This window comes from Mus caroli, unplaced genomic scaffold (assembly GCF_978045245.1).
Source record: "Mus caroli unplaced genomic scaffold, Mus_caroli_1 scaffold_12, whole genome shotgun sequence".
Lineage (NCBI taxonomy): Eukaryota > Metazoa > Chordata > Mammalia > Rodentia > Muridae > Mus > Mus caroli.
In genome coordinates this window covers 44,510,397-44,654,575 of record NW_028227267.1, presented here as the reverse complement: position 1 = coordinate 44,654,575, position 144,179 = coordinate 44,510,397, and the positions used below count along the sequence as shown (strand labels likewise).

Genomic DNA, 144,179 nt, shown 5'->3' with positions numbered 1-144,179 from the left:
AGGTTCGCACTGAGAGCCCTCATGCACCTGCCGGCTTTGTGGTCAGTGCGCTCACAGGAAGCGCTTTCTTCCCACAGACCCGAGGACCACCGAAGCGCTTGATTCCTGATTTGCTTCATCAAGACACCAGGTAAGGAAGCTGTTGCTTCCAGGCTGCCTCTGAGGAAGAGAACCTGGATAAAGTCGACTTCACATCTGTCTGCATGAAGGACGAGAGGGTGACTATTCCCATTTTTAGGCTCTCGGGAATGCCCTAAAGTTCAGTGCAATGACTCAGCAAGCATGGGGCAGGGCTTCAAAATTAACCCCCAGTGTCTGACTTTTCTATTCTCTAAACAGATGCAGAAGTCCTCACAAAGGAATGGGAACAAGAAATGAAACATTTCCTAAAAAAAAATACCTACCCCAAACTTCCATTTTGTCTTGTACTACAGTTTTAAACAAGAGGAACATATTGCAGGCAGATATATTGGCAGGATTAAATTCTAAGAGAAATCATTGCTAACCACACAAATAAGTACTTCCCGGGTTCAAGCACAGCGCCCTCTAATGGGAGCACTTTTGCTTGGGGGCATGCTCATTGGGAGAGCACCCTCACTAGGGAGCACCTTTCTGGGGCTGGTTCCGGATACTAACAATACAACCCTGGACAACTAAAATACTTACTGTGTAGACTAAGTATTTCCCATGGAGTTTACACACACACACACACACACACACACACACACACACACACACACACACACAGAGAGAGAGAGAGAGAGAGAGAGAGGAGGGAGGAGAGGGAGAAAGAATGTAGATAAGGAACATTAGAATAATGCTAAGTGCGGAAAAGAAAAAAGGCACGGGTGCCAAGACAACTATAAAACATGGGGCGAGGGTTGTGATTCAGAAAGAATGGTTTTAAGGCAGCTCTATGAGAAGGTGTAGAGACCTGAACACGGCAAGAAAGCGAGGCATGCAGATATTCCGGAAAGAGCATGTCAGACAGTAAAATGGTACCTGAAAACATTCTAAGGAATGGACACATCTGCACAGAGGCTGAAACCAAGTGGACATGAGTTGAGGTCAGAGGTGTGATAAAGGCCTGACGGTGATGGTTTTCTGGTTGGGAGACTGACTGTGGGAGGCTCAGTGCTGGCTAACTCTTTGTATTTGCATGTGCACTCATGCATTACACACACACACACACACACACACACACACACAAGAAGGAAGGAGGAAAGAGAAGGAGGAGGAGGAGGGAGGGAAACACAGAGAGAGATCTACCTGCTGATGCCTTCATGTGTCTCAGATATATTAGACAAACCTTTCTCCTGAACAGGAATTCACTAGGACTACAAGCCAGACAAGGACCAGCAATAGCTCATTAAACTAACCCATATTCAACCATTGGTCACTGGAGGTGGCTCGCCCACACTCCATCCTTCCACAGGGAAATGGGCAGAACCACACATCGTTTGTTTTTGTTCATGGCTCTGCCCCCACAGAAGTGGTACTGGGGTACTCTTGGAAGAGACTCATGGGTCACTTGGGACAGGATGAACCACACGTGAGAACGGCCATGTCATTCAAAAACTTGACCAAATAACCGTCCTAAATGTTCATCTACTTTGGAGTTCCCAAACTAGTGGCTGGTAAACAGCAAAGCCACATTAAGTGAGTTGGAGAACCTTCTGGAAGTCCATAAAACACACATAATATATACCATAACTAGAAACTCAGGGTTAAGCCGGGCGAGATGGCGCAGGCCTTTAATCCCAGCACTCGGGAGGCAGAGGCAGGCGGATTTCTGAGTTCGAGGCCAGCCTGGTCTACAAAGTGAGTTCCAGGACAGCCAGGACTATACAGAGAAACCCTGTCTCGAAAAAAAAAAAAAAAAAAAAGAAACTCGGGGTTAGAAAGACTGAGGATCAAAACAGTTCTTTCCTCCTCTGCTTCCCTCCCCCTCCTCTGCTTCCTCCCTCCTCTTTTTCTTCCCTCCTCCTCCCTCTTTCTTTCTTCCCCTTGTCCTCCCTTCGGACCTTCTACACTAAGCATGCTTACTTGGGCCCACCTCTGAGAGCATGAAGTCTAGTCTTTCTGATCGCAGAGCTTCTGTGTCTTACGGGGTTCTGTTTGAGTCTGGTCCCTGTCCAGGCTGCAGAACTTCATGAAGACCTGCCCATCTGTATTTGAGTGTGTTCTTATAAAGTTTCTAGTAAGTTCCAGAAGGTTAAACTGGCCCCTTCCAGCCGGTCGGATGCTCTGTCCTTTGGCAAATGTAGCACATGCCATGCCTGAGAGTTCTCCTCACTAGGTAGGCACCCTGCCAGCCAAGCCTCCTGGGAGGGGACAGCTGGGTGGAATTTCCCCTTGGGCCAGATGGAGCACCAACAGCAGACATGTGCAAGATAAACTCAGAGGATCCCACGCACTGTTTTCTTGGCCAGGAGGACCTTAGTTTTGCTTTGTTTGGGGAAGGGGGTTGTTTTGAAACATGGTCTCATGCAGGCCAGGCTGGCCTTGAAGTTCCTGTGTGACCTTGAACTCTGTAGTCTCCTATTTCCACCTCCCAAGGGCTGAGATGGTTGCCGATGGCTTCTCCAGTTCCAGCTTCAATGCATCCCTCCCGGAACAACCTTGGGACCCTGGTGACATGGAGGCTTGCTGAGCACACAAGCCTTTTGCAAACTGTGCTGCATTAGCATTTAGGTAAAAGTAAAATTATTCTCGATGCTCAGAAGGACCAGAATGATTGAACGTCTTCTGGGGGGAACTCCAGAATGCCTTGTCCAAATGACCTTGGCGAACCTTGCAGCGTTTACACTTACGCTGCCTGCTCGGTTGAAATGAACTCATATTTTGCTATATCAGCCAGTATTCTTATGGATCCATGCCCAGGAATGAACTCATAAAGTTGGATAATTTTTTAGGCTATTGACTTATGATCCAACATGAGTTTATCCTTTAGTAAATATCATTTATTGGTTGGCTTAGAGAAGAAAATTTTTTTTTGAAATGAAGTATCAAATCTCGAGGTTAAACGAATTATATGTGGTCAGGTGTCTTAGTCAGGGTTTCTGACTTTGCTGTGAAAAGCAAGCAAGCTCTTATAAAGGACACCATTTAATTGGAGCTGGCTTACAGGGTCAGAGGTTCAGTCCATTATCATGGCAGGAACATGGCAGCATCCAGGCAGGCATGGTGCAGGAAGCTGAAACTTCTACATCTTCATTTGGAGGCTGCAAGCAGAGTACTGACTTCCAGGCAGCTAGGGCAATGGTCTTAAAACCTACACTCATAAGGCCACACCCACTCCAACAAGGCCACACCTTCTAATAGTGGCACTCCCTGGGCTGAGCATATATACAAGCCACTGCAACAGGTGAACAAAAGAATGAGAAAAACAAGAAAGAAAGTGAACAGGTGAGGCAAGAGGTTTTAACATATTAATAAAAGAAAGCAAAATTTGGAAAAAATTTCCATGCTTTGATAATGAAGGGGAAATGGGAGAGTGCATATTGGCAATTTGTTTGCATGTCCATGAACTCATTCTGGAAATAAGTGTATTTAAGGAACAGAAAACAGTGGTTCCCTGTGGAGTGTAGAAGCTGGGAAACTGGAGACAGATTTGCTGCAGGTGTTATCATGTACATTTTAAAACATGCTGGCTTCAACCTAAGAGAATGCACTGCCTATTTTAAAATCCAAATTTAAAAAGGTTACCTGTATCTCAGAGCCAGGTTCAAATCAGGCCCTCAAGACACCTTTGCACTCATAATTCCCTCCCTCATCCTTCTTTAGTTAGACATACTCACTGTAAGCCCTGTCAGGAACAGCCCTCAGTAGGCAGGGTTCTCCTTGACTTACATGGGAAGAATTACAGGAGTTAAGCAAACTGTTGATCACTGTCAGTTGGCCCTGGACAGTTCTTCCTCTGAGCTCTTTGAATGACCAACTCCATCCGGCTCATCTCAGCGCCAGTACCAACTTCTGTAGACACTGCCCTTGGCCATTTCCTGTGAGCCTCACAGGCCGACAGCTACGTTTATCTTAACTATTCTTTAGAGCACGCATGGTTACTTGAGTGAATCTAAAAGTTTTTTAAAATAAGAATGTAATTACTAGTTACCAATTTAAAATAAAATATAATTACATCATACCTCCATCTTTTCTTTCCTCCCTCCAGCCCCTCTGTGTCCTCCCTTCCTGTCAACTTCTATATGTCCCCACCTTCTCTCAAACTGATTGCTTCTTTCCTTTGATTATTATTGTTACACACACACACACATACACACACACACACACTCACAACCTACCAGGTCCATTTTTGTTGTTCGTGTATATATGATTTCAGGGCTGACCACCTGGATGGGTGGCTTCTTTGTGGGAGAGGTTAACTTTTCCTGTCTCTCTCAGCTGTCATCAGTTGCCTGTAGTTCTTTGTGTGGGAGTGGGGTCCTGTGAGATTTCCCCTGCCTTCCTATCATGTGTATTGATTGATATTCTCATTGTTTCCCTCTCTGGCTAATGCATCTCTTTCTACAGCAGACTTCTTGGTGCTTTGACTCTTTCAGTCTTTCTGACCCTTCTTCCTCTATGTTCCTTGAGCCGTAGGTTCGGAAGCTGAAGTGTTGGAAAAGCACGTGTAGCAAAGATGGGCCATCAAAGCAGAGGCCTGTGGGATTCAGACTTGGGCAAATAGGATAAGGTGCTTCGAGAGTCCATATTCAGCTCATGTCTTACAGCTTGCTCATCAGAGAACAACTGTAAGCTCTTCAGCATTTACTAAAATTATAAGGTATTTTAAATGACTGTGCTGGTTTGAATAAGAATGGGCCCCATAGGCTCATACGATTAACCACTAGAGAGTGGCTCTATTTGACAGGATTGGAAGGATTAGGAACTGTGGTCTTGTTGGAGTAGGTGTGGCCTCTATTGGGGGAGGTGTTTCACGGAGGATGGGTCTTGAGGTTTCAAAAGCCCAAGCCAGGCCCAGTTTCTCTGTCTCTGCCTATGGATCAGGATGTAGAGCTCTCAGCTACTTCTCCAGCACCATCTATGGAGGCAAGTGTGTGGGCATGCTCCCTGCTGCCATGCTCCCTGCCTTGATGATAATGGACTAAACCTCTGAAACTGTAAGCCAGCCCACAATTAAATGCTTTCTTTTATAGGAGTTGCCTTTGTCGTGATGTTTCTTCACAGCAATAGGTCACTGACTAAGACAATGACTAATCTGGAAGGTCTGACGAGCCTGACAGACTAAATTGATAATTCTGATCTTCAGTGATGAGCATCATGGATGTGCAAATAAATACTGTTGAAAGTACACTAAATCAACAAGATTACATTCTCGTGCAGGTTATAGCAGGTCAAACATGATTCTAAGCATTTTCTTTTTTTTTTTTCCTTTCTTTCTTTTTTTTTTATTCTGGAAGTAAAAGGAAATCTTTATTTTCAAATAAATTTACCTACAAGAAATTATTCATTGATCCACTATGAATGAGTCTCTCATCACATACAGCACCAAAAATATATTAAAAAAAACCCACCACAGCCTCACCTCTCACACACACATCCCCTCCCAAAAGCCACACCGCCCACACCAAAAGACAACAAAACAAAACAAACAAAACAAAAAAACAAAAAAACAATCCAAACTCAATACTCACACAAAAGTTATCTTTGAATTAAGATTTACAAATTTATACATTTTTTCCTATGAAGGAACAAAATGAGGAAGAAAAAAGAAGGGGTAAGGAAAACCATGAAGGTCTGGTGAGACCCAGGAAGATAAACCCTGCCTGCCTGCACATAGCAGGTCGGAAAAGCACATCAGTAGTGTTCATGTCTGTCTGTCTGTCTGTCCTAGGTGAGGCTTTCAGCTGAGATGATACTCCCTAGCCATGCAGCACACAGTGGCACATTACATCTTCTGGAACCAGCAATCTGGAAGCACGGGGTAGTCAACGGCAGTGTGTGCAGCTCTCAGGATACAGGGCATAGCAGAGGTGTCTTCCATCATGGGTTTGCCAGGGTTTAAATAGGCCATTTTCCCCTTTTAAACAATGGGGCCAAAGAAAAGTACAGGGGGAAAGGTTCTCTACTGTGGCGACAATCAGCCAGTCACAGCCGGAGGAGGGAGAGTCCTGTGCCTATTGACAGTGCTGGGTCTGTGCACAGGCTCTACTTGGGCTCCTCAGTCACACCTTTGCTGAGGTCTGTCATTTTGGGATATTTTACTTTCTTCTGGTCTAGCTCATCCTGAGCCCGAAGTAAGCAGTTTCAGTAATTTTGCCAGCTTGGGTGTGGACTCTCGATTCTCATAATCCAGAGCAGCCTGGTTAACTTCACTCCATACCTTTTGCCTCTGCATCATGTGGAGGAGGTCTCCAAAAGGCGACTCCTCAGGGCTATCGAAGGCCAGCCAGGCCAGTGTGCGCTCCATCTCTGTGAGGCATTCTCGGCTTTCCTCACCCTGCTCTGCCAGTTGCGTCTGGGCAAACTCCAATGTCTCACGCTGACAGATAAGCTCAATCAAGTGTTGTTGCTGAAGGTGGAAGTAAAGATACCAACCAGTTTGTGTCTAGGAGCTCTGGGTGGAGGCTGTTGATCAAGGCGTTGGCCTCCTGGATCTGACCCTTCAGAATCATCTCCCGAATCTTGATTCGCTCATCAAGTGTTTCTAGGTCCACACTTGGTTCCATCCCAGACTCCATCCGAAAATTCTCTGTTGCTTCCTTAAAGCCCTCTGTGACTAGGTAGTTCATGATGAGTCGGTTCATGTCTGCTCGCTGAACATGCAAGTTATTGAGCTTTCCCATCCATTCATCTTTGGTTATTTCATCCGGCTTTTCTGCATAACTCATTATGATTTATTTCGTGCGAATCCCACCTCCCGTGCAACAGTGTCTGAGTGGCGGCTCCGCGGCCACTCCCGGGGCCGGGGAGGGGCGGCTCTAAGTGTTTTCTACTTGATCCTCACATCATCCTGTGAGATATGTATTGCTTCTCCCCATTACAGATGGTAACTGGGGCACAGAGAACTGGGAGAATCATCCAAGTCTTGCTGTGAATAAGACGTGGAGCTGTATGGAAACATAATTTCAGCCAACACTGAATGCTACACTATGGAGACATGGATTACACAGTTTTTAAAGCGGATTATATTTAGACCCATATATTCAATGCTTTGCCGCGGGGTGGGTGTCCTACTCTGGGGGTGGGAAAGCACAGTCTGAGATGTAGGACAAAGCTGTAGCTGGTTCAGGGGTCCCCAGACCTGTGACGAGACTGGTGTCGTGGGGTCCTCTGACTCTTGAACATCCAGGCACAGCTGGGAGTTGAAGAGCCGAGAATGGAGTGTGGGGGTGGGGCATGGACTGGGGACAGCATCTAGACTGGGCAGGGACAGTGGAAGCAGAGTTCTGGCTTGTCACAGCAGTGATTGTCCTTAGCTTGGTGGAGGTAGCCTGGGATCATACAGAGGCCTTCTATGAGAGAATTAAGCCGAGGCTCTGTAGGCGAATGCCTTCTCCATGGCTCCCCACTGTGGATTGTAGCCGCCTGTGGCCACACTGACTGGGTTCCTGAGTGGGAGGCCGGAGCTGTATGGGAGAGATCAGTGAGAGAAATAAGAGACCAAGACATATTTCTGTTCAAAGTTTACTCAGAGTCTGTGCTTATAAAGGGGGGAGGCCTATCCCCTGCAGATCTACTTTTGATGCCCTTTGCCAGCCTGTAGGTGATCTATCTGAAAGAACTGTTTTGGCAAGTAGGTGTAAATTACTGGATTGCTTGCTGTCCCCTGAAAATCTTAAGGCCCTTTCAGCAGGTAGCAGTGTCTTGGAGAAGAGCAGCAGCAGGTGACAGAACAATAGAGCCATCTAGGTCAGCAGGTGACAGAACAATAGAGCCATCTAGGTCAGAAGGCTTCACCCCAGGTGGTCTCACACTCAGTGGCAGCAAGGTCAGAGCCAACCTACTCAAGGCTGGGGGGGCTACAGTGGATCTTGATGAAAGAGACAGTCCACGGTTCTAAACTGTTTATTGAGTGTTCATGGCAGAAGATGGATGCATATCTAACTGTACCCACTTCTCAGGGTGGACCTGAGATTAAATACCTTTTGCAGAGAGGAGTGTGTCTGGGAAGGAAAGCTTATTGGCTATGTTCTCCAGTCCTCTAGGTGTCTCATCAGCATGGAGAACTCTGTTCTGGGCCTACGTGAACCACAGGTTTCCTTATGCAGGGAGTATGGCACATGTTGCTAGGAATTTGGCTGGGAACAGGGAGTCACCTAAGTTTCAGGTTTGTGCCTTCTGAGTCTCCGGGTCTCAACCTGCTCTACCTTACCAAGCTTCCTGGCATGGTTTTACATCAAATTTCATATCAAAATTTCTCACATCAAATTTCTCATCATCAAATTTCTCATATCAAATTTCATATCAACATTTCTAAGGAAGAGTTGAACATTTTTGTGAAATATCTATTAGTTATAGAAATGTAGTTATAAGAACTTTATTATTAATAAAAGCAAGGCATAATAATTTTTAAAAAAATATTTTATGTGAAAAATCCAAACTTTGGTTACCTACTAATGGGGAGTTTGTGCTGGGTTGTGCATGTTAAGGGTAGAGTGTCAATTATTCTGTGGGGAGAGGAAGTTAAATGTCCTGGAAGAGAAGAAGCAGCCCTCTTTTCCTACATCACAGTTGCTTGTTTTAAAGACACCAATGGTAATGTTATGTACCTGGAAGACAGTGTTCTACAACCTGTAGGCAGAAGAAACCCACAAACTAGCCTGGGCTATGCAGTGAGACTCTGTCTCTAGATAAGTAAATAAAAGGCAATCTTAGATGTCCAGAAAACTATGTCCAGAAGTCAAGAGCAGGAGAACAGTAGGCTAGCAGAGTAGATACAGCATCCCGTGTGCGTACACAGATTGACAGCAGCTTTGGAATGGGAAGTGTGTAGCCTATGGGTGGGTGGGTGGGGATGTTAGTCGAGTATAGACAGCAAAGAATAGGCTAAGTTTTGAAAGGCTACCAAGAGTTAGGTGAAAAGGAACATGGAAGGTGACTCCAGATAGAGGACCACAGAGTCCCTCTGTCATGTGATGTAGATGAAGAGATGTGGAGCTGAGCTCATGAAAGCCTAAGGGGTCTAGTATTAGGTTTGGGTAGTGGAGAGAGATGAAGTTGAAGCTACTGAGAACTTCCAGGTACTATTAGAGAAATATGCATTAATTGTCCTTGACCTTACAGCTTGTGAATGCTATTGACGGTTCTAAATGTACAGCTACTCACCGTGGTTTGGAGATAACAGCATTTGCTGTTGGTGCTCGTGAGCACGAAGATAAAACAATGTTGTGTCCTGAGAAACAGGTCGTGCTTTCAAAGGATTCCCGGGGTGTTCACTTGAAAAAGACAGTACAAAGGCGTGATCTAGCATCCTAGCTAGGGATACTGTAGTAACCTGGGTCTGGCCGATGCCACACTCCACGTGCCTCAGGCAATGGCTGGGGATGGAGATCTGAGTCCAGAGTAGAAGAAGCCATATAAGGCAAGTCCAGAGGAGAAGATGGTGAGCAAGTCAGGACAGAAAACCACCATACCTCAGGCAGTCCCAGAGCTGAGAGGTCCCTGCCGGCCGGTCGGTCAGTCTTTGGAGTGCAGAGACCAGAGAGTGATCCTGGAAGGGAAAAGGAAAGGCATCCTGCACAAATGCTGTAGTTAAGTTCCCTTGATGAATCCTTTCTTGTGTATCCTCCTGAAAGGCGCTCAAGAGAAAGAGTTCACTAGAAGCCAATGAGTTAGAAGCATTGGCCGCTGTAACCAATCGACCTCACAGTGAATAATACCATATGCTTTATTTGTGACTCATTCAGCAGTCGTAGGAAAGCCCACAGAGCATGGGGTGTGGTGGGGTGGGGGTGGGGGTGCTCCTTCATGGAGTCACTTGGGCATCTGGGCTGATGGGGGCTCTGTTTTGGTGGTCTTCCAGGTTACAATGGGGGTCATCTCTAGTCCCCATACCTGCAAAAAGCAACCAACAAGGATGGAAGGTGACACAAGAGGTGTCAGTGACCCAGGCTTTAATAATACAAATGAGAAATGCTTTGTTTGCACTACGCTTGAGCTCCAATGCCTGGAGACCCCTGGTACTCCATGCAGATATTTAGAATATTCTTCAGTCATGGAGACTTAGCTGTGCTGAGTCATGGGGTGGGTTGGCAAGTTTGTTATTCTATTTTCAAACTTATAGAGCTTCTCTTTCTCTCTTTCCTTACAATGAAAACTCTGCTTCCAGATGCACCCTCTCTTTGGATGGCCTTCATCATGACTGTAAAGATGTGGGATAAGCCCAGTCAGGTCTTTGAAAGTGGCTAAGAGCCCAACTGGAATGGACGCAGACAGTAGTTGGAAGAAAGTGACAAGGTAGGTGGAGAGACCAGACTGCGTAGAGTCCAGGAGACCCAGACACAGAGAGATCTGAAATGAGCCGTCAGGATGCACTGTCAGAATCAATCACCGCTATGGCTTTTCCTCTCCTGTGTCTCTGCTCCCTCCTCATCAGCTCCAGATGCACACACAGTTCCTTTCCTGTGGGCCCTGTGGGCTGTTCTTGCCAGCAGAGTGACTCACACGAGCACACTCCCACGCAATTCTGACTCCACCATAATAGCAGCTTTCCTCCACTATGGACTTTTTCCAGAACCTTTAACACGGGCAGACAAGGATTTGACTGAAAGAAAGAATGGACAATTATGTATGTAGCTTTAGCTTGAGTCTCCCGAATAATTTCCTGGCAGATGTGATAGTCTTTACCTTCAAACTGGGCACTCACATGTGAGCCTGCTTCAGATAGTGCGTAGAGGAAAAAAACAAACAAACAAACAAACCCTTCGTTAGCGGCTTTTGCCGTTGCTGTGGCAAAATTCGCTGAAGACATACACACACAGGAAAGAAGAGCTTGTTTCAGATTAGAGTTTGAGGGATACAGTCCATAATGGTAGGGAAGGCGGTCCAACACGTAGATTGTGGTGACGGTGGGAGGGCGAGGCAGCTGGTGACATTGCAGGGGCAGTTAGGGTGATTGGCTGGAGTTGGAGCCCAGAGGTTTAGTCCCCTCTGGCCCCCTCATCGGTCAAGTAGGCTCCATGTCTAAAAGGTTTTGCAGTGCCACAGCTGGGGGCCAACTGTTTAAATGCAATGTCTGAGAGACATTTCACATTGAAATCATTGCAATTTCCAGATCCTGTGTTCTGGGACCATTGCCTGCCCCATTTACTTTTTTTTTTTTTTTTAAGAATGTGTCTGTACCATGAATTATAATAGTGTGCCCTTTTCTTAGTCCTGGAAATCACACCAAGCACCTATGGTCACGAGGGACACCCTTGGCCTGTCTTATTTTGTCATTGTTGAGATAGAGTCTCATTATGACCTGGCTGGTCTAGCACTTCCTTTGTATCAGGCCGGCCTTGAATTCACAGTGACCTGCCAGTCTCTGCCTCCTGTGTGCTGGGATGAAGAGTCTATGCCACCATGTAAAAACACCTGTCTTCAGGTGCTCACTCATTAAAGAAGAGGAAAAAGCAGCCCCACAGTCCAAAGTTAACAAAAATTAAACATACGGAGAAAGAAGAATTGGCTTTGTACACAAATTTCCATTAGTAGCAGCCTAACAAAACATGAAAATCTCATAGGTGTTCATCAAAGTTATCAACAAATCCCCCGTCTCGTTTTCATTATGTGGTTGTTGGTTAGAAGATATTGTCTGCTACCCTGGAAGTCACGTTGATGTCGGCAGAGCACCAGGAACGCTACCCACTGTTTTCTCCTTAACTGTGGTTTAGAAAGGAAGGGCACAGGCTGAAGTCACACAGGGTGGGCAAGATGGCTTGGTGGATGGAGGCACTTGTCACTAAAGCTGATGACCTGACCTCACCTTGGCACTCACATCATGGAAGAAGACAGTGGATCTCCATAAGTCTTCCTCTGACCTCTGACCTCTATCTGCATGCCACGCCACCTCCCTCCCCAGTAAATAAGTAAAGAAATAAGATTAAAAACAGCCGGCCAGGTGTGGTGACGCACACCTTTAATCCCAGCACTCGGGAGGCAGAGGCAGGCAGGTCAGAGGCAGGCAACCGAGGTTGAGAAGTCCCAGCCTGTGCTGTTGTTCTCTGGGCCATTTCTGGGTCCACTGCCCTGCAGCAGCAAGGGTCTATATTGATGTGACTCATGTTACCACCAAAAGCCACGTGGAAGTCCCTGGTCTGGGCTGCTGCCTCGGGCCATGTAGATGTCTCAGGGCTGAGCAGAGCTATCCGCCTTTCAATGCCTTCAGCACTCCAGAGAGAAGGCTTGGCACCTTGCCTGGGCTGCACAGTAGAACTGGCCCTGGTGGTGGTGGGGCTCTGGTGAACTGGCCCCAAGGGCTGGAGAGCAGGAGAGCAGGCCCCGCCCCTTACTGGGGAAGAGCTAGAGAAGCTGGAGGGCTGACCAACTCAGCTACCACCCAGGCCCAGATCCAGGACTCTGAGTTAGCTCACCCCAATATCTACCCCCAACTGCTGGAACATGTGAAAGGGCTGGGCCTGCCAAACCAAAGCTGCAGGATGTCTGTAACACAGGACAACAATGGGATATCCATGAGCAGTCCTGATGAGGAGGAGCTAGAATTAACGGTGTGGCAAAAGCCAGATGCCTCAAACCAGAACAATATACTCAACTCACCAGTAGAACAACTCACTGTAATGAACATTTGTAAGTAGAGCTGTGTGGACAAAGGAGTGTACTGTGTGACAAACCATGATACACTGCAGCTTCCAAGGTGAGATGGGTTTGTTCGTTTTGTTGTTTTGTTTTCCTTGGGGGGTTTTTGGATATAAAGGGATGGGGGAATGAGCGGAACTGAGGTGCATTATGTGAAATTCACAAAAAAACTAGTTTTAAAAAGTTAAAAAAGCTAGGCAGTGGTAGCACATGCCTTTGATCCCAGCACTTGGGAGGCAGAGGCAGTCGGATTTCTGAGTTTGAGGCCAGCCTGGTCTACAGAGTGAGTTCCAGGACAGCCAGGGCTACACAGAGAAACCCTGTCTGGAAAAACTCAAAAGAACAACAACAACAACAAAACATTGGTCACCACTGCCCGGCTGGTTGTCACACTTTTGAGATCAGCCTGTACCACATAGCAAATGTCAGGCCTCTTGGGGGAGTATTGCAAGATATTGTTACAAATAACAGCAAAAACAAACAAAGTTAACGTTTGCATAGCAACCTTCACCCCCCAAGATTATACCTGTACATAATTTATGTTCAAAGACAGTGGCACAGGTCTGGCAAGATGCCTCAGTTGGGAGAGGCTCACAGGATCAAGGCTGATGACCTATGTTCTAGTCCCTGAGTTCACAGCCACGGTGGGAAAGGAGGAGACCTGCTCCCCAGCCACACAGGCTGAAACACAGTTTACAATAGGGAAAGACTGAAAGTAATCAACACACGCAAACAAGCAGGCACATAAGCACATTAAACTGTTCAGTTCGCTGGCTACGATGAACAGACAAGGCAATTCTATTTGGACTGATGGGAGTTTTCAAAGCTGGTTTATCTTTGTTTTTGTTTTTTGGTGTATTTGTGTGTGTGTGTGTTTTCAGAAGTCAACATGTGTAACAGTTTTGATATTTGCCCAAAAACCTTACACATTGTAGGCATATTTGTATACTCAAATAACATTTCTGTAAAAACAGACAAGAAAGAAGCTGGGGGGCCCCATGTTTGCTTCTAATCAGGGAAGTAGATGCCTGGCGTGGGTGGACACGAGGTGGGTACTCATTTCTTATTTTATGGTGTTTTGACTATTTTGGGTGAATGCTATGAATGAATCCTCTGTTCACAATTGTTAGTAAAAATGGGTAATGTTTTGCCACCCAAACTCCCTCTCTCTAGAACTTCAAAGGAGGGGTGTGCTTTTAGACAGACACAGCCAGTGAATGCCCCTCTGTCATTAGAAAAGCAGAGAACTGCCCTCTGCATCTTAAAAGTGCAGCCTAAAATAGCACACTGCAGAGCTCTGGGCTCAGCCCTGACGACTGCTGGGTAGAAGCCGGCCAGGGATCATTTTCCAAAAGCCAATTTGCAATTTGCAATCCTCTGTAATCCAGAAGTTTGTGTTTCCTGTGTAGATCTTTAAGAGCCAGAGAATGGCAGGCTCTCCCCGGGGAGAGCTGGTGGGAAGTTCAGAGCCGTGGTTCCCCAGACAGCTGCTTCATTGTCCTTGGGTTGTCCCCATTGCTCCTTTTTGGGTTCAGCCTGTGAAGGTTCTGCAGCTGCGTGTGTGGACAACCCCGCCCCTTCCCCGTAAGTCTAGAACAGCCCTCGCTGGCACCTCTGCAGCTGCGACTTATTGCAAATGCTCTGCATTCCGGGATGTTCCGCTGGGTTTTGGGTCTCCCCCGTGACTGGAAGCACTAAGCAAATGGAAAGGGAGAAGAAGCAGAGGGCCTAAAGCTGCCAAAACATTGCAGGGATGAAGGAGAGCTGTTAGTAAAGCTGCAAAGAGTTTGTGCGGGAAGAACCCACAGCCAGATGGGCCCTTCTGCCTCCCTCAACTGGTCAGCTGGTAACAGGAGCCTGAGAGTTGAGCTGGGGAGGCTATCCCCACCTAGCGAAGCCCCATTCACAGACCCAGAGCTCCACCCTCATCTGGAGACCATTTCCCAGCGAAAGCTAGTCTAGGAGGCAGAAATGTGGGCCTTCTTTATAGTTATTAGATGTGGTGTTTGCCTCCCCCACCACGTTGGTGCTGGGGAGGAAACCCAGGCCCTGGAGCAGGCTTAGCACGTGCTCTGCCGTTGAGCTCACCGCGAGCCTCTTACATACCTTCTCTTTACCTCGTACCTCACATCTCTCGACCGTCAAACGTCAAATAGATTTTCAAATAGGCAAGTCATGGGTGCTCATGTTTGGTGTCTTAGTTAGGTTTCTGTTACTGTGATACAATGACCAAAAACAATCGGGGAAGAACGGCTGTATTTGTCCTATGGTTCATCATGGAGGGAAGTCTGGGCGGGAACTCACGCAGGAACCTGGAGGTAGGAGCTGAGGCAGAACCACAGAGTGTCCGCTAGGATCATGTTCAACTACTTTCCTCTTCTTCCCTCCGTCCATCCCTTTCTTTTTTAATTTTGTATGTATGGGCGTTTTGCATGTATCTATTTGTACCACAGAAGTGCAGTTCCCTCAGGGGCCAGAAGAGGGCATTAGATCTCTCTGGGCCTGGAGTTACAGAGGGTTATTAGCCATCCTGTGGGTGCTGGAAAGGCAACCAGAATTGTCCCAAGAACAAGCATGCTCTTAACTTCTGTCAGCCACTTTTCTTACATCTCTCAGGACCATCTGCTCAGAGACACTACCCAGTGGGCTGGGCTCTCCTGTGTCAATCACTAATCAACAAAATGCTCTAGAAACGTGCCTACAGGTTAATATGATAGCGGTATTTTCTCAGTGGTGGGTCCCTCTTCCCAGAGGACCCTAGCTTGTGTCAAGTTGACAAAAATCTAGCCAGCAAAATCAGGTCTGTTTGGCTCACAGATCTTATGTTTGTAAATTGCCCCCAGGGAGGTACCAGCAGACCTGCCTGAGTGTCTGAAGAAGTCTTTTCTTATCATCGCTGGTATTTACATTTCTTCAGGATTCCATCATAGGTAGAAGATCAGTGGCTCTCTAGGAATCCTCTGGACTCCTGCACCAGATTAGGACTATTGGCAAATCCAGTCTCATCAACTGAACTACAGGATTCTTGGCCATTCTGTCAGGAAACAGCCATTGTTGGACTACCCAGACCACAGCCTGTGTGGTGGTTTGAATATGCTTGCCCTGGGTTTGGCACTATTAGGAGGTGTGGCCTTGTTGAAGGAAGCATGTCACTGTGGGGGTAGGTAATGAGACCCTCCTCCTAACCATGTGGGAGCCAGTCTTCTCCTAGTGGCCTTCAGATGATGATGTGGAACTCTCAGCTCCTGCACCATGCCGATGATAATGGACTGAACCTCTGAACATATAAGCCAGCCCCAATTAAATGTTGTCCTTATAAGAGTTGCTTTGGTCATAGTGTCTGTTCACAGCAGTAACACCCTAACTAAGCCTGTAAGTCATTGTAATAAAACACACATACACACACACACACACACACACACTAACATATACACACGTTCTCTCTCTCTCTCTCTCACACACACACACACACATGCACTAGTTTTGTTCAATTCCATCACAGATGGCTGTGAGCCATGTGGGCTCACTAGTTCTAGAACAATTCATTCTAGACTAATGACTTGAGAATTAGAGAACCCTGACTTGACTAATACACTACTCTGTCCTTAGAACAAACAAGGTGGCCCTTCAGAAACTAACCACTTCTGAGGGCAAGCCCCTCATGAAGGACACCTCCTCAAACACTTCTTTTTTTTTTTTTTTTTTTCGAGACAGGGTTTCTCTGTAAAGCCCCGGCTATCCTGGAATTCACTTTGTAGACCAGGCTGGCTCGAACTCAGAAATCCGCCTGTCTCTGCCTCCCAAGTGCTGGGATTAAAGGCGTGCGCCACCACGCCTGGCCCTCAAACACTTCTTAAAGGCCACACTCAACTCTGTAGACCAAATTTCCCTCATAAGAACTGCTAGGAGACAAACCGTATCCACCCTGTAGCAGGATCTCTTCCTGAATGCTTGGGAGGAAAATGCTTTTTCAGCCCTTCATGGTTCTCAGTTGGGGCAGATAGTTGAACAGAAGTCAGATGAACAAGGACAACACAAGCCAGACTCAAGACCTGTGTGCCTTCTGCATGGGATAGACTCCAAGGAATAACTCTGGAAACTGGGCTATGATTCCAGGCTTAAATACAGCCACTTACTTTAGCAGAGTGGAGTGTGGAGAAAGCCGGCTGTGGGTGGGGCAGCATAGCAAACACGGGTGAGGTTTGTCTCATAAATTTTAGTTGATGGTTTTTCTTTTTTCCTTTTTTAAAAGATTTATTCATTTATGTATATAAGTGCTCTGTTTGCATGTATGTTTCCACGATAGAAGGCATCAGGCTCCATTACAGATGGCTGTGAGCTACCATGTGGGTGCTGGGAACTCAGGACCGCTGGAAGAGCAACCAAGGCTCTTAAACCCCTAAGCCATCTCTCTGAGCCCAGCTTTTTTGTTTTTAAAAGATTTTATTTATTTATTTTATGTATATGAGTACATTGTAGCCCTACAGATGGTGTGAGCCACCATGTGGTTGTTGGGATTTGAACTCAGGACCTTCAGAGTCAGATCAAATCGAAATCAAATCAAATCGAAGTGTAATGAATAGAAAAGTCCCCGATGGGGCTGGAGAGAGGGCTCAGAGGCTCAGAGTGCATTCTGCTCTTGTAGGAGACCCGAGTCAGGAGACTCACAAGTACCTGTCCACGAGTCCAGCTCTAGGGGACCTTAGGCACCTGCAGTCACATGTACACACCTGCAATCCCATGTATACACCTGCAATCACAGTCAGTGCTCTTACCCAATGGCCATCTCAACAGCCCCCTTGTTTTTTGTTTTTGTTTTTTGAGACAGGGTCTCTCTGTGTAGCCCTGGCTGTCCTGGAACTCACTCTGTAGACCAGGCTGGCCTCAAACTCTGAGATCAGCTTTTCAAGTGCTGAGATTAAAGGCATGCGCCACCATCACCCAGTTGATTTTTCTTTCTTTTTAAAAAGGATTTGTATTAGCTCATGTGTGTGCGTGCGTGCGTGCATGTGATTGCAGGTGTGTACATGTGACTGCAGGTGCCTAAGGTCCCCTAGAGCTGGACTCATGGACAGGTACTTGTGAGTCTCCTGACTTGGGTCTCCTACAAGAGCAGAATGCACTCTTAGCCTCTGAGTCCTCTCTCCAGCCCCATCGGGGACTTTTCTATTCATTACATTTTGCAGAGATTTCGATCTGATCTTATCTTTCTGCCATGGAGAGGAGATATCTTAATAAATGGATATGTCCTCTAGACACAGATGGGAAATCCCGTGAGCAAGTAAGCTCTGCTGTTTCTGGACTTACTGCTGTGTTTTCTCTTACTCAAAAAGCCTTGGCTACAAAAAGGCATTTTTTGGGTCTTTTATTTTGAGATGTTATACTTTGATGTGTTATATTTTGGGGTGCTATATGTTGATGTTTTATATTTTGAGGTGTTATACTTTGATGTGTTGTATTTTTAGGGTGTTATACTTTGGCTTGCTCTCATACTTTAATCTCTTGGCTGTTTTTTAAAAATCAGCTTGTACTGGGGTTACTTTAAGATTCCACTCCATTAGTAATTAAAGTTTTCACCATTTCTTCTCTGACCCTTCCTGCTCTTAATTAATTTTCTTATTAGTTTTGTAATTATGTTGCTTTTTATTAATCTTCTTTCAGCTGATCACACTGTTAATTTTCAAAAGGGTATTAGAGCCCTTTCTGGTTTTACTTGATTTGTAGTTTAAAAAGGTCACTGTGTAGTGTTGCATTTGTGGGCAATTTCTTCTTTCCAGGGCTCTTCTCAGGGAAGTATTTTTATGCTTATGTTTCTTTGAACCTCTCAAACAATATATTTATAAACTTGCTTTGGAATGTGCTTTCCAATTGGCTGACGTGGTAGTAGATTTTCTACTTTCTAACCATTTGACTCTGGATTCTTGTTCCTGTAGAGATGTTGCCTTAGATTGGTTAGTTCTAGTTTGTCCTGAAGATGAGATATTTTGAGTTCTTGTGTTTCCTCTGCCTGAGGTGGCAGCAGGGCCAACAGATGTCACCATGTCAATCGTCCATCCTAGTTGGCTGAGCTTCTCTGCTTTCTTGAAGTTTTGTTAAACTCCCTGAACCAGTTTTCTCTCACTCTGCTTGAGAATATAAAGGGAGGGAGGAGACTCCTAATGAGGAATGAGTTGCTGCCTGCTCCCTGCCTCCCGCCCCCCACGTGCCACTTTGGCATGTTGGCTATTTTGAAGTGCTTCAGGAGCAGCAGAGGCAGGAGGGGCTCTCTCATCTGCCCATGTACACATAAGTCACAGAAGTTTCCACAAGGAAGGACTCCTCATAACAGGAAGAGAAAGAATATCCTTGCGACTAGAGATTGTTACTGACCCTAATTGCTCCCTGGTTTTGCCCTCTCTTGGGTCACATAATTCGCTGTCCCTCACCCCCTTACTTTATCTTGCCACCCCTTTAAGAAACAATCACCATTGCTTTTCAGACAATGTATAAAAGCTCTCTACTCTGATCACCTCTTCAGGTGATCACTCTTGTGAAACTCCCATCATGTGCGACAACCCACAAAACCCTGCTTTTGTTTTATGTCCGTTTAATTATTTGGCCTAGATGGAGCATGCTTGCCGACTTGGCAGCACAATTGCTTTGAGATGGAGTTGAGCAAATCCTTGTCTCTGACCCAGTCAGTAGGAAGAATTCTCCGGAGGTCATTTTGGATCTCTGCAGGGTTTGATGAAATAGAATGTCTTTCCCTTTCTAAATCTAGATTTTTTATTTCCATTATTTTAGTGTGTGTGTGTGTGTGTGTGTGTGTGTGTACGTGTGTGTACACATGTACATATTGAGTGTGTGTGCTATAGAATCCCGGTGTCTGATTCCCTGGAGCTGGAGTTACAGGTGGTTTTGAGCCACCCAGTACAGTGCCGGGAGGCAAACTTGGGTCCTCTGCAGGGACAGTACTATACCTCTAAGCTGCCGAGTCACCTCTCCAGCCCCTCAAAGCTTAGATTACCAGGAGAAAACAGTTATGGGGTGTAACTGCTGGCAGAGGGGTTGGTCTTACCATCCTGTCCCTTGAGTTAGCTCACAGGCTGGTAAACTCATTGTTCTCAACAGGGTAGTGTCTTCTTAACCTGCCAACAGGGCAAAACCAGGTGAAATTCTCCCTCCATCCTGTTTTATGTCCTGAAGCTTGGCTGCCATCAACATACTCTCAGAGAGCATACTCTCTCTGGTCTCCCCTAGCCAGAGGGTGCAAGCGTCAGCTGTTGTCAGGTGGCCAGCCACAGTGGCCTACAGACCCACAGGGCTGAGAGAGGTAGGATTGTCATTTGTGAGGGGACAGTGACACAGCTCTGTGCTTGCAGCAGTATGTGGTGCCCCCCCCCAGAGTTTTGGGGGTCTAGACCGATGAGAAATCGGGTTCCATTGCTTCAGTGCTGTAAAGAACATCAGGCATAGCCAGTTTTTGAAGATAAGTTGGAGATTTTATTGAAGATATTTTAATATAGAGTTAAGTGTGAAGGTTAGGAGAAAGAGGGGCACTCAGAAGAGGGGAGAGGGCACCTGTGCACACAGCTTGGTGTTCTCTAAAGAGAGCCGTATCTCCACATCTTTACAATTGCCATGCAAGACTTTGGTGGGGTTTGGAGTTACTATCTTGTCATTGGGTGGTTCCCGAGGGCGCCTGATAGGATTCCAATCCACAAGAAGGCAGAGGATCTCTACTGTGGCATTCTGTGAACAAGTTAAGTGTGTCTGGGGAAAGATTGAGGCCCAACCCAAGGCCATATGCATTCAGGCTCTAAGCTCTCTGTCTGAACCTGGATCCCTCATTGTTTGCTTGGTGGCAGACATCAAGCCCCACCAGTCCTCCATCTCTGCCCTACTCAGTGCTGGAGTCAGAGCATGTGCAGTATCACATCTAGCTTTTCTATGGGTGCTGGGGTCTGAACTTTTAAATTTGAGCCATCTTTCTTTCTTTCTTTTTTTTTTTTTTTAGTTGTACAGCTGCATTTTAAGGGCTCAATGTTCGTTCTTAATTTTTTTCTTTTCTTTTTTGTTTTAATTTTTTTTATTACATATTTTCCTCAATTACATTTCCAATGCTATCCCAAAAGTCCCCCATACCCTCCCCCACAATTCCCTATCCACCCATTCCCATTTTTTGGCCCTGGCGTTCCCCTGTACTGGGGCATATACAGTTTTCGTGTCCAATGGGCCTCTCTTTCCAGTGATGGAGTGACAGACAAGTAGACCAATGGAGTAGAATTGAAGACCCAGAAATGAACCCACACACCTATGGTCACTTGATCTTTGATAAGGGAGCTAAAACCATCCAGTGGAAGAAAGACAGCATTTTCAACAAATGGTGCTGGCACAACTGGTTGTTATCATGTAGAAGAATGCGAATCGATCCATTCCTATCTCCTTGTACTAAGGTCAAATCTAAGTGGATCAAGGAACTTCACATAAAACCAGAGACACTGAAACTTATAGAGGAGAAAGTGGGGAAAAACCTTGAAGATATGGGCACAGGGGAAAAATTCTTGAATAGAACAGCAATGGCTTGTGCTGTAAGATCGAGAATTGACAAATGGGACCTCACGAAACTGCAAAGCTTCTGCAAGGCGAAAAACACCGTCAATAAGACAAAAAGGCCACCAACAGATTGGGAAAGGATCTTTACCTATCTTAAATCAGATAGGGGACTAATATCCAATATATATAAAGAACTCAAAAGGGTGGACTCCAGAAAATCAAATAGCCCCATTAAAAATGGGGCTCAGAGCTAAACAAAGAGTTCTCACCTGAGGAATACCGAATGGCTGAGAAGCACCTGAAAAAATGTTCAACATCCTTAATCATCAGGGAAATGCAAATCAAAACAACCCTGAGATTCCACCTCACACCAGTCAGAAGGGCTAAGATCAAAAATTCAGGTGACAGCAGATGCTGGCGAGGATGTGGAGAAAGAGGAACACTCCTCCATTGTTGGTGGTATTGAGCCATCTTTCCAGTCAGGTTACTTCAATAGACTCAAATACAAACTATTCAAGAGTGTAGGGCAAGTTTCATTTATCTCCATTGGGGATATCTTCAACCAAAGAAACAGATGGCCAGGATACTTAGACCCATACCTAGAGAGCCATATTCAGGAGCTGAAGGATCTGGGTCCCGAGGTAAATGGCCCACATTTAGCTCCTGCCTCCAGGGACATTCTAATGCCCTTGTTGAGTGCTTTATATAACCTTTTAAGGTTACCGTGAAGGCCCTAGATATAGAAAATGTGAAATATCTGTCTTGATCAGAAATCTTCTAATATAAGGAGGCAAAACCAAAATAGTGGCCAGCTTGGTGAGTCAGACTTCAGGCACTGTTATAGAATCAGATATGGAATTCTTTGAAAACAAGAAGAAAGAGGAATGAAAATCAATAATCCTTGCATAGCACACTGAACATTTATAGACAGACTCAAAAGACCTAAGAGCAACCCAGATCCTGTCATTTGACACTGCCATCTGCAGAGCTTCCCCCGCTGGTTTCTGTACATTAGCAGATAGAATACTGTAGGACACCCTGCCCTGCCCCCAGACTCTGGCACCCTGCCACCCTCCATGGTTCTTGTGTTTCTGTGGGACAATATCCCATTAATTGAAGGGGTCAGCTGATCTCAGAACCCACCCCTTGTTCATCAGCTGAAGGAACAAGGCCTAGCTACTCAGACGGCCTATCTGATTCTCTCAGGCCACCCCAGCACCCTCAGCCCTTTTCTCTCCCATCATGCAGTTCTAGTTTCTGAATCCTTACCCGCACATCTTTCAGTGGGAAAACTGTAATGTGTCTGTCAGTATACCATGGGATGAGGAAGGTGTTTTAATTTCTCTTCTTTGAGAATAAACCTGAAAACCGTGTTTCTTTGCCTGATGGAGACTCACCTTGATTTAAAACCTGCCCAAGATGATGCAACCTTAGAAGATGTCCCTCTTGGTCTTTCGGTCTGACATGCCTATGAGGTCGGATTGACACTAGGTGCAGAGCTGTGCCCATCACGGGGAGGAACAGACCTTTCTCCATCAGGACCTGGGTACCCTCTCTCATGAGACAGTGGAGGGGGTGAGGCCGTCACATGGGCAGAATGCTCTTGCCTTTGTGTCCTTGCCCTCCAGCACAGGACGCAGGTTAATAAGGAAAGAGGAGAAAACTGATTCAGAGGGAACTCAAATCTGTCAATCTGCATAAGATCTGACAGCCATAGGTTCATTTGTGCTTCCTCGCAATCCCACACATCCTAATCCAGCCACTCTGCTACCTTCATTTCCGTGACACGGAGGGCTAACACTAACTTCTGCAATTTTATTTACTTACTTATTGAGACGGAGTATCATGAAGCCCAGGCTTGCCTCAGACTCACTTGGTAACCAAGGGAGACCCTGAGCTCCCGATCCTCCTGTCTCTACCTCCTGAGTGCTGGGTCACAGGCATGCACTACTATGCTACTTTGTCTATGTAGTGCTGGTGAGTAAAACCAGGGTCTCCTGTATCTAGACGAGAGACCAGGGTCTCTAATGAGTGGGGTGCACTCCCAGCTTTTGGCTTTCTTTTTAACTCCATTGGATTCAGACTTACAATTTCTGTTTGCATTCACATTTAAAGGGAACTGACAATGTACCCAATGTACTTCGAAAGTCGGATGAGCCTCTTTCAATACGTGCCAAGGTGTTTAAGTCTCACTTAGACTCTCAGGGCTTGACTGAGGATCCCTCTAGCACAGTATGCAGATGACCTCCAACTTTGGGGAACTAGAAAGGCAGAATAGACAACTGGAGGCTGGAGGATGTCTGGGAGGCCTTACAGGCTGAGCAGGCTGAGAGCTAAGTCTGCGAGTGGGTGATGGAGAAGGTCCGTTAGCGTCAGCGAAGAAATGCTGTTGCCCACCCCCTACCTTTCATGGTGGATTCTGAGGGGTGAATGTCCAGGGGATGCTAACAGACAGATCCTTCACCCCACTAACAACAACATGTCTATATTTCTTGCTTAATATTGATTATGTGTTGACATAGATTCTCACACAGGCTAGCATGGAGCTCACAAGGTAGCTCAGGATGGTTGTGAATTTATGGTAATCTACTTAGGCTCTTGAGCACTGGGATTGAGATGCCATCTACTGTGTGATCAGGCCTAGGGGATCCTTACCAGAGCTGGGCAGGTCTTGGCACCATGCTCTTGAGCCTTCAGAATTATGAATGAGATAAACCTGCTTTCTTTATATAGCCAACCATGTCCAAGCTCCTCATTTACTGCTTGCATAGTGTCAAAGGGAAATGTGCTGTCGTTCCAGTTGATTCCAGACATGCTTTTGGGTCTGTCATACTGTCACACACAATCTGGGAGTCTTTTTTTCAGGCCAGCCGAAGAATAATAACCCTAGTCACCTCCATACTAAATCCGGCATTGCTCACTGTCCGGCATTCACTGACCAGATGGCTGCCGCATCTCTAGAGGACAAGGTATAAGCCCTCTAACGACACCCTTTCCCCACCACGTTTATAAGCTTGCCAGCAGTGGCTTGTATGTGGTTTGTCTCGCAAGGGCTCAGCACTGGATGCTTGGTTCTCAGTGTAATGATATTTATAAGTGGCTCTATTCAAGAAATAAGCTCTATTAGGAGGTGGTTATGTTATTAGGAACATGACCCACCCCTGAAAACAGAGTTCCTTTGAAGCCCTGATTAGTTCTCATGAGAGAGATGTGAGAAGATTGGGCCTCCCTGTGTTATGGATCCGTTTTTCCTTTTTGTATACAATCATAGCAAGATGCTATGAGAAGATGCTATCTCAAGATACTATGAGAAGCCCAGGGGATCCTCATCAGAGCTGAGCAGGTCTTGGCACCATGCTCTTGAACCTTCAGAATTGTGAATGAGATAAACCCATTTTCTTTATATATTCCAGCTCAGATATTTTGTTACAACAGTGGACAGTGGGTGACTCATGACCATTGATTAACTGATGGTGCTGTAGTGGTAGAGAGGTTAACTCAGGCTTCTCTTCCTCTTGACATTATAATTTAAGAACTGAGTCTGACCAAGGGACTCATTTTATTCTTGGCTTGCAAAAACTTTGAAGACACTCATTGAAATATCACACCTTATACTATCAATGGTCCTCAGGATAAATAAGTGGGATATCAAAATCTGGACATAGAAAAGGATTTTAGGGAAAGAAGTAAGTGAAGAACTGGGTTGCTCGTTCCCACAGCTAGAGTGTGAACTTGTGTGTAGGGTCAAAAGGACCACACAAGCTCAGATTGCCTGAGTCGGGAGGAGAGTAGTCAGGGTTTACTTGAGAAACAGAAATGCACTTGCATGTATGCATGTATGTATGCATGTATGCATGTATGTATGCATGTATGCATGTATGTATGCATGTATGCATGTATGTATGTATGCATGCATGTATGCATGTATGCATGTATGTATACACATGTGGTTTCTGGAAATTGAATCTCAAGTCTTCTGGAAGAGCAGCAAGTGTTCGTAACCCATGAGCCATCTCTCCAGCCCCCTTTAAGAATTTGTTAAGTTAGCAGACTTTGAAATAGCTCTAACAACCGAGTCACACCGGATAAGCTGAGCACCCCATGCTCCTTGGTCCTCTGGCTGGTGCCTCAGCAGTTACAGTAGTCCCACAGTAGCTGCCTCTCACTGTGGAGGCCGACAGTCTTGTGGCTGCTCAGTCTAGAAGGCTGTCCTAATCTGCTGCCCCAAACCTGGAAGGTCCCTGAGGAGCTGCTGGTCTTTGGTCCATGATAGAAACACAGAAACACTGGTTCTGAGACCAGCAAAGGAAATAAACTCCTCAGCAAGAGAAAGGCCAAGTGAACAAAAGACCAGAGAGCCTGCTTTGGTCACACACTTTTATCTGGGCTGTAATTAGAAAACGCTGTTCACTCTTGGGGTGGTCTTTCCTGGCCAGGTCTCCAGGTGAGACTTTCTGATCAGGTGATTCTAATTTGTGTCAAGATGACATTAAAATGATGACAGGGAACACTGTGTTCTGGAACACATATCTCGGAGGATGCAGATGAAATGGAAGGAAGGCCCCGAAGCTCAGTGAGGTACATCTTTAAGCAGACGACGCACTTCTATCTAGAGACAAGGGATAATTGATTGGCCCTCTAAACAGTGCATTGCTGGTTCCTTGATTAACAGAAAAGTCCAGAAAAACACCTTTATGTGTGGTGCCACCAAAAGGCGGATGTGATGGCTGCTACAGAGGAGATTCTTTTTTTTTTGGGGGGGGGGGGTTCAAGACAGGGTTTCTCTGTATAGCCCTGGCTGTCCTGGAACTCACTCTGTAGACCAGGCTGGCCTCGAACTCAGAAATCCACCTGCCTCTGCCTCCCGAGTGCTGGGACTAAAGGCATGTGCCACCACCGCCTGGCTACAGAGGAGATTCTTAAAAATTAAACGATGTATTGGTCCAGAGAGTAAAGGTTATAAGTATACTTATTATGTATTAACTCATATTAGGTGTGGGTCTATCTTTCCTTGGGGGTGTCCCACGAGGCGTGTCCCATTGGCCCACCAGGGTGGAGACAGCAGAATGGTCAAGCAGGGTTCAGACGGCCCTGAGTGTGTTAGAACTTCCAGAGACAGCTTCAGTGAGAGAGGCCACTTTAGTGTTCTGGGGGTAGGGTATGTATATAAGGGCTCTCAGGGTACAGGTGGGAAGGGCTGATTGGTTATAACACGGCACCTAATTATCATATGGGCAGGGGCAAAGAGTGAATGATGCAGCACTTGCAGGAAGCTCGAGCAGGGTTATCCTCCAAATAAGGTCAGGCATGTGTGCTCAGAGACACTCTCTAAACAAGGTCCTGAAGAGAAAGTGAAGCCCCTCTGAGAAAGGGAGTCCTCCTGCACTGAGTTCAGAGAACTATCTGGACATGGTAGACTACAACCTTAGCAGCAGGGTTCGCCAGCATCATGGGTTATATGGCACTGGCTAGATGGCAAAAAGGATGTTATGAAAAAAAATCTACCAAGTGGAGTGGCTACACAACTCACTGAACACAGAGAAGTCAAGCTGGTGCCTACCTAGCCTTTGCCCCTACGACCTACTACTGTCCACGGTACTAGAAAGGTAAGCTCCAACCCAACTACAGATCTTTTGATCTACAAAGGTGACCTACCTGTAAGATATCATGGTACAATAGTGGCACAACATCTTGTGGAAGTAACCAGCCACTGTCTGACTGGATTTAAGGTCCACTCCAAAAGATGGAACCCTGTGCCTGACACTGTTTAAGTTGCCAAAAACCAGAGGCTCGATCGGTCTTGGATCCAGGGGAAGAGCAGACACAACTGCTCTGCTAAAGGAACCTAGCAGAAAAATGACTCACGATGACAGCCTTTATACTCATGTACTGGAGCCTCCGCAGCAGAAGGGAACAAAACCAGACCCACAGTTGGACAATGTGCAGAAACCGAGACACCTTGGAACTCTCAGTTCTAAATCTCCATCGAATCCATCCCTTCAGGAATCAGAGAACCCTAAGGAAGAGGAGGCAGAAAGAGTGTAAGGAGCCAGAGAGGATGGAGGGCATCAAGGAAACAAGGGCTTCTAAACACTGTATAACCAACACACATATGAACTCACAAGACCTGCACAGGTCTGCACCAGATGGGATCCCAGTGCAGAAAGAAGAAGACACAAGCCCCATCCCTAACTCAGACACTCTCTCCAATTGATAGCCACCCGCAAACGAAAAATTAGCTCTCTCCAGTGGAATCTTCACTGGGGATACAAACCACTCTTAAAGGCAGGGCTCTCAGCCTGGAAGTGGTGGTGCACACATTTAATCCCAGCACTTGGGAGGCAGAGGTGGATTTCTGAGTTCAAGGCCAGCCTGGTCTACAGAGTGAGTTCCAGGACAGTCAGGGCTACACAGAGAAACCCTGTCTTAAAAAACAAACAAACAAAGGGCAGGCCTCATGCCCAGAAGTAGATGGCTAATACAAAATGAACCCAATGGCATCTTTGGAGGTTGTCTTATAAAGTTTTGTCAGGGCTTATTTTGAGGGACGGGGGTCCTTCAGAACAGGTTTCTCCATGTGGCTCTGGCTGTCCTAGAACCTGCTCTGTAGAGCAGGCTGGCCTCAGATCTGCCTGAGATCTGAGATCTGCCTGCATCTGCCTCCCTGAAGGAGTGCACCACTATACTCAGCTTTTTCTTTTTCTTTTTCAACCTTACAGTCCTTTGTGTATATATCCTTTGTGTATTCTGGCTTCTGGCTTTGTGCTCTTTATGTGTGGACCTGTGTCTCTGTGTGTTTATTGTGCTTTTTCTTTGGCTCTCTTTCTTCTGCTTGTTTTGTCCCATTCAAGTTTGTTTTTATTTTATTTTACTTTACTCTTTTACATGCTTGTTTGTTTTCTAAAGAGAGAGAGAAAGGGTATGGATTTCAATGGGAGAGGAGTCAGGGAGGATCTGAGACAAGTTTCTAAAGAGAGAGAGAAAGGGTATGGATTTCAATGGGAGAGGAGTCAGGGAGGATCTGAGACAAGTTTCTAGAGAGAGAGAAAGGGTATGGGTTTCAATGGGAGAGGAGTCAGGGAGGATCTGAGACAAGTTTCTAGAGAGAGAGAAAGGGTATGGGTTTCAATGGGAGAGGAGTCAGGGAGGATCTGAGACAAGTTTGGGGTGGAGAAACCAGAACCAGAACATACTATATGAAAAAAATCTATTTTCCATTTAAAAAAAAAAGTGAAATGGGTTGGGCTTTGTAGGGCAATCCAGTTATGAAGGAGGACAAATGAGAGAAGGGGAGTGGAGGGGCAAGGAGGGAGGGGAAGGGGGGAGGGGAGGGAGCTTTTGTTTTGTTTTGTTTTGACTTTTCCTTTTGTGGTGCTGAGAATGATACCCAGGGCTACACACATGCTAGGAATGTGTTCTTCCCCCAGGACAGATGATAGCATACCCTTTGGTCAGTGTGCATACACAACACCCACATTTCTCTCTGTGGAATGTGACCATGGGAAGCAAGGGTACTCTGCATTTGTAAGAAATCAAACTCTTTAAGGTAATTAAATCCCTTTGCTCCCAGGGTCTGTCCGCAGCCAGCATCGAGGATTGGGGGATGTTGTAGGGAAAGGGAGTCCTCTCACCTTTAATGCTCCTTGGCAGCGCACCAAGGACCAAGCACTCCTGGGAAATCCAATCTGGAGGTTGAGTCCTGGCAGGATTTAGACTCAAACAAGAGCATCCTTCAAGCTAATGAGGGCTGGAACAAGTAACATCACTGTGAGGATCCGACTACTGAGTGTGCATGTTAATCAGATCAGCTTGTGTCTTGTTTTCAATGTTGTGGCAAGTGAACTGGGTTAAGTTATTTTCCTTTGACATGTATCTCTGCAGTCTGAGGCTAGAGGAGCTGTGGGCCGTGGGCTCTCAAGGCAAGACTGGGGTGGACTATGGAAGGGGGTTAGCTTTCAGTGGAGTTTCTCCCCTTCAGCATCTAGGAGGGCAATGGAACTGATCCAACAAAGAATGGAATTCCTTTGTAACATCAGGACCACCTACAGATAAGGGCTACTATGTATTCAGACAAGTTAATGCATAAAACAAGATTTTGGCAGAAAGATATTTCCTTGATCTTCATATTTTAGTTTGTACCACTATATAAAAATTAAGAATTAAGTACAGAAAGCCAATTTAAAAAAATTGTTAGACTAGGTTTGCTACTTAGGAAAGCCAAATTATCTTTTTTGTTTTGCTTTTTTTTTTTTTTTTTTTTTTTTTTTTTTTTTTTTTGAGACAAGGCTTCTCTCTGTTGCCCTAGCTGTCCTGGAACTCAGTCTGTGGACCAGGCCAGCTTTGAACTCAGAGATCCATCTGCCTCCCGAGTGCTGGAAGTAAAGGTGTGCGCCATCATGCTGGGCCAGTTTAAAAAATTACTTTAAGTCTGACATCAATGGGAGGGGAGGCCCTTGGTCCTGTGGAGGTTTGGTACCTTAGTGTAGGGGGATTCTGGAGTGGTGGGGCGGGAGAGGTTAGGTGGGTGAGGGAGCACCTTCATAGAGGCAAAGGGGAGGGAGGAGAGGGTGGATGTGAGATGTGGGGGGGGGGTTGTGGAGGGGTAACCCAGAAGTGGGATATTATTTGAGATGTAAATGAATGGAATGACTAATAAAAACATTATTTTAAGTTATTGTTATTAGTAGCATTGTGTGTGTGTGTGTGTGCACACGTAGGAGCTTATAGGGTTTGGCTCTCTCCTTTCCTGGGTTCTGGGGATGATTTCAGGTTGTCAGACTTACATGACAAGGGCTTGTACCTAATGAACCATTTCCATGGATCCATCTGTGTCTTTTTAATGGAGCTAGCAAACAGTAAACATAGGACATGGAAGCGGCTCAGTAACGGCCACAGACACAGGAAGTGGAGACCTGCCTTCCTCCCCACCCCTTCCTTTCCTGGCGAGCTCTTACTACACTGCCTGAGCTGATGACTTGTGCCCTTCCTCCAGCCAGTCTCACAGTAGCTTAGATCACAGGCATGCACTACCATGCCTGATGGAAGGACTTCTAAAAGCTGGTCATGCCTGGCTTTGTGCAAAACCCCTTTAAATGTTTATAAAGTGGATTTTCTAGTAAACAACAATTGCCAATCTTCTTAGAAGAGAGACATCAGTTATGAAGGTAGACATTTGCACAATCCTAGCAAAGATAATTAATGAAACCCTGGTTTTTACTAGTAAATTCTACCAACTTTTAAGGGACAGATCATATCTAAAGTTCTTGTATTCAGAAAAGCCAACAGACCTTCACCATGAAGCCAGCCTGAAACAAATACTGAAACTCAACAATGGGACACATGTTGAGGAGGAAATAAACTTCACTGTCTCTTAGGTGTAGGGGGCAGAGTTACAATGTGAACAAACAATTATCAATACATTAACAAGGAAAAAGGCACACATATTTTATTGATGGGGATATTTTTAACTACATAAAATAATTGAAAACCTAAGGACCAGATTTGTAGCTCAGGCACCATTGTGTGCACATGTGCATGTGTGGGTGCCAAAGGTTGACATTTATTGTATTTGGGTTTTCATTTAACCATACAGCTTAATGATTGTTCCACAGCTGTATGTGTATTTAGAGCTGCTTTAATTGGTTAACATTTAAGTTGCCAGAGGTTGTCTGTAGTTGGCCAGAGGCTGAGTGTCTTCCTTGGTCACTCTCCACCTTAAGAGGGTGGCACGGTGGGAAGTCATTAGGAAAATGGGGAAGTAAGGGGATAAGACATTGCAGCAAGATCTGTTGATGCCTACTTCCTAGTGTTGCCTTCCCTTTCCAGTGTTCTTGGTACACAGGACAAGGCTAACTTCCCATTATGTTACCTCTATAGAGGAAACTACAATCCATGCATGACCTTTTGTGACCCTCGGCCCCCACCAAGGCTGTTTAATAAAAGCCATGGTTTGACCAGCAATAGAATGATCAAAATAAGCAGCATTGTTTCATTCTATCTCCCAACAAAATCAACACTGACCAAGAGATGGAGGGGTAAAACAACCAACCCATAAATGAGCTAGACACAAGCAGTGGGAGATGCTAGGAAATGCTCACAGTGTTCTCTGGGAAGAGAGTTTAGGAAGAGCTACAGCAACACAGTGGCATCCCCAGTAACAAAGTGACAACGAAAACTGGATTTCCTGACCAACACTTGCAGACTGGGCTAACTGAAGCCCCTGAAGCTCCCTGTCACAGGAAGAGAGGATAATTCCAAGCACTCCCACCTTGTGCTTCAGCAGGGTGCTGTTCAATGGTATTAATACAGTCAACTCAGCTTCATGCACAGCCTCAGGTGCAGGGAGGTACAACTCACACGTCATCTGGACAGGGTTTCTCTGTGTAGCCCTGGCTGTCCTCAAACTCAGAAATCTGCCTGCCTTTGCCTCCCAAGTGCTGGGATTAAAGGCATGTGCCACCACTGCCTGGCATTACCTTCTCCTTTTAAATGTCTTTTTATGCCAAATGAATTTGCAAATTGCTTTCTAACTCACTCTATGATGATTTGGAATTTTGATGAGGATTGCATTGAAACTGTAGACTGCTTTCGGCAAGATGGTCATTTTTTTACTATATTAATCCTGCCAGTCAATCGTCTGCGATCTTCGATTTCTTTCTTCAGAGACTTGAAGTTCTTGTCATACAGATCTTTCACTTGCTTGGTTAGAGTCACACCAAAGTATGCAATACTATTTGTGACTATTGTGAAGGGTGTTTCCCCAAATTTCTTTCTCAGTCTGTTTATCCTTTGAGTAGAGGAAGGCTACAGATTTTTTTTTTTTTTTTTTTTTTTTTTTTTTTTTGGTTTTTCGAGACAGGGTTTCTCTGTGTAGCCCTGGCTGTCCTGGAACTCACTTTGTAGACCAGGCTGGCCTCAAACTCAGAAATCCGGAGTGCTGGGATTAAAGGCATGTGCTACCACGTCCGGTCCGGCTTGATTTAACTTTATATCCAGCCACTTTGCTGAAGTTGTTTATCAGCTTTAGTTCTCTGGTGGAATTTTTGGAGTCACTTAAGTATACAATCATATCATCTGCAAATAGTGATATTTTGACACCTTTCCAATTTGTATCCCTTTGACCTCCTTTTGTTGTCTAATTGCCCTAGCTAGACTTCAAGTACTATGTTGAATAGATAGCATGCAGCCTTGTCTAGTCCCTGATTTTAGTGGGATTGCTTCAAGTTTCTCTCCATTCTCTCATTGATGTTGGCTATTGGTTTGCTGTATATTGCTTTTACTATGTTTAGGTATGGGCCTTGAATTCCTGATCTTCCAAGACTTTTAACATTGAAGGGATGCTGAATTTTGTCAAATGATTTTTCAGCATCCAATGAAATGATCATGTGGATTTTTCAAAATTGTTTATGTAGTGGATTACATTGATGGATTTCTGTATATTGAACCATCCCTGCATCCCTGGGAAGAAGCCTACTTGATCGTGGTGAATGATTGTTTTGATGTTCTTGGATTCAGTTGGCAAGAATTTTATTATTTTTATATCAATGTTCATAAAGGGAGATTGGTCTGAAGTTCGTTTGGTCTTTGTGTGGTTTAGGTATAAGCATAATTGCGGCTTCATTGAATGAATTGGGTAGTGTATCTTTTGTTTCTATTTTGTGGAATAGCTTAAAGAGTATTGGTATTAAGTGTTCTTTAAAGATCTGATAGAATTCTCCACTAAACCCATCCGGGCTTTTTTTTTAATTTTAATTTTTCTTTGGTTGGGAGTCTAGTAATGATCACTTCTATTTCTTTAGGGGTTATGGCACTGTTTATGTTATGGGACTGTTATGGTTTATCTGAGCTCCAAATAATCAGGATACAATTTACAGACCACATGAAGCTCAATAAGAAGGAAGACCAACGTGTGGGTGCTTCGGTCCTTCTTAGAACAACAAAATACTCACAGGAGCAAATATGGAGATAAAGTGTTGAGCAGAGACTGAAGGAAAGGCCACCCAGAGACTGTCTTACCAGGGGATTTATCCTGTATACAGTTTCCAAACCCAGACATTGTGGATGCCAAAAGTACATGCTGAAAGGAGCTTGATACGGCTGTCTCATGAGAGGCCCTGCCAGAGCCTTACAGAGGTGGATGTTCGCAGCCAACCACTGGACTGAGTGCAGGGTCCCCAATAGAGGAGTTAGAGAAGGTCTGAAGGAGTTGAAGGGGTTTACAACCCCGTAGGAAGAAGAACAATATCAAGCAACCAACTAACGCCCCCTCAGCCCTCCCCCCAACTCCCAGGGACTAAGCCATCAACAAAGTAGTATACACATGGCTCCAGCTGCATATGTAGCAGATGATGGCCTTGTCATACATCAATGGAGAAGAATGAAGGCTCGATAGATGCCCCAGTGTAGGGGAATCGAGGTCGGGGAGGTGGGAGTGGGTGGAGGAATACCCTCATAGAAGCAGGGGGAGGAAGGATGGAATAGGGGGCTTCCGGGAGGGAGGGAGACTGGGAAAGGGGATAACATTTGAAATGTAAATAAAGAAAATATCCAATTAAAAAGAAACCAAGTCTTAGTTCCTCCTAAGAGAAGCCTGGCTGGTCCAGCCATCACCCTAGGAGTTGCAAAATTAACATCACTTTGTTTTTCTGGAGCATTTTTTTACCCCCTTCCTTCTCCCCAACAAATGGCATATATTCTAAAAAGCTTTATGCAAACTATACATACTCTTGTATATTTGGGTTTTTCATATAACCATGCAGCTTAGGTGATTGCTCCACTGTGTGTGAAAAGGATCTCCCCTCCTTTCATTTTTAAGTATCACATTATAATTGGATTTAATGAAGTACCATCACTTATTTAATCCTAATTAACAAATATTTACATTGCTTTATATTGTGGGCACCCGTCTGCAAAAATTTACTTTATACCCCGGTCATTTTGCATGGGGAGAATCTGAAGGATCAGAGAATATTTGAACTTTATAGAATTTCTGGGTTAAAAGACAAAGACACTCTGATTACTTATTTTGCATCGGTGTTTTGCCTGCATGTCTGTCTGTGCACCACTTGAGCTCTTGGGTGACCCCAGAAGCCACTGGCTCCTCTGAGACTAGAGTTACAGATGGTAGTGAGCCACCACGTTATGTGGTGGGAATCACAGCTAGGTCCTCTGAAGGAGCGGTCAGTGCTCTTAACTCTACTCTCTTAGGCTCTTGTTTACCTTTATAAAGCTAAGATTGAATTTAAAACAATCTTGATATATTCTGATTGGGATAGCATCTCACTAATAATTTAGGGAGATAATCTCCACCTGAGACCCATCAATAAAAGTTTCTAATTTATTTTCTGTACAATTTGAGTCGTCTTCTTTGTGATTATAATGCCTTATTAATTCTTCATAGCATCTTCTAGGGACTAATGGCAGTTAGGGCGAATACTTAAAAATACCATAGAAAATCTGAATCCAGCTTTATGCCTACTGTTTGGCAATATTTCAAAGGTAGATCTTATACAAATTTAAAAAATCCATCAGGGGTTAAAACTTTCTATTGAAAAGCTAGCCACTTGCAAGCAGAATCTGCAGTGTACTTCATACATGATGCTCTAGCCATCACTGTGCAGCGCATGCCAGCCATGGAGCCAACCCTAAGTTGGCTCAGGTCAGCTGGCTTGAATGCTGTACAAAAACACCCAAAGTTTGGCTCTCTTCCCTGATACTCATTTTGGTTTTGCAGCGAGTCTGGTCATGCCTGGAAATTTGCTGACCACAGTACTTGAGTTGGTAACTTTTCGAAAGTGACACTGGTTTCACTGGTCTCTGTGTGCCCAAAGATTTCAGGATTCTGCTCCTCAGACATACACTGCAGTTGTGAGTTCTCTTTGGGCTGGTGCTCAGGAGGCTTTGCAAGCGGGTCCGAGGAAGAATGGGAGCTTGCCAGTTGATTGCAGAACAGGAAGGTCTGGAGGCAAAAGTTGCATACCTGGGCACACCGGAGCTCCAGCTGGAGGATCCTTATCTGTAACTGTCGAATGGCTGAAAAGTTATCTTTTACATCTCTGGCAAATGGCCACTCCATAAAGGCCAGCCAAAACTTGATAAACTGGGTACCTTCCACCATCCCTGGTCCCACCAAGGAAGAGTGGAGAGCCTGCCTTAGTTACTGAACTATTTAGGACTCAGGTATGTTTTGACACACAACCGAGGGTGTTTTTGGATGACAATTCCAAAACAATTATTGTATTCACCATCTTGTTCCAGAACACTTTCTCAGGAACATGCGCAGTTAAGAGCTAATTGGAACTTTAAAAATGTATAGTAGTGTGGTAGACATTCCAAGGTAATGTGTCTTCTGCTATCACATGCTTAAGAACATTCTTTAACTCCCCCCTCTTTTTTCTGCAACAAAAAGACCTTGTGTTCTAAACTCGAAAGCACACAAGAATGTGGACAGTGTAGTGTTTAATGAATGCTTCCCTTGTTTAGTACAACCAAGAAGTAGGACAAAGGCCAAGGCAAAACTTTGGGAGCAAGTTCTAAGTAAATTAAAGGCATATGGAATATTTAATCGTCAAGGCAGACAAGGCTCCACAATTTGGCTAGAAAACAGATCAAAATGAGCTGTGAGTGAGATGGTGGTTCGACCTGCTGACCTCACTGGTTTGTTGCAGGTTGAGCATGTTGCCAAATTCATGAAATAGACTTCCTGAGTAGAGAACAGAGAAGGCTGCTAGGTCTTTGATCGCTCCTTTTCTATTCCCACTGTGATGGAGATACCACAGGCTCTAAATGTTAAGTACTGAGAAGGAGACACTACTGACAGGTGAGGCAAGACCATCAGCAAGAAGAAACCATTACAATAGTGTAGGCAGAAGGTACGTGGCATCCAGGCAGAGAGCATCCTCAAATCCAGGGAATTTCCTAATTTTCCTTAATAGAACCCATTACAAACAAGCTATAAAAGTGCCTTAGGTTTATATTGCTATGGTAAACATCGTAAACAAAAGAAACTTGGGAAAGAAAGGGTTTATTTTATCCTACAGATATAACCACGAAGGGAATTCAGGGCAGGGACTCAAGGCAGGATCTTAAGTAGAGGCCATGGAGGAAAACACTGCTTACTGGCTTGCTCTCATGCTCAAGTTCATCTACCTTTTAATTCCTGGGGCCACTTCCCAGGGGTGACTCTGTCTAGACTTTCCCTTCCAAATCATCCATCCATCCATCCATCCATCCATCCATCCATCCATCCATCCATCCATCAACAAAACAAGCCCACAGATTTGCCTGTAGGTCAATTAGATGGCATTTTCTCAATTGAGGTTCACTCTTCCCAATGACTTTAGCAGCTGTGTTAAGCTGAGAAAAGCCACCCAGGCTTTGGGGTTTAGCTTTAGACTTGAGAACTATTATCTCTGAAGCTGTGACTATTCTGCACTGTAAGGTCTGAATGTGTTATATGTGGACTTCCTTGGCTCTGGTCCCAAGGAATTCAGTGGTCAGTTTCTAGCAGAATGAAGGATGTGGTGGCCACAGCTTGTGAGGAGACAGGCTCCACTACCCTTCAATTTCTAAAAACATATTGACTAAATTCGGATTGAGAATGCTGGAACTGGACAATGTTAGCATAAATGTTTTAAGGTTTTTGCCGTTCAAGCTGATCACTGCAGAGATAAAATAGGAATCGTGGATGCTTCAACAAAAATCAAAGGATCTGAGAACATTCACTTGCCTTGTCTAATAACAATGGGGAGTCAAGGGAAAGGAGACCCTCTTTGGACTCTCGCAGCAGAGCAGAGTGGGTTTACTATGACAGGCTGAGGACCAGAAGAACAGGGTTAGGCGTTCATGAAGTTTTGTGGGATCAGTTAATATTTTTAAAGGTCAAGATGATAGGAGAGGGTGTGGTCATCAGCAAGGGAAGTTTGAGTGGTACTCCGAGCTTTTCCGTGTCTTCAGGGAAACAGCACTACGGTGATGCACTAATACGGTGATGTACTAATACTTGGTTACCTGCAGTAGTGCGGATCCAAGCAAGCGAGGGCAGAAGCAGAAACAACAATGCACCAGCACTGAACATTTACAGGCTTTCCCCACTGTTTCTTAAATACAGCTCTTTGCCAAACATGTCCCTTACATTATAGATTCCAAGTAACCTAGGTAGGTCAGTGTGCAGATGCTCAGGCTCGGTGTAAACTCGATGCCATGCTATGTATGGCACCCAACAACCTGCAGTCATTTGTGCCAGCAGAAGGCCCTGAATTCAGTCCTCCCTGGGCTTAGCACACCTTTTTTTTTTTTTTTTTTTTTTTAAATTTTACTCCAACAGAATTCTGGCCAGTTGTAATCATCATCCTATGGGATATTTCCCAACATGCCCTGAGATCAGGGTGGGGAGGAAGCTGCACTCTGTGACATATAAATGGAAATACAGAAGGTAAGAGACAATCCTAAGCATGGACCCACCCTGTTCAAACAAAGGCGGAGGAAGAGTCCATGCTATCCAATCTAGTAAGAGGCTATTTTGGGGGAGCATACGGACATTCAGCAAAAGTGCTTCTCCTGGCCTCTAAAAACCCCACCTTACTTAAGTTGCATGAATTAACTTACACTGGAAATTTCAGGAACGACCTTGCTGCTGTCAAACACGAGATGAGGACTGAGAGACAAACACCAATCGTGTCACATTCATTTCCTTCCTAACCACATTCACACGTGTCATCAGAAAGGTAAACTGTTTTCCTGGGTTTTTGTGTCTCCTGCCCCTTGCTATCATGAGTCTCAGACATGCAAGGACGTCTGTTTAGATCTGCTCAGACTCTTTATGAAGCCTGAATGAGTGAGAGAGATAACTCTAGACACAACCTGTGGGTAGTTCAGCCTGCCACTGGTCACCCTAAGAGGGGCGCATGGATATGTATCCCCCACTCCAAAGCCACTTTCTACCCTTAGGAATTTCCTGTTAATTTTTGAAACAGGCTGTGTGGTACAAGACAGGACAGGAGGCAGTGACTTGAGCAGGGTGGAAGCACAGCAATGTAAGAGGAAGGGACCAGATGAGGGGTGAAACGGCAGGAGCGAAGGGTGCTCAGGATTCCCTAATAGAAGCCTTCTTAGCTAAGTCTGCACCCCTCCCAACAGCACTGGCTGATGTGAAAGGCACTGAATACAGCAGATTCCCTACATCCCCCTGCAAAGCTTTTTTCTTTTCTTTTTTTTTTTTTTTTGAGACAAAGTCTCAGTGTGCAGACTTGGCCAGGAACTCTCTATGTAGACTAGATTGGCTTTGAACTCACATTAATTGTACCTGTCTCTGCCTTCCTAGTGCTGGGGTGAAAGGTGTGTACCATTATGCTTGGCTTGAAGGAACTTCTAAATTTGCCACATCTCACTTATTTTCTGGCATGACCTATTAATATCTGCAGACTATGCTTGGTAAAACTACTGCTCTGGCTTTCAAACTTGATCAGCCTTCCCTTGGAGACCCCACTATGTCCCCAGTCACTGTGAAGTCAGTTCCCTGTTAAGCCTGGAGCCTCTATTTCCATGACCTTTACTGCTATGTGAAACTAAAACAGGGTTGGACCAGAGGACTCTATAAATGCAATACAGTTTCAGGGTTGGGGAGATGGCAAAGCACTGGGTGCCCTTACATGGTGGCTCACACCACCTGTAACTCCAGTTCCAGGGAAACCAGCCCCCTCTTCTGATCTGTTGGCACCGGGCATACATGTGATTTTGGATATGCAGGTAATAATACCTGTAAATATAAAATAAATCTAAAAAAAATACAGAATCTACACAATTTGAGGGTTCTTTGGAAATATTCACTGAAGACCAAGAGAAAGAGCATATCTCAGGTCACTACCACTGCAGGGCTAAGTTTCCCTCAGGGCCGTGTCCATTTAGCAGTCGCCAGCACCATAGGGGTAAGGAGTGACTTAAGCTTCATGGTTCAGATTCAGCCTGAGCAACCAGCTCTTGGCAGAAGCCTGGGGCCTGGGTAGCAGCGGGGTAGGGGTGAGAAAGGAGAATAAACAGACTACAGCGGTCCACACTCGGTTTGGTAGTTTCTTTTTTTCTAGACACTATTGGTACATTATCTGTTCAGCTCTGCCTTGGCCACTGATTCCTCATAGATCTTGGCCTGTTTCCGTAACTAGTGTAAGATTCAAAAACATTGTAAAGATTTCTGGTCACTTTCTCAAAGTCTTAGATGCTTTGTTCATTAGAATCCAAGGAAACAGTAACCGACGAGGATGGTCAACTACTCATCTTTGTTTGACAGGTCTGCTGATTAAACCAGTTTGGCCGGGCGTGGTGGCACATGCCTTTGGTCCCAGCACTTGGGAGGCAGAGGCAGGCGGATTTCTGAGTTCGAGGCCAGCCTGGTCTACAAAGTGAGTTCCAGGACAGCCAGGGCTATACAGAGAAACCCTGTCTCGAAAAACAAAACAAACAAAAAAAAAACCAGTTTGGTCTGACTCCACTTGGAGGGGTTCAGGGGCCACTGCTGGAAGGATAGTGTCGCAGTTGCTGACACTGCAACTCACTCTAAGTGTGCTTTCTACGTGTGAGGGCGGGTGCATACTATGGCAGTGTGTAGGGGACCGAGGGCAGTCCACAGGAGTCAGAGCTCTCCTTCTACCATGTGGGGTTCTGGGAATTGAACTCAGGCCATTGGGCTTGGCTGTCTTTAACCACTGAGCCACACATGTCCCATGATTTCTTTCCTAGCTGTCTACTCATGTATGTGTCGCACACTACCACATAAGGCTTGCTTCAAACTCACTATGTAACCTCCCAAGGGCTGGGACTACAGGTGTATTCCAGGTTCATATGCTGGTGGGTATTAAATCCAATATATTTCATGTGTTGAGTTCTAACTCTACTGCTCAAAGCAGCCTTAAGCCCAGGGATAACCTCAAGCTCTTAGCAACTCTTCCACCTTGGCTTCCCATGTGCTGGCATTACAGGTGCATAGCACCATGCCCCATTTGCTAGTGGTGGTAATGGTGGTAAATGCTTTACAAGTAAGGGAGACCACAGCGCGGAGAAAGAGGCTGATGAGAGTTTTTGGGTCTGAGATCTTTGCAGTAAGCACAAAAGCTAACTTTCTGGCATAAAGACTAAGATTCTCAAGGCTTAGAAAGTCAGTATTATTTTGTAATTATGTCCTATAATAGTTATACTGGATTATGAGAAAAGTGTACCAAAAAGGGCAATCACTGCTGAAAAAGTTAGGAGTAAAAAGCTTCAGAAAGGCCAATGTTAAAGGAATACTAAGACTTAGCTCCAAATAGTCTCTTTATCCAACCTAACTGGGTTAAAGTTTGTGTGATCAGTACTCAAGAGACTCAGCATGAACACAGGGAGAGGATAGAATTTTAATAGTATCAAAATCAGGACTTTTGGGGGTCGATTCAGTACTTGCTGGAATAAAATCGCCAACTGTTACTTGGTAACTGACTTAGCTTCTAAATCATCAAAATTACACATACTCTGTATATTACTTTAGTGTATACAAGCACATCCCATGATTACATGCAGAGACGGGGAGACAAGAGCTCTATGACCAAAACTGCCACTGGTATTGATGAGAACATGAACTGAAAGCAGCTGTCCAGAGGTGCAGAACATCTGCTTCTCATTGACAGAGTGGTTTGAACGCTGCTCTTCCCAAGAGCCGACAAAAACGCAAGCAGTGAAATCCGACTTTGCGGTGTGAGGAAAGAAAGTGGGCACACTCCTTTGCTTGCAGGGCAAACTTCTCCTTTCAGTTGATATTCAACAACATATTCTCAACTACCTTTAATGACAGCCATATGACACGGGCTTAATTTTCCTGAGAGTTAGATGAGACCTGCTAATAAATAGGCCCTGAAGCTGACCTGAGTTGACAGGAACCTCTAAACTCAAAGAGGATGCTTTAGCATGGCTAAGATTCAGCTGTAGAACAAAGGTTTTCAGTGAGCCACACAGCCTTGGATTTCTTAAGCCCTAGAAAGAAGTGCTGTCTATTGCACAAATTCAATGACGGCTGAGGAGCAGGCAACAGCGAGGACAAGGAGTAACACCCACAAAAAAGTCACAGGCTCTGCCACCCTACAGAGAAAAGAGCAAGGGACACGTGGGCTGACCAGCTCTGCTCCCAGCTGACAGTGACCGCCAGAAGCTACCAAGTTCCTCACACACAAGAAAGACAGCACCTTGAGTGAACCTAGGGAGAGCCACCAGATGCGAGTGTTGGCTACAGCAGGATTGGCTACTGTTCCTTTGATGTTAACTCCTCTTCTGAGTATAAGAATCTTGACTGTATCTGCTAGGTAACACTGGGCTTTATGGCCATCTTCTAACCTACTAACATCTGCAGGCTTCTCAAGGTCATTGGTGAGTGACACCATTAAACAGCACAGGAAAGAATATGGTCTGGCTTTAAGCCACACTCTCTCCATTTGCTGTGTGATCTAATGCAAGGCACTTGAGAAACTGGTGCCTCAGTGTATGAACATGTGACATGGTAACACATGGTAACGTGCACACTTACCTCAGGAAGCATATACACGGATTGCTGGATGCACATCACAGATGAAAAGCATGGTGGAAAATATCTACAGCCCAGACCCCCCCCAGTACCTCAGCGTCCATCCATTTTCTGTGTCCGAGTCACCATGCTCTGGTTAGCACTATACACAGTAAATGCTAGCGGCATCCTGCTCCCACACATGTGTTAGCTGTTTGGCACACAGACAGTTATATATTTCAAGTTATCATATTCTCTAGCCCAAAGCTGTTTCTTAATTTTCTAATACAGCTAATGCAATACATACAAATGTGGAGTCTCTGTGCTGAAAACATTTAACTTTCTCTGAAGTATATGTGACATAATAAAAAAATTAAAAAAATAATTGAACTAGTGCTGTGTGAAACCATGTTTTTAATGAAAAAAAAAAGAAAACAAAAATAAAACAACAAAAAAACAAAAACAAAAAACCAAATCAAAACAAAAAAAACCCTGAAAGTATATCACAGGATCATCTACTCATTTACAAAGATGGAGTTTTGAGAAAAAGGGGCCTCAACATGATACAAAATAAGTGTGGCTTAAAAGAAACATTAAAAATGTTTCATATGCTGAAATAAGTAGGGATTATAAATTATAAGTGCAGTAGTTCAAATATTGCTTTTTAGCATTAGTTTTTAAAAACAAGTTAAATTTAGAACATTTAAAATTTGTTATACTCTTCTTTCAAAGGAACTGCGGACACGGAAGTCTTCACAGAATCAAGACCCCATGATGCCACCTTGTAGTCTATGCAGAGTGTACTGGACTTAGGGCATGTTAGTGCTGTGATACCTTTTGGTTAATACGCTACATTAGGCTCCTCAGGAGACCTGGACTATCACGTGATGGTTGCCTTCATGCAGTTCTCCTAAGCCCACCACACTTCTACTCTGGTGATTCTTTGCAGGGCTCTGCCAGACAGAATCAAAACGACAGAAACATACATAACTCCTTTAGAACGAACATGTGGTTTTTTTCTCTTTTAAAAAATAAAATAAAGTGCTTTTAAATTAAAATAGTTCTTGCCCTTAACAAAACTGGAACCTTGAAATCTCTGTATCTTGACACATTTTTTAACAGAAAAGTTTTGGGCATTCATGTCCTTCAAGAGTTCAGAGTGAATCTAGGCTGGGCTTTGCCTCGTTATCATGCTCGTGTTTGTACATGAATGTTAAAAGAAAAAGAGCGACATCCAAGGATGACCAATAGGCAGTGTGCGACGTGACGGCTGACCAATAGCGGCTCTCCACGAGGCCTTCTCTGAGTTCAAAGTCGATCCTGTGCTCCAGTTCCACTGTAAAGACAGGAGGGAAGTGATGGTTACCACGCGTTTAATGCAGGCCGGAGACAGTGGAGAAGAGTCTAGCCAAGGGAAGTGACTTAGGCTGCCACATTCGTCACTCTAAGTTTTTGGGGCAGTAGGAAAGTCAAAGCAGCCAGGGATCTACTCTGAAGTCTGTCCCTTAGTGCACGTCAGCAAAGAATAATAAAGAAAGAAAATCAAATACATTTGCTTGCTATCTTGGCATATTTTCAGAGTTTAAAAAAAGGAGGCTCAATTTAAGTCTTAGATGACTATTTCTTATCTGCCTTCCTTGAAGAATTTCCTATATTCCTGGGGAAGTGGGTATATGTCTCCTCAGTTAGGGAGGCCCTAAAGAATACATGAGGATATATATGTTTCACAACAACCAAATTTTATTATTATCACTATTATTATTACTTCGCAGCTCAACAGCGTTCTTCTCCCCATAAGGCTGAATCCCTTAAAGACACCCCCTCCCCAAGTTTGCATTTATTAAGTGGGCACTAGCCTGTGCCCGGGACATTGAAGAACTCAAAAGAATTCACTGTGTAGCTGGAAAAGTTAACCTGGGGGAAGAACTGTGGGGGGAAAGGGCTTTACCTATAATTAGATGCCCTCAACAATCCTGTGAACCCACTAAAGCCTTTCCAAAACCTATAAAAAGTCCTTGCAATATTGGAGAGAAATGAACAGCTTGAGGCTCTCGTCAAATCTCAACGGGTAAATGTAACAGACCCTCAGAAATGACACTCTTGGGAAAGGACGGTCTGAGGGCCAGGTGGTATGGCAGAGGCCTAGCGACCTAACTTTGATTCCTGGAACCCATATAAAGGTTGAGTGAGAGAACTAACTCCGCAAGGTTGTCCTCTACATATGGAGTTTACTTGCATACACAAATACAGTACATAATCTTTTTAAGATGGCATTATGGTACTCAGGGTCTCTTAAAACTGTCCATGAGCCATAATGATATTCCACAAGACCTATCTCATGTCACTACTAGACACTGATTAATATATGTTTGATCACTGTCAAAGATGTCTAAAGTAAAAAGTGGCAGTTATACATAATAGTACTACTCTAGAAAATAATTCTAAATAAATGCGTTGTCAATGCTAATTATATACAGGGCTTGTTTTGCGGTAGTAGCATCTGAGAGTTTGAAATATACACAGAGTAGTTCCCTCTGGGCTCTGCCTTTCTGGTTTGTGAAGGTATCTATGCATCTGCTTAGGGAAGGCACATAGAAGATAGAATGTCAAGGCTCTGGAACATCTGGATAGAACACCGACACAGCACCTTTTACAAAGTCCTTTTAACTCTAAAGTTTTCACTTAATTAAAATGATCCATAGTAAGTCAGACATTGCTGAAATCCATGTGCATTTAGGTAGAATGCCCTAACCCCTTATTTTTGTACACCATGGGCCTTCACATGAGATCTGTAGGCACAGCCACCCACAAAGACCAGATATGTAGATGAGAAAACTGAAGTCTCAAAGATGATGAAGTAGAGTCAAGATGAAGCAGGGTACAGGAAAGAGAAGAGGCAGGCACATGACCAGAGGATTCACATTGCAACGCTGACTGCGGCATCTACTGTTCTAGTCCAGACTCTCCAGCACAAACTGTTCTAAAGTCAAAGACACACTTTCTGGACACAAGATTTATTTGGCTCCACTTTGACTTTAAGGTCCTGAAATTTGTTGTTAACAAGCTATGACTGTCCTAAAAGACTGCTTGTCATGCCTGTCACCTCTGGGGACACTAGCTGCTACCTAGACTGGCTCCACCTGTGCTAGGGTAGCCAGCTTTCCCCAGCCAACGTCCTCTGGGCCCGCAGTGCAGCCGCCTCACGTCTTGCTGGCTCTGAAGGAAGGAAGGAAGGAATGAAGGAAGGAAGGTCAGTAGTGAGTGGAGTGGGCTTGTGTCCCGTCCTCTCTTCATGTGGCTCACAGGATCTCTATGGGAGAGGTTTACACGGCAGCACCACTGAGTTCCACTGTCAAAGCAGGCTCTGATGGACTTGTACCAGTTGCCTGGCATTATCACACCCAGACTTGCTGGGACTGCAGAGGGGATGGGCTCTCCTCCTCTCTCTAGTCCTCTGGGATCATGGGGGAAGGAGGAAATAAAACCACCTTTCTTTCTTTCTTTCTTTCTTTCTTTCTTTCTTTCTTTCTTTCTTTCTTTCTTTCTTTCTTTCTTTTTCTATGCTTCAGATACCTAAATGTAAAATCTGTTAAAAAACAAAACAAAGGCAGCCGTGCCTTAACAAAGATGCACGAGTATGCTCAGGCCGCACCACAGCTCTGGGAGACAGTCCTTCAGGGCTGTCCCTTGGTTGGAGAGTGTATCTCATTGGCTAAGCCAGCCTGGCCAGAGAGGCCCAGGGATTCAGTCCCACTTCCCCACCCCAATGACATTACAGCTGTGTACTGCAGTGCCCAGCTTTTTAAAAAGTAAGCTTTGAGGTTTGAACTCAGGCTCTCTTATAAACATTTTACTGGCTAAGCTGTTTCTCTAGCTTACTACGAGTTATTTTAGTGGAATTGTTTGTCTATATGACTACCAGTTGGAGAGAACCTTATATAAGATAATTTCTTGAGGGGAATTCACTGAGATTGGTTACTATAAACTCTTGCTCTGGAGGCAAAAAAGGAGCCAGCTTGTTATACTCAACCACTGTTTAGGAACTATACAAAGTAATCTTTTTTGATAACTGAAAAAGATGCACAAAAATTTAAAGGTGGGTAAAATTACAAAGAAAACCCTGAACACATTTTTTAACATCAAAGATAGAATTCACTATTAATAAGAAAAACACGAAAGAGAAAATATAGAAAATTTAGAAGAAATAAGAAGTTAGTAGGAAAAGTAATTTTAAATTGTTAAGGTTAGTCCTTGGTGATATTCAGGATATGTTGGAAAGGAAGACTGGGAATAGCTTTGCACCAGTATCACTACATTTAAAAATAAATCCCCCCCCCCCGGCCACCCCATGAAGGACATTGAGCATTGTGGAATGAGCTGTCAGCTAGGGCAGACCCCAGTCCAGGTGATGTTAGGTATCACCAGTACAAGTGATGCGGTTCTCTGTGGCAGGGAACTGTATGCTAAGTAGACATGGAAAGAACAGTGAGCCTGAGGCCTGAGGCCAATATAGAAGACAGACACAGGCCTAATGCGCTCTCTTCTCTCAAGTCCCTCTTTGGTAGGAGTCTGTATTTTTTAGCATCTGAAGTGGGCATGAACTCTACCATTGAAGACAAGAACACACACATAGTCTGCTGTGGTAGCACTGAAGCAGCTCGCAGAGAGCTGATCCCATTTCTCACTGAGTGGACCTCTAAGGAGAGCATTTCAGGGTGCTGAGTGCCACTCCTGACATATACCATACCGAGGCTATCATCTTTACTCTGCATTACATTTTCCGGAAAAAGAAGTTGTGGGAGATAAAAGAACGATTCTTGAAGTCTGAAATCTGTGAAGAAAAACAAACAATACGCTGTGTAAAGGCAAGGCTGATAGTTACAAATGGCCTTCAGTGTTGCAGTGGCCAATTCCAAATAGAGCCACATTCCAAATAGGCTGATTAAGCCTAGCCCACAAGAGGAGTGCACCTCTAGGCTTCTGTCAAGAGCTCCTTCATGGAAAATATGAACACAGTTCAATTCTCAAGTGTAATGTCAGAATCTGTTAATAGCTCAGATACTCCTCAAACTTAGTGCTAATTCACGTTGTAACCTAGAGGGCAAAAACCAAACCAAACAAAAAACAACCAATTAACCCTCCCCCCTAACCCAAACTAAAAAAAAAAAAAATCTGGCAGGAACACAAGAAATGAAACCATAAAATGCTTTAAGATAAGCCTTGTCTTTTCAGAAGAAATTAAGGATAGCTGTGTAAGATGTATCAAATCGATGAAAATAAAGGACACCTGACAGGACTTACTCTTCACAGAGAAAACAGGGTTGAGCATGGATTCAGTCTGTGTCCTCCTTACCCTCAGACAATGAGACTCAAAGACAGTGGCGTCAGATGAAGGCTATCCAGAAAGCCGAGGCCCTCAGTGTGAGGAGGGGAGGAGGAAGGAGGTCCAAGAACCTCATCACAACAGCCAGGGTCCACAAAGATTTAAGAAAGAGAGAGTTTCAGGATTGCAAGTCAGCAGTTATGGCATAGGAGTCAGGATTACACAGAAGGAAACTCCACTGAGGCAAGTCTAAGAATCAGGAATCCAGACCCAGACGGACAGAATCCAGACTGAAGATAGACTCGCACTGTCAGGGTCTGACTCTAACAGTCTATCTCTTTAGAGCTGACTATATGAAACAGATTCATAGATATCTCAGATGTTGTCGAGACTACAGGTGAAATTTAACAAGAAGACTGGCAAAGCATTTACATGCAGGCATGACCAGCACGGCTGGGGCGGAGCCCAGCAGGAGCCCAGGCTGCATGCGCAGCACACACTGGGTCTGGCTCTGAGGACCTGTGTGGTGATTTCTGTTCAGCTGAGCTCCCACTGCGGAGGGAGGGAGGGAGGGACCTTTACATTTGTAGCAACATACAGAACGGACCGGGGTTTTCTTTTCTCAGACACTGTATGTGTTCACTCCTTCTGGGGGCTTCAACTGTTCCTGGGAGTGTCTGTCCCCAGTGTGCACCCTCCCATTCACCAGCATCACTGCTATGCACTGACAGGACCATGAAGAACTGTAACTTCTTAGTGCCACCTTACAAAATTCCTCCAAAATAATTGTTTTCAGAAGTTAACTATTTTGATTTCTGCATGCCACTAAAGTTTATACATTTACAATCATGTTTCTAACTAAAAAGAAGTAAAAAAAAACAGTGTAAGAACTCAGAAGAAAAATGAGCTTTATACAAATATCAACATCTAAAAAGAATTGTTTACACATGGCCCTAATGACTTGCAAACACATTTTTTAGCACTGGAAAGGACTGACAGATGCTGTTGGCCCACATAAGAACGCCTAGCCCTGCTGCCTAGTTACCCGGAGTGGACTGTGTGTGGAGGAGTGGGGCAGCCTCTTGGGTGCCACCCAGACCTGTTCTGGTTGATGGTTGTTTCAGAATTCAGGGTGGCAGACACAGTTAAGAACACAGTGGTCCCAGTAGCTGCGGTGGAGTCTGTTAAAAGGACTGGAGAAGTCCATTCCCGCTTGCTAGCTTCAGAAAGGAAGCGGCTGCGTCAGAGTTAGTCTCTCCTTATCATCGATGGGAAGACACAAAGTGTCAGTGCTATTACCTGACATTTTAAGTTCACCGATAGACCAGTGCTTTACAGTTATGCCAGATTAAAAAGTCTTAAGTCTACTGGAAAACAAAAGATCCACCTTAATGCTTCATGTACCTACTCACAGATCTCCCTACTGTCTACTGGTAACAGGGCAGGAACAGAAGATACACAGTGGGGCCCAAGAGAATGCCTCAGCCTTGGAGGGCTCAGAAAGCTGCCTAGGAGTGTGTGGTTAGCTGCAGGACAGAGCAGTGTGTCAGACAGAGGACACATCTAGAGTGACTGGAAACTTAAACCTTGGTGACCGTATTAATAAAAATGTACTTTGTACAAGCTAGGGTTGCCTACCCCAGAGACTTGTCTTGTACTTGATAATTTAGACTCTCGTGCCAGAGAGTCCTGGTTATAATCTAGCAACTTGTCAACGCAGACACTAAAACTACACTTGCCTAGAAAATATTCTTAAAATTCACATTACCTTTCCTTTTAACGACTTCAGACTTGAGTGGGACCACTACTAGTCCTGCTCGCCCCAGCCCTCCCCACCCGCCCATCAGAAGAGATAAAGCCACAAAAGCTCAAGGATAAAACTGTAAGACTGACATGCGGAGTCGAGGAAGCCGGAGCCACTGTGCGGCAGGGTCTGCGTTGCCACGGTGGTGGTAGAGGGTGAAGCTGAAGGCTTCTTATCATCTTCCAGTGAGTCTTTAGATGGCTCAGACGGCTGTGATGTTGAAGAACGTCCAAATCTTGAGAACAACATTCCTCCAAGGCCCTTTCCAATGCTAGCAGCCCCTGCATGTCACAGAATAGGGCAGTCACTCCGCTGACTCAGCTCATAGCACCCTGGGGAGCAGCACCTGCAATTACAGCCGACTGGCTGAGGGACTCAGCCCTACTCATTCTTTCCCAGGGTGGGGACCTAAAAATATTCCAATTTCTACTATAGGTTTCTAAATAAGAATGATGTTTAAAAGAAGTAAAGTATAAATTCTAGGAATACAGATACAGGAATATATAGCCAAAGCAACCCAGGCGTTATTCAAATATTCATTGTTACAAAGGTTTATGGCAAGATTAAAATTTCTAACAAGAGACCCATGCAGTTGACATGGGGTATCTACCTATTAATAGGAATATGTCTTACTAAATGTATGCTATTATATTATAATGCCATTAGTAACCTTTACACATGATGTCAAATAGCAAGAAAGTTTGGTAGCCAAGACCTACTTAGAGTGCCATCTTGTGGCACTTACATAAAGGACAGTCAGAAACAAAGGACACATTCAAGTGCTATGCAATTGAAATACCCAATTTCTATGCTGGCACAGGAAGTTACTCGAGGAGAGATGAAATCTCCCTCTTGCCTTAGGAAGCGAAAGGACTAAACAACTTCACTTTGAGAAGACATCAGAGTCCTTGATGCCCCCAGAATGCACAAGAGCAATAAAAACAACAGTATTTTAAAGGCTCCCTCAGCAAGTCACAGAGCCAAGATTATAAGGAGCAGCAGAATGCCCAGTCCTTTCTTCAATCTAATCAGAGGATCTAGTCAGAGCACCTGCTTCAGTCAGCAAAGAAGCTAATTCAGGAGATGGACAGGTGGAAGATTTTTAACAGTGCATTTCCAACCAATTTAATACTTACACATAAAGTACTTACATTCATAGGTAAGAAATGAGAGAATTACCCAATATGCTTGCTTTGCCAATGTTAGTTATAGATTCTCCATAGTGGCGCCGAGATAAGACGGGGGAGGTCACAGGGCTTGGGATAGCTGCTATGTTCTCACTGTCTGAAACTGAGGTAGGTTCTTTTGCTGGGTTGAGAAAATTTGGCTTCATATGCTCATAAGGTAGAGGGTTTGAAGTGTTGTACCAGTGGATCTGGACTGGAGAAATGTTGCTGTAGTGTTTCAAAATCAACGGTTCTAATCTGTAGGCCTAGATTTTTAAGAACGCAAAGAAATATGACTTTAATTCACAATTCCTGGATTTTAGTAAAATGTTTATTCTAAAGCTGTTGAATAAAAATCTTAGAGAAAGAATTAAAAAAAATGGTTATTTGAAAAACATTTTTCACTGTTACTATGTGAGGTTGTGTAATTACACGTCCCTAATAGTGAGATTATTAAAAAAACAAAAGAACAGTAATAAAAAATGAGTTACCTTTGTCTATTAATTTGTTTTCATAGAAAAAGATTGTTTCACTGTATTCTGATATGATCTAACAAGAATGAGTCTTGTTGGGCTAGCGAGATGGCTCAGTGGGTAAGAGCACACTCACTGCTCTTCTCAAAGTCCTGAGTTCAAATCCCAGCAACCACATGGTGACTCACAACCATCTGTAATGAGATCTGATGCCTTCTTCTTGTGCATCTGAAGACAGCTACAGTGTACTTATTTATAATAATAAATAAATCTTTGCCCAGGAGTGAGCAAAGGTCCTAAATTCAATTCCCAACAACCACAAGAAGGCTCACAACCATCTGTACAGCTACATAAAAATAAATAAATAAATCTTAAAAAGAAAAAAAGAGAATGAGTCTTGTTATAAGGTCAGACTCACAAAGCTGAAGTGGAGGACAGCCCAGACCTAGGTAAATAAGGTCAATCTTCTATCATATTCGATTTCAAACACATGACTCCAATAAGAGCCTAACTTGAAAGCCAAGGAAAGGTTGCTGTCCAGCAAGTCGCTCATTTGTTGTGGTGTTTCCTGAGAATCCATAGTGCAGATTCTCACTGCTGTTAGCAATTCACTGCCATTTATTACGTCACAAAGATCTCGGTGCTCTCTTATAGGAAGAAGAGAGCAGGTCTGTAAACCCTGGCTAGGGCAGGTCTGCACAAGCATTAAGAAAGCATTAGGAAAAAGCAGAGCAGACTGGCAGGATGCACCCTCAGAACATGTGAAGTTGGGTTCAAATCCCAGAACCAAACACAGAAAAGCTAAATGTGAGATGCACAAAGAAGACAGAATTCATGCTTGGAGGAAAACATACAGCCATGCTAGTCTCTGAGGCGACTGCCAGGCCTGCAGTCTGCATCTGAGCCTCTAACACATGTAGGCTATCATCCCAGTGCTTTCAGCGCCTGAGCTTCGCTTACAAGAGGCGGCTGTAAGTTTACACACACACGACTTTGTAAAATAAAAGCTAACTTCAGATATTTAAAATCCTTTTACTGTCTGTGTGTGTGTGTGTGTGCGCGCACACATGTGCGCGATGTACTAACCATTCTCCCTAACGAAGTACACAAACGTCTTCACTCTGTGTGGTGGAGAATGGAACCACACTCCCCTGCAAGCTAGGCAAGCACTTCGCCACTGAGCCGTACTCTAGCCTGTGTCTTGTCTATAAACGTCCTCTCAGCTCTCGCTATTTACACCTGGATTAGATCTCCAAGTGTTTACATTTAAAAACACTTAAACACAAATATAGTAGAAAATTGAAAAAAACTTGAGTTCTTTACACTTTCACTCAACTAAATGCATGACTTCACCTCCTTTCTTGTTTTTGGTTTAAGAGAATCTGCCAGACTCATCTCAATTTTATAGCATGTTTTTGAAAAACATTACTTAAAACAGGACATTTTAACTATATTGTCTTATTTATTTTGGGGCTTGTGTACTATAACACATGGATGACAAAGGTCAACTTTTGGGAGCTGCTTTTCTTCTTTCATCACGTGGGTGCTGGGGAGTAATCTCCAGTTGACAGGCGTGGTGGCAAGCGCCTTTCCCACCTTCTCTTCTTGCCAGCCTCGAAAGCAGGTACAACTTACCTCTTCCTAGGCCATCAAAATTAAAATTGCTTAAAGTCCGTAAAGCAGATGTTTGTCTCCTGTAGTGCTGTCCAGGGATATTATTTTCACAATGTATTGTTTAATCAGAGGTTGGCTTATGTGAATGTGTACCATGTGCATGCAGGGCCTCCACTGAGGTTGGACTTACAGTCATGTGATAGGGATGCCGGGGACCAAACCCAGGGCCTATGCAAGCACAGCAAGTGCTCTTAACAACTGCGTCCTCTCTCCAGTCCCCGATAAGATGTTACCAGGACAATAAAAGATCCTCTCTTAACATTTTATTTCATGAATGCTGAATGAGCAAATATTAAAATATAACCTTTCCCAATGAGCCAGATAATAAATTCCCTTGTTAATTCACAGTCCCTGGCAAGATTTCTCACAGAGCAGCCATGCTAATGCTGAAACTCACCACTGGGTCCGTAGGATGAAAAATATTTAGTAAGCGGTTACAGATCTCTCTAGGTAAAATGTGGTCTTGACTTCCAGAATTTCCTGGTCGGATGCCGCGTAATGCCAAAAAAACTGCTAGCGGAGATCCCATACAGAAGAAATTTTCAACCTAAAATGAAAAGAGCCATTCTAAATTCACAAAATGATGGGAGTGTTATTTTCAAGGGAATCTGAGGATAACATGTTATATGTTGCCTCCAACTCTGAGGCTTTACAGAGGTGCAGTGAGGATTTCTACAGCGGGGGATGGGAGAAGGGCAGTCAAGACTGACACTCACATGGACTAAAGCAGAGAGAGGTACTGGATGATGTTTGAGAAAATAGGTAAGACTGAAATACTGGGTGTGGGAGAGAAATCTACTTGGGATGCTAACACTCAGATCTCTGACTGTTTAAGGAAGAGAGTCTTAATCTATTTCTTAGGTAGAGAAGAACAGGACCTAACCCATACTTGGAGAGGCTTAACCTGGTAGTAGTGTGTGGATGTAACTAAAAATTGGGATACTACTGATTTTGGGGGAAAAAAATCAATTCTCTTAAACAAACGAGGTGAGACAATGCCCAGTAGGGCAGCACAGTGTCACTGATAACGGGAACATGCGAGGATGGAAGCATTCCTGATGGACACGGGTGAGAACAACTCGAGTCTGCAGGACTGCAGATCCCGTCAGAGGAAGCTGTAGCTAAATCTCATTTCTGATCTTAAGTTTGAGATCTCTGTAGTATGTGGCTGAACAGTCAGTCAGAGCAAGGTTATAGAACTGTATCTTTCCCCACCCACAGCTACATTCTCGCCCCCATCCATCACTGACGTGGCTGTGAAGCCAAGACTGTGAATGTGCCTGGGTGGGCTCAGAACATGGGCAGTTCTACATTTAGTCAGCAGGAGGAAGGGGGAACTCTAGAAGGACCAGAATAAAAAGGCATCTTACAGGTCAGATTCTCATCTTAATACCCCATCATGTCAACCTCAAACTTTATACACCTGTAACGTTTTCCAAAGAGACCACAGAATGTCTTCTAAATGAAAAAACATGTATGAATATTTATTTTGAATGAATATTCTGAAATGGTGCCTTTATGTTCCTGAACTTGGAGCCCTTGCATGTGCTACCACCAAGCTGTGCCCAGCCCAACAAAAAGCACTGCAAATACCAGGGACACAGATGATATAATCCAGCTCGTCTATAAAGTGAGAAGAGAAGGGCTGGAAGGAACAGAAAATCAAGCCACACAGGTGCCTCATGTCTATAATCCCAACACTCATGATACTGAGGCAGGACTGGGTATTTGAAGCCTGCCTGGGCTACACAGTAATTTCAAGATTAGCCTGGGCTACGTGGCAAGATTCTGTTTCCGAAGATAAAAAGAAGGGCAAGGGGCAGAGATCAGCTCAGTGGGTAAGAGCACTTATTCTTTAAGCCAAAGGACCTATATTTGAATCTTCTTGATTCATGTAAAAAAGCAAACTCTGGGTGTGATTATGCATGCCTGTAGCCCCAGGGTTGTGGGGAAGCAGCAGGATTCTGAAACTCTACAAGCCAGCCACCCAGTCAAAACGGCATGAGAGAATCTATCTAAAGGCAATAAGGCAGGCAATAGATAGAGGAAGACATCTGGCTTTGTGCTCTGATCTGTTATGAATGTTGGGCAAACAACCTGCATACTCAAGTGCAGGTACATACACACTCATGGACATAGACACATGCACACACTCACACACATGCACACACTCACACCAGCTCTCCAATATACCAAAAATAGGCGAGAGGAGAAAGTTATGACATTCTGGGCAAAATGCTTTCTGATTGGCTAGTCTCTCCATAAACATGTTAAGTTGCTCCTTCCATTTAGAACTGCTTATGATGACTGCAGTGTGACGCATGCGCAGAGGACTGTACTGTTCTCTGACAGGAGGTTAAAGACCGCTTTATTTATGACTGCTAAGTAATTACAAGATTTAAAAATCATTTTGATTGTGTATATGTATGATCTGAATGTGGGGGGCATGTGTGTACCATGTACACATGTGGAAGTCAGAGGACGATTTCATGAAGTTGATTCTCTCCTTCTACCTGAATGTGGGTTGCAGGGTTGAAGTCAGGTCACCAGGCTTGCAAAGCAAGCACCTTTCCCTGCTGAGCCATCTCACCAACCTCCATCCAAGACTTTTGAAAACAAAAAGGAACTTTAGGGGTTTAGTTTAGCTCTGTATTTACTCGGATATAAGTAAACAGATGGATTTAGAACCGTTCCATGCTTGGCTAATATCACTAACTGGACAGGACAAAAATCACGGGCAAACCAACATGTAACTGTGCCCATCACACACTGACTTGTCACTGCTCTCAAGAGTCAACTGAGACAGGACGGACAGCAGCATTCTCAAGTCACCGTCTGATGGCGATCCACATGGAGAAATTCCTGCTCTATTCTGACCCCTTAAGTCCCAAGCATGACTCACTGGGTTCTTAGATGCTCTTTAATCCAGACTCTGCTTTCCTAGGAATACCAGTGAGGAGTCTTTACTAAGCTATGCATGACCTGTATCAGAAGAAACAACTACAGTGTCCAGGTGCTAATCACGTGGTACCAGATACATTAATGATATATATGATAGTGTTGGTAGAGCTGGAACTCAAATTGTACATTAGGGTAATTCCGAGATCATATTCTTTAAATGCATGTTTCAAATTTACCATTTCATCTCCTGTGTAATCCTAGGCATCGGACCTTATGCATGCTGGCCTAGTACTTGCCACTGAGTTATGAGCACAGCTCAACAATGTGCTTTTTAAATGTTTAAGTTAAAAGAAAAACAGTGTGTGTGGGGGAGCCAGAGAGATGGTTTAGTGGTTAAGAACACCTACTCTTTTACAGGGGACCCCAGTTCAGTTCCCAGCACCCTCTGACAGCTCAAAACTGCACGTGACTCCAGTTACAGGGATGTGGTACCAGCTATGGCCTCTGCAGGCACTAGGCACATGTGTGGCTTACATATAGACAGTCCCCGATGCTCACAAAAATAAGTAACAGTTAAAGAAGAACTGTAAGCCAGGGGGGTCAATACAGTTTTCCTTCTATCATCCATGTTTTAACCAGCATTCAGGTCCCATAGAAGAGACACAGCAAGAACAGGCAGTGTGGCGCACTGGGGCAGCAGAGATCAAGTGTCAGAGGCTCATGCCATCTTGTATCGACGATGCAGGTAAGAACGTCTCCTTCCTGAGTTTAACCAGTTTTATTCTGTCCCTGGCAAGCAGATGGCACTTCCTCTCCTTTCAGCCTGTTGACAAGTCTTGAAAATTGCAGCCAAACTAAGCCCGTGACCCTTGTCTTGGGAAATGCCCAACTATCTACCCTGAAATGGCTCCTGTGCACTTCTCCTTTGTGCTGCTGACCCAGAGTTTTGTCACTTTATCCAGCATCATGCCACACAGCTGCCTCAACTTTGCCTCTCCTTACTGTTATTTTCTCTTTTCTTTGACTTGGCCAAGTGTAAACTGAGATGAGGAACAAGTGTTCATTCTTTTAAAGCCGTCCACCCTCGGGTGCTCCGCTGCTCTGCACGCGGCTGAAGGGCACGGACAGACACACTGTTACATCCTGGTGCTGGAAAACCATCTTGTCCGAGCTGTTCTTTCAAAGTGTGCAAGCACACACATATGCTCGATAACCCCCTCATGACTGGACTCTCAGTTGTTTCATGACCCATATCGGACATTCAAGAAGCACTGAGACAAGGAGACGCTGATCTCCCTTACCTTAAATTTTAAGGCAGGTGTCTGTGATATGGATGGCGCCTTCAATCCGTGCAGCCGATCTTCTATTTCCCTCAGCCTAGGAGGCAGTATGAGATCACACACACACATTTATAGTTTTACTACTTTATGAGTCAAATGATGGTCTTCACACTACCCCCATGCACATACATAATCAATCGATCAATCAATCAACCTACTATCTATCTATCTATCTATCTATCTATCTATCTATCTACCTACCTACCTACCTACCTAGTCTATGTAGCTCTAAAACCCATACTTTATCCTCTTCTGTTCAGTCTTTTTTAGAAAGTCTTTCCCTTTTCTAGATTTAGTAAGGAGTTTTATAGGTCTTCTCATGGCTTTGCTCCCACCTACTTTAACTTCTAAAACTGCCATTGTCTGTCCACTACATGAGAAGCCTCGGCTTAGCGCTTCTCTGCCGACGAAGACTATTAGAGTCATCTCAGTCTGTTCAGTTTTGCTCACATGTAATACATTTGCTTAATGTTTCTTTCTCAAGAAAGCTACAGCTCACTTTTTGATACAGACTTGCTCATTTACTTGCTCATGTATTTCCTTAATTAAGACAGTCTCATGTAGCTGAGGCTGACTCTGAGCTATCTAACAAGGGCCATGACTACAAGTATGTTCTACCATGACTATACCTGTTTTTTATTTTGAAATGTGCTTTTTAGATTTATTTTTAATCGTGTGTGCGTGTGTGTGTGTGTGTGTGTGTGTGTGTGTGTAAATGTGAATGCACTGCCTGTACAGGCTGGAAAAGGGTGTTGGGTCTCCTATGGCTGGGGTAACATGACTGTGAGCTGTCTGACATAGGTGCGGGCAATCAAATTCAGGTCCGGGCATGTTTCACCAGATTTATACATCTAAAATGTTGCTCTGAGCATTGTCAAACTTAATTTTATTTCTTTCTTTCTCCCCCCCCGTCCCCCCCCCCTTTTTTTTTTAATGCAGGTTTTTCTCTGTGTAGTCCCGAATGTCCTGGAACTCACTCTGTAAAACAGGCTGGTTTCAAATTCAGAAATCTACCTGCCTCTGGTAAAATGCCATTTTCTTCCAAGACTAAAAATTATTTTGCTATCCTAATATTTATGTTTATGGCATCTCACAGGCCAAATCCTGAGACAACTATTCTAAAAGTAAAACAGAGCCAACACTTTGTGAGTAAAAGCTCGTCAGCTAACTTAACTGCTTTTATACAGTGCTAAACTATCAAAATCTGTGTTTTTCATTGTAGACTTAGGTGTCAGTAAGCGAATGAAAAAAAAAAAGACGAGAATGAAAGTATTAATTAAAATAATGTAGCAGAGAGTTTTTCCTTCCACTTGTAACTCCATGCTTTCTGTGTGCACGCGTGGAAACAGTGGAGGGCACTGGATTCCCCAGAGCTGGAGTTAGGGGGAGTTGTGAGCAGGCTGATGTAGGTGCTGGGAACTGAACTCTGCTCCTCTGAAAGACTCTTAGCCATGGAGCCATCTCTCCAGACCTAACTGAGGCTTTCTCTTACAAACATGAACAATTCTGTAAAGACATCGCCAACTCCTTCAAAGGCCAGGGCTGTTACCGTCGCTTTGTTATATAGAGCTCGTCAAGAAGATGCCGCTCTTCATAGCTCATCCACCGATCGTCGGGCAGCTCTTCCTCCTTCTGCAGCAGCTGCTCATAAAGTCCACCCGGATTCCAGCCCATCATGATGTCATAAGTGATTACACACCCCAAGGAATGGGACACTATTGAGACTTTACCCCCTTTCTCTTCAAAGTCTGGATTCCGGGAACAGAAAAGGGAATATAATCGATTCAGCTCTTGCTGAAGGCCTTTAACTAGCTGTTTGAAATAAGAAAATATAATATTAGACTTTTCACTGAGTGCTAGCACTTTATTTCTAAATGCAAATTTATTAAGAAGAAAAACAAACATGACGGATGAACTATAACTAGGTTATCAGATTTACTCAGGTACTTTAAAAAGATATAGGAATGGATATATATATATATATATATATATATATATATATATATATGCTGCAAACTGTATCACCACTACAGAATACACTACAGAATACACCACAGGCAGGTTACCCACAAAGATCCTTTTGTAGGATTTAAGTAAATTACACTAGGCAGCTTTCAGGTAGATGGAAAAAAAAAAACCAAAAACCCAAAAAACCTTCCTTTTAGATGTCAAAGATAAGATCTCCAAAGACCCCTAGAAATTTCCACTTCAGTTCATCTTACTATATGTCAATTCTAAATTTTTATAGTGTGCAGGCTGTGGTTATAGTAAATATTTAAAAGAATATGCACTTGTGACAGATATACTTTGTCTGTGAAGCTGTTTCCCTTGAAGTGAAACATCAGCAAAAATGACTGAGCTAACATAACCCCGCCTTTCCCAAACCCACGAGAATGACGCTGTTTATCCCTCCAACCTGTCCTGGACCTGACCTGAAGGTCAGTGCAGCCCTCCTCCTCACTGCTCCTTCTAGTTGATTACAAAACTTCAGCTCCAACTTTATCTCATTTCTTAACAAGCCAGCTGTTGCTCCTCTCCATCTCCCCTCCCCTCTCCTTCCCTCTCCTCTCCTCTCTCCCTCCCTCACTTCTTTCCTTCCTTCCTTTTTCCTTTTTCCGCAGCTTCTAATTTCAATCATGTCATATCAAGAGACAACCAATCTCCATCATCTGCTACTGAACATTCTTCACCAGAGTGCATAAACTGGCATTCACTCTTGTGCTTTATGACTGCAAGGCCCAGGGATGACATGCATGAAGGCCTGGCATCCTTTGCTGACATCTTAGCGTACAATGAAATGATGCTGAAGCTAAGCTGGGCTACTGAAACTGTGCAGTAAGTCTGTTGCACATCTTTTGACGAGACAGAGAGAGGACAATGGAAACTGTCCTGCAATTCCCACAGGTATCAGAGTCACTGGGACTGCTAAGGGCAGACTGGTGGCTCTATCTCTGACTTCCTGACTCAGGCTCTGGAGGTTCTGGGAGCTTGCATTTGTACCAAGTTCCTGGAAAATGTTGGTGCTGCTGGCCTGAGAACTCTAGGAACTACGAGTTCCAGGACAAATGGCCACTAAAGCCTTTAAGACAGACTGTAGGTGACTTTCAGGTAGGATTATGGACTGTGTGTGCAATGTCAGTCTGCATGGTCTTCATTAAGGGAACTGTAACATAATTCTTTGGAGTGAGCTCTTATGCTATCAGCCATCCAAAACAAAACAAAACAACAAAACAACTTCCTTGCTTACAACTCAGGTAACGGTTCCAGCAAAAGTGCATACGTGTGTGTTTTGCCTGGGATTGAACCCAGGACTTTGTGCATGCTAGGGGAAGTGAGACACTGACCTAGCTCTGTGGTATTATTGTAGGTCTTAAGGTTTAAACCATGTAAACATGTAAATACTTTGGTACACTGGCAAAAGAACACAAGTTTCATGTTTTTTAAAAAAAATGTAACCCTAGAAAAAAGTGAGAAGGACTAGCTGAAAACAGCCCTGTCCCTCTAACCTGGGTTCTTCTGTAGACATTAACAAAGTTACAGTTTTTCCCTTGAGAATCTCAATCTCAGAGTCAAGAGACCAAGAGGTGACCTAAATTAACTCTGTGGAGATGAGAGTCCCTTCTGCAGCACCTCTGGTGGGTGGTAGCTTGCATCTACAGTCTTGTTTCCATGTTGAAGGGAGTGTCCCTTCTTTTAAGACAGCTTTGCAATGGCCTTCATCACAGTCTGAAGAGCAGAATGCTCCTTCTCGTTACTCATCATCATTTATGCTGAAGAGTAACGCGAGAGATTGACTTTTTAGGATTATTTTATATTTTATGAGTGTTTTGTTTGGATGTCCGTCTATGTAGCACAAGTGCCTGGAGGATGTCAGAGAGGGGTTATGATCCCCTGGAACTGGAATTAGGATGGCTCTGAGCCATCATGTGGGTGCTGGGAACTGAACCAGGGTCCTCTGTAAGAGTAACAAGCGCTCTTAACTGCTGAGTCATGTCTCCAGCTCCAACATGGGGGATTTTAAATTACAGACTTTTCTTTTATAAACAAACAAGAGCACTTTCGCCCACCTCTTGGTATGAACTCCTTTTGTTCTTCACAATGCTTTAAGAAGCACTACCCAGAATTCCCTGATGGTATCACCTAGGAGAACTGTTAATTTAAAATATAAACACAGGCTCCATTTTAGACTAAGTGACTCACAACCTCTAGGGGATGGAAAACTGTTTTCCCCCCCTTAACTTTGATATTTTGTTTGTTCACTTTTTATTAAAAAATAATCTTGAAGATATAAAACATTACAAAATAAAATTAGTACAATCAATCAAGTGTCTGGCCTGGAGCTGGCACACTGCTCTTACAGAGGACCGGTCGGTGTTCATTAGAGTAGTTTGCAGTAGCCTGCTAACTCTAGCTCCCCGGCCGGGAGCCGCTGCCCTTGTCTGGACTCCACAGGACTCGGGCTCACCTGCGCATTCCCTTCCTCATAATACACAACTTAAAAAATCCACACATTCTGTTTATTTAGAGTCTTCGTTTGTTAACATTTATCACATTTGTGTTCTTTTTGCTTCTATAAATGTGCAAACACATATCTTCCCCAAATTTTTGGCAATTAAACTTAGGAGTTTAGTATATGCACTGTCTTCTTTTATCCCTTAATACTTCCTTGTATAGTCCCTCGAATTACAAGTAGTTCTAGTTTAACTATCCACACCACACGGCACTATTTGGATCTATTTTTTTCTAATCTACCACCCACAGCCCCACTTTTGTCGTCCTTCCCTGCAGCTTCCTCCTCCACTACAGACAGCAGAGAAGAGGATAGAGCAGTGATCAGACCCCTTCACCTCCTACATTCGGGAACGTTCTCTCTAACGACTGTCTTTATGACATTAACTTGTCTTGTGTTTCTCAGGTATTTCCTCAATATTATGCTGCTGCTGCACAGGGATGGTGCATCCTCCACAGGGCACCCCATCCGAAGGGACTGTAGGTGTCCACTGTCCCTTGGGGAAACCCAGTATAGACACTGCCTGATTTCTCCTGTGTGTAATTATGGCTCTCCTTTACGGTCCAGTGAGTAGTCTACAGGGATGCAGTCAAGACCAGGCAATCAGTTTGCTCCTAAACAAAACACTGCCCCGAGTCAATGTTCACTTGTGATTCATGTCCGGTGTCTGTACACCCAATACTGCCATGACAGGTCTAAGAATGATTTTCTAACCACAGTCAGCTTTACTGTTCTAAAAGCAAGGGACCTATTTGCTTCCCACATATTTCTTGAATTGTAATCAATGTGGATGTTAGATTAGAAACTGGCTTGCCCTCCTTACTGCACTGTCATTATTTTACCCTCACACTGCAAGTGGTGATAATTCCTGTAGTGACTGAACAAGCTGGGCTCCAGTGCCCAGACCGCTTCAGAGCCAGGCACTGGCTCCTATCCGTGTCACCTGCCATTATCTGTCTGAACACTTCCTTAGCTTATGTCATGAACTACTTATGTTTTTGTCTCTGAGTCAGCTACATTCACAAAGAATTATAATTTCCCTTTATGAGAAAAACAGTACTAGAAACATCTGGATGTTAGGTGTGCTCATTGTGAAAAGGGGTATTTTTCTTTCTTAGCTATTTTAGTATATATGACTGGGAAATGTATGCATGCATGTAAACATAGTCACCTGCACATACACACATGCAGAGATTAACTAAATATGTATATATATATATATATATATATATATATATATATATATACACACACACACACACACACACACACACATACACTTCTTTTTATTATTCTATCATTTTTTTGAGATAGGGTTTCACTCTGTAGTTCAGGCTGGCCTTGAACTCACGGCAATCTTTCTTCCTTGGTCTTCCGTGTGCTGGGAATACAGGTGTGCACCACCCTCTTGCCTTGTTTTGAGACAAGGTCTCACTGTGTAGCTCTGCTTCCTGAGTGTAGGACTAAAGGTGTGCCCTGCCAGTTCTGGCCTTTCTCTGTATTTCTAAGGAGTACCAAGTGGTTGGTCTTGTCAGGACAGGCCTGTCTGGGAAACCTTTGGTCTGGAGCTGACAAAGTCCCTACTAGATGAATCCAGCCTGGATCTGCTGTCCCTGTGTAGCCCAGCACACATGGTGGGCTGGCCAGGACGCTTACCTCATCCCTGTAGAGCGGGCTGGTGTAGTACATGATGTCCATGGCGCTGCTGTTGAGCATGTCCCTCAGGCCTCGCACTTTGTCAGGAGTGATAGAATCAACAGTGTCTGTGAGAGCAGAGCAACCAAACCAAACTTAGCAAGGTTACCGGGACACTTTACAGAGGCCACTACTGAAATACTAAACACCAGTGGGGCTCGTTCCTTCTTGCAAAGTATCTAAGACGAAACTAAACAAAACCAAAAACTAAAAAGTAAAAGGCAACCAAGAGAGACCCAGAAAGGAAAGGAACGTGGAAGGATGGGGGCCATTATTAGCTTTTTGGGGTCTATTTACCTTGAGCCTGACTATGCCCATCTGGCATGGCATGCTGGCACTGCTAAAAAACCAGCAACAATAAAACCTTTCTTATGCTTCCTGTTTATCTATCTCTGGTGACCCAAGGACTCTATGGGCATGCACTGCCAGATCCCAGATACAAACAAAGGCGAACGAACCTGCTAAGGGCTTAGAAAATGGGACAGAAGTATGGAAGGGGGACAGAGTCTTAGGCCTTAGTTGCTGCACTGCCCAGATTGTTTAGTGTGTATTTATTCTGTAGTTTTAGCACAACACAGTAAGGACCAGAAGGCCCCACGATAAAGACTAAGACTCTCTATGCACTCTGAGTTAGTCTCCCAAATGTTTTTCTAAACTGTTGAAAGCTGTGGTCTTCATGCTAAACCTTTGTTCCAGCTGATGTATACAACAGGCATCTTTCTCTCTTTTAAGCATTTGCCCCACAGGATAACCAGCTTCAGCCCTGGGCTGCAGGGCTGCTCTGCACTGCTCTGCTGTGATCAGGCTCCAGCATCAGCACAGGAATGTGCGAGGTGCATGCTGCAGCCCTGCTTTATCTGCCTAGCTTTGTCCTGACATTAAAGTGTTTCAACTTCAAAAGTTAAATCGCTCCAGCCACCAAGGAGGACATGACTCCCTGACTCAGTTCTTGGCTATTTTGAGCCCTCTGTTCTACAGTCATTACACAGTCAGCTTACTAAGTTCTGTGAAAAATCTACAGACCAATTTGAGAGTTAGCATCTCTAGAATATTCGACCACTTAATGAGAAAATCAACTTTATATTTAAATTTTCTATATTTTAATAGTACTTGTACTTTTTTTAAATGTATAAAATTAAGTTAAAATTACATTATTGAAAGTTACACATTTTATATAAAAGTTGGATATTTAAGTTATTCCTTGGTGTACTGCATTTTTGATGTTATTTTTATTTCTTGCTGGTCTACAGAAAAGCACTTATTTTTGCACATAAACCCTCCATGTCATGACCTTGCTAGGTTGATCGGTTCTAATGATTTTTCTGTGATGTGTGCGTGTGTATTCTGAGCAGAGAGCATGTGACCTCTGAGCCAGAACTGATGCTTTCAATCCTTTATTCCTGTCATCCTTTCTTCATGCATTACTATGTGCAGAGACAGGAAGCAGCATAGAATCTTTGTTTTTATCCTTTTACTACTAGTTAGTACACTGGGATTTGCGATAGCATGCTTTTATTTTGAGATTCATGCAGAGTAAAGCTGATTATGAATTTAATACTTGTACAATTTTATGTAACCATGCTGTGACCAGGACTTCCATGGTCTGCCTTTCCTTCCCTAAGTTCTGGCCATCCCTGGCTTCTTCTCTGCCCCTGCAGTTTTGCCCTCCCACTGTTATATGATTGGAAGCAGAAAGAACAGGATCTTTCTGGCTGGCTTCCTCCAGTTATCTCAGTGCCTTCAAACTATCACCAGTAGGTAACACCCAGAACTCAGGGCTCAAGAGGCAAAGGCTGGAAGAATGGGAGTTCAAGGAATCTGGGTTACAAAGGTCAGACTATTTAAAACAAAACCAGTGCCTGGGAAAGGAGTGGGGAGTGTGTATGTGTAGCAATGTGAGGAAAGTGTGTGCTGGTATCAGAGAGACCTCCATCTCCTCCCAATCACAAAGGACACACATGCACGCAAGCACGCACCCGCAGGCACGCGAGTGTGCACACACACACACACACACACACACACACACACACACACAGTGTGATCTATGAGGTTCAAAGACACAAGTCAATGTTAGTAATTTTAAAAACATTTTCCCTCTCAAATATGTTCTTGGATAATCTGGAACAAAAAGTGAATATACCCCAAGACAACTGAAAAGATCTGTTCATGGTGTGTACGTGCAGCTGGTCTGGAACTGGTTAGATAAACCACGCTAGCCTTGAACTCACAGAGATCCTGTATTACAGGCCAAATGTTGGGATTAAAAGCATATGCCACCACACCTGGCTAGGATTTTGTTCTTAATAAAAATATTTTTAAAAATCTGTATATTTATTCCAGAAAAGTTTTGTCACTGGCTAAATTCATTCAATTTCAAACAAAATATACCTCCATCAAGGGTAAGCTTTGATCGCCATTCAACAGGCAGAAATTCAACATGTGTTGCATGGTTGGAAAAATGCTTTTCTTCCATTTTCCTTGCAGCCTCTCTCATCCTAAAAAAAAATAAAGCAAATAAGTAAACATAAGACAAACTCTGGGCATAACCTCACACACATGTTAAAATACCTCACATGTCCACCTGTCCCGCTGCCTGCCGCTGCTTGCGACTGAGCTGAGCTGCAACTCAGCACTGCTTTGTCTCAATTACTTTCCTGTCTGTCACTCCGGACTTGAGCTGCTCCCTGGTACAGAACATTCTAGATGGCACGGCTCCTGGGGGATGTGAGAGCACAGGGAGTGTGTCCATGCTGTGCTCATCTCCACCCACCACCCAGTCATGGACTATCTAACTGACACACACACACACACACACACACACACACACACACACACACTGTATAACTACAACCTGCTAGGTCTGTTTAGTGTTGCTTATGTGTAGATAACTTCAGGTCTGACCATGTGTTACCGGATAACAATTAGGGAGCTCTTCTGAAGATGACTACTTTCCCTCCCTCTGAAGTAGTTAATTGCTGGTAGCTCCTCCTCTAGTTTTCTGCCATCCATGTTGGCATGTCTAGTGGTGGTCTTCCCTATTACATCCACACGACGCCATCTTGCAGAATCATTCCTCTGGCTCCTGTACTTTTTCTGCTCCACAGCCCCTTACCTTTTCTTTATAATGTAAATTGCGAGTTGTTCTTACTTTAAAAATTAAGGTGTCATTGAACTTACTTTTTTGGTGTCAGTTATGTGAATTTTACCAAGTGGGTAGGATTATGGTCGGTGCAACATAATGAAGATGCTGAAGGGTCACTGTAAAAACCCTCATGCTATCCCTTCAACAGGTACCCCTTCCTCTCATGGTCTGAACCAAATTGCAGACACCACATTGTTTTATTTCTGCTTCTAGATTCTTCATACAAACACCGAACCCAAGGTTTCAAATCCTTGAGGCGAATGCTGTACCAGAGTTACACCCTGCACGTGTAAAGTAAATGCTCTACCACTGAGCTACATCCCAGCTCTCTTATCTCTAAATAGTGTATTTTTCTAAAATAACATCTACTTGATATTATGATGTTGCAATTGAATAATTTTTACTTTTAGCAAACACGTAGTTCAGTGGCCTCATTTCCCCAGCTGATTATAAAAACTATTATAACATTTTATATAACATTAAATTTTTATAACATTAAAATATTTTATATTTATTTTATGTTTCAAATAGTACAGTCCACTCACTGCAGATGGTAGACAGGTTTCAATTGTCTGCTGTTAATTCACCACCTCCTGACACACCCCTTGTCTAGAGAGTTATCTACAGTCTGTTTGCTAATCACATCCACGTGATGTTATTAACATGGTCTTTCTATTGTATAGCCCTTGTGAGGCAGTAGTAAGATATAGAGGCCAAGCAGTTGTCAGTGAGTTTGGAAAGATTCACAGGCTTCAGCCTTTCTGTGTTATGTTTTGCCTCATTTGTACCTCAAGAAATCAAACTTCTCTTTTACTAAGGATCTGAGGGAGGCTCCGCCAGCAAACCTACTTCTCGTGATCCTCAATATTTAAGCAAAGGATGTATCAAGACATAATTAGACAGAGGCAGACAGCTTCTGGGACAGGCAGGAGCCACAGAGCCGCTGAGGCAGCACCCTTTTGGGACCGCAGACATCCGGCACCCTCCCAGCTGGAAGGACAGTGGTCCGCCCAGCACAGGAGCCCTCTGCCTCAGGAGCATGGAGCGCCATCTTGGATCCGGACTCCGCCGAACTTAGGAACTTAGTCTGCACAGGTGAGAGTGTGCACCACAGAAGCTGACAGCTTCTGTGACCTGCCAAAGCAACACAGCATCTGGGAAAGGTCCTGTCTTGGGCCTTCTTCTTCGGCCAGGAGGAGGTCCAAACACCAGATATCTGTGCACCTTCCCTGTAAGAGGAGAGCTTGTCAGCAGAGAGTGCTCTAACCACTGAAACTCAGAGGAGAGAGCCTGTCTCCCAGGTTTGCTGATAGACGGTAATCAGAATCACCAGAAGAACAATCTCTAAACAGAGACAACTATAACGACTCCAGAGATTACAGATGGTGAAAGGTAAACAAGAGAATCTTACTAACAGAAACCAAGACCACTCACCATCATCAGAACCCAGCACTCCCACTTCGCCCAGTCCAGGGCACCCCAACACACCTGAAAAGCTAGACCTGGATTTAAAAGCATACCTCATGATGATGGTAGAGGACATCAAGAAGTACTTTAATAACTCACTTAAAGAATTACAGGAGAACATTGCTAAAGAGTTACAAGTCCTTAAAGAAAAACAGGATAACACAATCAAACAGGTAGAAGTCCTTAAAGAAAACAGGAAAAGACAACCAAACAGGTAGAAGTCCTTAAAGAAAAACAGGAAAACACATCCAAACAGATGATGGAAATGAACAAAACCATACTAGACCTAAAAAGGGAAGTAGACACAATAAAGAAAACCCAAAATGAGGCAACACTGGAGATAGAAACCCTAGGAAAGAAATCTGGAACCATAGATACGAGCATCAGCAACAGAATACAAGAGATGGAAGAGAGAATCTCAGGTGCAGAAGATTCCATAGAGAACATCAGCACAACAATCAAAGAAAATGGAAAATGCAAAAAGATCCTAACTCAAAACATCCAGGAAATCCAGGACACAATGAGAAGACCAAACCTACGGATAATAGGAGTGGATGAGAATGAAGATTTTCAACTCAAAGGACCAGCAAACATCTTCAACAAAATTATAGAAGAAAACTTCCCAAATCTAAAGAAAGAGATGCCCATGAACATATAAGAAGCCTACAGAACTCCAAATAGACTGGACCAGAAAAGAAATACCTCCCGACACATAATAATCAGAACAACAAATGCACTAAATAAAGATAGAATACTAAAAGCAGTAAGAGAAAAAGGCCAAGTAACATATAAAGGCAAGCCTATCAGAATTACACCAGATTTTTCACCAGAGACTATGAAAGCCAGAAGATCCTGGACGGATGTTATACAGACACTAAAAGAACACAAATTCCAGCCCAGGCTACTATACCCAGCCAAACTCTCAATTAACATAGATGGAGAAACCAAAGTATTCCACGACAAAACCAAATTCACACATTATCTCTCCACGAATCCAGCCCTTCAAAGGATAATAACAGGAAAAAAACCAATACAAGGACGGGAACCACACCCTAGAAAAAACAAGAAGGTAATCCCTCAACAAACCTAAAAGAAGACAGCCACAAGAACAGAATGCCAACTTTAACAACAAAAATAACAGGAAGCAACAATTACTTTTCCTTAATATCTCTTAATATCAATGGACTCAACTCCCCAATAAAAAGACATAGACTAACAAACTGGCTACACAAACAAGACCCAACATTTTGCTGCTTATAGCAAACTCATCTCAGAGAAAAAGATAGACACTACCTCAGAATGAAAGGCTGGAAAACAATTTTCCAAGCAAATGGTATGAAGAAACAAGCTGGAGTAGCCATTCTAATATCTGATAAGATTGACTTCCAACCCAAAGTCATCAAAAAAGACAGGGAGGGGCACTTCATACTCATCAAAGGTAAAATCCTCCAAGAGGAACTATCAATTCTGAATATCTATGCTCCAAATACAAAGGCAGCCACATTCATTAAAGAAACTTTAGTAAATCTCAAAGCACACATTGCACCTCATACAATAATAGTGGGAGACTTCAACACACCACTTTCACCAATGGACAGATCATGGAAACAGAAACTAAACAGGTACACAGTGAAACTAACAGAAGTTATGAATCAAATGGATCTGGCAGATATCTACAGAACATTCTATCCTAAAACAAAAGGATATACCGCCTTATTTATAATAGCCAGAAGCTGCAAAGAACCCAGATGCCCCTCAACAGAGGAATGGATACAGAAATTGTGGTACATTTACACAATGGAGTACTACTCAGCTATTAAAAAGAATGAATTTATGAAATTCCTAGCCAAATGGATGGACCTGGAGGGCATCATCTTGAGTGAGGTAACACAATCACAAAGGAACTCACACAATATGTATTCACTGATAAGTGGATATTAGCCCAAAACTTAGGATACCCAAGATACAAGATACAATTTGCTAAACGCATGAAACTCAAGAAGAATGAAGACCAAAGTGTGGATACTATGCCCCTTTTTAGAATTGGGAACAAAACACCCATGGAAGGAGTTACACAGACAAAGTTTGGAGCTGTGATGAAAGGATGGACCATCTAGAGATTGCCATATCCAGGGATCCATCCACCATTGCATACACTAGCAAGATTTTGCTGAAAGGACCCAGATATAGCTGTCTCTTGTGAGACCATGCCGGGGCCTAGCAAACACAGAAGTGGATGCTCACAGTCAGCTATTGGATGGATCACAGGGCTCCCAATGGAGAAGCTAGAGAAAGTACCCAAGGAGTTAAAGGGATATGCAATCCTATTGTTGGAACAACATGATGTACTAACCAGAACCCCGGAGCTCTTGTCTCTAGCTGCATATGTATCGAAAGATGGCCTAGTCGGCCATTACTGGAAAGAGAGGCCCATTGGACTTGCCAACTTTATATGCCCCAATACAGGGGAATGCCAGGGCCAAAAGAATGGGAATGGGTGGGTAGGGAAGTGGGGGGGGGTATGGGGGACTTTTGGGATAGCATTGGAAATGTAATTGAGGGAAATACGTAATAAAAAAATATTTAAAAAAAAGACATAATTATTGTGCCAAGTAATATACGACTCATCATAAAACAAAGTCAGAATTAGAGCTATGAGATGCTTTAACAGAAACGAAGACTGAAGAGTTCAGGTGCACCAGTGTCCACAGCAACACAACCTGAGTTGCACTATACTTTTGCTTTAATTTTCCAGCAGCTCAATGTTTATGTATGCAGGTTACTGACATCTAATTCCTAGCATCAGACAGCATTCACTTCAGGAATAAGGAATTTTGTTGGCAGTCTTCAAGACTGATAAATTGTGCTTTCAGTAGTGAATCCTGTGGTCTCAGGCACTGTAAATCTGAGCTCGTCAGATTGCTTTATTTTGGACAAGAGCCAAACTGGATACAATACAAAAGCCAGAAACCATTAGGAAAACAAAACCTTCCACATTAAAAAATACACCAGGCATGGTGGCACATGTCTTTAATCCTGGCACTCAGGAAATAGAGGCAGGTGGATCTCTTGCCACCTTTAACCCTAACAGCCCTTTAACACCGCGCTTAGCAGCTTCTGAAACACACAGATCCCCACACACATATCCTGATATAAAGCTGAGATGTATCAGTTGAAGAAGTAAATACCCTGCCTTGTGTGTTAGTATCCACTGGCCTCGGTGTAAAGGTCCAGAGTTTTTCCTCCGGAGCAATGAGTGGGCAGAGGATATTGAAAATTGTCAGTTTAAACAACTTTTAATCTTCTCAGAGTTGGACAACTTTAAACACTTTCAATTTCTGAAGCTCATAGAGCAAGGAACAAACTTAAAACCAGATCTTTTCCTGCTGTCGACCTTAAATCAATTAAATACATTGACTACGGCTTTCTTATCTTTCTCGCTCCTGCAGTGGAGAGTGAGGTCAGACTTCATTTAGATATAGGCACTCTAGGTTTGGTCCCGACCATCACTGAGCTTAGAGAGTCGATGCTGGGAACATGGAACTGAGGCTCTGTGCGCCTGCTTATGCCGTAGGTGGAAGCTGGGACTCTGGACTTGGTGTGGAGTGTGTGCACAGTACTCACATGGCTGTGTTTTTGATGATTCTTCCTTGGTCCATCTTCTGTCCAATGCCGTGCACAACAAACACGATATGAGAAGTCTGGGACGGCTTGTCTTCCAGTGTGGCTTCTTCTACATAACCTCTGTGCAGTCTGGTCCCACTGCTGGAGGCTGTGGGGAAATTACAGCCCTAGGTTTACTACTTGCACACTAGGTTTAAAGAAAGAAAGTAGTAATAATAAGACTATATAAAGGTATTTCACTGGTTATACAAAGAGGAAATAAAATCCATAAGATTATATTGATTGACATAAAACAAACTGGATACAATACAAAAGCCAGAAACCATTAGGAAAACAAAACCTTCCACATTAAAAAATACACCAGGCATGGTGGCACATGTCTTTAATCCTGGCACTCAGGAAATAGAGGCAGGTGGATCTCTTGAGTTCCAGGCCAACCTGGACTATACAGCGAGTTCTAGAACAGCCAGGGCTACAGTGAGATCCTGTCTCAAAACAACAAAACAAAACTTACCAAACAAAAAACCAAAAACCAAAATAATGATGCATGAAAATTGGGGAAAACTAACAGACCTACTGTTATAGCATATATACAAAGAGGGTTTACTAATCAATAAGTACACATATCCAATTAATGTTTTGTGCTTAAGATGTAAGTAGGTACCTCACAAAGTGAATATAACTAGCTATAGACATAAAAAAATTCACATATATTTATAGCAAATTAAAAGAGTGGCATAGTAACATTTTCTTGGCCTTAAAAAAATAAAATACATTTTCAAGCTTATTGAGGATGCTCTATCTTCCCTAAAGACCTAAAACATTGTGTGTGAAGAATTGTGCGTGAGAGATGGGTGCCTCAGGCGTCAGTCCTCACCCTCCACAGAGTAGTGTCTTGCTCTGCTGCCATGCAGGGTAGCTGGCTCTCCCTCTAAGTAGCGCTAGGAGTGTAGCTGCACACTATGCTTCTAGCTTATGTGACCCCTGATGACTTGAACTCAGGTCATCACACTGAAAGGGCAGCCTTTTAATCTATGGAGCCATTTACCCAGCCCTTCTTTTTTTCTTTTAAAACTGTAAAAGGCCAAGAAGCAATTCCATTAGCAAAACTTTAGCGAGTTGTGCTGTCTTTCTCACATCACCTTTCCCTCCCCTCTTCCTGCACTGAAACTGAATCCAGGACAATACATTTCTAGCCTCCTCTTCTTTTACGTTACATATCAACTGCCATGTTCAATTGGACTGCACTCACTCATGACTGGCATTTCCTGTCCTTGTCAGAGTATTCTAAATTCCTAATTCTGAGCTGATGAGTGACTTCACAGGGTTCTTGTCATTGAACTTCTACTCAAAATATAAAATAAAAACAAAATCTGAATTATCTACTTTTGCTCCCCCAAATTCTGACAAGCCACAATAACACGTAAGCATTACCTTTAGAAAAGCCCAGTTTTTGGGTAACGGTTCTCGCAATTTTGGATGTTGTTGCGTCACTATAGAGATAGACTTCATCCATGCTGTGCCAGTCCACATGGTTCCGACTCAGCTTGAAACTGTGAACAGCTGTTGTACAAAAGAGAGGGACTGCAAGTTCTCCAAGACAGATCTTCCTTGTGCAAGACACTCTAACACCCAGGTTTCTGAATCAGTATTCTCTAACTCAGACACCATGGACTTCAGTTCAGTAGAGAGAACTATGTCACATAAGCAATGCATAGAGCCTTATAAAATATCACCAATACTACAAGGAACAGCAGAGTGCCAGGTATGACTGTAAATATCAAGCCCTTGTATGTAGCTAATATGTTTTTTGATTATTAAGAAGCTGTATCCCCAGTGGTATGACTCCTCTTCCTGAGGAATATGCATCTATTTAAAAGTTCTCAACAGCCCTAACATAAACTCTCACTCTGTCCCTCCTGTTGATTTTACTAAAAGTATCAAGGTATGTAAAATTTTTACTCAATGTGAGACAAAAAAGACAGTATAATGTATTAGAATATAAGGTACATTGGGAATGGGTGTTAAGGACAGCTATCGCTTGACATTATTTATCACAGCAGAAATACAAAAATGAAGGTTTAAGAAGAAATTAACATTTATGTGGCATGGCTACCGAATTTCTGTAACTGAGATTAGGCTTATTGTGCACAAGGTCTTAAACGCAGATGCTGATGAAGAATTCCCAAGCTCACGAGGCAGGCACTGTGAACTGTTCACTTCTGCATCTCTAGTGTAAATACTGTGTTCCGAGTGTGGAGCATCTATGTGAATCCAGTAATAGTGCAGGAGCAATGAACTGGAGATTGATCTACTCTATCAATTCATAATTTGTTAACATGCATTTTGAAGGTTTACATTTTCCTTTATATATTGGGCACTTAGGTAAGAGACTTCCATAGTTTTATCTTCTGAAAACTACTATTTACCATCACTGTGTCCAATTATCATTTCAAAATCTTGTTATGGCAAAAACTGTATCCCCATTTTAGTCATAAAAACCTGATGCAGAAAGAGACTATTTTGCTCAAAAGCTAGTAACTGGCAGGGTGCACCTGTTTTACCTAAAGGTGAGTTGTAAATGACCTCAAGTGAGAATATAACTCTGACGCTGGGGGCTGGAGACACGGCTCAGCAGGTAAGAGCACTGACTGTTCTTCCAGAGTCCTGAGTTCAAATCCCAGCAAAGACATGGTGACTCACAACCATCCGTAATGAGATCTGATGCCCTCTTCTGATGTTTCTGAAGATAGCTACAGTGTACTCATATAAGTAAAACAATAAAATCTTAAAATATGGCTTAGCACTTAAGCTCCTTTAGAGGACCAGGGTTCAAATCCTAGCACCTACATGGCAGTTCAGAACTGTCTGTAACTCTAGTTCCTAGGGAGTCCTTGGCATGACATAGTGCACATAGATATGCATACAGGGACACATAACATAAAATAAATAAATATTTTTAAAAGAATACAGTTCTGTGTAGGAGGGTTTAGTCCTGGTCAAAACCATAAGGCATGTTGAGGCAGCGTGTTCCCCATGAGAAGACACAGCACGCTAGAAGAAAACTCACTCCTTACTTTACAGATAATTTAAGTTTTATCAAAATTAATTATGTTACTTACCTCTACTGACCTGTATGTATGTACATACGTGTGTGTGTGTGTGTGTGTGTGTGTGTGTGTATCTCACAGGATTAAGATTCAACTAATACAACATACACTAATAGCTTTAGTTCACAGAAAGCAACCACGGGGTCAGACTTCTAAATAGCTTTTTAAAAGCTAAAAGGATTAAAATTTTTGCAAGGGCTTAATAACTACTTACAAAGCAAATTTTTGTTGAAATAGTTCTGAGCTACATATGTTTAAAAGATTGAAACTGATGAAATATTTGGAGAAAAGTAACAAAAACAATCTAGCAAAACTCTGTTCCTCTGCAAACCAGTTACATATTGTCTAACACCGTAAGAACATATACACATGACACAAAATGAATATGTACATACGTGTACTAATGTAAAACTAAGCCAAAGAGCACAATAGACACATTCTTAGAAAAGCTAGTACTTCTATGCTTTAGCAAACTGCTCTAAGGCTGGGCATAAGCTACACAGAAGAGAAGCAGGTTTACTGTACCTTGGGAACGCTTTCGCTTAAGACCTGTGGCATCTGTGCTCTCCTTATATCCTCTCCATTTGAACAGAGAAGGGAGGGAGAAGGGAGGGAGGTGGTAGACAACTAAGAAAGCAAAAACACTGAGCTTCAAAGGAAATTTAAGTGAGGTTTTCTATTCTGCCTCTTCCTTTTAGTCCTAACTTTTAGAAACTGCATTTGACAAACATTATTCTAAATGCTTTCTAAAATGCAACTCCTAGTTAAAAAATCAGTAAAGCAAAAATTAGTTAATGTCTGTCAAATATATATGCTCTACTTTTATTGAAAGGAACAAAGACAAATAATATCTAAATTTACCAGTGACAGACAATTACATGATCATTATTTAATACCTCTGCAAGCTGTAAGACATGAAGGGCATTTTAAATGCTAAGCGATTTTTCTCTATCTTTATGATTCTGAAGATTATTTATGTCACCAAATTTTGATGGCATAGCCACGAAGCGATACACTCTGAGAATACAACCATGTTTTAAACAGCTGACCTAGCTGTCCTGAGATAGCACAGTATACAGTCCACTGAATGCCACCCATACAGAGGAATGATGGCTTCAAGATTGCTTCCGAAGCAAGGCTTCCTTTCATTGACTGAGACAGCTGTTGATGACTTAAAAGTGAAAACATTTTCAAGAAAATCAAATTGAAGGCTCTACTTTCAACCATCTCTTTTGGAAAGACTAGTGATAATGTAACAAAAATAATTTCATTAGGATACATATGCTGTGATACCTTGTAGGCATTAAGCAAACAACACAGAAAAAAAAAAAAAAAGCCAAGCAGAGAATTGATATTTGACAAATCAGTCTTAAAGCCAACATGTTCCTTGTCCAATTTTGCTAGTTATGTTACTGATAACATTCCTTAGATTTAAATAAGTAATTATTTTAGTACACTTAAAATGGAATCTTATAAATCAGTTTATTATTTAGTTAACAAATCACCAAATGTTTATGATTTAATTAAAATCTATATTCTAATATATTCATTTTCACCCTCACTCCCTTTTACATGAACTCAACATTCATAGATTAAATACTGCTTAAATAAGGAATCTTTCATTTTTGTTGTATATACAATTGATGTTATATGCAAAGATTTGTGCAAAAAGGGTTTTTGCGAAATTCTTCCAAGGCATTAAAAGCTGCACCTACACATTAATTACTACGTCTGCAATGCAATGAGATGGCTGTAGGACTCTAAACTAGGGCTAAAAGCTGGGTGACAGCAGAGCTATGAGATGCCTCTGACACAGTAGGAAAGAAAGAACATGGAAACAGGTTTCTTCCTGTCTCCTGCTTTCCTGTGTCTCCTCATCAGTCACCAGGAGCAGACAAACAAACCAAATAAACTAGGAAAACGCTGAGGCATAGCTAGGGGGTCAGACGGACACACACTTGGTAATTTACTACACAGAGAAACAAAGACTACATTTTTAGGTCTAGCAGTAAAACAAACCTGAACCAAATCCCACATTTACCAAATCGAGCTCTTGGGACACACATGGGCCACCTGATATAAAATCACGTGAGTACTTTCAGAAAGCTGGTCAAGACATAAAATGAATTCTCACCTTTCAAAAACAATAGCATGACTCTAAGAAGATAAGCTCACACCATTACACAGCTTCTTATTCCCAACAGAAACTTGGACTTATTGAAAACCGTTTTATGAAATCAATGGTATGGCTCTTTCCCTTTACATCCTATTTCCCCTTGAGAATCACTTGCTAGGTAGGGAGCTTAATTCTTGTAACCCCAAACCCAGAATTACTTGTCTTCTAGCAGAAGAGAAGCCTTTGCAAACTATCAGCTGGAGATCATTCACTGGTAAGAAAGATGTTCTATTTCCTTTGTCTTTTGTTAGCTATAAAGTGTAGTAGTTCCTCTGCACCACTGCAGCAGTATGCATGCATTCATGCAACTCAAGATGCTAGTTTATAAGCTGATAATGTTTATTGTTCACACAGTAAAGTCTTGTTCAGTAATCAGCAAATACTGAAATGTTAAATTACTTAGAATCATTTCCTTACAAAGGAACTTTAATCGACATGTAACTCTGAACATAGTTTATCCACAAAGCGGGCAAGCTAATAATTCCTGTAAGAGAAACACACAATACCTTCCCTCCGTGAACACTGACTGTCTGGAAAACTAGGATCTATTCTTTTTTAGGTGGGGGCTTCCATAGACTGCCTCAAACGATCTTTTGCTGAGGTTCTTTTCACGTAATCAGAGTCTAGTCTAGAAAAGTACCATGATGGCTAGCACTGATCTGGAAAACTTTTACTCTCAGGGGAAGCAGGTGGCCTTGTGCATCTCAAACTTGCTAACTCCAGCAAAACTCCAGCACACTTTCTTGGACTTCAGGTAAATTAAAGAATATGATAAAAAATAAATCATAAAATTGTAACTCCAAACTAGAAGATGGGGACCCTCAGCCACCAGACAGTCTTTGGTGGAACAGGGCTACCCTCACACTCAGAAAGGGCAGTCTGCCTCTGTCTTTGGAATGCTGGCATCACTCTGGCACCTCAACGTTCTTCCCCACTTCCCACAGTTGCGGATGCTCACAGCATCCGTGACACTGTAGCAGTGGAGCTCCTGGCTCTAACTTTTGACCCAGGACTTCTGTGTGGGTAATTATTAGGTGGTGGAGATGAACCCTGGGCCTTACCCATGTGAGGCAAGCGCTGAATCTGGAATACAAGCAGGTCTACACCCTTGTGCGCCTGCTGGTGACCAAGTCTGAGCAGAACAGGCACATCTTATTGTTACTTGGTAGAACAGCCCTCAGTTTCAGTTTCTCTTGTTGTTTTTTTACTACGAGATTGAGGTTGTGCATTTTGTGGCCAGAGCGATGCACAGTATTAATGCCTTTAGGTCAACTTTTTAAAACCACCATATATACCTGGATAAACTGTAACCCAGTATTAAATGTGCTTACAGAATTACTTACTTGAAGGCATAACTTTATTTAGAGTAGTCATCTTAAGTGGATGGATGGACTCAGAGTAATCACTCTGTTAGGTAAACTCTCTAGGCTTGGGGCTGGAGAGAAGGCTCGGTGGCTAAAAGTGCTTATTGCCCTTGCTGAGGACCCAGGTGTGGGTCCCAGCACCTACTCGGCAGCAGATCTCAGTACCTCCAGTTCAAGGGGATCTGATGCCTCTTCTGACCCTGTTAGGCTCCTGCCCCCAGGTGGTGCATAGAGGTACAGTCAGATGGATACACACACACACACACACACACACACACACACACACACACACACACAGGTGGTGCCTAGAGGTACAGTCAGATGGATGCACACACACACACACACACACACACACACACACACACACACACGTAATTTTTCTCCTAGCTACTGGGTGAGGGAGGAGAATTAAATTTCAAGTATCTAAATCACAATAATGATCATCTTTTTGTGGGCTCTCTTTATTTTTATAGTTATTCCAGACTTACATCATCTAATCCAATGTTCATTTGGACACTGGGATGAAAATCTAAAGGAGGTAAAACATAAACATATCCAACCCACCGGTGCAACAGCTACTCTAAACAGACATGGTCAAAGGTCCTTTCTTATTCTATTCAAAGTAGTATTTTATTCTAATGCTCCTGTAGGCAAGAACTTAGTTTCTTTGTAATTCCTTAAAATACTAATGACCTCCTGCTCCTGGTAATTTTAAACACTTGTATGTACTGGACGACGCTACAGAGAGCCTGTCAGTAACTCCCATGGCACTTACTCAAACTGTCTCACACTGACCAACCTGCACCTATCCTGGGGGCTCTCTCTTCTCTAAGACAGCCTGAGAACTCCAGGGGGAGATATATGCCTTTATATTTTTCTCACAAAAGTGCCCAGCACAATGTGGAGGCATTAATAATCTTGACAAAAGAAGGGTCAATGCTTTATCATCACACATGAAAAGATTTATGTTTAAAGGATATTTTCGCCCCAAAAAGAGTAAAATTGAAAACTTCAGAAGTATAGAAAGCCAAAACAATCTAAAGGAACATACATTTTTTGTTTAAATATTTTAAATTTGAGGTATTTTTCCCTAAATGGTGGCTCTCTGGAGGGTATATGATGTTTCTGTAACACCACCTGTAATTTTCAAATACACTACAAAATTTCCCAGGATCTTCAATGTTAAATGTCACATCTTTAACCTCTGAGTATATATTTAGCATAATACCAAATAGTAGATAAAAGGGTGGGAAATTATATTTTTGATGAATTGAACTAACAATGTTAAGTCTTTACCTATGCCACAACACAACTAAAATTTTTATCTTAAACTAAGAGTGGTGTTGTGTGCCTGTAACGCACTTGGGAGGCTAAAATTTTTATCTTAAACTAAGAGTGGTGTTGTGTGCCTGTAACACACTTGGGAGGCAGAGGTTAGAGGTCATCCTCAATTACATGGAGAGTTCAAGGCCACGTGGGACTACAGGAGACGCTGTCTCAAAAGAAGAAAAAAATTTCTTCTAATGACCTTCAGGGACTCATTCTAAAAAAGGACAGTGTAATAGTTTAGATAGTTCTCTTTCTTTCTCTTTTCCTTCTCTCTTTCTTTTTTCTTTTTCTCTTTCTTTCTTTTTTTTTTCTAGAAGGGTCTATGTAGTCCTAATTGCCCAGGAACTTGCTACATAGACTACTAGGCTGGCTTTGAGGGCTGGCACCACCATACCTGCCTAAACATCTTATTTCTAATTAGAATTTTACTGCTCGATGTGGATCTTAAAGACCTCATACAATGTTGTTACAGTAGCTGAGATTTAGATCTTCCTCTTCTCCATCTCTGTCTGTCTGTCTACCTGCCTGTCTGTCTCATACACACAGAGGGAGAGAGGGTAGGAGAGAGATATACAAACAGAACAGAGAGAAATAGAGAGGCAGGGACAGAGAGAAACCTATGCAACCTTACTCATACAAATAAACTGTTTTTAGGCATAGTAAGTTTGGGCAGTTTGAAGAAGATGGAAGTATTTGTTACATTTAATATTTAGCGAGAAGGCAGAGTACTGAGTTTACATGAAAATGAATTTGACTGTGAATATGACTGTAAGCAGGTGGTGTAGAGATGACACAGCCCTGCTCAATCCCTGCACAGGCTGACTGCAAAGGGGAAGGGCAGTGAGGACGGGAGCAACACCCTTCTATGTGCGTGCTATCTTCTCTGCGAGCTTTCAAGCACTAATCGTACTGATGAACGCTGACAAAACTATGTTTGCTATATGAATTGTCACTCTTGAGATAGAAGACTTGAGGAGAAAAAAAAATCCCTCAACTCTGCTTTGTCTAGTAGCGATGACATTGTTTTATGACAAAAAATTCTGTCCTTCAGACACTGTGACGTAGGTGTGTGGCAGTTCTAGTAGTGGTGAGAGACCATTCCTTACCTTCAAATCACATTTTTTGTTGCACAAGAGTGAAGTGTTGTTTCTCTAGTTATTAAAGTGTTACATGCAGCCAGTCTTATAGAGAAATCTTTTCTCTACACTGGTGGGTAAAACCTTTAGCCTAAATCTGACAGCAAAATAAGGAAATGCTTGAATCTACAGATCAAGAGACTGAGATAATGTATTTAAAACTCAGAGCATGGTCCCTGCAAATTACAAGAGTTATAGAAGTGCTGGATTTTCACAAGCCTCCTCAGTCACCCTAACTGGGGAACAAAAGCCAAGGTAGAGCTACACTTCTTTTCTTGTGACCAATGTATGGATCTATACGTACATTCAGAGAAATGACAGACAACAAAAACAGAAGCAGAGAGGAAAAAAATGAGCAAAAGAGAAGAAACCGAGTGAAGGCCTGCGGACAGTGAGGAGCCGCATCCCGTGAATTACTTGATCAATACTGGGCGGGCTTCTTGGCTTCAGAGAGGTTTTATGGGGTAAGGAAAATGGTTTCTCAAATTGTACTTTAATTCACTAGGTTTGGCAGGCCTTGCCAAAAGCCTCCCACATAAAGACAAGCATGGAGGAAGAAACACTGAGCATCATCCACACAGTCTAAGCTGCCTGTGCATCGTACTCACCAGAGTAGTTGATCCCACTGCCTGCAGCAAATGGAACAATAGAAGGGGTTTTAACTTTACCACACATTTTGAGGTTTATTCAAGATTCAGACACACACTGAAAACATGGCAATCTTGGCAAGTCTATAAGGTTCTTAATGGCTGAAACAACGTTACTTCTGTGAATAAACTAAGGAGCATGCTTGCTTTAAATTAGAAACTTGTATTTATTTATTTTCCAGAGATAATTAAAAGATAACATAAAAGCAATTCTGGCCTTTAGAATTCAGGAAAAGATTATTAAGGTACTAATAAAACTGCTTTTTTATGTGACAGCAAGAAATATTTTTTAAGTTCTACTTTCTGTAATGACTCAAATTGCCCCAAATGACTAACTCTGAGTATAATATAAACATTTTGTACCTATATGGTAAATTGTGCTAGTATTGTGCAATAAAATATATATACTAAGTAAAATAATTCAGAAATTCATAGCAGTTTTAAATTTAAGAATAGTAAAGTGTTTTAAAAAAACAAATTTTAGAGCTGTGGGTATAGTTGTGGTAGAATAGTTGCCTAACATGCATAGGCCTGATTGCTAGCACCTCAAGGCAACATCATATTTAATAAGCTCTGACTATTACTAGAGTTACCAGCAGTATCAATTACTTACGTTTATAGAACACACTAAATGACTGTACCGACAACTTCCATAGAACATACCAAATATTGACTGGTCATCTTACCGTCTTTTCCATCTAAGGATTTTGACACTTCAATATCAAAATTTTCTTGCATCTGCTGACCCCTAAAACAACTGAGATGTTCTTGCTCAATTAAATTACTTTCTTCTTCTTCTAGAGGTTGCCACGTCCCATCAATAAACCACTGTCCACGCATTACTGGTATTTTATCAGCTTCTGAAAAGAGAGATCACAAGATCAGCTTCTCACAGGGAGGCACACTAGCTATCCCCCAAGCAGGCTTTTGTGACAGAACATAATCAGTTAAGGTAGAGCAAGCCGACTTCAAGCCAGATGTACCTCCTCTGCTTGTTTCAGTCAGAGGCTTACTCTGGCTGTTAGTCCCTGGCCTCTGCCTCTTGAGTGTGAGGACAGGTGTGACCCACTACACTTGCTGGAGGGTTTCCCAGTTATCAAGATTAAGCTATCTAGACAAGGAATGCCTAGTATATTGCTTTATCATTAGGAACACAGATGAGCACCTGTCTATGTATGCGAGGTGCTGTGTAAGCCAGGTGTGGAGGTTAGGGGCTTTAATACAATGTTTTGTTGGTAGTTCAAGCTTATCAGGGTAGCATTCCAGACATAGTGTCTAGAGACTGTGAACACAATGATGGGCTTTTTGTAGGTCATGTTGGAACATGTCATCTTGAATCCAAAGATGGTTTATTAAAAAAAAAAGCAAAACTAGGGTGGCATTTACCATAGTATCAGGGTGCTTGCAGAGCAACACCAGGTCCCAGGTTCAATTCTCAGTAACAGCAGAAAGTTAAAACAAAACAAACAACCCCCACAAAGTCAAAGACTGGTCCGAATGAAAGTTAACATTACCCTAAAAGTAGAAGCAAATAGAAATAAATGAATGAGAACATACACACATGCACACACACACAAACACACATAGAAACATGCCTTAAGCTTTCAGCAATAGTCACATTGTTAGTCATTACAACACAGCTCATTTGAAGCTGTAGGCTTTGATGAATGCATTCATTCTGTGGATATCATTAGTATATAAACTGATGACATGAACACTCCATGTCTTACTGTTCAGTAAGGAAAAAAAAATTCATAGACAACAGCCAAAGGCACCTGGAAGCTAGCAAGAACCTCGACGGGCTGATAGGCACTACACATGTAGTTACAGGGACCTTGATATGCTGAGATGCCTGATACGCCTGTGGCCCTATCAACGTATCAGGCATATATATAGGGCCACAGGCGTATGTTAATCAGAGAGTCAACTGTCTCTTCTGCCAGGGGTATAGGAAATGCCTCCTTTTGGCAGATGGGAATCAGTTCCACAAATTTCCTGAGAATTGCTGGCTTTTATCTAACTACAAGAAAGCCTTCCATAGTCTAGGTTGAGTTCATTTCTTGATAATTTGGACTGTCTTTTGAAGTTTGGAGAGTTGGGGGTTTCCCTTGGACCTGACAATTAGAATTTAGAATGTTAACACAAAAGAGATTAAAATATAAAAAGAAACCTCTGTAATTATAAATTTCAATGAGGAATATCAATGTGAACTACAGATACCTTTTCTCTTAAAAGGGGGAGGGGAGGCACAAACAGTGCATGTGAGCAACCCTAACACTGAGCTGAGCTAATTCCTAAGTAAAAAGTTTGACACTCATTTTGTTTTTCGAGGTGAAATCTCACTGTGTAGCTAGCCCTGGCTAGCCCAGGCCTTGAACCTGAAGGATCCCTTTGCCTTTGCCTTAGAGTGCTGGCTTCCACTACCCTGGCTCCTTCCTTGTGTTTCTCGGGATGCTCTTGTATTTGCTAGTCTCTCTCCAGTGATGCTGGGCACTGAGTCTCGCTGTATTAGGTGTACACGGTGAACACAGGACCTCATGAGCTAGGACTTATTGTGCTGTAAGTGCACTCTATCCTTATTGGGGAGGGTGGGGCTTGAGCTTTACCTTTGCTCTTGAGGCTGACACCCAATTCTTCTTCCCATCTGGCTGTGGCGTCTGCACCTTCCTTTCACACCACTGGGCTCTACACGTGTCTCAAATACTGCACAGAACTGGGCTTTGCAGATAAAGACATGTGGAATTTTCTTTTTGATTGTTTATTGATACAACTGATATGTCTGACCCCAACTCTTGTTCTTTATAGTTATCAGCTTCATTACTCAGACTCTCCCATGGAGCACTTCCGTGCCCACCTCCCTACCAGTTAGGAACACGAGGCAGCTGTGCATATCTTTTTTTGCTTATTTAAAATTTACCATTTGGCCAGTCTATTTTAAATGGCATCATGACTTCACACTTATTATAATATATACAATAGGTTAATTATTTTATTCTATTTTAATTTTCCCTTTGTCTGGACATAACAATTACACTTATTTTCTCAATACTGTTTTATTCTTGAAAATACAATTGTTTGTGATATGTTGTTGTGTATATTCAATCTGTTCATCCAATACTGGAAGGGCAGTAAGTTCTAAAAGTTCCATTTCCATCTTCCTAGAACATGGTCTTAGCTTTCTTAGTAATGCGACTTTTTTCTCCCTTTACAGTTGATCTATAAACTCTAATGTCATGGGGCTGAATGAGAGCTATCTTGGCTTTTCCATGGTGGGTATTCCAGCCTGGACTACACTGGGTACTTTCTGAGACCCTCCCTTGCTTCTGCACCCTACCTTCTTTTTCTTTTAAAGTTAATGAAAATTTAATATTACATTTTGGGCTATATATAGTCTTTCTGGGTTTTGGTTTAGTTTCCATTTAACTTTTAAAGATTATCTACTATCTTAATTGAAAGAATTTATTGAAATTCTTCTGTCATCTAGGTCTTTTCTATTAGATATTTTCTTTATTTGCATTTCAAATGTTATCCCCTTTCCTGATTTCACCTCCAAAAATCCCCCATCCCCTCCCCCTCCCCCAGCTCACCAACCCATCCACTCCCGCATAGAACCTTCACAGGACCAAGGGCCTCTCCTCCCTGATGACTGACTAGGCCATCCTCTGCTACATATGCAACTGGAGCCATGAGTCCCACCATGTATACTCTTTGGTTGGTGGTTTAGTCCCTGGGAGCTCTAGGGTACAGGTTAGTTCATATTGTTGTTCTTCCTAGGGGGCTGCAAATCCCTTCAGCTCCTTGGGTCCTTTCTCTAGCTCCTTCATTAGGGATCCTGTGCTCCGTCCAATGGATGGCTATGGCATCCTGCCTCCTAAGACGCTCCCTTGCTTCTGCATCCTCCTTTCACACTCTTGGTTATTTTCCTTTTTATAAATGGCCCTTAGTAGGTAGTTGTTTGAATTTACTCTCCCTTGGATAGCTTTTAGTTAATGTACTATCTTCCCTTCAATTTTGGCTTAGGTTTCTATGTTATGATAAACATGGCCAAAAGCAACTTGAGGAAGAAAGGGCTTATTTCACCTTAGAGCTTACAGTTCAAGGGAACTCAGGGCAGGAACTCGGTAGGAACTGAAACAAAGGCCTACTGACTGTTGCTGTGGCTTGCTCAGCTTGCATTCTTATACAACCTAACAGTGGTATTGCTCAGTAACCTGGGCACTCCCAAATCAATTATTAATCAAGAAAATGCCTTAGAGACTTGTCTACAGCCTAAACTGATGGAGGCATTTTCTCAATTAAGATGCCCTCTTCCCAGATACATGTAGGGTTGTTCAAGTTGACAAAACCAACCAGCACAAACTTCTTTACTTTAGTAAAGAAAAATAAATAAAATAAAATAAAATAAATAAAATAAAATCTTGTTATACTTCTTCCTGGTTTTGTTTTGTCTTAGCGTCTGAATGTTTGTCTTTAAGTGACTCTCTGCCCTTCTCCTTTCCCTTCTCCACCCCGACCCACACCCCTACTTTCTTCCTCTTTCTCTTCCTTCTTTACCAATCCCAGGCCTGCAACTGGTGACTGGCGCTGGGACACTTTCTCTACCTGGATAGTTGATGCTTTAAGTGTTCACACTTATTTTTATTTACATTACTGTCTGACATTTTCAAAAATGAATACTATATTTTCATTTGAACTATATCTTCTCCCTGTTCAACTCTTGTCAAATTAATGACTCCTTTTATCATTGTTACACACACACACACACACACACACACACAGAGTTTGTTGAGTTCGTTTACCACTGCTCATGTGTACATATGCGTAAGGCTGAGCAGTCGGGATTGGACATCAATGTCTGGTGAGGATGTCCTTCCAGTGATTGCCTGCAGCTCTCCATTCCAGAGGTGCCCGGGGCCTCTGGAGGTTTCCACACCCACACTGGATCTGTGGATAATTTTGTCTATGCTTGTGTTAGGCTCTCTTCCCACTCCTCTCTTCTTCAGTCTCTTAGGTCACTGTGTGGCCACTCTGTGAACTCATAGGTCTGCAGCAGTGATAGTAACTGTTGTAATTCGCTTTGTGTGTGTGAGCTGTGGGTATGTGGCCCATTCTGGATTTTGTGTCTGAGTACGTGTGAGGACATGTAGGGCAATTGAGGTTTAGAGAGCTGCTACTACCTTCCAAATCAAGTAGCTTATCTTATTTAATCTTAACTCTAATCTTAATTATTTCTCCAGCTTCCCAAGTGCAGAGTCTTAGAGAGCTATTTTCAACTATACAATGTAGCTTTCCAGATAGGAAAGGCACTTGCTTAGCCTTCTCTCACCAAAATCACAGGTTCTTGAGTTGTGTTGAGTCATGAATAGTCACCCAACACATTGACTTCCAGGGAAAAACAAACAAAGCACATGACCATACAAGTCTGTTCCTTCTCTCTGTGTTGCTCAGCAGCTGCTCTGGGTGGGTCACTCAAGGCAGAAACCTTGGAGTTATCCAAGACGCCTCTGCCTAATTGCTTTTTACAACTACTACTCAACACTATGTACTGTTTACCATATCTCAAAAATCATGCTCACATTGGGCTCTATGAGCAGGCCAGCATGAAGAGCTGAGCCAAGTGTCCAGCACCCATATAAAAGCCAGGTGTGATCGCAGGTACCAGGAACCCCAGCACTGAGGACGGAGTCAGGCAGATTCCCGGGCTTGCTGGTCAGTTATCTACCTCAAAGGAATAAGATAGAGCACAACAGAGCCCAGTCTCCGGATGTGTGCACATGGGCATGCACCCATTCACCCACCACCATCAGTGACCAGACAACAAAAAGTTCAGATGACTTTCCAAATCATCCCTTACTCATCAGGACGTCTTGGTTCACGCTTGTTTAGTTTCTGAAGCTGCCATGGAAGCCTGGGATTCCTAGTGTCAAATCTGGCAACAGTCCCTCCACCCCTGCTAACACTTAGCTGTCAGCCCACGTCTGTGTAAGCACACATGAGCATCTCTTCAGAAACCTAATCCACCTTTTACAGTTGCCAAAAATAATTGTTTATTTCAATACTGAAATTCTCTAATGGCTCTGCACTGCTCCTCAGATAAGTTCCTAATCATCTTCCCTTAGACTGCCTCTTCATTTATTTCACACAACTTCTGAGTATGTACCATAAAGCAGGCACCAAGGTAGACCGTGGGATGCAGAAGAGATCGCTGATGGTCCTGGTACTTTTCACACCAACAGGGCACTTCTGTGTGTGTGTGTGTGTGTGTGTGTGTGTGTGTGTGTGTGTGTGTCAAGGTGGGTATCTGGCTATTCTGTGTATGCAGCTCCTGGAATGCTCTTACATATGTTCATAGGTTGCTCTTACCTACTTTCATCTCGTTAACTACTAGCTTTACCTTTTCACAAGTCCTTCCCTTAGATATGACTCTCCTGGAGTAATGATATACAGATCTGTCAGTGTTTATCTTGAACATATTCTTTTAAATTAATACTTAGAGATTTAAAAAAATTAGATTAAAACCTATCCATACAAAGTAAAGGTTTCTTTATGACATCTCACATGTACTTTGCTTCTGTTTTGATCATTTTTATTTAAATGATTTTTTTTTTTTTGAGACAGGGACTTATAGGACACCAGGCTGCTCTTAAACTCATTATGTAGCCGAGAATGCCCTTGCACTTCTGATGGTGCTGCCTCCTCCTTGTACATGCTGGGATTACGGGCCTGTGGTTATTTTGTGTATAGTCTAATTGCTTAGCATTTTTTGTTTCTCTGGAATCTTGGGTGGGATGCAAGCTCTATGTCCACCTGCATCTCAGATGCTTGAAAGAGGAACTAACATGAAGAGCTACTTCAATAGCACATGTAAAATGTTGCTAAGGGAGGCATTAGCATTGTCCTAGTGGTTGGCAGAGAAAAACTACACTGGGCTTTCCCCAGTTCTGAGTGTGCCTGTCTGTCTGATTAGCTGGTATATGCTGTAGTGCCATTAACACATTCATTTTTAATACTAATTCTTTGAGGAAACAAACAACTGTCTGCCTACCTTCTAAGTATAAGAATGGTCAGATTTTAGAGGGTGAACTACTTATTGAAGAATAATAGGTATATAGAAAAATACACCAATCACATAGCGCTAATACCCAGACTAAGGGAGCATTACAGAAGGTTCCCCACCACCACTCAGACACAACCATTCACTCCTCTGAAAGACGTAAACTCCTAATTTACAGCAGTATATAGATCAGCTTAGCTGTTAGAAATTAGATATGATATTATCACAATATAATTTGTACTTTTTGTTGTTTCTTTGCCTCAAAACATGGGACTTTAACTACTATTCATCTGTCCATCCATTCATCTTCACAGGTGAAGGTCAGAGTGAGTTCTCCCCTTCCACATGTGGGGCTCTGGAGACTGAACTTAGTTAGTGTCAAGCAGTTTTACCAGATGAGCCATTAACCAGCCAGGAATGGGATTATTATAATGGTTAAAGTGCTTGTCACGGATTACCAAACATTAGACAGCTACGAGATGTTCTTGGCTTGCTTATTTCTACCACTAAATTGATTCCAAGTAATGTCACCACATCAGACCACCTAATTGCATGTTGTGAATATTAAAGCAGGAACGGGTCTCTAGAAGGACTCGACACTTGGGTATGGTGTGTGTTTGCTGAGGGTTCATTTGTTAAAGACTTGGTCCCAGGATAGCTCTGCTAACTGGAACTCAGTGGGTGGAGCCAGAGATGCCGCTGACAATCTCAGCAACCCAGCTTCTTCCCACCAACAAGGACGTGCTGGGCTCAAAGGGGCAACAGTGCAGACACTGACAACTTTATTTTCTGAGACAGTGTCTTATGTAGTCTACTAGGATGACCACGAATCTGTCTAAGTGAAGTTAGGTGGCCTTGAACTCCTGATTCTCCTGCCTCCCCTCCCCAAATGCTAGGATTGCATACAGGTGTGTGCCTCAGCTATTTCTCAAAAAACTAAAATATTAGTAATCTTTATAGAGCAACTATATTTCTAGAATGTATTTACAGAAACATGCTGAATTGTCCAGAGACGATGCCGAGGTTTTTACTCAAGTACTATTGTAATAAAAAGGAAAGCACGACAAAACGCGGCCTATACTATCAAGAAACAAACAACAAACACTGGAGACTCTTGCCATTGGTGGGAATATAAACTGGCTTCAGCCACTATGGAAATCAGTGTGGAGGTTTTTCAAAAATTCAAAAACTAAAAATAGACCTGCCATATGACCTGGCTATACCACTCCTGGCATATATCACAAGGACTGCAGAGCTACTCACATGACCATATTTGCTATTGTTCTAATTCATAATAGGAAGAAAATTTAATCACCTTAAGTGTCCATCGAGACAAATGGATAGTAAAAATGTGTCCAGACACACAATGCAATTGTATTCAATTGTAAAGCAAAACAAAATTTATGAAACTGGCAGAAAAATGGAACTGGAAAATATTTCAAGTCAAGTAAACCAGGCTTAGAAAGGCAAATATTACATGTTCTCTCCCATAGTGATCCTAACAATTATGTGGGGGTAAGCATAGTTAGAGAGCAAGAATCTAGAAAGGGCCCATGAACACAGGGAAAGAGGGTTTGACAGAGGGTGGGGAGAAGGCAATAGAACACACGCCATATCAAGGTGGAAAGCAAAACACTAGGGGTGTAAGCACATATGACACATATGACATAAATGACATACGTGATGAGAGGACATAAATGGGGATGTGGAGAGAAATGAGGGGAAGGATCAGTCCACACTGAGTACCTGTGAGAATGCTACAGCAAAGTCCAATACTCAAGTGTTAATTAAAAATAAAAAGCAAATAAAATAAAAAACCATGGCCTATCAACAGAAAACTGGATAAATATAGGTTAGGGAGATGACTCAGTGGGCAGAGGCGCTTGCTGCTGAGTGTGAGAACCCAAGCTCCATCCCCAGACCCCACACTGTAGGAGAGACCTGATTCTCACAAGTTATCCTCTGACTTCCACATGCTCACTACAGCACATGTGTGTTGTGGCACTTGCTTATGGTTCTTCCTGGTCACAAAATAGATGCTTATTACTGACTTCAGAGAGCCACACACTCATGTGTTTAAGCCACTACTACAGCAGCTTTCAAAACTAGGCACTGTAGCATCTTGGGTGGACAGACACACAGACACACGCAGAGGCTTCCTTCAGCCATTACATGTTTGTTAGTTAATATACCATTTCCACAAAAACATCTTTTATCATGTTTTATTAGAGAAAAAGGCATCTGGGCTGGCGAGGTGGCTCAGCTGGGTAAAGGTGCTTACCGCTAATCTGAGGACTAAGTCTGATCCCTAGCAGGTAGTAGTCTACTTCCACGTATGTGCTGTGACGACAGACGCGGCGTACACACTACAAGTCACAAGAGAAAAGGGAATCCTATGCTATGATTTAGGTCTCCAGCCACACATTTCTCTGTTAAGGCAGAAGAATTTTACCCCGTGAACATTTTTATTTTCCTAACAGTGTTCAGGACTGGGCAATGGTGATAACTCTTCTTTGTGGCTACAGCACACATAGGCCTTGGACTCTAAAATGCTCTGATTCTTTTGGAACCTGTGCAGTGTAACATGTGACTTTCCTGTGCTGGTCATTGTAAGCTGTCAAGCATTAGTAAGACAAGATAGGTAAATTAGCATATAATGGCTAAGCTTAGTTACCAAAACATATCGGACCCAGTCAAATAAAGAACCTGTCACTTCAATGTTTGCCACAAAACATCACTTAATTCAATTTCACTTTACAGAAAATTAAGTTCTAGCTAGTCAGATATAATTACATTGGCATCTCCTGTGGCAGGAGTTTCCCTGTCCAATCTATTTAAATATTAGTGTAGCAGGAAACCTGTGATTGGATAGGGAAAAGGGAGGCGGAGCTCAGACTTGGGGAGGTGGGGAGGCAGAGAGGTCAGGGGAGAGAGAGGAGAAGCCAATATGGAGGTGGACAGTTAGGAAGAGGAGCCTGATCCGCGTGGTTTTAAATAGCCACAGGTAGTTACGACTATCAGATAGCGATAGAAACATTGGGATAAGTTGTCTGATCCAGGTGGACAGCTTGTATCATTATCGATTGGCTCTGAAATTATTGTGTGGGCATCTTGTGAATTGAGAATTTATTGATATGTAAATCTGAGTTGTTAATTACAAGCTTCTAGAGTTTTGTTTTACTGGGTTACTAGAAGGTGGGACCACTGACCACAGGGGGATTATGGTTGAGAGGGTATGGGCAGCACTGAGGCAGCGAAATGAGTCACGTGGGGACCACTGTGGCTGATGGGACTGCGCCGGGGCAGAGAGTAGCCAGCAGTAGTGGGGGAAGCCTGCCGGTCTTTTTAAATATTTCCTGCAACATCTCCCATTAAAATTACTAAAATATAATGTGTTTGTTACTGAAATGTAGTATTCTGGCTAGTTACAATGCCATATAAGACATCGGATCCTAAAGCTTGGGAAGTTTCCTCAGGTCTTTAACCCTTTCCTTATTAAATGGAATACTCTTCATATAATTGTACATTTTCTAGCAGTACTTGAACTTCCTATGAACAAAGCCAGCTGTGGTCTGCACCGATGCTGTGAGGAGGTGGTGCTGATGTATTAGCCATTGTCTAAGTCTCCACACTCAGCACTGCTTACCAGAAATCTGCATTGCTTTGGGACAAGCATTAGAAGTTACATCAGATACTTTGTTTTGACCTGAGCTATGTAGAATTCATTGCTCTATTAAAGTTCCTGCAAATAATTCTTCCCTCAGATGATGTCCTTCCTCCAAATACAACCATCTTCTATGGCGATTATGCTTTTCACATGTCCTCAATACCCACAATAGCCAGGGCAGGTCAGCTGCTGTTCTACCAATACATTTAGCTGCCAACCTGCTTACCAAAATCTAGCAGCTCCTGATTTCTAATTTTACTGATGTAGAAATTGGAACAGTCGCCAGGCAGTGGTGCTGCACGGTTTTCATCCCAGCCCTCAGGAGGCAGAGGCAGGCAGATCTTGTGAGTTCAAGGCTAGCCTCATCTACAGAGAGAGTTCCAAGACAGCCAGGGCTACATAGAGAAACCCGATCTCAAAAAACAAAACAAAACAAAACAAAACAAAAAAAATCCCAACAAACCAAGCCAAACAATATAGTCTTTACAGTATCTACCATCTGTACTCAGATGCGGAGGGCCTACACATTCTTTTGCTACCACAGGACAATGGCAGACTCTTGACATCTCTCCTTAGCATGCTGGACTTGAACACTACAACTGTCTGTGTGCTGGCTGTGGCCCCAGGAATGCTGGAGGTACTTGAATATAAAACAATTTAGCTCCAGGAGGAAGGTACTTTGAACTTATCTGACAATTCTGTTTGGTTTTTTTTTTTTAAGAGTACATTCTATTGTTTATAGAATACAAGTAAGTCAATTAAAGAAAATACAGGCCAAAAAAAAAAAAAAAAATGGGGCTGGTGAGTGGCTCAAAGGGTAAACTAGTTGCTGTGCAGGCCTGACAGCCTGAGTTTGATCCTCAGACCCCACAGTAGAGGAAAGAACTGACTCCTGAAAGCTGTCCTCTGATTTCCACGTGCACAGTGCCACACTCACACCCATTTCTTCCCCACTCTGTTGCACACACACACACACCCCTCTCCTCCCTCCCTCCCTGTCTCTGACACACATAAACCCCTTCCCTTCCTCTCTGTCACACACACACACACACACACCCTTCTCCTTCTTCCCTCTCTGTCTGACACACATATACATACACACATACCCCTTCCCTCCCTCTCTGTCTCTGTCTCTCTCTCTCTCACACACACACACACACACACACACACACACCCTTCTCCTTCTTCCCTCTCTCTCTGACACACATATACATACACACATACCCCTTCCCTCCCTCTCTGTCTCTGTCTCTCTCTCTCACACACACACACACACACCCTTCTCCTTCTTCCCTCTCTCTCTGACACACATATACATACACACATACCCCTTCCCTCCCTCTCTGTCTCTGTCTCTCACACACACACACCTTCCCAGCAATGGTCATCTCTATATTGATCCCACATGGTCGCTCCCTTCTCACACACACACCTTCCCAGCAATGGTCATCTCTATATTGATCCCACATGGTCGCTCCCTATACCTTCTACCTCTGTATCATACAATTATCTTTGCTGTACTAATTTCTTTGTTAATAATTCTTTGTTTTTTCCCTCTGAGTCAGGGTTTCTCTGTGTAGCCCTGGCTGTCCTGTAACTCACTATGTAGACCAGGCTAGCCTCAAACTCACGAGCTCTGCCTACCTCTGCCTCCCGAGTGCTGGGATTAAAGATGTGCACCACAAACGCCTGGCAATAAATCTTTATGTTCTTAATGTTATACTTTCTGTTAAATCTAGAGAAGAATTTCTGGTCTTACTGGACATCTGTAACAAGATTTTCTATGGAAGAGGAAACTTCTGTAGAAAACAGTTATAGTTATAGAGGAAACTATAACATAAAAATGCTCTGATTCACTGGGAATCAGACACAGACAGAGTGCAACATCTCCAGTTCTGGCACAGGTACCTAGGGGATATATGGGAAGATGTATGCTGCAGGAATGGTCACAGCACTCCCAAACCATTACAGCTGACATGACCAACGGGGAAAGGAAAGCCGCATGCTCACACAATGAATACGGGTGCAGCCTGTGCATTACCGTCTGTGAGTCTCAGAGTCTGTGTATTAGCATGACTAAGTCTTAATAATTTATTTCTGAGCCAAAAAGCAGAAGAAAACAGAACAGCCCTTTATACACATAGCTACAATAAGTCCAAAGTGCCAACAGGAAACAGTAATCTAAAAACGCACAGGTAAACAGGATAAGTGGCTATGTCTAGATTGAAGAACAGTGACTGGAGAGGTCATAGAGATGTTTGTGATGTTTAATCTAAATAAAGAGGATATTCTTGGTTATGATTTTTGTTATTTTTTTATGTTTGAAATATATAATCATAAAATTAAAAATATTAAATTGACACTACTTAGGTGAATGACAGAATAGGAATAAAATTGACAAAAATTCAACTAATAAATGGAATTAAAGATAGCAAATTAGGGATCATCAGAATTCCTTGAAAGCAAGTCATCACTAGAGAGAAACAGTGACTTGGGGGAATGCAGGATAAGAGCAATCAAATGATCGTCCTAACAGAGCAGGCTCAGTTCACTGCAGTGTTACATCTGATCTTACAAAATAAAACAGACCTCCACATATACCTTGGGCCACACTGGAAAGCAACAACCACATTATGATCGCAAAGCCAAGCTTACATTAATACCAACACTACCTACCAGTGGCCATGTTTAGGCCACTTTATAGATTCCTCGGGGGTAGGAAATGCTGGGTGCAGTTGTACACTGAATGCCAACAGCTCTGGTTCCTCTAAGGAGCTGAAAGGCCCTGTTCTCTTCTTGTGCAGTGCAGCTTCAGTGCTAACTGCCTCACTACCAGTTTGCCAGAGCCGCCTAACAAAGCACAATGGGCCAAGAGAGTTCATTCAGTAGAAACGTGGCTTTTCAGAACTGAGACCAAGGTGCCCTTGGCATAGGTGTTAGCATCTTGAGATCCCAGGGAGCCTCCGGCACTCAGGCCTCTCGCTTTGCAGTGAGGATACAGTGCTCACTGACTCAGTTCTCACACAGGCTGCCCTTTGTGCCTAAACTTCCTTCTTTACCCAGTTCCAGCTGACTGAGGCTCCTGTCAGCCTGACTCTAACCTCTCTGGTTAGTCTCACCTCCACTCACATTCCAAGGGTTGGAGCCTGGGATGGGGTGAGGACCTGATTCACTCACGACAATCCCTGGAAGTCTCTACTGCATGGTCTCTTTCAGGGTTATATCCCATTCATAATCCTTCACATTATAAATAGGAGATGGCAGCCTTCAGATGTCTTAGCATTCCTTCCATTTGAATCTGGAGAACAGAGTTTATATCATAAGTCACTATGTATTATAAGTCTCTCAAGTTCAGGGTTTTGGTAGATTTATGCATGCAGAATTTTACATGCTTAAGGAAATTTTTATATCTAGGTACTTAGTTAACATAAAAAGTTTGATATTACTGTATACATGGAAGTGGAAGATGAGTAAACAACATGGAAATGGTCACTGAGCTTTCAGTGTGAGCTTTAAAGTAGTGGAGATCTTCAATTCTATACTGACAACATCTGCTCTATTCACAACATGGCCATTGAATATGCAGCCACAGTGCTGATTAAAGTAAAAAGAATATGCATTACCATATGGAGTTTTCAGATGAGTAGAGTGTCATTCAAACACGTTCTCTTTCTATTCAACATGTTTTCTGTAATTTTAACCAGTTTAAACTAGCCATTTCCACACTGGTCACTCATCAAAGATTTTTTTTTAAAAGATATTTTTAACATACTCTAATATACATATATTTACAAATCATGCACATATACTATTGTTATAAAATGTTTTACTAATTATAAGATATACAAAATTAGGGCCAAACAAATTAAATAAAATCCAAATATTCCCATTGTAACACACCTAAAAGTAGTGCTAGCATATTCCATTTTAGAGGCCACTAGTTTACAGTCTTTTTGCACCCTGAATCCCAGCATGCTCTTCTCCTGAATTCCAGATCTATGTACCCTCAACTCCCGTGGATACTTCATCCTAACTGAAGTAGGGAGCTTTTCTCTGCTACCACAGGCTGGAGCTGGGTCAGACCGTTTTCTTACACACAATTCAATCAAGTAAAAACATTATAGAGCCTAGGACTGGACCACACATCCTCTGACATATGGATGCACCCTGCACCCTCTCTGTGCTTTCTTTCACCTTCCTGCCCCTGCCCCAACCATTTGGAGTGCTGCTCAGACTGTCCGCCTCAGAGCACTGTGTAAGTCCCTGGTGAACCTCCTGCATTCTGAGCTGCTTTCCCAGATTATGCTAACCTCTCACACTGCTGCCAAAGTGGCAATCTAAAATGCAAATTTCAGCTTCTCCACTCTATGCCTGCCAAAGGTTTCGTTTTCACAGAATAAAATTTGGAAAACTCAGCATGAAAAAGTTCACTCCAGTGTAGTCCCTGCCTAGTTGTCTTCTATCCCTTTTTACTCTACTTCCAATGCCCCTTGCCAAGTAACTTCTGAAAGCATCCTCCTCCTCCTCCCCCTCCTCCTCCTCCTCTCCCTCCTCACAGTTCCAGGTTTTCAATTATGCCGTCATTCCTGTCCTGAGGACCTTTAAGACTCAAGCCAACCACATATTTCTCTAAAGTTATTTGTCAAGAGAAAGGTGATGATTTCCTTCTTTTATCTGGAGACATAGATAAGTGTGTTGAATCAAAGTAATTTACTTTTTTAGAAAACGTGGGAAGAAAATCCCTCCCGGTGCAAAGGATGAACCACACTGAGGCGGCGGCGGCGGCGACAAAGGCCACTGAGAAGCTGTAACTGAGGGGCGAATGCATCTTAACTGCAGTTGTGAACTGGTAGAAATGAAGAGAAGCGAGTCTTCCTTTTTAAAGAGGAAGAGCAGGAGAGAGAGAGGAGAGCATTCTTACGGCCAATCCAGAACGCTGAAAGCCTGAGACGTGAGCGAGCGAGTGCAGCTGGGAAAGCTCACAGTGCATAGGAAGGGGCACTGGAGACACTCCGCAAGGCTGAAATCAGATACTGTCTTACAACAGAGCGACTACAGAGCCCATTCTGCATTGCTACACTGCTTTGACTCACCAGGTATCTTTTCAAGGTTCTAAAGCCACATGGGCTAGTTAAGTCTGTCATTATCCCCATTGTGTCTTCAGCCATCTGGTATAATCAAAACCCCATTGTTCTACCATCTCAAAATTCCAAAATGAGTATCTCCGGTAAGGACAGGTGTAGACGGTAGCCCAGGGAACCCAGGATCTGTTAGGACTTGAAGATGAGATTGTGTAGTAATACTGGGAACTAGAGACCTACTTTTGTACTCTGGGTTATTTCTTGGTGATACCATTAAAAGGCAGGTGAGCCCTGCCTTTGTTACCATAGAGTTGGAGAGAGAGAGAGAGAGAGAGAGAGAGAGAGAGAGAGAGAGAGAGAGAGAGAGAGAGAGGTGGAGGAGGTAGGGAAGCTATCTTATCACCTAGAGGGGAATACCATAAACTGGGCAGCTTGCACACAGTAATTGATTTCACCTCAGTTCAGGAAGCTGAAGGGAAAGACACTGGCAGGCACAGTATCTGGTGAGGTCTCACCTTCTGCTTCACTGCACCACATACAGCAGCTGGGGCAGAAATTTCTCTCAGGCCTCTTTTACAAAAGCACTGATCTCATTAAGGAGGACTTTCTTACCTCACGACTTTATCTCCTCCTCACCATCCAACCCCCATGTCCCAATACTACCAACCTGGAAGTTAGGATTTCAGTATACGAATTGAGTGTGCTATGAATACTTAGACCACAAGAAATTAAATGTAGCAACTAATTAAATTAGCCTGTAGTTATTACACCAGCAATAAAAAAGCTAGCAGCAAGCAGTTCTGAAATAAAAAGTTAGTATGCACTTATATCCTATAGCTCCTAAAACTGGCTACAGAGACACCTTAATTATACTCTATGTGGTAGACACTTAATCTGTCCCCCACTTAAAAGGGTTACTGCTACTCATGCTAATACCCTTCCCCTACACAGAAGGCTATCAAGTACTTAAGAGTATTGTGTCATGTCTGATACATATAAAACTGCAGAAAGAAGATTTAAAAAAAAACACTGGAAAGAACCGGGGCCTGTAAGATGGTCAACAGGCAAAGACACTTGCCACCATGTCTGACAACCTGAGTTCTTCAAGCCCTGGGACCCACACGGTGGAAGCAGAGAACTGGTTTCCGCAGACTGTCCTCTGGCCCCCACATGCATACTGCTATACAAACACATCATTGGTGTACATACACAGAAGGATAATTAAGTGTAACAAAAATTTAAATAGAAAGCTGGGCATGGTCACACATGTCTTTAATCCCAGAATTTGGGAAGCAGAGGCAGATGGATCTCTTGAGTTTGAGATACTACTCTAACAGTACCAGGACAGCCAGGGCTACACAGAGAAACCCTGTCTCAAAAAATGAAAAAGTAAAATTAAGTTAAATTAAAATACGAAACAGAAAGGAATAGTAAGTAAGTGGAAAGGTCCTGGGGCTAGCGTCTAGGATCAGTAAGAAGTCTACAGTAGCTGGAGTGTAATGTTGGCTGGAGAGAATCGGTACAAACTGGAGATGGGCTCAGAGATGTAAGGAGCTGAGATTATGTGCTAAGTGTTCCTAACTGCTGAGCAGTCTTTCCAAACGCCAAAGCCAGGGGATCTTGACAAATGTCCTCATAGGAATTGCCTCTGTATAAAAGGGACAAATTATTCTTATACTACTAACTGCTCTGAACCTAGAAGAATGTGATGGTTTGTATATGTTTGGCCCAGGGAGTGGCACTATTAGAAGGTGTGGCCTTTTTGGAGAAAGTGTGTCATTGTGGGTGTGGGCTACCCCATCCTAGCTGCCTTGGAGCCAGTATTCTGCTAGCAGTCTTCAGATGAAGATATAGAAGTCCTAGCTCCTCCTGCACCACGCCTGCCTGGATGCTGCCACGTTCCCACCTTAATGATAATGAACCTCTAAACCTGTAAGCCCGACCCAAATTAAATGTTGTCCTTAGAAGAGTTGTCTTGGTCATGATGTCTGCTCACAGCAGTAAAACCCCAACTAAGACAAAGAGGTTAAAGGAAAGCCCTAGAAGGTCAATCTAACTGTGCAATAACTTATCTGTGTATTAGAGAGCAAATCTGAGAGGCACCAGAGCCCTAGAGTCCCATGCAGTCCCAGAGAGTCCCTCAGAGTCCCATAGCGGTCCACAGAGTCCCACAGAGTCCTAAGGAATCCTTAAGAACACCTAGTGGGTGTTCTAAGCACAGAACAACCCCGCCTGGGAGAAAATAACCAACACACACACACACACACCACAGGTGGTAAGGTCAGAATAGTAAGACATTAAAACAACCATTATGAGTCCTTGATGCAAGAAGATAGAGGAAAGTGGAACACAATGAAGGAGGAAACACAGCACAGGAAAACCTAAATGACTTGCAGAAGAGAGAAATACATCACACATGAAAAACATAGAAAATGAAACCAGTAGCTAAAATTGAAATAGCTGAATTACGAATTGTTGAAAGCAGTTGCAGAAGACCAGTGAAATTTCTTCATGCTCAAAATATAAACCTGGCAGTGATCATAGGAACATGAGAAACCCACTGAAAGGAAGAGCCAGGGCTAGTGAGGGGATCAATGCAGAGCTGTGACAGTGGCCCATCCAACAGCAGATTCCACGTCAAGCTGTGAAGAGAACAATTACAATCATAATTTGGGGGGAAAACCCAAATGTTTTACTAATTTAAAACCATAAGTCCAGTTACCAAAACTTCAACAAATCTTATGTAAATGTAATATGTAAAATGAGTGTAATATGAAGAAAACCAAGGTACAATATAATCGCGTTGTTGAAAGCCATCAGGGGAGGGGGGGATGGGGGGAAAGGAGCAGGAGAATGAAAGATGACTGACTGATGACCTACGCTAAGCTAATAATGCAAGCTTCTTATCAGAAACCATACACATCAACAAGTCAGCACCAGAGTGACACAGTGTTGCAGAATGGTGTGCCCAGGCACTGCAGCCACCACCACAGCATCACAGCAACCATGGCTGTTTACAGAAGACTCTCAACATGGGGCCTGTTGCCCTCCCCTCATAGAGAGGCCATTCCCACCTGCACCTTCCCGTCAATGGTGTGTAATTCTGCCCGAGCTGCATAGAATCTTACAGCTATGGGTCTCTATACTCGGAAGGGTGGAGTTGGAGAGTAAAAGGACAGCTGAAGGGTGGGTACCGTCTATGCAACTGTGGTTCCTTTCTCCTCTCACCCAAGAAATAACAGAAATAGGTAGGTGGACAGTCTAGAAGATGCCAACCTATAGGCTTGAACCTTTGCAAATGCAACCTATAACTAACTGAACTGGCAATTCTCTGAGTGTACTTGAAGACTCGAAAGACGAGGCATCTATGAAGCACAGTCGCGCACGTGATGAAAACACTCCTGCATGGTATCAGTTCAGGAATCTTACTGAACCTCTTAGGCCCTCCCTCGGATCTCTTCAATCAGAGCCCCAGGGATGAGACTTGAATCTGTATCTTTAACAGTCTTCCCAATTGCTAGGCTCCAGAGCTTTGCAAGCTACTAGTCTAACACAAGACTCTGGAGATGGACCCCACACAGGCAGTGCAGACTCAAGTCTTCACCGCTCCTGGTGATAGGAGGGCCCTTGGTACTGAGCTTCAGTGCGACTCCTTCAACTTTCTGGTGATGACGAGCTCAAGATGGGTGCGTGTTCACAAATGTGTGAGTGTCGTCAAGTGTGAGCCAAAGGAGTGTTTATGGAGATATAGCTCCCCACACCTCTATTCCACAAAGAAACAGGCCTGTCCCATCACTTTTAATTTCCAGAGACAAGGCTTTCAGGTAATGACACACACAATAATAATAATAATAATAATAATAATAATAATAATAATAATGACACTAGTCTGCCTTAGCCAGAGCAATCACCACTCACTCAGCCATGCAAGAACTCGACTTATGTTTCCTCTGAATCTCCTGACACAGGAATGATCCCCATTTACAAAAACAAAACTAGGCCACAGGTCGTAACTTGTTCAAAGTCATGTAACTAGAGTAAATCAAGGATTTAACTAAAGAAATGGGACAACAAAGACCAGTTCTCTGAGCCTGCCCAGTGGGTTTGTTGGAAAGAGGTGGCTGTCTCAAATCCTTTAAGGGTATATTCAAGATTATTTCAAGCTCGTCTACTAGATGCCAGAACCCAATGTTAGTTACTGCTGTTGGTACCTGCCGGCTCAGCTAGAGGTCAGCTAGAGGAATCCTGGGAAGCTTCCAGGCTGAGGTCTCCACTGTAAAAGTGATGGTTATGAGCCATTTATTTCGCTAACACGGCAGAAAAACAGGGGCATTCCTGACTCCACCTCAACTGAAAACTGAACAGTCTTTTAAAGTTTTCTACTGTATCCAAATCTCAGAAGGTGGTGGAAAGGACCTGAATGAGCTTTGGGGGTAGAGTCGGTCTCTCAGAAGCAGATGCTCAGGGTTTTAGAGTGCATATTAAAAAAAAAAAAAGACCCCACTCTGCCCCAACACACACACACAGGTGGCAGACTGCAGGAGACAGGCTGAGGAGGCACTTCTCTGAGGTCCAAGTCGGGAAGACTCAAGACAGCTTACCCTTTTCAGGGGTCTGAGTGATCACTCAGAAACCACAGCTTCTTTCAGGGTCAGGCAACAGTTATGGGGACGCTAGGGCTCTGCCTACTTAAGAGGTGATTATCAAAACAACAGGCCAAGAAAATATCACACCAGCAAAGAGACTCTAGATCAAGGGAGCCAAGAATGTCAGCAGTGTACAAACTCAGAAAGAGAATGGCAGGAAGGCGGGGAATTTTTACACATCCACTGCTCTGCTGAGAGGCAGATGACACTGTCCACACTCCATGGGAGAAACAAAGACACAGATAACCCAAGTTACCTACAGTCACACAGACAAGCCCATGGCAGAGCTGGCTTCAGTGGCTCTTCAGTCTTAATTTTAAGGGCTAGACAATGCAGCTTTTCTCTAGAAAAGGCAGTGGGAACTGAGGTAGAGGCGGCAAGGATGAAACTATGGGGCTGCCATGCGATGAAAGGAGTGGGCTTTAAACCAGCCCACTGCTGTGTGTGCATAGTCATCTGCTTGGATGGGCCAGAGGTCTTTCTTCCAGACAGAATCCAATCAGGTAATCAGAATTCCAAGCAAGTCCATCCTGCAGTACAGTGCTAGGCATTCACTGCACACAAGGCAGGGTTACACAGAAGTGTCCTAGATGATGCAGCTCACTCCTTATTTTCCATCTATCTTTGTGTGGAGTCAGGTAGATCCCTGGGGCTCACTTAGTCATCCTGCTCTGCTCCATGTCCCATCCCGTCTCAAAAACCAAGGTGGACAGTGCTTGACAGATAACACTAGACTAGATGTCCTCTAGTTTCCACGTGTATGAACACATATGTGCATACACACACATGAATAAATAAACACACACACACACACCTGCAAACATAGTAACAGGGTGCTTACCTGGCACGAATGGCTCTGGGTTCAATTCCCAGTATCATCAAGCAACAATAGCAGTAGAGCTCAAGTTCTTTCCCAATGAAAGGCAAAGAGAAAAACACCAGGAATGTGTTAATCTTAGATAAGAAATGTATGGGTGGTTGGTTGTGAAGTGAGGATGTTGGGGAAAGGCAGGTATCTGTTCACAGATTCATGAAGGCTTATTTATTTTCTGCATGTGAGTATTTTGTCTGATATTTGTGTATGTACCATGTGCCTGCATGGTGCTCACAGAAACCAGAAGAGGACAACACAGTCTTGGAAATGAAATTACAGATGGTTTGAGCTGCCAAGTGTGTGGTAGGAATTTAACCTGGCCCTTTGCTAGAGCAGTTAATGTTTTTAACTGCTGAGCTGTCTCTAGCCGCTGTTCAGTAATTTAGGAACATTACATTTGTCTTACTTAGGGATAAGTCTACAACAAAGGCTCATTTCAACAGGGACAGTCAAGCTGTCCGGTGTCCATAGGTGCTCCTACACATGCTTGAGCAGCTTCACTCACTATCTCTAGGCCGAGTGCTACCCGCACTGGTTTACTGTGAAGTAGACTCCTTCCGAGGATTGTCCTTTGAATCCGAAGCAAAGGCTTTTTCTAACTCATAAACAAACTTGGAGCAAGGTTAAATATACTTGATATTAAAATGATGGTTTTGGGGTGCAGGAAATGGCTTGCCCGAGTGCAAGCATGAGGACTGAGTTCAGATCCCTGAACCCACATGTAAAGTGGGAGAACGTGGCATCTGCCTGTAATTGCAGCCTTGGGGAGGCAGAGAAAGGAGGATGCCCAGGGCTCACTGTCCAGCCAATCTAGATGGCAAATAAGACAGGATAGGTGAAAAACTGTCTCAGAAAGCAAGGGAGGAAGCAGATGGCTGCCAGGGAGGGGTGCCATCATTCTTTCAGTGGTACAGCCACTAGTAGGGTGACAGTGCACCACTGGAGGGCTAACCCATGCACTTCTGGGCAACACTAACTGGATTTAATAGATCATAAAGATAAGGAGGACACGAAGTTGGAAGGATATATCTGGAAGGCACTGGAGGCAGAGTAGATGATATGGCCAAAATACACTGTATTCATGCATAAAATTCACACAGAATAAATAAAAATATTATGTAAAAAATTAGGTGTTGAGCAACTTGAACCAGGTAGACTCTGGGCTTAGCTAAAAGCAATTCTATAGAAATAATGGATTCTTTCAGTAAAATATGAAGTGAATGTTGGCCACCTGTAACAGTAAAACCCAAGGGTGGGACTCATCTAATTACTTCCATCCTGAGGCTGAGACTCCGTCCACCTCTGTTGTCACTGCACCAGTGGAAGTCGATGAGCAGTTCACCCCATGGCACAGGGTTCAGAAACAGAAGATGTGGGTTTTAGTAGAGTTCACCCAGTCCTTAGTCCTGTACCATGAGTCAAGGGTGAGACTGTACCAATGATAAAACAATGGTCCATGATATAGCCAAGGGAGAAACAGTAATACAGATTTCTACTCACACAGTAGTAAAAACTACATCCAAGCACATAAAAGCTTAGTTTACAAGTATGCAGAAATGTTGTCTAGCCATGGTGGCATAGGCCTTCAATCCCAGCATTTGAGAGGCAGAGCAGAGCCTGGTCTGTAGAGCTAGTTCCAGGGTAGCTCAGGCTACACAAAGAAACTCTATCTCAAAAACAGCAACAAAGATCAAACCAAACCAAACAAGCAAACACTCCAGAAATGCCACCTACCACTCAGAGGAAGTTTAGTTCTATTTCCCCAGAATTCTCAGGGATCTCAGGCTATGGGGTAAGAAAAGTACCGACAGCGATACAATTTCCAAAGGCTGCCCTGGCTCCTGTGGTCGCTTACAGAGTTAACCTCAAAATAATAAAGATATTTCGACGGGGCTTACTCAGACTTTAGGAAAACATTACCGGACGTGAGAAGTGGAAAGTAGTGCATAAGAGAGATGTGCTGCTACCATGACATCCGTTCTGTGTGCACAATTCTCGGACACAGTCAATACTGGCTTGTTACTATCTGACATTTCACTTGTGTCCTAATGTTGGCATATTGGAAATGTCTATGTATGTTCTCAGTCTCAACAGACTATGCAGAACTAGAAGTGGGGTGTGGGAGCAATGGCCAGAAGTTAAGAGCACTGGCTGTTCTTCCAGGGGACCTGGATCTGAATCCCAGCACCCATCCAGTGATTTGCAGCCATGTTAACTCCAGTTCTATGGGGATCTGATACCGCGCTCTTCTGACTTCTACGGGCACCATGCACAGTCATGGTTCAAGTGCATACATACAGGCTGTCTGCACTCCTTTCGATGCCTCTGGCTAGCAATCTCCACCTCAGGATGCTTGTGGCGTCTCTGCTCCCTCCCTCAGAACCTCCTCTTAGTGTCTATCACCTGCTGAGGATACACATGCAATCTCTTCTTGTTCTCTACAAAAAGGGACATAAAAGGCCTCAACCAAACACAAAACACAGGCATTGGTGGAGAAATAAAAGATCCAGGAAATAAATTCTAGAAGAGGAAAGAGCACAAAGTGTCTTTTATAATAAAACAGTACATGAAGAAAGAGGAGGGGAGCCATCCATCCTGAACATTTACATAAAGCACTTGCATAACAAACAAACATTCATGCCACACAGAAACAAGGCAACCCAATAAATGATATGACAAGACTTGTTTTTTAACTAACAGCAAAGATTAACAGAGGTCTAGACTAGGCCGTGATCAGAGCGGCAGGTCCTGGCCCCCCCACTCCCCCTTATGGCAGCAGCCAGTAACACCCTGTGTGTGCTGCTCTAGTGAGTCACTGACAAAGCATCCCAAAGTAGACCTGGAATGGGTCTGTAAGTCACAAGGCAAACCAGGACCTGTAAATGTGTGCCCATGGAGGCTTTTTAATCTCGATTTTTGGAGAAATTCTTCAGCACTGTCTCAGGGTTAGGTATATTAGTATGACCATAATAATCAATAATAATAATAATTGATACTAATATTGTAGGGGGTATTTAAACCCCTTACAATCCTGTTTTGGAGGCAGAAACTGATCAAGGAAGAGTGCCTAGAACCCCCTTGGACTTTGTCACAGTCTCTCATGACACCCTACGCCATACAGACGACTACTCTTCACTCTTGAATCAGCTACATTTATGCTAAATTAATAAACATTATTTGAGGGGAAAAAAATCAGGATTTTTAAAATCCTGTTTTGTCAGTAATGTAATGCCCCTTTCATTTAACATCCATGAAGATAACAGACTAATTTTTGAAGTATTTGACAGAAGTAAAACCCATCATAACAATGGTACTAGAACCAGAGGTGGAGGAGAAACCGGTGGCTAGGAGCTGACTGCTTCTGGAAACTACACATCCACAGGAAAAAAACATGGCCAATTAAATAATTTGTTCAATGAGTAAAAAGTATACACTCTCCAGTGCATACTGTACACAGCAGTACCACGATACAGAAAAGACACTATTTGAAGCTCATGAAACATCTCCAGTTCCAGATGTCTTCCAATCAGTGTGTGACTAAATTCTTTGGCCACTTTCTTGCCAATAGTCTTTTCAGATTATTTTGTCACCTCTGATGAGGACAAGGCCAGCAATGTACTTGCAACGCAGTGTTTTAATCTTTGTTAGGTACATAGCTTTTTGAGATCCATATACAACCAGCAGAGTCCTGTGTGTGCAAGTACCCCTCTACTAAGTCACAGATGATAATTCTCAAAACAAGCAGCTTCGAAGGGACAGTGGGAAGAAGGGCGGTCACCCAGCCAGTGCTCAGCAATGATCAGCTTTTATCTGCAATGTGCACATGCAGTCATAAAAGCATCTGAGTGGATGATATTAATGTCCCACAGCTGGCTTTTTTTCATCTGTATGAACTTCCTATCTGTAGAAGACAAATGCCATCCCCTGTCTGATTGACAGATGCCCCAGTGGTTGAAATACTGTCTATAGATAAAAGTTCAGAAAAGAACTGTAAATTAACACCTTTCCTTTACATTGGACAGAGCTAGCTCATTCTCCATAATGCCAAGAAACAGTGGGTTAAATCAGGCCACAAAACCTAAACGGCCAACAGACAGACAGACAGACATCTAGTACTGTACTAGGAGGTCCTTATTGATTTTTCTTTTTCTTTAAAAAACCTTTCATTACCCACCATTCAGAGTTTCCCAAAGGGCAAAGGGGGGAAATACAATGGGAGAGGTAAAAAACTACACAGGATTGTTAGGTTCCGTCATTTGGGGCAAGGCTGCGACCACCATACTGGGTATGCTCTTCCCCTCAAATGGTGTGAAAACGTACGAAACTAATTCAAGTAAAGCCACACAAGACACAGACACTTAAGAGGACCCCTGAAGACCTGCTATTGTGTTTGCACACTAGACCAGTGGTTGTTAACCTGTGGGTCGTGACCCATTTGCGGATCAAAGAACCCTTTCACAGTGATTGCCTGAGACCAACAGAAATGTCAGATATTTACATTGCGATTCACCATCGTAGCAAATATTACAGTTATGAGCTAGCAGTGACAACAATTTTACGACTGGGGGGTCACCACAACATGAAGAACTCTATTAATGGGGTACAGCATTAGGAAGGTTGAGAGCCACTAGATTATAAGGTGCCCTTGAACACCCACAGGGCTGTATACTGTGAAGAGCTGGTCAGAAAAACTAAAATGAAAACAAAACGATTGTTGTGTGCAAATTAACAACAAGTAATTCATTAGCTATATCTAGCCTCCTAACAATTGCTTTTGGAAAGAACACTGGCGAGGCGGAGGCCCACGTGACCTTCAGGTTTATGTTGTCACCATCACTGACTTATAACATAAGATGTTCTGTTTTCTCATCTCCAACCCAACAGTGCACAGGCACCAATCACACCTAATACAGAATCTCGGGCTGGATAAAGTCCAAACTCAGCGCTGCACATCCACCCTGGGCAGTGCTCCTGACAGACTGCCACTTGCCAACCCTCATACACCCACACTGCTGGGGTGGTCAGATCCAAACCCACATTGGATGCCTGAGCCTCAGAGGTGCAGCCTTCATTCCTTCTACTGCTCTGCAGTTCCATGCCTCTGTATCCTTGGATAAGCTGGCGCCAACTGAGAGGAACCCCTTTCTCTAATCCCCATGCTTCCTCTGACTCCTGCAGACTCAGTCTTACATCCACGGTGGCCTGTGCTTCCCTTTGGATGGGTGAAATACATACGGCACTGTGTTCCCTCACTACTGCTTACTGCATCACTTTCTAGCTGCGTGACCTTGGTCAAGTTCATTAATAACACTGAGGCTACATCCTTGTAGGATGAAAGTCAACATCAATTTGCTCCACAGTGAAAATTACTTTGTGAGCAGAGTAAGGTGTTAAACTTGTCAGTCTAGTCCAAACACTCTAAGGCTAAGCTAAAGGAGAGACAGCTTTACTCTCCAGTTCCCTTCCCAGGATGCTCTGTGCTCTCACTCCCCTGCTCCCTTTGATATTTATTGTTTTTACTTTATGTGCACTGGTGTTTGGCCTGCATGTATGTCCGTGTGAGGGTGTCAGATCCATGATGTTACAGACAGATGTGAGCTGCCATGGGGGCTGGGATTTGAACCCGGGTCCTCTGGAAGAGCCCTCAGTGTTCTTCGTTGCTGACCCATCTCTCCAGCCCCTCTGACCCTGCTTTCTGGGTCCACTAAGTTCTGTGTTTTTATCTGCAGGAAAGACCCGTGGTGATGTGTGGATCATTTAAAAAGAAACGGGATGGGAAGCCTCTGAAAGACATGGGTTTCCAAACAATGTGCACAGAGGTACTGTGCTAGCACATACAACTACTAAGTCCGTCCTCAGTGAATTTATAATCAAGAGGTGACCTAACAGAGTCCACATGAGTCTCATCTTTAAAAGACTAACGAACGTCTTTATTGTCATGAAGAGTAGCAAGACATTTCCTGCTGTGCTCCCTATACCTGATTTGGAATGTGCTGAGTTACTTGCGCCTAATGCATGCATGCTTTAGCATTATCAGAATCACTGATGCAATTCGATACCAAGTCATTGAATACCTGCTTTATGAGTACAAAGATAAAGGTGGTGGACTCTGACCAGAAGCTACCAAATAAACCGAAAGGAAGCTAAGCCATCAATACACATAATGAATATAGATCAGAATAAATAAGATGTATAGAGGGCCAAAAGATCAGGAAAGACATTTGAGTAAGGGCACTGAAGCCCATAAAGTTAATACTGTATGGTACAAATTATTGATGGCCAATAACTTGTTACTACTACATATCATATATATTAATAAATGCTGCATGCCACGCCAGATTATGGATTACCCTTCCTCCTTATTCTGATTTTAAACCTACCCGTGTTGCCTAAAGCATCGTTCAGACCTTTATGACAGTCCCATTTAACAGATGTGAAAACCGAGGTCGTGCAATTTTTCTAGGTTAAGAAGCAAAAGTAAAAATATGTAAAAAGGACCCAAGAGATACGAGAGCATTCTATACAGACGCCAGGCACCCACTTCTCAGGGCCACTTCCTGCAGTTCTTTCCTCTTGTGCCCAACACATCCACTGGGAATAACGTACTGTAGCTCTCCTTTCCCGCCAGGGCTTTTCTCTTCTCGGGTCTTTAACTGAACTGTTGATTCTCATAAAAACACTCAAGCATTTCCACTCACTCCAGGACATGTTATTTAAATCACAGGAGCTTCAGGAGACACGAAACCGAATCAGATATCCAGGTGGACAAAGCCCCTGGTACGGTCAAGAAACTAAAGCTACTGGCTTGGGGATCCGTTCCTGGATACCCTCCAGGGGATGGCAGCAGCACTCACCCAGGAGGCACAATCCACGGCGGAATCCTCCCCTCCTGACCCCGCTAGCAGCTTGGGCGCTGCCGTCTGCTCTTTTACCCTTCACCTGCCGAGGCACCCCGCGCAACCTGCATCCTAACCCGAGGCAGGCATCGCGGGGCAACCGAACCCCCAAACCCCGTCCAGCGCGCGCCGAGCCCGGCCCGCCCCTGGCCAGCCACTTACGGTTCCAGTACACCGGGTAGCACTCTCCTTGAGTGACATCCACCTCGTAGAGGCCGCCGCGCACGCACACCGGCTCGATGGTCACCAGCTCCTCCATCTCCGGCTCAGGCCCCACCGCGCGCGGGCAGAAGCCGCAGGCGCTGTCCTCGTCTTCCTCCCCGAAGCTGGAGCTTGGGCCGCACACCCGGTCTCCATCGCGGCCCCCCGCCCGGGCCTGGGCTCCCGTGGTCTGCAGCAGGGTCCGGAAGGCGAGCTCGATGCGCAGAGAGTCGTAGCCGATGAAGGGCTTCCAGGTCTTCTTGTCTTCCTTGTAGAACCAGCGCACCTCCTCGGGGCCCAGCTCCGTCACTACCTCGTAGCGGTGCCGGGCGGCTGCGCCGCCGGGCCGGGCGCGCTTCCTGTCCCCGGGGCCCCCTCCCGCCGCCCCGCCGCCCCCCGAGTTCTGGGCGACGAGCGGCGGCGGAGGCGAAGAAGAGCTGCCGCCGCCCGCGCTCTCGCCCTCGCTGTAGTAGCGCAGCGACGAGCCGGACTCGGCCGAGCTGAAGTCGTAGGTCTCGTCGCTGAGGCACGGGTCCAGAGCCAGGTGGCTCAGGTCGTCGGCGCCCGGTGCCAGGTGCAGCGGCTCGGCGCGCAGCAGCGACAGCGGCACACTGTCGCCCGGCTGGTGCTCGAAGCAGCAGCCGCCGCCGCCGAACACGCCCGCCGCGTCCGAGCCCAGCTCCCAGGCGCCGCCGCCGCGGCCGTTACGCTCGGGGCTCCGTGGGGCGCCGCGGCCCGGGTAGTTCATGCCGCCGGCGCTTCCGCCACACGCGCATCCGACGCCGCCGCCCTCTCGGCCCGGACTTTATAATCTTTCAAATCCCGAGCAGGGCAGCAGCTGCGGCCGAGGCGACTCCGCCTCCCCGCCGGCCCCCGGCCACCGCAGCGCCGTTCCGGGGCCCGCCCCATTGTTACGCAGCCCTGCGTGGGCGGGGCCACAGGGGCCCCGCCCCCAGCCGCGCGCGCCTCCCCGGAAGGCCCGAGGACGCTGCTGGAGCTCCCGTTTGGCGCTAAGCTGTGCGTAGTCTTCCGCGCCTGGAAGCGGGGGTCAGACGGGGTCGCGGCGGTCTCGGCATCCGTGGAGCCCCTGCCTCACGACTTTCGGCGCAGTGGCTCCGCCCCCCTCGCTTCCACGCCCCTGGATGCCAGCCACAGTGAGGCTCTCGCCCACTCATCTTTACATTTTCGGGTCATGAGCCCCGTGGGTGATTCAGCTGTATGCCCAGAGGGGCCCTGGAAGTTGCTAGCTCACGTTCCTGGCTTTAGGCCTGCTTTCAGCATCCGAAAGACCTGCTAGGTCACCTGGTCTGGCCCTTTCCCAACCTTCAGCCCATTCATACAGAAGGCACTCCACCTCTAAGCCTGCTGCTCACCTGGGCACGACTACTCCCACTTACAAAACTGGAGTCCTAGAGTCACTGTGCCAGTTCTTTAGATTGCTTGCCCTCTTGTCCTTATGCTTCCTGTTCTTTCTGTAGTGCAGTAAGGCCTTGGATGAAAACCAAGTCCCTATGTCTTAGTCTTTTCCCACAGTCTGTGCGCATTCGATGTACCTTGGTTATAACTAACTGGTCTTGCCAGCCTTGTGTGGTAGATTATAAGACTGAAAGAAAATAAAAGAACCTAGGTTCTAAACTCAGCTTTGCCATCTCCAGGCAAGTCACTTAATCTCCTTTATCTATTTGTCTTATTCCTTGCTATAAGTAGGAGATCACTGCATCGGACGGTCTCTAGTAATTCTATGGCTTTAAGCCTTCCCAGTGAGGTTTGGTTTGGTTTTCGTTTCTAGTATAACTCTGATTCTGTAACTCACTTCCTGGTTTCAGGGAGACACGGAGGCTCCGTTATGTTAGACTTCCAAGACAGAGTAAAGAGACAGAAGACAGAGACCAGAGTCTGACCTCAACAGATGGACAGTTTATTTCAAACAGAGAAAGAAAGACACTCTCCGGAGGAAAATGGGTGTCTTAGAAGGGAGTAAGCTAGCTGAGGCCCTTTATAGAGGCAAGTGGGTGGCTTGGAAATGAAATTCTTGCAGCCATAGAGCTATGTGTCGGTCTATGATGTACCTTTCCTGGAATTATCTGTTTTATTAAAAAGCAGTTCATTTTGGGGAACAGGCTGCCCCAGCTGAGATTATTTGGATTGTGGCTGAATGATGAGTTTGGTTAAAGTCAGCTGTAACCTCATAGAAATCCTGTTTTATAGCTGAGGCACTCTGTTACCTCAGACCATTCTCTTAATTGAAAAAAAAAATTCATTTTATAAGCCCATCCTATCTTGAGAACCGCTGGAAAACAATCTCCAATCTTGCTCTTAGCAAGAACGGACAGTCTTCACTATTAATGTTTACTTTGTGGAAACAGGTCAGTAGGGCAAGTTGTCTTGCTCTTAGGATGTAACCTGTCAGAGAGCCTTCAAAGTCATTATTTCAATCAGGCTCATCTCTGTTGTGCACTGTGCTTTTGGAGGGATCTGTTGGAAGGTCCTGCTTTCTATGGGCAGATGATACTGTTGCAGTTCATGATAAATAGAGGAACATAGGTGGTATCTTCTACCATGATGACTGGATTGGCTGGCTAATCTTGCTCAGTGAGCAGTCTGTCCACTTGTACATGACAGCCCCATTAACAAAGCATCTGCGTTTCTGCATCCCAAATTCTTCCCCAATGTCTCTATTAATAGTATGCAGAGTAAGAAATCGAGTATGAACTTTGAACTGTGTTTTATTCATGGAGGCATTGATCCACACTGTTCTGATAGTTACCCATGTACAGACACTCCTGTATGCTTCCGATGCCAAAGAGAACCAAGGACCCTCTAGCTTAGGAGGGGATCTGGATAAGTAAACACAGAGGCTATATTAAAGTGTAGTTAAAAGTGATAGATATCAGTGTCAAGTCTCAAACCCTGGGACAAATGGCTGCGGTGCCTATTAATATCAAAGCAGACCTGACCTCCAGGTTCTCCCAGCAGCCCTTAGTCCCTGCCTGTTACAGGATATGGCTGGCATACCCTGTCTTCTACCCCAGAACTCTCCAGCCCAGGGGCCAGGCTGCCCTTACCCAGGTGCCGTTTCCCTGTATAATCCAACCATTTTGTACTTTTGTACATTTGCCTCTTTTGTACTTTTGACCTCTTAGCTACAGCACCCAGGTCTTCTCTCTCCCCCACACAGCCCTGCTCAGTCTGGTCACCTGGTACTCTGGACTCTACCAGATGTCTTTGTCTTATAGATATGTGGGAGAGCATAGATATGTGGGAGAGCAGAGCCATAGACATGCTCTCCCACGTATCTATAATAAACTTCCTCCTCCACCATACCTAAGAGCAGCCATGTCCTTTCCCTCCCTCCCTCCCTCCCTCCCTCCCTCCCTCCCTCCCTTCCCTTCCCTTCCCTTCCCTTCCCTTCCCTTCCCTTCCCTTCCCTTCCCTTCCCTTCCCTTCCCTTCCCTTCCCTTCCCTTCCCTTCCCTTCCCTTCCCTTCCCTTTCCTTCCTTCCTTCCTTCCTTCCTTCCTTCCTTCCTTTTTAATCAAGACATTTAAAATGTCTTCCCATTTCTTGGCAGGATGTAGTCCAAGTATTTCCATGCTAATAATCAGTTGTGGTTTTGTTTTGTTTGCTTTTTTTTAGCAGTTTTTTTTTAAAAAAAGATTATTTATTATATTTATGTACACTGTAGCTGTCTTCAGATATTCCAGAATAGGGCTTCAGATCTTGTTGCAGATGGTTGTGAGCTACCATGTGGTTGCTGGGATTTGAATTCAGGACCTTCAGAAGAGCAGTCAGTGCTCTTAACTGCTGAGCCATCTCTCCAACCTTTTTTTTTTTTTTTTTTTTTAGCAGTTTTAACTCTTAAAGATGACATCATTTTTATCAAAGAATATCATTGTTCTTTTCTTTTGTGTTGTCTGTTTTGTCATTTGGTTTTAGAGATGGGAGTTTCTCTGTGCAGCTCTGGCTGTCCTGGAACTCAATTTGTAGACTGGATGGCCTTAAACTCAGAGATCTGCCTGCCTCTGACTCCCAAATGCTAGGATTAAAGGCCATCACCTGTCATTTTCTGTTTTACAAATGATATTTTACCTTGTACTAAATGAACGTTTTTATCATTTGTATGCTAATGCAGGCCACCCGGCTAGGTAGCAGATTTTTTTCTTGACATAGATGTTGGTTTCTCAGTATCATTCAAGTGGCAAGAAAAAGGTGTTTGATGCTCTCTCCTGACCCCAGAGTGCAGCAGGGAGAGGAGATACCACTGGATGTTTGTGGGAATTGAGCCTGCTGCTTCCCCTTAGATCTAGGTCAGCTTGCACTGGGCAAGAGGCTGACAGTGAGGAGAAGACATTTGAAGATAGCACATTGTATATGACTGCATGCGTTTATTTCCTTTTTATTCTCTAGCCACAGCAAGGCGAAGGTTTTGATGCTGCTCTTCTCAACTCTCAATTCTGCTTTAAAAGGCCTTCCCTTATCTAAGGCTTCCTGCTGGAATCTTGAATTTCTTTCAGATAGGTTCTCTCAGGTGGATAATGGGTCTAGCATGCCTTCCATTCCTTACCAGCAAGAACAGGAGTCAAGTAGACCTTCAGTCCTGTACATCATTAATACGCTAATGGATACAGCTCTTTCTGCCGGGCATTATGCAACACATCCTATTGCATTTTAATAATTACCCAACCAGGCCTCTTTCACATAAGGAAATCGGGCATGATTGATTCAAACGTCTGGCATTTGTGAGTCTGTGAGAGCCAGGTGGTTTTAAATCCAAGCCGAGGGAGCCTCAGCAGGGGAAAGAACAACTGGCCTTTTCCTATCTACTACTAAAGAAACACAGCCCAGTGCCAACAGCTCCTCCTAACACCTCCCTTCCCATGATGCTCCTGGCTGGGGTTATCTGGCAAGAAAGACCACCTTCCTTTGCTGCCTCTCAGAAGTTATATGGCTCCATTTCTCGTCAACCTTGTTTCTCCTTTTCACTTTAATCTGCTTTTACCTGTAGAAAATATGAGAATAACCTGATGTCAGATCACTTATTTTGAGTTAATACCCTACACTCACATTTGAAATGGCTACATCCAGACGTATGACATGACGTGTGCAATCTGCTGTATCTCTGTTTAATAAGCTGGCTACATTTGAACTTTACTGTTTAATTTTTGGACCGGCATTTCTCCATTTTTTAAAGTGGAGGTGCATTTTAGGACACTGACCAAATACAACCACACTCTAGATTTAAACAGAGAAGTTGCAGACACACCAGGTGTTCCCCTAAGTTCAAAGGCTTCTCTGCTAGGCTTTACAGCAGTGTTTCTCAACCTGTGAGTCACAACTCCTTTAGGGGTCACATATCAGACGTTTACATTACAATGCGTAATAGCAGCAAAATTACAGCTATGAAGTGGCAACGAAAATAACGTTATGGTCAGGGTCACCACAAGATGAACTGTATTAAAGGGTCGCAGCAAATAGGAAGGCTGAGAGTCACTGCTCCACAGTGAAGGACTTGAAGCCCAGGTATCTCCCAATAAACACATAATGGTGGAACTGGAGAGATGGCTCAGCTCAGCCCTTAAGACCATTTGCTGCTCTTTCAGAGGCCTGGAGTTTGATTCCCAGCACCCAGATGCTGGGTCAAACCCACCTGTAACTCCAGTTCTCGGGAATCCAATGCCCTCTTCAGCCGTCAGTGTGCATGTTCACACAGAAACACACAAATACAAATACAGTTATCTTTGAAAATACTCAAACTGAAGACGAGCAGACATAGTGGCACCTTGTTAATTCTGAAGAGGAATGTGGCTGTGAGGTGAGGGTGTGTGTGGTGCTACACAGAGCTGTGTGGCGCTGCACAGAACCACATGGTACTGCAAAGAGCCATTCTCTCCAAACACAGATCGACAGAGAAAACCAAACTACAGGTGAAGTGACCTGGGAACACATAATGAATAAGGTGATTCATCCTTCCATCTAGCCATTCAACAGATATTTGTGTAGTGCTTCTGTTTATATATGTGTATGTATGTATATGTATGTATATATACATATACACATATATATATGTATAACTCAAATAAATGTGAAATTCTGAAATGCATTTATTCACAAAATTTGTTAAAGGGCTATCCACAGAACTATAAACCTCACAAAAATACTTCAAACAACATAAAACAGAGACTTAAGTTGTATTGAAGATATGTATATATATATATATATATATATATATATATATATATATATATATAACAGAAATACAAATTAATCAAATTAATACAATATTTGATGTATATATAACATGCGACAACTACAAAATACTCGCTGGCTCTCCTTTTTAATACAGAAAAGGAGGGTTTGGTAAAGCCTTGTCCTTTCGATATTAAACATGAGTTAGGCCTTAGTTGAAAGTCTGCAGATGTGTTTGATCGCTTCTGTTGTGCTGTGGGGTTTGTTTTTTCCCTTTCTACCTCACCCCAGAGGTAAATGATTTTAAAAGTATATAATATGTGACTCGTGAGCCTTTCATAATGAGAAATTAACATAATATTGTGCTGAGAGAGATTGAACCTGTATATTTTATTCTGATTTTCAATAAACCCTGAATGGATTGTATGTTCTGATGGGATGTCTAGCGGGAACTCTCTGAGTCATTTGCTAAGATTTTACATTGCAGAACACAGTTGCTGTTTTTACAGCTACTGTTTGAGGAAGTAAGTTTATCTGTATGTCAAGATTTAAAATCTTGGGGAACGACAGGGCCAAGAAATTGGAGTGAGTGGGTAGGGGAGCAGGGCTGCAGGGCTGGGGGAGGGTATAGGGGACTTTTGGGGATAGCATTTGAAATGTAAATGAAGAAAATATCTAATAAAAAATTTTTTAAAAAAGATTTAAAATCTTAAGGTTGCAACCTGAGCAAAATAGTCTAGGCTTATAAACCTGTAAAGCCATATCTCTCCCATTGGCTTCTGAACAGTACTGTATAGACATGAGTAGATAAATTATAGAGGTTATATGATGGGGGAGTGGTCAGGAATGCAGAGTTCTCTAAAAACTTAAAGGTTCAACAACCTGTATTTTAAATATAGGAAATGGGAGGTCGTGGCCTACGTTTCAAACCTACATTTGAAACACACCGGGTCATTGTCTTTTAAGGTTAGAACTTGCAGTTGAAACTAAGTCTTAATCACCAAGTGCTTACAGTTCTCCAGAGGATTAGGAGGGATGTCACTCTCCCAGGGTAAGAATTATAAACTCGGATCAGTCATACCTCTACTTAGCCATCTTCATCATTTTCTGTTTGTAGAGCGTAGTGTCCAAGACCAAATAATTTCCAAAGGAAGACATTTATTTTGATTCAGACTTAAAAAAAAAAAAAAGGAAAGTCCAGCAACGTGGTACCAGGGTTTTCACAGTTTCTGGTGCTGACCTCAGGTCATGGAAAGGGAAGCTGCGCTTCGGGAAGGACCATGTGTCTAGGAGAGGCGGCAAGGAGGTGGCGTGCTCACGCTCTCTCGTTTGCTCCGGATTAATGGTAAACTGGAATCTTTGTCAGTTGCTTCAGGGGAGTGACCTGATGACCTCTTAAAGGTCCCACTGCCTGTCTTCTCACTTTGAGGACTCAAGGCATTGTACTAAAGAGCAAAGCCTCAAGGTGAGTTTCAGTGAGAAAAAGAGATACATTGAAACTGTCACATAAAGTTGGAAGCGAGAAACCACAAATAATCGAGACACAGTTGAAGGATGGAGTAGAGGACAGCTTATCCATTTGGGGGACTGCTATTAGAAATTTCTGCAAGCTGCGTGGCTTGAAACGTCACCTTATTTCCTTGCGGTTCTAGGGACTAGAAATTCCAAATGAAGGCTCCACCAGGGCTGGTTCCTCACAGAAGTTGTTGCGCATCGTGTCTAGTTTCCGGTGGTTGAAACACTGCATGTGTAGTTTGCATTGCTTGGTTCACGGCTGCGTTCCTCCAGGCTGGGCCTCTGCTCTCACATGGTCTATTGTGTTCATTAACATTTTTAAATTATATTTTTATTTTTTGTGTATGTGGGGGTGGAGCATGGATGTGCTATATATAGCACGTGTGGAGGTCACAGGGCAACTTGTGAGAGTTTTCTCCTCCCACCATGTGGGTCCTGGGGATAGAAGTCAGGTCAAAGGTTTACAGCAAGTACCATTAGCTGCTGAGCCATCTCACTGAATCTCTCTTCTCACAAGGACCTCCTCAGTCATTGGGTTCAGGACTTCTAATATCACACCATCTTAGGCAATTACATCTACAAGACTGTTTTCAAATAAAGTACCATGCTGAGTTTCCAGGTGGATATGATTTTGTGTGTGTGTGGGGGGGGGGATGGGTGGGAGAGGGAAGGGTCACATTCACCCAGTTGCAAGCAGTAGATGTACATTTGCAAGGACTAGTCGAACTTAATAGTTACTGGGGGGAATTTTGCTTTGGGAACTTTTATATATGTAAATGAGAATGGTACAATATAAATATCATGAGCATGTGTAGAAGTCCACATTCTAACCGCAGAGCAGAATGAAGTAGGAAGGAGATTTTATAGGGCTTCGCTACATGGCAGGTAGCAAACCTATCCAAAGAGAGATAACATTTGCCAGGGCAGTTCAGAAAAGGTGCCTTCCACCCATTTACCCGTCTTGTCAGGTGGTTTGTTCATTTCACTTCTCCAGATGATAGTGTGATTTATAAACATATACTTAAAGCAAAACACTGAAGAATTTTGGAAAAAGGAAGAAATTAAGATTAGAAAAGTTAAAAAAACACACATATTGAATGAAGTCCTATATATTCAGAAATAGACATGGGCTACAGTTTGGTTCTGAGTTTTTAAGCATATTAATCGTAATTCATAATTATGATTCATAGCTCCATAAAATGAAATAATTGTTTCCTGGTGGTGGTTTTTAATGTGTTAACAAGGATATGAGGCATTATTCATTGCAAAGGGAAATGCTACTTTTTTCCTTGACATTTTAGATACATTGTTTTGTATAGTTTTATCTGTAATTTCTCAGAGTAATCATGTTTTTCTGTCCAACACGGGGGAGGGGAGAGGGCTGGGAGAGAGACCTTCGTAAGCCGTAGTAATGTAGACATAGGTTACTAGACAAATTATTTGACGTGGTTTGTCTCTGTTTCAAAAACATAGCAGAAAGAAATTAAAAAATATATACTATAGTAAGAATGTAGTAAGAAGGGGCTGGAGAGATGGCTCAAGGGTTAAGACCTCTTCCAGAGGTCCTGAGCTCAATTCCCAGCACTCACATGGTGGTTCACGACTATCTGTAATGGGATCCAATTCTCTTTTCTGGTGTGTCTGAAGACAGCTACAGTGTACTCATATGCATAAAATAAATAATTATTTTTTAAAAAAGAATGTAGTAAGATACAATATATCAAAGCAAATATTTTGACATAAGAATGAAAAAGGAACATGTAAATAACCCATTGTACAGCTATCCATACATTAACAGCTATCCATATAGTAGCAGTTACCCATGCATTAACAGTTAAGAAGGGTAGATTTACTGGCCCAGAAACTTGAAAATGGCATGCTATAAAACCTATGATTTTATTGTTACAATAAAACAACTCCACAGTATATATGTAAATTTACATACATACATATATAACATACATATTACATACATACTCAAGAGTATTTCTACACCTTTCTTTTTGTAGATGTGGATCACTGTAAAATTCTGAAAGAATCGTTTCCAAAAGTACCCACATTCTTATTCTGGCTATGGGGGAGTGAGTAAAGATTGACTTTCGGTTTTACGTTATTTGAAATTTATATGACAAACATACACTGTATGGTATTTGTATCATTAAAATAGCTTTCAAAATAAGTAAAGCCAAATGAAATATAATATTTTAAAATACGATTTAAGCCTATATGTTTTAAAGATCGTTTTTCTTGAAGAAGTCTTCTGATATGACCATGAGAATAAGCATATAATAAAATTATTATCAACAGATACCATAAAAATCCCATGTACACTGCAAACAGATGCAAGGTCTGTGACCTGTGTACTTGGACTCAACATCCAGCACAGGACTGATATTCTTGCCTTTCTCTGTAGAGGTGGGTATTATTGAATGCAAAGTGAGACAGCATACGTGGACCCTTTGGTGGTGGCTCCCGTGACTGTCATCTGTCATGGTAGCAGGCACATCATGCAAAGGGAGTCTTTCCTATGTTGCAACATTTTTCTGCTCTAGCCCTTGATTTTCCTCTGTCTGAAGTCCTACAGAGTAGAGCCAACGGTCCTCAGCTGATAAAGGACCTTGCTTGTTTTCATTTCACTCCAGCCTTGTGATTTCTTAGTTGCAAAACCGTCTTCTCAGAACTCTTGGCCAATCCCCATGGAGGTCAGGGGAAGGAACCCAACTTCTCTGTCCTGGAAGGGCCTGAAAAAGCCCCCCCCCACACCCTTTTTTTTTTTTTTTTAATTCTAGAGCTGTTCACAAGTTCTTTTTTGTTCCTTCTTTTTGGAGAGGCCATGGGCATGAATTTCAGCTCACAGGGAGTCCTTGTTGTAAGTCTGCACTCTGCACAGTTCAATACTATAGAGTGTCCCGGTGCCCTTGTCCCTGTCCATGGGGTTCTGGGAACTAAACTTTAGCACATTTTTCAGTAAGCTTAGGGATATTCCTTAGGGGACCTATAGTTCTTTGGACCATACAAATTTATCAAATATCATGAAAACCCCATTAGATCAAAATCAATGTTAATTTGGTAAGTCCAACTTTCTGGGAGTTTTCTAAGTTGATAACTTAGTAACTCTAAGCCAGAAAGGTGAACTCTGAAATTCATTATCATTTTAAAGAAGGATAAATATGCAATTAGAACGTGCTTGTTAGGGTTAATTTTGCTGTGATGAAACACCAGGACCAGAAGCAATGTGGGAAGGAAAGGGCTTATTTGACTTAGCTTGTGTGAAGCTGACATAAAAGTAGCCAGCACAACTGACTTCTTGTCAACTTGGCACACAAACATATCACTCTTAAGCTACAACCTTTCCTTTATTGTTTATCCCAAAGATCACACATTAATATAAACATCCTAAGATAAACATTTTACGGACTTAGAACATCTTTACAAATTCAAATACTTTAAAATTCAATCTTTAAAAAAAAGTCTCTATTAAAATCCAAAAATCTCTTCAAAAGTTCAAAGTTGTTCAACTGTGGCCTCCTGTAAAATAAAAATAAGTTAACTTCTTCCTTACTTCAAGAGAGAAGAACCAGGGCATAGGTACAGTCTGAACAAAGCAACCCCACACGCTAACATTGTAAATAACTCGGTGTCCAAATTCTGGGATTCACTCACGATCTTTTGGGCTTCTCCAAGGGGCTTGGGTCACTTCTCCAGCTCCATCCCGTGCAGCACACACAGCTTGTGTCATCTAGGCTCCAGCTGGCTCTATTCCACAGCTGCTGCTGTTCTTGGAGGTCATCCCATGCTACTGACATTTCCAAAATCCTAGGCTCTCTTGATGTAACTGGGCTGCACTTTCACCAATAGCTTCTAATGGCTTCATTAGAGCAGCCCAGGGAGCACAGATCAATGAGATCATGAAAGGCCTGAATGCTAGACCAGTCAGTGTCAATATAACACAGTCATCTCCCTGGATCTGTGAGGTTTGCATCCAACTAACCATTGGCTGAAAATGGGAAAGCGATTATTTGGTACTGAATAGAGACTATCCATAATCCCTAACCACCACAATGGAGCAACAATTTACATACATTTATATTGTATTAAGCCTGAGGGGTCTCATGCGTACTCAGGTAATTTAATGCATATTGGTGGATGTAGGCTGTAAGTGTAGACAGCTCATAGTACAGAGGAAAGATAAGTTCCAAGGTCTATCTACCTTGGATACCAAAACTTAAGACCCCAAAATAATAGGGTATAGTGTTTGCATATAACCTAACCACAGCTTCCTATATCCCTACTATAATGTAAATGCCATATTGATCGTTGCATTATTTAGACAATGATGATGACAGGACTCTGTACATATTCAGCATAGACACGGTTTTGCTTTTCCAATTATTTGGATCCAATGTTGGTTAAATCAGTAGACACATCAGGCTGTCTACACATTGCCATTTCATATAAGGGACTTGGGCATTCAAAGTTTTGGGTACCCTTGAGAAGTTCCAGCACACATTTCCTGTGGATACAAAAGGGTGATCGATTGTCTCCAAAACAGAAAGTGCTAGTTAGGTTCATGTGAACCAGGTAGAAAATAGACAAGACAGAAAGTGAGGACTTTTGAAGAGTTTGAAAACTTGTGGTGTTTAACTGAGAGATGGGGTGTGGAGAACGTGCAGGTGGTCGTGTGTGAAGGTCGGATGACAACTTTCAGGGTTTGGTTTCTCCTACCGCTTTTACATGGGTTTGGGCAATCAAACTCAGATTGTCAGGATTTTGTAGCAAGTGCCTTGCTCATGGAGTCTTCCGTCCTGCAGATTCTTCAGAGCTGATCTTACATGCATCCACTTATCCACTTGGTGTATGTGTGTTCTTGGGTTGTGTAGATAGGTATTACAGCACACCCTTGCAGACCAGAGGACAACGTCGTTAGGAGTGTGTTCTCTCATCCTACCGTGTGGGTTCTGGGGATTGAACAGAGGCCATCAGGCTTGGAGGCAAGTATCTTTGCCCACTCAGCTGTCTCTCTAGTTTCTCAAGAGAGTCTTGATATGAATTGTGTGCAAGACAAACCCTTTTCAAAATTAATTAATGAATCATTCACTTTACATCCCAATATCAGTCCCCCTCCTCCCATGTAAGTCCTCCCTCAGTTCCATCTTCTACTTCCTTTTTGAGAAGGGAAAGTCCCCCTCTGGTGTAACCCTCCCCCCACTCACCCCAGAAGGCAAACTCTTGCTGTGTACTTTTGACTTCCTAAAATCATAAGATAGTATTACCAACAAACTCTTAAAATGACTGTTACACGGTTATAAACCTCAGCAAATAACAATTACAGTTCCATTAGAAAACTAGATAAAAGCCAGGAATGGAAAATTAGCAAAAGAGGAAATGAAAAATTAAAAATTATTAAAAGAGAGAATCAATAAAAGTTCATCTGGCACTTTGACTGATGACCAAACATATGAAATGAAATTTGCTTGTTCCTAATCACAGAGAACCTGGAGTGTTATCACCAACTCCATCCCAGGAAACCTGGAATGCTGTACTCAAGAGGTGATAGTTTACTCTTGTAGACTATGAAGACATAGAAGGGTGTTTAGTAGAACAGTAATGTTAACTCAGCAATGGCCCATTTTCCTTTTCCATGCTGTGTGCAGGGGTGTGCTTGCACATGAGTGGGTGTGCACATAGGTGTATGCCAGTCCTTGATGGCTGGAATCCTCGTCTATGGCCCTTCCACTTGATCAGTGAGGTAGAGTCTCTCAATCAAACCCAAGACTCCAAGATATACTTACCAGCCTGCTGTGGGAACCCATTGTCTCTACTGCCAGAGGCAGGAAGTCAAGGCAGGCCAGCCACTATGCTCACCTGGTGTTTTTCATGGGTTCTGGGCAACTAAATTCCAGTCATCTACACTTTACCACTGAGCCTTCCCTCTGTTCTTTGATCTTAAAGGAAAATTAGTCTGTGAGGTATGAAATGGATTAAAGCAGATGAGATTGCTGAGCAGAATCATGACGGTGAAAGAAACCTGGCAGAAATAGCCAGTGTAGATATGCTATTAATGACCTCTGCCATCCACTGTCAAGAGATATTACTGTTCCGTGCTAGTGTATATTAGATGAAGAACAAGAACAAGAACACCAGTCACTCACGTTTTACACCGAATAGAAATGCCTTCTTATGGAGACTTGGTCTGGAGAGATGGCCTACTGGCTAACAGCACTTGCTGCTCTTGCAGAGAACCCAAGTTCAGATCATCTCTCAGGTCCCACCAGGTTTGTTCAGACGATCCATGGCCACCTGTAATTCCAGCTCCAGGAGATCCTGTGTCCTCTTTTGGCCTCCATGGTCCCTCACACAGAAAGACACACACATACACATAAATATAAATAAAAATAAAAATTAAAAAGAAAATTTACCCTGCTACAAATACTAATAGGCATCAGCATCAAGAACTATAGCAAACATACCTGGAGAGATGGCTCAGTGGGTAAGAGCACTGGCTGCTCTTCCAGAGGTCCTGAGTTCAAATCCCAGCAACCACATGTAGGCTCACAACCATCTATAGGGAAATCTGATGCCCTCTTCTCTCTTCTGGCCTGCAGATATATATGCAGCAGAGCCCTCATACTTTAATTTTTTTTTAGAATTATAGCAAAAATCCCTTTTCAAAAATGGTCCTCCCCTTTTTTATTGCCCAAGAAATGTAAGGAAAATTTTTACCAGCCTCCTTAAAATGGCCATGCCATTAAAAAAAACTTTTCCCCCTTGTTGTCTGAGAAAATGAGGCTTTGTTAAGTTTAGAGTTTGGCATTACTCCAAGGACAAAAAGTTTTCTGATGTAGCAGCTTGAAGTGTTCATGGTTCACTGAAGAATGATACCCTGGACTCAAATAGTACGTAAACGCAAAGATTGTTTTATTCTGCAGAAGTCCAGCATGCTGGGGTCTCCCATTATCAAGGTGAGCTCGCAGGCCTGATTTAAAGCACATTAGGAATTCTGGGGTAGGTGACCTCTATCTTAATCTGTTGGGTCCATCTCTATGGTCATTCCAGAACAATTACGGGTGTGTGTGGGGGTGTCTGGAAACTGTTGCTGGGGAACTCTGGAAACTATTGCTGAGGAAGTCTGGAAACTGCTGCTGACCCATTGTCCTTGCTGTAGGCCAGGTGGTAGGGCAGCTTCTGACTGCAGGGTAGTTTCTGACTAGCTGCCTGAAGCCTGGGTTTTTTTGTTTTTTGTTTTTTTTCTAATAACTGACTTGCCTGGGCTTGCCTGGACTTGCCCATTTCTTAGGCCTAGTCTCCTGAACTGCCAATTTGAAGCCTGTCATGGAGTCAGCTTAGCCTTCTCATAATAATCTCTTTAAAATACTGCATCTTTCTCAGAAGACATCTTTGCTTAAGTTCACAATAATATTTCCTTCTTTTAAAGAAATAACTGGACGGTAATTCTGTCTGATTGCCAAGGACTTAGTCAAAATGCCACCCTATCTGCACATTTCTTTTGTTTACTTCCAATGCTTCAACCATGCTCCCCAGAGCTCACTCAGGGCACAGTGAATGCAATAATGGCCCCCCATTTCCCTAACTAAGGCAGTCTATGCTATCAGTGATGCTCAAGTGATGAATTAATTAATTAATTAATATCAACTATGTATTTATTACAAAAATAAATATATTTGTTATAGAAATAAATAAATAAATATTAATTAAATAGTGATTAAATACACTCTTGTTGCTATTGCATGAGAATATTCTTTAGAACTCTACCAGGCAGAGCACCAGGTATAGACAACAAATATTTGGGTGGCCATAATTTTATCTTTCTTATCCTAGAGAGGTTCTTTGAGCCTTACTGATTACAGATGTCCTTAGCAGTGACCTTCATTTTTACAGTTATGGAAGGAAGAGCATTGGTATTGTTGAAATGTTTGAGAATCAGGGAAAGCATGTGTTTCAAAATGTGTAGCTAACAGCAGTACACAGCAATTGGAGTGGAATAAGCAGGAGGCAGTAAATTAAGAAGCCTCCAGCCATACAGCATGGTCAACAGACATCAACATGGCTGTGCCTGCCAAGGAATTTCTCAGACTTTTCTGAAAGAAATGTAATGCTTGCTAACTGGAATATAATCCCAGCTAATTTGCATATGCTGGGCAAAGCCTCTGGAGGAAGGGGTGGATGGCTCTGCTCAGGCAGTAGAATCCCAGGGACCAGATCTTTACCTTGCTGCTATGTGTGCTTTATGCCCTGACTTCTTGTTTCTTTCCTTTCCTTTCCTTTCCTTTCCTTTCCTTTCCTTTCCTTTCCTTTCCTTTCCTTTCCTTTCCTTTCCTTTCCTTTCCTTTCCTTTCCTTTCCTTCCCTTCTTCCCTTCCCTTCCCTTCCCTTCCCTTCCCTTCCCTTCCCTTCCCTTCCCTTCCCTTCCCTTCCCTTCCCTTCCCTTCCCTTCCCTCCCCTCCCCTCCCCTCCCCTCCCCTCCCCTCCCCTCCCCTCCCCTCCCCTCCCCTCCCCTCCCCTCCCCTCCCCTCCCCTCCCCTCCCCTCCCCTCCCCTCTCCTCTCTCTTCTCTCTTCTTTTCTCTTCTTTTCTTCTCTCTCTTTTTTTATATATATTTATTATATCTAAGTACACTATATCTATCTTCAGACACACCAGAAGAGGGCATCAGATCCCATTACAGATGGTTGTGAGCCACCACGTGGTTGCTGGGATTTGAACTCATGACCTCTAGCAGAGCACTCAGTGCTCTTAACCACTGAGCCATCTCTCTAGCCCAATTTCTTGTTTCTTAAAAATATGTTTCTACCTGGTGAACTTGCAGCTCCTTCTGTCAGTCAATGCAATGGGTACACACTTCAGGTGACATATTCAATTACATAGGAGGCAGAGTGTTGGAGATTGGTTCTAATGCTTTGATTCATTTGGGAATCTGCTTGTTCAAATGCTAAAGGTCCTTGTCTCCAATTGGTTTTTGATCGATCAATAAAAATGTTAATGGTTGAGCAAAGTGAGACAGGGAGGGATCCTTAGACTTGTGTGAGTGAGGACACAGAGAGGGAAGTGGAGGGGGGCATAAAGGATCACCAAGAAGCAGTGGGATATGGATGGATGTAGGAGCTGCAGGAGATAGAGCCAACCAACCATATGAGAGCCTGGGATAGCAGGGGAAGGTTTAGAGGTGCCAGGCTTTGAGGTAGCCAAAGCATTTAAAAAATCAGCTAATGTGTGTGTGTGTGTGTGTGTGTGTGTGTGTGTGTGTGTGTGTGTGTCTTTCATTCGTGGATCCAAAGATTCCCAAGACAGATGGCTGGAAGTGTGACCTACCGGGAGCATAAAGAAGTATAGCCCAAACTTAACATTACAGACATGCCTCCCCTCTCCCTTAAGTTTTTCTAATGGCCCTAGCCATTGTTTAAAAATTCATCTTAGGGTCCTGTGAGGAGGATCAGGATGGAGGTAGGATTTGGGAGCATCTATTTACTTCAACCTCATCTCTCCATCCTGGAACACCTGTCATGATGGTCAGCACCCTGTGATCTGCCCTGGGGGTATCAACAAGGCCACCAGAACTAAGTGGTAGGACAGCATTGAGAAGCACACCTCTGCTGGTGTACCTGAGTGTCAGATAGAGGGGACTGAGGGTTTCCTTGTGGCTAGAATTAAAACAGGGGAATGGAAAAGGAATGCACCATGGACTTAAGAGATGCTGTAGAAGCCGGGGGTGGTGGCGCATGCCTTTAATCCCAGCACTCGGGAGGCAGAGGCAGGCAGATTTCTGAGTTCAAGGCCAGCCTGGTCTACAAAGTGAGTTCCAGGACAGCCAGGGCTACACAGAGAAACCCTGTCTTGAAAAACCATGAGAGAGAGAGAGAGAGAGAGAGAGAGAGAGAGAGAGAGAGAGAGAGAGAGACTGTAGAGATGGCTCACTGGTAAAGTGCTTCTCTTGCCAGCATCAGGACCTGATTTGGAATTTCAGAACCCACAAGGAAAAACAACAATGGGTGGCTCAGTGATTAAGAACACTTGCTGCTCTTCCAAGGATCCAGGGTTGATTCCTGTCCCATCGCTCACAACAGTCTGTAATTCCAGATCCAGGGGTATCTGATACCTTCTTCTGGTCTCTATGGACATGTGGTGCACAACATTCATGTACGCAAAACACCTGTGCACAGAAAAGAAAAGAAAATCTTTAAAAAAAGGGGAATGGATGGCTTCCAAGGGATAACACTGGAAGTTACTGTCCTTTGGCTTCCATAACACACACACACACACACACACACACACACACACACACACACACACACACACACACGTACCGAGTATACATCTCCTGAGCAATAGGTGACTGCTTTTCAGTCGAAGAGGTCAAATTCTAGTGATGTACAGCTGTCCGCTGCTTCTCTGGTGATCACAAGTGACATAAACAGCTGCCTACTTCGATTTGGAAGGACAATTCAGGATGGTTTGTGGTGGTCAATTTCTCCCACAGAGCTTGCTTTTAGATTGCATCATTTTCGCCAAGTCCAGGTAAATGCCGATTGAAACTGTCACTCACTTTCCCAGGGGCAGGGATCTCCTTCTCTCTGTTGTCAGGAGAGGAGATCAAGAGTCAGACAAGGGACTGGAGCCTTGGCACCATTCCTCTGCTCACTGAAAGGAGCAGGACACTCAGAGCTGGCTTGGAGGAGCGAACAGGATGAGCTCAGTCAGTTAAAAGATACGAAACATCCTTCGTAGACCTGTTAGACACAGGGGCTTTATGTTCATGCCATAAGCATTACCTGCTGTGTCAGGGGCATCCGGCTCAGAGTTAACCCCAGTTTCATGTGCACTTCTGCAGTGTCCATGGGATGGGGTTTCTGAAACAGTGTTCTGGGAGCGTCAAGGTCATCTTCGTGAGATTGTAGAACTTCTTGGTGTTATAGCTGAGATGGATTCTCATTGTAGTTGTCTTCAGACACACCAGAAGAGTGTGCATTGGATCTCATTACAGATGGTTGTGAGCCAGCATGTGGTTGCTGGGAATTGAACTCAGGCCCTCTGGAAGAGCGGTCAGTGCTCTTAACCGCTGAGCCATCTCTCCAGCCCCGGATTCTCACTTTCTTAATACCTGGGTTCTCATTTCCATAAAGTCCAAATCACTTCAGAATATTTGTTTTCATATCATTCGTGACCAGAATGATGTTCGGCCCCATGCGTATCTTCCACTGTCTTTCAGTCAACCATGAATGAATGGCATGTTCAGTTAGGGTCTAACTGATGGTCAAGTGACAAAGAATATAGAACCACCGCCACCTAGGCATTATCACCATCAAGTAAGCTTTATTATAAATTCACTAGCATATGACAAGAAGTGCAGGAAATAGAGTAATTAATTGTCTATTGACAAAGACTAGAATCTATGGATGACTTTGCAGAGATTTCCAGACCCCTAATCAAATCCCTTCATGCAGAATTGCTGGCATGTTGGCAGCGAAGGCACATTACATGGACAAATGATCTTGAGAATTGTTGAAATTCTAAAATTACTTAATTACTACTTATTTATGTCTCCTCTTATAGCACAGTGGGAGAGCACAGTTGTTTCTAGCTATTTGGATTTATGAGTTGGTTAAGTTAGAAAAGTAGAACTTGAGAGACTGATATTAGGTGGTCATGTTTAAATCTATAAAGTAAACAAATTAAAAAAATCTATCTATTGAACCAGTGAGATGGTTCCAAGGGTCAGGGGTGCCTGCTGACCACCCGAGTTCTAGCATGGGGAACCCGCATGGTGAAAGGGAAACCTAAGTAATAAGGTGCATTAAATTCCAGAATAAAGAGTGGTCTTCAAATTGAATGATAGCAACTAATACTTATAGAACTCACTATAATCAAAGAACTGTTCTAAGTAAGTGGTCTGAATGTACGATGTTACAACCTTGTGAGGTAGGTATTATTGTTCCCTTTTTACAGATAAGGACATTGAGGTACAAGAGATAATATGTTCAAAGTTAAAAAGAAATGTAAGAACTTGGATATATTTCTTCAGTGTTCATGGTTTCAAAAACGATACAATAACCTTCAATCGTGATACATACATATACATATATGTGCACACACACACACACACACACACACACACAAAACAACAACAACAGCAACAACAAAACAAAGACCTTGTGGTTACTGGTTTAGTTTGTTCAGGCTGCTGTAACAAGTTGGCTGAGTGGTTTTTAAACAAAAAGTTGCTTCTCACAGATCTGAAAACTGGGAAGCCCAGGGCCATTTCCTGCTGCATAGTCATTTGTCTTCTTCTTGTCTTCTCATTTGGTGGAAGTGGTGAGCAGTCTTTCTCAAGCCTCCTTGAAAGGCACTAAGGCCGTTCATGAGGGCTCTGTCCTAACAGCATGACTGCACCCCAAAGTACCACATGCAGAGGTGTGCAGACATTCTGACCAGACGACTTCCGTGCATCAAGAACTCTCCCGGAGAAGAGTAAAGTGGTGAGCCCCGGAGGCCAGAGCAGGCTTGGCAGTCAGTTTCAGAAGGGGACTCAGATTCATATGTTCAACATCATCACCACACTCTGTTCTATGTCTAGACACCATCTGGTTTAAAAGACAAAGTAAGACTTTCACCAAATTTCCTGTCCACCATTACCGGACATGGTACCCAAAGTACACCCCGAAGCAATGCTTTTCTTTTTTTTTTTTTTTTTTTTTGGTTTTTCGAGACAGGGTTTCTCTTTATAGCTCTGGCTGTCCTGGAGCTCACTTTGTAGACCAGGCTGGCCTTGAACTCAGAAATCCACCTGCCTCTGCCTCCTGAGTGCTGGGATTAAAGGCGTGCGCCACCACGCCCTGCAGGAAGCAATGCTTTTCAAAGGAAAACATTACAATTATCTTGGAGTGATGCCATCTTACTGACATTAAAACTGTACTGGGAGGAAGCCAGTGTGTATTTCACTCTGTTCCTCTCTCTAGAGGGATGGACCGCTTCCCCATTCCCTTAAAAAGAAAAGGCATGCCAGGACTCCTTCTGCCCCTGCTTCAGGAAGATGGAGTAACTTTCTGATCAGCAGAGTAGCTTGGCTAGGCGATTTCTGGATCTGTCTTTCAGGCTCCGCCTACCCTCAGGATGCTTTCCCCCCCTTTTCCACTGCAGAAGCCCTGCCTATACTAACTACAGGCAAACCCAGTCTGGGGAAGGGCAGCAGAAAGTCCGGCTGCCTGCATACCGAGAGCCACAGGATCCTACTAGCTTGGTTGGTTATAAAGTTCATATTTTGATATTTACATTTCTGTCTCCTATCTCTCTTGCTCCCACCCCAATTTGTTGCAAAGTTTGGGATGTAGGCAGTGAGATGTTGTTTATTTAATTTCTAAATCCCAAAGCTGTATGTCTTCTTACATTTGTGAGCTGGAGTTTGGAAGGAGCCTTTCAAAGTCATCTGGAACCTCATCAAAGTTTCAAACCTCTCCGTGATAATCACCCTTAAGAGTTTCCTGAGTTCTTTCTTTTGACATGGAAATTCAACCCCTTTGCATGAATTATCTCACTTATTTATTTAGACACAGGGTCTCTCCACAGTCCCTAGCTGTCCTGGAACTCACTATGTTGACCAGGTTAACCTCGAACTGACAGAGATCCAGCTGCCTCTGTCTCTCAAGTGCTAAGATTAGAGGTGTGTGCCACCACACCTAGCCTTCATTTCATTCTTAATAGCAGTCCTACCAGAGAGATTTTATTTTATTTTATTTTATTTTATTTTATTTTATTTTATTTTGAGTCAGAGTGTCATTATGTAGCTTTAGCCGACTTGGAATTTGGACTTTGGACTTTGATGTATATCTCCCAGGTTGGCCTTAAACTCAACAGAGATCTGTGTGCTTCTGCCCCCAAGTGTGAAAGCCAAAGGTATGTGTCACTGTGCCTGGGTGGTGAGTTCTATTTATATCGTTTCACAATTAGAAACTTGCAGTATGAAGAGGTTAAATGATATGTCTGAAGATGCATATTGTTCTGGTAGTTCCATTGGCAATGGTGGTGCTGAGAGAGACAGAGCCAATCCCATTCTTGGATGGAAAGACATTAAACAACCAAATAAATAATGGACAGTGGCTGTGAGGAGCGCTCTGACCAGTGCAAAGGAGATACACAAAAGCCAGTTAAAACTCAAATTATTATCATTATTAATCAAATAATAATTATTAATCAAATAATAATAACAAGTATTATTTTACTTATTCATTTTACATCCCACTCACTGCCCCCTCCCAATTACCCCCTCCACAATTCTTCCCCCACCTTGTCCTCTGAGTGGGTGGGGGTCCCCCTTGGTATTCCTCACCCTGGCATATCATGTCTGCCTCAGTGAGAGAAGATGCGCCTAGCCTCACAATCTCTAGTTTTAAGGGTCAAGAAGAGCATCCTTCTAGCATACCACCTGGAATCCCACAGAATGTAGGAGTTGGCAAGGCAAAGGGATGGGTGGGAGGCACGAGTGAGGGAGACGATGAGGAACAGCCATGCTTCAGGAAGAGGGACATAGTTGCTGGGGATGGGGGCTGGAAGTGCAGAAGGGCTGACAGCCTGTGGAACTGAAAGGTCAGCAGGGAATCTGCAAGGAAGGTGAGAGAGGGAACCATGTTAGCCTAGGCTGGGTCATGCTAAAAGCATGGTAGGCTACATCAGAGAGTTTTATCTTAGGAGTCCATTTGGTCCTGGAATCTACCTCTACTCTGAGCTTTGGTTTCTGAATACATTAGAGGATTTTCTATTAAAGGGCATAATGGTGGCACATGACTTCAAGCCCAGCACTCAGGAGGCAGAGGCAGGCAGATCTCTGTAAGTTCAAGGCCAGCCTCTTCATATGAATACCAGGACAACCAGGGCTGCATAGTTAGACAAACAAGATGCTAATCTTTCTTCAACACTTTGTAGATATTAGCAAGCCACTAACATCTCTTTAATAAGGGGTGGGGAATGCAGAGACTACGGAATCAACTGGAAAACTGAAACAAAGATGCAGTGCCCTACTCAAGGCCAAGCAAATTAGAATTTTCATGAGTGGGAGTCAAGCATTCTTATCTGTTAGACACAGTGGCCTCTGCAACAACTCAACAAGCATTTATTGAACTCCCTTGATCATAAGTCTAGGCACTGTGTTAGAGTGCACTTACAAAGGGCAAATGTGATCAGCTGTTAGCAGCTATTAACTGTTTAGATGTTGTGATTGTTGCAGCTGCTGGGCAGGGCAAGCAAGGATCAGGCAGCCCCAGAAATCAGCGGGCAATGAAGGGAACCCTGAAAGTCACTTTCTGGATGCCCAGAAATCAGATAACTCAAGAATTGTGGGTCTTGGAGAGCTATAGTTCACAGCGTCTGAAGCAGTTGGCTGCTTGTTTCTTCTGAGGGTCAGCTAGACAAAAGAGATCCCACATCTAGTAGTGTGTGTGGTTGTGTATATGTTATGGTGCACATATGGAGGTCTCAGGCCTTGGCCCTTGCCTTCTACATTGTTTACACAGGGTTGATTGTTGGATGCTCAGTTTGCCAGGCTAACCAGCCCCTAACTCCTGACTCTGCCTCTAATCTCACCAGAACAGTGCTGGGATTATGGGCATGGGTTACTGCTTCCGGTGTTATATGGTTCTGGGGTTCAAACTCAGGTGTGAAATGAGCCCTTTATCCACTGAGCCATCTCCTCTTTCAGATGATTTTTTTAAAATTACACTTCCGGGCTGGAAAGATGACTCAGCAGTTAAGAGCACACTGAGTGGTCTTCCAGAGGTCCTGAGTTCAAGTCAGAGCAACGACATGATAACTAACAACTGTCTGTAATGGGATCTGATGCCTTCTTCTGGTGTGTCTGAAGACAGCTACAGTGTTCTCATACACATTAAATAAATAAATAAATCTTAAAAAAAAAATAACACTTCCACTTGGCTGTACAAGGTAACACAAGAGAAAATAAGCTGTTCACATAGAGCATCATAAGGGGCAGGGGGAGGAGAAATCTATAAAACCATCCAGGATGATGCCCAGAATTTGTTGGAAGTACCCCTGCCAGGCTTCTTCTGCAATGTAGTCTAGGCAAGTGGGATCGACACACATAAATGCTTTTTAATTAATGAATTTATTTAATGTGTATGGGTGTTTTGTCTTCATGTATGTTTGTGCACCAAGTGTGTGCCTGGTGCCTGAGGAAGAGCCCGAAGAGGGTGTTGATTCCCCCGGGATTGGATTTATAGGTGGTTGTGAGCCACAATGTAAGTGCCGGGAATTGAACCCAGGCCCTCTGGAAAAGCAGCCAATGCTGTTAACTGCTGAGTCACTGCTCCTGGTCTCTTTAAACGGTTCTTGAGCCCATGTTTGATACCAGCTGGTGTCTTGTACAGGTGGGTTACAAAGAACATTCACATTTCTTGCACTGCCCACAAAGGAGGGGGAATCTGAGGTTTTTTTTCAGTTTCTGGAGTCAGTATAAACTTGACTTCTTGGTGTTGTTAAAAGGCTGATCCTGGATGTCTAACTCAGTGGCAGAACTACTGCCTAGGGTACTCACAGCCCAAGTGACACGTGTCAATGTTTGGAAATCAATAGCCTCAATAGGCAGCCATGAAAGCTATGGCTTAAGAGATAGACTTTTCTCGGGACCCATTATGGATTTCTCCTCCCCACGAACAGCTCGGAATGTTTATTTTTATCTACCAATCAGCCTTTCCCTCTGCCATGGTACGGGGGCGGAACACTGGGCTGACACATTTTCACTTGTTTGGCATATTTTCTGGTATTTTATTAGACACAAGCAAACAGTCACAAATGCTACTGATTTTGATTAAGTTGATTATCAGAGCTAAATACCCTTTTCTGGGGTAAAGCTTACACAAAAAGACATTTTACTATGAAAAAGGCCAATGCTGTGACCAGTTTGGCAAGATTTAAAAGCGTATAGAACACTGCTTCTCAACCTGTGGACAGTGACCCCTTTGGGGGTGTCAAATAACTCTTTCACAGGGGTTGTATATCAGATATCCTGTGTAAAGATGTGTCAGATACGTACCTACGACTCCTAACAGTAGCAAAATTTACAGTTATGAAGTAGCAATGAAATAATTTTATGGTTGGGAGTCACCACAGCATGAGAAACTGTAGTAAAGGGCATTAAAGCAGCATCAGGAATGTTGAGAACCGCTGCTATAGAACTATGCTTTGTTTTGAAAGCTCTGGGGCTGGTCTAAGTTTGTGATAACCGCCCCCCTCCCGGGGGGCGGGGCTTGAAATTCTATGATTTCAAACAGATAATGAGAAATGGCCGTACACGATCAATAAACACTCACATTTACATTTAAGTGCTTAAGCGCTTCTACTTGGTGGTGCAAGGAACTTGGGAGAGAATAGAGCCGCCGGTGTAGAGAATCTTAACCGGTTGGGAGATAATGATTGAAGTTCAAGACCATCCCGTGTGATGTGCTGAAGTCGTTAGAAATGCGCGTTCCAGGCCTGTGATGGGGCGATCTGCGGATGCAGTGTGGGCAAGCGGGAGGGCTCTTCTGACTGCTTTCAATGAACGCGGTCTAGGAGGCTGGCGCCTACTCTAGTTCAGACTAAGTTATCAAGTCAGCGATACTCCATTTTGTGTTGCTGTAATGAAACACCTGAAGCCTGATCGTGAAGAGGACTTTTCCTGTGCGAGCGCGCACTCGCTCGCTTGCTCACATTCTATTTTTCAATCGCTTCTGAGAAAATCACAGGAGTGATGGGGGTGGGGCACGTCCCTGTGGCCTCATCTGATCTCCTCATTTCCCAAAAGCCTCACCCCTAAATTTTACAGTTAGATTGAGGTTTTTATCCTTTTAACTTCATAATGGAGTTTAAATTTCAAGGCATACATACAGTGTTAGGCAGCACAACGATTCTATATGGAATCCATAGCAAGTTCCAGTGTGTGGAGGACAAGCTGACCCACCGACTCAAAGGAAGCTTTTCAAAGTCTCGTGGCTAGTTAATACCAAAACCAAATCATGCTTTCCACAACACGACACAAACCTCCAACTTTTTCCCAATGTTACTATGGTCTCAATTCCACTGAATCAATCTATACTTTATAAATAAAGAGTGTTCTTGCTTTTGATTCTGGATATGAGAGAGGCATAGCTCAGAGCAGATATGTAAGCTAATCACTAGCAGTAGTTAGGAGGTATGATCATAAATGCCTCAAACAACTCTTTATTTTATTTATTTATTTATTTATTTATTTATTTATTTATTTATTTTGGTTTTTTCGAGACAGGGTTTCTCTGTGTAGCCCTGGCTGTCCTGGCACTCACTTTGTAGACCAGGCTGGCCTCGAACTCAGAAATCCGCCTGCCTCTGCCTCCCGAGTGCTGGGACTAAAGGTGTGCGCCACCACGCCCGGCACAACTCTTTAAATAGTAAAAAAAAATGAGTGTATTGATGTGGCATGTTAGTGTATAAAAGAAATGTACTTAAAATAGTTGAGCAAGATTAAAAGCTATATTATAATTATTCATAGTGACAGAATTTAACATTTTCTTGGTAATATAATAATATGGCATAGGGACCTTTTAAAAATTTATTTTACTTAGGCATATGCATGTTCTGTCTGCATGTACGTCTGTGCACCGTTTGCAAGCTGGTGCCCCGGGGGACCAGAAGAGGGCACTGGATCCTTTGGAACTAGAGTTACAGCTACTTGTGAGTTCGCCCAGTGTGTGCTGGGAATCAAACCTGGGTCTTCATAGCACCATGAGAAGTATTAGCCACCAAGCAATAAAAAGTCTGAGCCCTTGAGGGGAAAAATCCACACCACAAAACTCTCCACGATCCCTCCCTGCAAATGTCACCTTGCCTGGACTCTCAGGGAACTCATCATGTCCTCAAAGTACCACATGCCACCTTCTGCTGTGAGACACAGTCTGTTAAGCTCATATAGATACGTCTGCATTTCCCATGGCCCCTACTGTGGCAGTTTGTGTGCCATAGATACTCATGGAAATGTCAGAGACCACACTTCTAAGATTCACCCAGAAGGGGGGCTAGAGGTCACGCAATAAAGGTGGGGCACAAAGTACCATACAATACAGGGCCTGAAAGTATCCACTTGTAATTACCCTTCTCACCCATGCAGCCATCAAACAAGCCTCAAGAGGAAAAGGTTTCTTGTATTTCCAGTGTAACATCATCAGACACACCTAATGACTTGGGGAGCTTGAAAGAATGCCTCCTCACCTCCCCAGGGACGCTGGAACTATGAAAGGCAGAGCACACTGCAGGAGCACAGACGTTCCTTCTACCCACAGTCTCCTACACTGTTCTCTGACCGCCTCTCAGAAATCGTGTACCCTGGCTCTAAGTATCAGCTCAAGTTTCTCTATTCCCCTGGTTTTCAAAGTAGGGCCCTAACTCTGTGATTGTGGCTCATGGACTGTGGGCACCAGTTAGAGATATGGAAACATCTCATTCTGTCCCTCTGGCCATCAGTCAGGGTGGCCTTAGCAACTTGAGTGTATGTAATAGCCCTCGTGTGTCTGCTGCAGGCTAGCGTGAGAACCAGCGCTTTCTCCTGCTCTCATGTATAAGTGCTTAGATCATCTAGGAACACTCCCTTGGTACTTGGGCTCTCAGACAGTAGAGAAAATGAATGTTTGTGGGCAGATAATAAAAGTGCCTTTCTTCTTCATATTGAAACATCAAATGCCCCAAAGGTCTCCATTGGACATCACCGCCATAATCAATATCTTCCTTCCTAGGGATTTATTTGCTGGGTCAGCTGAGAACTGTCACAGTGCTTAGCGAGGTACTGTAACTTGATCTGGGATGTACTGGTCTGAGACAGGCTCCAGCTGATATTTACCTTCTAACATGGCCATGAACAAGGAGCTTAGTAAGATAATCAATAGTGAATAAGTGATTTTAAGAAATTTAATTTATGTACAAAAAAGTATCGGTTGCAAGAGGCCTTTGGATCTGCGAAGGTTTCTCTGGTATTTTACACAGGCCTCCAGCTAGCTGAGGACAATAGTGGATCGCAATCCCCGCTGTACCATCCACAAAGGGGTGCTTGTCCTAGAGATTCTTGTAGCACTGAACAATTCCATCACTTGATATTCACATTTTCCTCCCATGACATGGATGACATGTATACATTCTGGAAAAAAAAAATCAAGATGACATTCTACCCTCGGGAATCACCCAGGGTTCACAATTATCATCATATTTAAGCCCATTCCAGTTGGCAATCTAATTACGCTCATCTAGTGTTTGCTCATGTGATCTCAGAAAGGTCTCTAAAAAATCTCCTATGTTGGGGCTGGAGAGATGGCTCAGTTGAGAGCACTGGTTGCATTTCTAGAGGACCTGGGTTCAATTCCCAGTACCTACATGTCAGCTCACAACCATCAGTCACTCCAGTTCTAGGAGATCAGATTCCCACTTCTGGCCTCTGAGGGCACCGGAAATTCGTGTGATGCACACACATGTGTGGGAGCAAAACTCCCATACAGATACACTTAAATTCTTAAGGAAATATTTTTCTTAATCTATTGTCCTATCATCAGGAACTGGGATATGGAACATTACAAAGAGCCCAAGTGAATCTCTAATACCAAATTGTCAGCCCTGAAACATATTCATACAAGTAACATCATACTGACTGAGCAGATAGGAACACACACACATACAATTAAAGAAAAAAAAAGTCCATGAATTTGAGAGAACAAGAGGTAGGATTTTATAGGATAAGTTGGAGGGAGGAAAGGGAAAGGGGGAAAAGATGTATTTTCAGTCTTAAAAAGATAGATTTAAAAAGGAGCCTGAGGGTCTGGGGAGATGGCTCAGCACTGACTGCTCTTCCATAGGTTCTGAGTTCAAATCCCAGCATCCACATGGTGGCTCACAACCACCCCTGATGAGATCTGACTGGCCAGTTTAAAGTCAGCTACAGTGTACTTATGTATGACAATAATAAATAAATATTTTTAAAAAAGGAACCTGAGAAATCACTTCTGCATTTCTTCTTTAAGAGTGTTATTAGAATCCCAAAGAATGAAAACTTCTCTGGGAAATCCCATGCTGGGGGGTGAGAGAGCCTAGACCGCAGAGGCTAAGTGGGTGTTTTATGACTGGAGTTTCAGTTCTTGTTTTAGAAATTGAAACTATGTTGCAAAAGAGAAAGGCGCTCCTTTCTCTCCCGAGTGTTGGACATCACTGAAACCCTTTCCCTTCTCCCAGCTCCTCCCTAGGATGCTCCCAGCAGAGAACCTGCTTTATTTCTCTTTAGGTATTCCTCTTTCAGGGGTCCCCATTGATCTCCAGTATTTGAATACTTGGTCCTGACTTGGTGATTCATAGAGTGCTTGGAGGTTTCTGAGGATTCAGAGCACTATGAGTCCTGCATGGCTCCCGACACTCTAACTCCCATACCCCATTTCCTACTTGCAGTTTGAGGTGTGAGCTATCAGCTGTTCCTGTCACCTTGGCTGGTGGCTGCTGCTCCTCCTGCCCGGTGATGGTGGACACGCATCTCTCGGGAACCATAAACCCAAAATAAACCCTTCCATCTGCAAATTGCCTTGTTCATGGTGATTTATCACAGCAATAGAAAGGTAACAGACTCAACATATTTTTCTAGTTCACAGGAAACATGGTTCTTAAAAAATAATTATAATGTCCACTCAAACCTTAGTTGAGTTAGTTAAGTCAAAACAAACAACAAGCAAACAGTACCTTTGATATTTTGAGATTAAAAAAAAACAACCCAATTTACACAACATGAAGTTCACTCTTAGCAAATAAAATTCATCTGTCTTCGGAACTGTTTTTCACTGTCCATGAATTTGGGAAATCAAACGCACTATAAAACCTACCTGCAAGCTCCAACTCAGCACACACAGTGCTTTCCTGGTTACTAGGCCATAGGCAGGGAGCTCCCTGGAGAACTCAGACATGATGAGCTGCCCTTTCCAACTCTGATTCCATGTCTTGTGCTCTTCCGGTCTATTTCTGAGGGTCCCTGTGCCTTTTTGCTTGTTGGTGATTTTACTGTTTAAAATGGCCTTCAGCACAGAGAGGCACTGGTCAGACTTCTTCACTAAATCTTTTAAGCCTTTGCTACACTTGGCAACTATAAAATTAAGTTCATTTTTTTTCTTTCCCTAGAACTCACTTTGGGATTCTTTGGGGCCACAGGAAGTCCAAAGACACACATTAGACCTGTATACAAACATTTACACATAAATACAAAATCATTAATATATGTTCCAAAGTTGTGTGAGATTTCCACCTATTTGTTTTCGTATTTGTTGTTAGTCATTAAAATGTAAATTCATTTTATTTAATTTCTAGTCTTTATTCATTAGAAATGCATTTACTTTTATTTATGCATCTGAGTCTTTGCCTGCATGTATGGGTGTGTACTATGTGCACGGATGGTGCCTGAAGAGGCCAGAGAGGGTGTAGGGTCTTCTGGAACTGGATTTACAGGTGGCGGTGAGGCACCCTGTGGGTGCTGGGACCCAACCCAGGCAAATGCTCTTAACTACTGGACTGTCTTTACAGGCTCAATTAAGCAAGTATTACTGAATTAAAATTTCAGGACATATGCAGTGGGACTATTTTCTCTTGACCTGGTTGAATAGTGTGAGAGGCAGGAGGCAGGTTATGAGTGGGACTGGCAATCATCCATTGAGAACGGTGGATGTTTGGGGCTTTGCAGTACATAACTGTGGCCTCCCTTCCCCCAGCCTGGAACTTGCTTGCTCAAGAGGGTGGAGCTACCGGCTCATTCGTCCTGCCACGCCTACTGCTGGAACCTGCCTTTGCTGCCTGGAGGCACACACGTGTTCGTCCTGCTACTGGACCCTGAGTTACTTGGCGGGATATTGGGTTCCCTCCCCCTTCCTTTATAACTGAGTGTCTGAAAATAGTAAAATTGAGCCTTGATCAGAATGTTCGTTGTCTTGGCTCCATTGTTTCTTCCGCCCCGTCTAGATTCCTCTCTTTTCAGCTTGAACTGCCATTCTCAGTTGAACCGTTCGTGTTGTGGACTGCGGGCAGGCCGCAACAGTTGGCGCCAGAACTGGGACCTGAAGAATGGCAGAGGGATGCTAAGAGAAACGACTGCTGTGTGGAGCTCCACAAGAAAGGAAAGGATCTTCGTATCGGAGGAGCATCGGAGCAACGGACAGGTACACATGCTAGCGCTAGCCTAAAATTTCAGTTTTGTAAAGTGTTGCTGAGGATGCGGTAGGATACGAATCAAGTTTGAATCAGTGCTGACCCAACACTGTTTCTCCTTGGGGTCAGTAGTTCGTTAATCGGAACTAGATACGGAGACAGGCGGTGTGCCGCAGCTTTTTAGAAAGCTGCTTAGGTGGAAGAAGGAAGGGTTCAAAGTCATGGATTTTTTAGATAAGATAGATAGCTGTTGTCCATGGTTCAAAGAAGAAGAAACGATAGATTGTGGAACCTGGGAGAAAGTTGGTGAGGCCCTGAATATCGCTCAGACAGATAATTTTACCCTAGGTCTCTGGGCGCTTGTAAATGATGCTATAAAAGATGCAACTTTTCCAGGGCTAAATCGCCCTCAGGCGGAACTTGTGGTATCTCAGGAGGAGTGCCTATCAGAGAAGGCCTCCTCAGAAAAAGATCTTCTTAACTCAAAAAATGATTAATGTGGTTCCTATCCTAAATAGTAAAATTTAAGATAAAATATAAAGCAATGCCTCTTTATTAAAGCGTTAAAGCTTGCTTTAATAGGTATTCATAGGTATTAATTGATATCCAAACTTCGTAATATGATAGTAATGCTTCTAATATTGATTTTTAACAGTGATAAATTGTTTTAAACATAGGTTTTGCTTTCCCAAAGTTGTAGATATTATCCTAACCTTGCACAAAAACTTAAAAATTATGGTTAAAACTGCCATTGTTCCATTGACTGCAGCTTGCAGTTTGATTGCAAATTTAAGATTAATGCTCAGATTTAAAACGTATTTTACCTTTGAGTCAATACAGGGCTCTGGGCAGTCCCAGAGCGGCTTGTGGCCCTTTCTTTTGTTTTGCAAACAATGCCTAAAAAAGTTTTTCCCTGTGTTCAAGAAAATTTCTTTTTAACAGTGTTACAGATCTATTCAGATGTTTAAAATAATGCTTAAATTCAAAGATTTTTGCTTCTAGTAAACTGGTAATCACTAGAAAATTTTGCCTCTACGTATGGCTAATATAGCTTTACATTATGTAAGAAAAATGTTTATTGTTTCTGCTTCTTTACAAGAAGCCAAAAGTTTTAATTTTTCAGTATATATTGTTTTCTAAGTGGAAAGTATTTTATTAACTAATGCTTCTCAAGGGAAGTTTACCTTAAATCCTTGCTTGTCATTTTTCCAGTTTAGACTAGCTTCTAGCCTTTTAACTTTATGGCAATAGTACATCAGAGACTGTATATTCAGACTTAGTAAAATTAGTCATTTAATAGAGTCATAATGATTTTTCACTCTTCTTCAGTGTGACCAGCCATTCTAACTCAATCTTAGACTGGTCTAATATTCAGTTCAATTATTAGAGATTCCTATATTCTAAATTACCTAGCAAAGTTAATTCAGAGCATTTCCCCCAAGGTCACCAAAGGCTCATCTTGCCTTCACCTTATTTGTCCTAAACTTTTTGCAAACTGACATTAAAGGTCAGTCTGCAGCGGAACGCCACTGGCACCCAGTTACTTCTAATTCTTATGCATTGGTAAAATGGAAGGACGCCCTGACTAATAAATGGAAGGGTCTGGATCCAGTTCTAATCTGGGGAAGAGGCTCGGTTTGTGTTTTTTCACGAGATGAAGATGAAGCACGGTGGCTACCAGAGAGATTAATTCGTCAGGTAAACACAGATTCTGTCTCTTCTCATAAGTATCATTCTAAAGACTAAAATTCCTCTTGTGCTTAGAGTTCAGCTGGGAGTGGAAGCTCTCAAAAAAAAAAAAAAAACAAAAACAAAAAAAAACAAACTGTTTTCCTCTGAGCCAAATCCCCTACAGGAGGCCGGAGATTAGCTTTAGTTTTACAATTTGCATCTAAATAAAGTACCTTGACTTCTCCAAACAGAAAATTTACAGTGCTACTCTCTCATTGTTTAGATTTCCTCCTTTTCTCAAGCAGGTCAATCTACATTCTCCAGTTCTCCGCCCCTAAGAGCAAACAGGTGGTACTGCTAATCTCCCTTCCAAGGACATCCCAGCAGGTGGTTTTCAGTCTAAGATAAGATTTAGATTTACCAGGAGAGCTAGGGAAGTAGAAATTTCATATATATTTACAGAGATTAGTTCTTATTTTGATAGAGATGGGCTTAGTCCCTTAGCTGGCCTCTGGCTTTTCACCCTTGTTGTTACTGCAAGGTGTCCTTAGTTCCTCAGGCTAGGGAATAACAGGTATGAAGAGGAAAGACTTTCAGCTCCTATTTTAACCAAAATTAATGGTGTTAATACTGACATAATTCTTGTCTAGGCCTTGCTAAATCTGAGGTTGACAAGTCTCATATAGAGACCGTGCATAACTCAGAACTACGCTACTGATTCATAATCATATGAATACAGTATGGGTACCGCTTGGCGCAGGAGATTACTGCGGAGGGAAGGTCCAGCTTGACCGTTTCTGAGTTCCCTGTGCGACACACCTGATTTGAAAGAGGTTGGTATCTGATTCCAGCTAAAAACCAAAAATACTTAAGGCTCTGCCTCCCCTCCCCAAAAGATACCAAGAGCCACAGATGTGAGTTGTTATAATGCTCACGGGAGGAATCAGGTCAATGTCCACCCAAGTCAAGGTTAAAGGCCCACTCATCTATGGATGAAAAGAATCATTTGATCACCTCTGTTAAGCATTGCCTATTTAAACTTAATTAATAGGGGGGAGAGAGGTTGGAGACCTTACTGTTGTAAGGGCAAGCCCTTCACTGCCTCCCACCCAAATAAAAAAGCCAACTGGCCTTGTACTAAAGAGCTGGTCTTACCCCTTCTCACTGTTTCCCCTGCCTGTCACCCAAAATTGCGGAGGATTATCAGATCAGTGTTATTCTAAATTTGTTTAGTTAAACTCAGCCAGGGTTCCAACGCCCTACTTAAAATGCAAACAGGTAGCTACCTATTCAGCACTAATTAGCATTATAAAGTCAGAGCCTATTCTGTTGTTAGTGGTTTACTAGGATAATAAAGACAGTCTTAGCCAAATACAGTTTACCATTAGAAAAGTTAGGGAATCCCACGGAAACAGGTTTTTTCTTTAGCCCTAAGAACTCAGGCAGAACTATTGAACATAGATAATTTTTCTGCCTCAGGCCACCCCCTTTTTTGTTTGTTTGTTTGCTTGCTTTGTTAACTAATGGGAGGAGATGTGGCCTCCCTTCCCCCAGCCTGGAACTTGCTTGCTCAAGGGTAGAGCTACCGGCTCATTCGTCCTGCCACGCCTACTGCTGGAACCTGCCTTTGCTGCCTGGAGGCACACACGTGTTCGTCCTGCTACTGGACCCTGAGTTACTTGGCGGGATATTGGGTTCCCTCCCCCTTCCTTTATAACTGAGTGTCTGAAAATAGTAAAATTGAGCCTTGATCAGAATGTTCGTTGTCTTGGCTCCATTGTTTCTTCCGCCCCGTCTAGATTCCTCTCTTTTCAGCTTGAACTGCCATTCTCAGTTGAACCGTTCGTGTTGTGGACTGCGGGCAGGCCGCAACACATAACGATTTTTAAAGATCCAGCAATACAACCTGTGGGGCATAGTTAATATACTTTCTGATCGCATGAGAAGATGGACAGTTTGTCTTATTTAATACAAAACAAGGAAGGAGAGCATAAGGAAACTGTGGTGATGTCCCTTGACGCCCTGTCTCATGACTTCTTTATGAGACCTGCTCAAGGAACAGGGTCCTTCTAGCCCTACAGTCAACAAGTGCACACCGCCCTCACCAGGGCCTGCTGTTCCTTGCCAGCATGGCCTTTATCAGTGGCCATTGTCAGGGGTGCAGCGAGACAGAGAATGAAAGGCAAAGATGAGCAGGCAAGCTTCGGCTCACCATGGTGCTCCCGCTGGGTCCAGTCAGCCACATTTTTAGATATTCCTAAAGAATTAGAATAGATTAAACTCAATCAGAGATGCTAAACCATATAAGAGGGACAAATGATTAAGAGGTTAAATAAATAAGAGGGAGTCCAAACATCAATGAGAATTATTAGAGGCACCTCCCCAGTGGAAGGAGAATTATCAATAACTAAGACATCACTCACTCCAGTGATTGTAACGGATGCCTGCTTGGTAATTACAACCTAATCCAATAAGTCTTCTCTGTCCTGTTGGACACTTTCTGATTTATTTA

At 43.4% G+C, this 144,179-nt stretch overlaps 1 protein-coding gene and 1 pseudogene across 8 annotated transcripts; both read right to left on the bottom strand.

The window, feature by feature from the left end:
- Window positions 1-6,168: 6,168 nt before the first annotated feature.
- LOC110309941 (glucose-induced degradation protein 8 homolog pseudogene) lies at window positions 6,169-6,869 on the bottom strand (annotated as a pseudogene).
- A 33,350-nt stretch (window positions 6,870-40,219) lies between these two features.
- Ddhd1 (DDHD domain containing 1) lies at window positions 40,220-109,984 on the bottom strand. Of its 8 annotated transcripts, XM_029468895.2 has the most exons (15): window positions 109,074-109,984; window positions 81,380-81,553; window positions 80,655-80,675; window positions 74,567-74,668; window positions 72,366-72,494; window positions 70,932-71,079; window positions 65,087-65,193; window positions 62,660-62,766; window positions 58,043-58,305; window positions 56,455-56,530; window positions 52,650-52,799; window positions 50,119-50,371; window positions 49,029-49,220; window positions 46,560-46,643; window positions 40,220-43,148 (listed from the first exon to the last, which is right to left on the bottom strand). In XM_029468895.2, the coding sequence occupies exons 1-15, from the start codon at window positions 109,858-109,860 to the stop codon at window positions 42,967-42,969; spliced, it is 2,775 nt and encodes a 924-aa protein (XP_029324755.1). In that variant the 5' UTR covers window positions 109,861-109,984; the 3' UTR covers window positions 40,220-42,966. The 8 variants fall into 8 exon arrangements, with proteins under 8 accessions (XP_029324755.1, XP_029324756.1, XP_029324757.1 ...); XM_029468896.2 differs by lacking the exon at window positions 46,560-46,643 and having other exon boundaries at window positions 40,221-43,148; XM_029468897.2 differs by lacking the exon at window positions 74,567-74,668 and having other exon boundaries at window positions 40,221-43,148.
- Window positions 109,985-144,179: the final 34,195 nt, after the last annotated feature.

What these genes read in the sequence shown, in the direction of transcription:
- Ddhd1 (XM_029468895.2), bottom strand. Translation starts at nt 109,860, where the DNA reads ATGAACTACCCGGGCCGCGGCGCCCCACGGAGCCCCGAGCGTAACGGC. An exon ending in TAAGCGAAAGCGTTCCCAAG is followed by an intron (nt 72,495 to 74,566) that starts GTACAGTAAACC and finishes TTTGTACAACAG; the next exon opens with CTGTTCACAGTTTCAAGCTG. An exon ending in TTCATCCTACGGACCCAGTG is followed by an intron (nt 50,372 to 52,649) that starts GTGAGTTTCAGC and finishes TTAAAAATCTAG; the next exon opens with GCCTACAGATTAGAACCGTT.